Genomic DNA, 104,950 nt, shown 5'->3' with positions numbered 1-104,950 from the left:
TCAATAATATTTTAAGATATTTGTGATGGCAAGATGCCCAGCAAATTTATATCCTTAGAATAAGTAGCTTTGAGAAAGTGTGGCTCTCAGAGCTGCTTGAGTTGGGTGTTTCTGGACTTAAAGGATTTCTAATTAATGTCTTGATGATCTGTTAGAACAGTACTGGGATTTGTTCTGCTTGAGTAAGCACATCTAAATGTACCTTCATTTCTTTCAGTTTTACATATAAACGCTTTGGCTAAATTTTTAAATTTTATAAATATTTTGGAATTGGTATCTCTAAATGATTAGTGAATAGTCCAATTTGAGTTAATTTTAGTAGAACCTGAAGTGTTTATACTTTTTTTTTCTTAATTAAAAGGTGAGGTAGAAAAACACAAGTTGATAAACTTATTTCTGGGTAACTTCAAGGTTTTCATTATGTAAGTTAAAAAAGGGCAGAGATCGTTTAAGAAATCAAAAGATGCAATATAAAACCAAAATACTTTATTCCGTAGTTCTTATTTAGCCCAAATTCTAACTGATTTTAAAATAAATAACCCAAAAGAATTCTTCCTAGAAAGTACAATATGACACCATAATGTAATAGAGCCCCATGTCTTAAATCCTGTAGAAAGCGCAGATGGACTCCAGTTCAACGATGACATTAGTTCATCACCCTCAATGCAGAGAGGTTGCTTGAAGTTTCTTTTCTCCATGTACACTCCCCGGGTGTTACCAGTCTCCTACATGTGTCTATACAATGTGAAGGACTCTGAAAGCAGCCACAGCTTGTTTTTCCCTTTCGTGTCTGCTCTGCAATATTTCCAGCAGTGAGATTTCAGGTAAAGTGGCTTCTTTTCCAGCATCGGTTGAATTTTTCTTTTCCTTTGACACCTGATCAGTTAAACTTGAAGGTTTGGGTTTTGGGATGGTCTTTGCATATTCCAAAGCCTGAAAGCATAAGGATAAAATCTTATTTGTAATAGGAAGTGAGCCCTGCGTTCCTTAATTCAATCTAGTTTTAGGAAATGTTTATTGTTAATATAAGTGAAGAATATTGCTACAATAATGTATTAAGACATGGATGGAAATAGAGATCAAATGGAAAAGGCAAATAATGTAGCATAGCACACAGTTTAAACAAAATAAATTAGCCACATAAGAATTAGCTGTGAAAAAAGAGTTGAAAAATGATACATACAGTTTTGCCTTGGATGTTTTCTCTGTAAAACAAAGTTTTATTAAAGTGTTTGACAATAGATTTCCCATGTGGTTGATCTATTTAGCTTCTGGCTTATAAGTTTAGCTTCTAAACTTATAATAAGGAGATATTAACAGATCTTTCTATCCAAAGGGGACTTGTTACATAACTTGAGACCAAAGTTATCACTGTAGTTGGTATAAAATTGAGCCTCCATTATTACAGCAACTATTCTTTTTTTTAAACTTTTTTTATTAGTTTCAGGTGCACAAAACAATGTAATAGTTAGACATTTATCATTTATATCCCTCACACAGTGATAATCCCCCACCCCCCATCCACTACCCCTCTGACATCGCATGCAGCCATTACATTTCCACTGTCTCTATACAGCAACTATTCTTGTTCCTAAGCTCTTGGAACTCTAGCAAGTATTTATTAGAGGTTAAAAGTTTGTTTGTTTTTTCTTTTCCTTAGTATACCTATATAAACCCGGATACTGAAAAAAGTCAGTCTATTTTTTTCTGAGTGATGTCAGTTCTGAAAGCCATTACAATAAAAATGAGATCACTAAAATATGATTTCTAAATCTGCTTTTATATCAGTTTTATATTTTAATAAGAGTTTCTTGATGGCTAAAATGAAAACGCATGGTATATTTAGGTCCTAGATGGGGAAAATCCCTTCAAAACAGAAAAACTCCAGACTCTCAGTGTGTGTAGGTCACTTCTGTAGGAATTTCTAGTTACAGACTTGTTGCCTTGAATCTCTTCATGAAAAAAATAATAGACTGGAGAAAAAAAGAAAAAGTTGCACCATGGAAACTCAATCAAGTGAATTGAGGTCTTCAAGGTCTGAGGGAGAAAGGCAATAAATCAATGATATAATGGTCTGTGAAAGAGAACATGAAGTACAAATTCCTACAGGCACCAAAGGGTCACTTGTCCCTCGTGCCAAGAGACCCATGTCCTTACTGGGGCTGAGGCAGAGGCTTGCACTGCAGAGCTCTGTGTCTCCACAGAACATATTTCATTCACATCATGACTTACAGTTGGATGATTATGACTGAGAAGGAGAACATTTTTTATCTTACGAAATAATTTCTCTTGGATAGAGGAAGCTATATGTTATAACCCCTTAGGAAAAATGTAGGGGAATGAACTTGAGAGAAACAATGAGGACTTTTCTTTGACATAGGCACCCACAAACAGCAAGAAAACACTAATTGCCTTTAAACTTATTTCATGGTAGAGAACGAAATTGAATGGAGAAATTATCAATCCTGATTAACTAAGAAATAGCGTTATTATTCAATTTTTATGTGTAATGAACTTCGAATACTATACTTGGAAGAAAACATGGAGAGGACTAAAGACAATAACAAAGTTCAGAAAAAGGAAAAAGCTAACCTTGTAACATCATATGTGTCTATGTCATTTTTACATCCAAATCTGTGAATGATGGGTAGCTGCAGGAATGGCAGTAGCTAAAACATCCCATGTGTTCAAGAAATGCGGGGGAATTCATTTTTATGAGGTAACAATAGTTTCCTTTTAATTCTAATGGAAAAGATAACTACCTTTGTCAGAATTTCTTACCTTCTGCCGAGGGATGGCAGATTTATTCTCAGTTTTTGCTTGTGGTTTTGACAGAATGGATAGTGCCTTCATGTTGTACTCCTTAACTTGTTTTGCATATTCTTTTTGTTGCATTAATTTCTGCATCTGTTCAGAGAAACAAAGTTACAGTGACTTGCAGGGCCTGCTAGATCGCTCTTTTCTCTATTTAAAGTGACACTTATGTTAGTGAGCTAGGCATGATCTATCAGCAGCACAGGGGGAAATGGGGTTCCTACCCGCAAGGCGACAGCAGTGAAATGGTTAACTTGGTAGTTCTCCTAGAAATAGCCTGTCTCTGAGGGGGAACAGCACTGCAATAACACACCCAGTGTTCCCTTAACAGTGGCTAAATCACATTCAGCCTCTTCTTTGTTGCATTTACCCAATTTATTTTCATTTTTGCTTCCAACTTTGAACTATACTCTTTTTTATGCCTTGAGTGCAACTGCAGTTAAAACACATTAAATGAAGATCTCCTTTCACTAGAGGAAAGAGAATAAAGTGGATGCACTTTTCATGGGTTGGGAAACTCTTACCCTAAGTGTCTTCTCTGTAGTCACTCTTCAAAATTATCAAGATAAGTCTATTGGGAAAGACCTACAACCACATCAATACACATCTCTTTTTCATGTGCATGTGTCCCACTTTTCTGCTCGGGCCTTCAAAACTAACGAAAAGGCAGATACGTAAAACAACATTGGCTAAGTAATTTTATTTTACAGTAAAAGAAATGTCTGGATCTCTATTACCAGTGCTATTTCAGAAGTGTCTCTATTCAGAGTGAGCCATTTGAATTAGGACTTGGTTCTGGGGGGGGGGGGGGGGCATCTTCTACAGTTTTGCTAAAAGACAGATGGGCAAATCCAAGCCTGAAAACACTACATTCACATCACACTCACTTTGTCTCTGATGGACTCAAGGTCAGGTCCAAGGCCTCCAAGCTTCACGTCTGTTTTCTGATAACCTTTCAGCTTGGAACTCTAAAAATACAATTGTAGGGACAGTTTCTTTTAAGGACTTGTATGTTCTCCAAAGTTGTCACAGCCACCACATAAGAAAGGGAAAAAGGAAAATGGAAGCCTGTGTGGGCTGCTGGAGGGTGGGTGCATTTCCTGACAACTCTTCAATTTTAATGGTAGCTATTGATAATAGTTTCTTTGGTAATTTGCAGCTGGTTAGCTAACATATTTTGACTTTTCCATTTCTGTAATTAAAAAATTTAAAATTCTGAACATTATAAATAAAAAATTTCAAGTGAGTAAAGTACTGTTTTGTTAACATTTTTAATATTTACACTACCATTTTGCTCCTGCTGCTATCATGTCCAGGCTTGTACAGTTCAAAGAACCAAATGATTTCCCTGAAAGAGACAATCTAAATGAATCAGGTAAGCACATTACTTCAACAAGAGACTACCTTGCCTAATGATGTCACAGTATTCAAAGGAAAGTAAACATCTAAGGGTTAAAAGTCTAGGCAAAATCTGCTGAGAAACTCATTTTATTCAATGTGATTTGGATATTTTGACAGGTACAAATAATTTTATATAACTCTTACTAGTATTTCATCTTTAAAGGGACAGAGTAACATAATAAGGCAATGAGGCCATTTGATTAATAGATTATGACACTTGAACATAGTGCTCTCTCTGATTTTAGGATAGATTAAGATATTCTTCAAACTGCTGCTTTTGACATCAAAACTGACATCCTACTTGGAGCAGATGCCCTTGTGGGGAAACCACAACCTTTTTTCTTTGAGTGTGTGAGTTCATTTAGTTTCCTTCTTTGAGAAGGGTAGGAAGGACAATGCTAAAGGTTTGGATGACACTAAGTAGCTCAGGGCACATCTAGGTTGGTGCTTAGAATGGTAGAATAGGGAAAGAATAGCCATACTGAAGAGGTGGCAGTGCTGTACTAACTGTGTGTGATACCACCCGTCTATATGCTAATGGCAAGGCACAATATTTTTCTAAATTTTGAAAGCTTCTGCCAATTATTAAGTCCCAATATATACAATATATCTAAAGTGCCCTTTTCTAAGATAGAATTTGGCAGAGATAGTCCAAAAACTTAAAAAAAAAACCACACCAAACCATTTCATCGTATTAGTTACTGCGTATAACTCCCAAACTTTAACAGTGAACTTATGTCAACATATTGTACCAGCCATTAAAAGACTGTATTCTACTCACAGTGGGCTATTGACTGACTACCCAGAGGTCATAGTGATTAGGTTCTCCATTGCCATTTCCCACCGTAGCGGCTCGGAGCCAGGTAGTCTTTTCCCCAGACTCATCCCCAGCACTGAGCTCTGCCCCATGAGGTATAAGTGAAAGTTTGCTGGGTTAGAGAGAGGATGCAGCTTACAAAGCTTTTATTCGGACTGGTGCAGCCCTTCCCCCTGTCCCTTCATCTTGTCTAGTACGTGGATGCGATGCCTTAAGTTAGAGGTGCAGGGGCAATCTTGTAGCCGGGAAAGAGAAAAAGAGCAAGAGAATCAAACAAATACTGGTTCTGATGTTTTGAGATACAAAACCACCACGCTAGCAACTACTTACTTACAGATTAATTGTAAGAAAAATGAACCCCTATTTTTGAAGTTGCTGTAAATAGTAATTCTGTGACTTATAGCTGAAGGCAATATTTCTGTGGCACCACAAAATTTCTATTGTACATCTCAGTGCTTCAAAGGCCAAAATCTTGTGTCATATAGGCAATACTTCCACGCTGCAAGGATTAAAAGTTCTGTAAATAGAATTTACCCAACTAGAATGTTAAACATTTATAGTCAAAACTCTTTCAGTGAATCTAATTCTAAGAGGTGAAAGAAGATCCTTTCCTAAAGAAGCCTTTGAACTAATATTATTAAAAATTAATAACATTAAAGTATATAGAAAAACTATTGCTCATTAAAGGCACTTGAAAACCATAAATCTCCTTTAAGAAAACAGTCATCACCCAGCAAAACTGCTACCAGCTGTTTCTGCCCTTTAGATCTATTTGTTCATACTTTTATAAAATTGTCCCTATGCTACAATTTACTTTATGTTATTTTTTTCACTAAGCCATTAGTATTACACTGTATTTCCCATCACTAAATTGTTTCCAAAATGTGATTTTTATGCATAACATTCTATTGTCTAGTTATAGTTGGATTATTTAGCTATTTTTTAAAATGTTGCACATTTAAGATGTCCTAGGCATGAGCATTGTTTGTGGGCCACTCTGATGATTTCTTTGAGAAAAATTAAGAGAAGTGAGATATGGAGAGAAAATCATGAACATATTTAAGGTTATTAATAAGTAATTACAATAACAATGTATAGGAATGCTCTTTTTGTCCAAACCTGGATTACACTGGGTATTATCACATTGTAAAACCTTTGCTAATTTTTAGGTGAATGAGCTCAGATATCTTATATTTTGCAATTGCAAATTTGTTCTTTATCTGAAATATGCCATCTGTACCATTGTTTTGTAATCACTAAGTTACTATCTATTTGCCAAACAAAACTAATAACAAAAAAGGAGAGAAGCCCACTCATATCCAAGTCATAAATCCAATTTGTCCAAAACTGATGAGAAAGAAATGATCAGTGCCCAGAAATCACATCCTTAGTATGAAGCAGCTTAACTTTAATCATTGCACTGACTAACAAAAGATACATTGTGGAGCATGAATAATTGCTCAGGGCTCCCCAGTTGCAGTTCTAACTATCACCTTGAATAAAAATCTTGGCTGTCATAGAAAAACAGAGCCAGGGTCTAGCATTACATACTGACATGAAGGAAACCGTGTGGCCCAAAGGGACTATCTCCAAATGACATTGACCTCTTTACAGGATAAGCTGCTTCTAGCAAAGAGATGTTTCTCAAGGGAGAGCGATGGCTCCTACCACTTTATTCTGGATGACTGGTAATGGAAAATCCTGGATTTACTTAATTTTGGCTCAAGTAATCTTGACTGGTTCACAGCACTACAAGTTTGTTTGATCTCTTTCCATCAAAAATCTTTTAACAGCTTTACTGAGATATTTCACATACCACAAAATTCACCCATTTGAAGTTGTACAATTCAATGGTTATTTGGTATATTCATTCAGTTGTGCAAACATCACCACAATCCAATTTTAGAGCATTTTCATCACCCTAAAAAGAAGCCCCATCCCATACCCATTAGCAGTCACTCCTCTTTCCCCTTCCACTTCCAGCCCTAGGCAACCACTAATCTACTTTCTGTCTCTTCAAAAGGCTTTTAAAGTAAATTAATCTCTAGAATTTACTTTGATTTACCTCTCCTTGGCTGTTACAAGACTAAAAGGTCACAATAATACAATGTCAAAAAAAAAATCAACAATGATAGTCCTGTTAGGTCTCCAAACATAGTAGGAAAATATAAGCATGTTCTCAACAAATCCCTGATGATTTGCAGCTAGTCTTTGTATAAGATGCATACAAATTGACATCAGTCAACCTTGCATCTAGCTGATGATTGCTGAGACCTGACCTGCTCCTCTGAACTGGCATTTGCCATTGATCTCTTTAGCAAAGGATGGCATAGGACTTTCCTGATGCAAGGCTTCTGCCAGTAATTAATAATGCCAGAAGAGTGATTTTTATTGTGAACTTGGGGTAACATATGTCCAAACTGAAAATGACATTGACTGTCCAAGAGGATGTGTTTCAACTCTGAAATGTACCCTGCTGTAGGGGACACTGCAGGGCTTTTCTCTGAAACATTCCTCTGTGTGTAAATGTGAGAAAATTACTGAAAAACAGTACAAACAAGCAAACAAACAAAAAAAACCAATGTCTCAAATACTGGGGAATAGCAAGTGAAGGAAATTGGCTAAACTTAATCCAAATAAACCTCTTCTTAGAAGCAGTCAAGCATCAATACCCAGATTGTCTGTGACAACAAACACGTGAGTTAATCACTGCAGCTCAGCTCAACAGAGTCAGCTGTCAGAGAATGCCTTAAGCAGTATTTTGTGGTAGGTTGCGATAGATATTTTTACACTGTTTGTCATCCTTTGCACTGTGTTAATCTCTTATTGCCTGACGTCTGGATTTAATGGCATGGACAATGCTTCGTATTCATAAATCAGTCACAATAGAACTGCAAGGAGAAGAGATATGGTGCCTGGGCCTATTATCTTAACAAATCCTCAAATTTTTAATGTGATTCAAATTGATTCTCTTGGAAATCACAAGATTTGCTGGCTAGTAAATGGGCATGACCTGGATAATGATTCCTTCTATCTGGTGCCCCGGCTACCTGCTGTCCTATACAAACAGCTTAGTTCTACATAATTTTAGCTTCTGGAATAGCTTAAAGGAAAAACAGGACTTCTGTGTATTTGTCAGATGTAGGCGAAAGATGTTGGATGAAGCAAATGGATGTGCATGGGTTGTAACATTCCTGAAAGAAGGCAGGAAGGGCAGGATTTTCCAAGTTGAAAAGAAAGTTTGGGAAGCAGTAACTGGAAGTTCTCTTTCTTCCTCTTGCCTACCCTTCCATGCTGTTAGATTTCTGGTGATACAAACTGTCACCAGGGTACTTTACCTTTTCTCAGTAAAACATGAACTCAAATTACTAAGAGAAGGAGTCAGGGAAAGGAAACGAGTATTTACTTGATGTCTGTACTTTGCCAGGGACTAAGCTAAGGTTTTAATATATTATTTCAATTCATTATCATACCAAATCTACAAAAAGAACAATTCTGATTATGCATATGAGGAAATAGGGGCTCAGGTGAATTAATGACTTGCCCAAATCATGGAGATATTAGGTGATAGAGTGGAGACGAGAATTTAGGAATGACTGAGTCCATGACTTCCACTAAACCCTGCTCACTAAGTATTGAATTGAAAAGCTTACAGTTTCGACAATAATCCATGGTTGGCAAGAACCCTAACTCAGAAGGTTTCTCCTGAGCTAGTGTGTTTGAGCTATATTTTAGGCCCTGGCGACATGTAAGCTCTGGAGTGAGCAGGTCATTCTCATCTTGAGAATTTGTTGGTACCAAAGCTCTGGACACATTTCACCATAGAAATAATAATATGCATTGTGTCTGCCTTCTTAGTCTAGTCTACAAAACCTGTATTATTTATGAAGTATTTGAAAACTAATGGTATCTCAGAACTTACCACGTAATGATGTTTTTGTGGGAAGAGAAGTTACTTGTGATCCCAGGAACACATTTCTTATTTACAATGAAACTGGAGATTATCCCAGGTCCACCCACTAAGAGTGGTTTCCACAGCCTGGGCCTGGATTAGGGACCCCAGCACAATGGAGGATATGAGGGAGTGAAATCAGAATGAGGAGTGAAGAAGCCCTTAGGTGCGGTGTGTGAAGGAGCTGAGGTAAGGACTCCAGGGTTGTGAGTGAGCCAAAGCCCCGACTGCACGTCCTCCACAGTGGGAGCCACAGGAGCAGGCTGGCTGTTTCACGCCCATCAGCCTCCGAGGTCATATCTCAGCCCAAGCCAGTCCTCCTTGACTCCCTTTAATAGTCCAGCTTCCCCTTCTTCTCTTCAAGACCATCCTTTTCTTTTTCTCTGAGGGTCCCGTGTGAGCATCTGGTGATTTCATAATCTCCTAACTTTCCGGAATGCTTTGCATCTGCCCTGCATGCAAATCTAATTTTGGTTAACATTCTTTAGTTGTGTGTCCACCCCTCCCCACAGAATAAAGCCCTCCTTCTTCAAATGATGAACGAAATCTAAGCCCCTATCTACTTCTCCACATCCCTCAACACTCTGTGCCTCCGAGTTTCAGTGAAGGCAACACTGAAATGCTGTCAGTGTCCAGCATGCATCACGTGTCTCAAGCTTCCTCATGCTGGTCTCTCTGCTTGAAATGCTCTTTCAGTCTTTTTCCTTTTGTTACTTTTCACTCATCCTCTAAGACTCAGCCACAATTGTCTCCCGAAGCTCTGCTTGACCCCCAGGTTGGGATGTGTCCTCCTTTGTGTTCCCCAGGCATCTCTCTCCCTATTAAAAATTGTTCAAAAACAATATTATACTGAAGCCATTTATATGTGTTGTCTTCCCCAGTTTCATGTAACTGTAAACTTCTGCTGGGGCAGGTCATGGCTCATTCTCTTTACATCCTAGCACCTACCACAATTCCTAACTGGAATTCAACAAATATATGTTAAATTGAAGTGAGGATGATTCCTTAAATCTGCCTTATAGTGGATGCCTCTCTGGACCAAGGCCCTCATTCCCCCAGTTGCTGGAGTATTGTCTGTTATGGCTCACAGCTGAGTCCCTCCCTAAGAACTGCCGTTAGTCAAATGGAGCTGCTATGCCCAAAGTTACAACCGTTCCCCAGGGGCAGCCAATAGCCAGTGCCTGGTCCATGTGGGGCAGAGAAGCCTGGATCCCTTGCCTTTGAGGGCCAACCCAACTTCAGAACACTCATGGGTTTGGCTGAGGTACCTGTTTTTCTTGCATCACAGTGCATCTTCTCCCTTGGCCTAGCCCTGCCCTGCTCACTGTTCAGTAACAGGAAGCACTCCTCAATAACCCTCATGCATGCAAAGCTTCATTTTACTGTCTGTTTCCAGGGCACCCAACTCAAAACAGGCCTATTGTTTCCAACCAGGTCTTTCCCTTTTGCCCTGTAAAACAGAATGCATTTTATAGCTATTTCCTTACCATGTGACACTGGAAGCAAGTGATCTTTCCTGAGGGGATTTTATTGCCTTTAACAGTGGAGAAATAAACACAAAGGGCATAAAAAAGCTCCTTCAATGTCCCTTCATTTCTTCCTGGAAACATCTACTTTGCTACTCCCACCCCCCAATTTCCCTTATTTAACAATATAGGCCCAGTTGGAAAGGTTTTAGTGCACGAAGGTGCTGGTAATGGTGAATCTTTCTGCTAAAGAACTCAGCAAAGATTAGCAAATATTTCAGAAAAAAAGTGCAGTCATTGGCCATCCTAAGTATTTTACTGCAGGAGCTGAGGTGATATTAGGGCCAAGAAGAGCTCTCATGGGGTAGGGGGTGGGGGACAGCGGTGAAAGGGTGGGGAAATGCAGTGGCAACAGTGGCTTTCACTCACTCAATCCTATTTTCTCTTCTTCTCGGATATGAGAATGTACCCGGAGACTCAGCTTAGACTAGGGGGTAAGGTAGGTGTGGGGAGCTTTTCTTAGGGTGTGATAGCTAAGCTAGTGCCAAAGGAGGATGATTATCTCTCTGCAAATGTAGACCCTCCCCTGAGATGAGGCAAACAGGAGGTGTAAATGGACATCCCTGACAGCAACAACTTCCAGGAAGAAGAGGAGGAAAATTTCAGGAAGTAGCACGGGCTTGGTTCTTTACCAAGTTCCTCTGAACTTGGGCCACCTGGTTGTAGCAGCAGCTGAGTAGTGACCATCGCTACTTCAGGGCTATAACACTGGGAAAGAAAATCAAGGTCCATCCGTATTATCAAAATTAAAAGGTTACTTGGTAAAAGGCTTTTATTACCTTCATGCTGCTTCTTTTCCTATGCTTTTTTCCTTTTTCCAGTTGAAGCAGATAGCCTTCAGAATTGTTACGACTAATTTTCATTTGGTTTCTTTCACTTCTCTCTGAACTGAGTTGGGATTCACTTTTTACCCTTGACAATATGGGTGGAAATGTGACACTGGATAAGGCCCCTTCATTGGGCTGCATCTCAGTCAGTTGCATTAAAGCTTGCTGATGCTGCTCGATGATCTGAGCAAGCCGTGAAGCTGGAGATGCTCTAGCAGGTTCCGCGTCGGAGGAAGAATGGAATTTCCTGAATGGAACAGAAAGCACAAATCTGTTAAAACAAACAAACAAACAAACAAACAAACAAACAAACACCCCCCCAAACCTGTGTACATAAGACTTCTAGAACAAAACTCTTTCTGAACCATTAACTTGATGTACATATATTTACTACTCCCTAAATCAAATCAATGACCATTACCTTTATCTTTTCATATATTAATTTTCTCATCTTAAAATGCTCCTATTTTATGGTGAAAAACTGAAGCCCTTTGCTCTACGTTCAGGAACATGACAGGGCTGTCCCCTATCACCTCTGCTTTTCAACATAGCGTTGGAAGTCCTCACCAGAGCAATCAGGCAAGAGAAAGAAATAAAAGGCATCCAAATTGGGAATGAAGAATTTAAATTGTCACTCTTTGCAGATGACATGATGCTGTATATAGAAAACCCTAAAGACTCCATCAAAAAGCTATTAGAAACAATCAACGAATACAGTAAAGTTGCTGGCTACAACATCAACGCACAAAAGTCCATTGCATTCCTATATACTAACAATGAAATCTCAGAAAAAGAAATCCAAAAAACAATTCCTTTTGCAATTGCAGCAAAAAGAATAAAATATCTAGGAATAAACTTAACCAATGATGTGAAAGACCTATATGCTGAAAACTGTAAGACATTTTTGAAAGAAATTGAAGAAGACACAAAGAAATGGAAAGACATTCTGTGCTCATGGATTGGAAGAATCAACATAGTTACAATGACCATATTACCCAAAGCAATATACAGATTTAATGCAATCCCCATCAAAATCCCAATGGCATTTTCCAAAGAAATAGAGCAAAAAACCATCAGATTTGTTTGGAACCACAAAAGACCCCGAATAGCCAAAGCAATCTTAAGAAAAAAGAACAATACTGGAGGTATCACTCTCCCTGACTTTAGCTTGTACTACAGGGCTACAATAATCAAAACAGCATGGTATTGGCAGAAAAACAGACACATAGACCAATGGAATAGAATTGAGAACCCAGAAATAAAACCGTATAAATATGGACAGATAATTTTTGACAAAGAAGCTAAAAACATACAATGGAGGAAAGACAGCCTCTTCAATAAATGGTGCTGGCAGAATTGGATAGCCATGTGCAAAAGAATGAAACTGGACTGCTATCTGTCACCATGTACCAAAATTAATTCAAAATGGATCAAAGACTTAAGCATAAGACCTGACACAATAAACTGCATAGAAGAAAACATAGGTATTAAACTTATGGACCTTGGTTCAAAGAGCATTTTATGAATTTGACTCCAAAGGCAATGGAAGTAAAAGCTAAAATAAACGAATGGGACTATATGAAACTTGAAAGCTTCTGCACAGCAAAAGAAACCATCGACAAAATAAAGAGGCAACCAACTGAATGGGAGAAGATTTTTGCAAACAGTGCCTCCGATAAGGGGCTAGTATCCAGAACATACAAGGAACTCATGCAACTCACCAACAAAAAAACAAACAACCCAGTTGTAAAATGGGCAGAGGACCTGCAGAGACATTTCTCCAAAGAGGACATACAAATGGCAAATAGACATATGAAAAAATGCTCAACATCACTAATCATCAGAGAAATGCAAATCAAAACCACAATGAGTTATCACCTCACCCCAGTCAGAATGGCTATCATCAACAAGACACATAGAAACAAGCGTTGGAGAGGCTGTGGAGAAAAAGGAACCCTCATACACTGTTGGTGGGAATGCAGACTGGTGCAGCCGTTATGGAAGGCAGTGTGGAGGTTCCTCAAAAAATTACGAATAGAATTACCATATGACCCAGCAATCCCTCTCCTGGGTATCTATCCAAAAAATCTGAAAACATTTATCCATAAAGACACGTGTGCTCCAATGTTCATTGCAGCTTTGTTTACAGTGGCCAAGACATGGAAACAACCAAAATGTCCTTTGATAGATGAATGGATACAGAAGTTGTGGTATATATACACAATGGAATACTATTTGGCGGTAAGAAAAGATGATATAGGAACATTTGTGACAACATGGATGAATCTTGAGAGTATGATGCTAAGCAAAATAAGTCAGACAGAAAAAGCAGAGAACCGTATGATTTCACTGATATGTGGTAAATAAACCAAAAACAACAAAAGGACAAGACAAACAAATGAGAAACAGAAACTCATAGACACAGACAATAGTTTAGTGGTTACCACAGGGTAAGGGGGTGGGGGTGGGAGATGAAGGTAAGAGGGATCAAATATATGGTGATGGAAGGAGAACTGACTCTGGGTGGTGAACACACAATGGGATTTATAGATGATGTAATACAGAATTGTACACCTGAAATCTATGTAATTTCACTAACAATTGTCTCCCCAATAAATTAACAACAACAAAAAAGAATATTCTATCAGTACAGCAGAAGATATAAAAAGAAGACACACAGAAGAAAAGGTAGATTAGAAATGACAAATTAAGATGGTAGAAATAAATCCAGATATATGAATATCACTATAAATGTAAGTAGCTTAAAGTTGAAAACCTGCCCATAAATGACAACAAAATAAAGCCAAACAAAAAATACACATGACCTAAACAGTTTTACCAGAAAATTCTATAAAACCTTCAGGTAACAGATAATTCCAATTGTAGATTAAGTATCCCAGAGGATGTAAAATGGGGGAATATTCCCCAACTCATTTTATAAGGCTGATATAATATTTTTTATTAAATTTATTTGGATGACACTGGTTAGTAAATTATACAGGTTTCAAGTGAAAACTGGTATAATATTGATAACACATCCAGACAGGGTCAGTGGCAGATAGGAAAATTTTAAGCCAATCTCACTTCTTGCATGTGAATCTTACATCCTAAAGAGAGTGTTAACAAACCAAATCAAGCAACTTGCTGAAAATACAATATGACAAGTTGGGTTAATTCTAGGAATGAAAGGATAGTGTAACATTAGAAAATGTTAATATATTTAACCACATTAAAGGATTAAAGGAGAACATTTTTCAATTGATGCAGAAAAAATATTTGATAAAATTAAATACTCATTTATGATGAAAGTTTTTTGCAAAAGGAACAGCAACAGGAGAAATTTCCTATCTCCCCTCCCTATCTACCAAAAGTTAAATATTACTATTATTATTAAGTTTATTGGGGTGACAATTGTTAGTAAAATTACATAGATTTCAGGTGTACAATTCTGTATTACATCATCTATAAATCCCATTGTGTGTTCACCACCCAGAGTCAGTTCTCCTTCCATCACCATATATTTGATCCCCCTTACCTTCATCTCCCACCCCCCACCCCCCACCCCCCTTACCCTCTGGTAACCACTAAACTATTGTCTGTGTCTATGAGTTTCTGTTTCTCATTTGTTTGTCTTGTTCTTTTGTTGTTTTTGGTTTATATACCACATATCAGTGAAATCACATGGTTCTCTGCTTTTTCTGTCTGACTTATTTTGCTCAGCATTACACTCTCAAGATCCATCCATGTTGTCACAAATGTTCCTATATCATCTTTTCTTACCGCCGAATAGTATTCCATTGTGTATATATCCCACAACTTCTTTATCCATTCATCTATCGAAGGACATTTTGGTTGTTTCCATGTCTTGGTCACCATAAATCCCAATGGCATATTTTAAAGAAATAGAACAAAAAATCATCAGATTTGTTTGGAACCACAAAAGACCCCAAATAGCCAAAGCAATCTTAAGAAAAAAGAACAATAATGGAGGTATCACACTTCCTGACTTTGGCTTGTACTACAGGGCTACAATAATCAAAACAGCATGGTATTGACAGAAAAACAGACACATAGACCAATGGAATAGAATTGAGAACCCAGAAATAAAGCCACATAAATATGGACAGATAATTTTTGACAAAGAAGCTAAAAACATACAAAGGAGCAAAGACAGCCTCTTCAATAAATGGTGCTGGGAGAATTGGATAGCCACATGCAAAAGAATGAAACTGGACTGCTATTTGTCACCATGTACCAAAGTTAATTCAAAATGGATCAAAGACTTAAGCATAAGACCTGACACAATAAACTGCATAGAAGAAACATAGGTACTAAACTTATGGACCTTGGGTTCAAAGAGCATTTTATGAATTTGACTCCAAAGGCAATGGAAGTAAAAGCTAAAATAAATGAATGGGTCTAAATATTATTTTTAATGGTAAAAATGTTAGCAGCACTAAAGTGAGGGGAAAAATACAAGGATGTCTGCTATCTGTTACTATCTCTTCTAAGAAGCTAACTCTGAATCTTACTGTAAGTTTCATACCTCCACGAGTAGCACTTAAATGTCTTCTGATCAATTCATATGTGTAGAATTGTCTCCCTACTTTGAAGTAAGTTCCGTGAAGGTAACCATGCATCATAACATTTTTGTGTTTTCTATAGCATTTTAGCACAATATTCAGCATATACCAGGTGTGTAATAAACACATTTGATTGAATGGCATCAAGAAATGTCCCCTGAAGTGATTTAAAAATAACTTTCCTTTTCTTCTGATTATAGAAATAATACTTCTACATTGTAAGGAATTGAACAATTCAGAAAGTATAAAGAAGAAATTGAAAATAACCCCAATCTCTCTTGCCAGAGATAGCCTCTATTGACATTTTGGTGCATTTTTCTTCCATGCGCATTTTAATATAGCAGAGCTTATACTCTGTAGATGTAATTTTGTACCTTACTACTTTCTTTTTATAGAAGCATCTCCTTATAGCCATAATTTTAAATGGTTACATGATAGTAAATATCACAACTTACTTAGACATTTCCTTATTGTTAGATTATTGTTGTCATTTCTGTAAGTGATATTTCTGTGCATACGTATTTTTCTGTATTTTAGATTATTTTCTCAGGCTAGGACATAATTTGTTTCCTGCAAACATTATTGTAACCCTCAAAACATAATGATCTTTTTTGACTGGGTCTTTCTGTCCTTCTCCCCTCCCTCCAACTTCTGGTTTAACTACAGAAGAAAAAGTAGAGGAGACAAGGAAAAAGAAAATAAATATGTAAAAAGTGTGCTGTTTTAGGTGGCAATCAGAACCAAGGATGTTGTCAGGTGAAGTTTTCCTCTCACCTGACCATCCCCATGACCCCTCGCCCACTTCCCATTCTCTCTCCTGTCTTTCTCCAGCAGTCTGTCACTTTTCCTCCAGTAACCATTTGAGGAAAAGAAATGCTTACCATAATATTTCCAAGTTCTTATATTTTGTCTCTGTATAAGTTTGTCTGGGTTTCTTCTTATTTTCAGTTGCTCCATTAACATTTATGTTAGAAACAAACTGAAAGCCTGTCTGGCTCAGGGGCACTTGTCTCTCAGTAAGTTCATTAAGGCAGTTCAAGTCCATATGGGATAGAGTGTTGATATGCGGCTGCTGGTATGAAAATCTTCTCTCTTCTTGGTCTTGGCATCCTCTTTCTCTATTAAAATTCATCTCTGTGTGATATCCAATAGAGTTTTTATATAATACCTTGTCAAAAGGCCGCCGTGGTGGAGCAAATTTATTGGAGGTTACTTTGGGATCCTGGCTCCTAAGTGCACTTGCGTGTTGTAAATCATTGTTAGGGGCATTCATAATTACAATTGTTTCATGCTTTATTGAAGTATCAATAGGCTTATTTTGGTTTTGTTGCTGTCTGGGAGTGTTATTCTGGTTTCCTTGACTGACAACTATCTCCTCAGTTACCAGAGACTTCAGGCCATGACTGTGCTTCTGCTGTTTTTGAATCTTGTGCTTGGCTACGCTTCTGGAAGATTGCTGCTGGCCATTAGTGGTTTCAGAAGATTGATCTCTTGGTACATTATTTGATTTTGCACTTTCATATTGAGACCAGTGTTCCTGGTAATTCCAAAAAGATATTTTTGGTTAGTATGAAATTAAAAGATTGGCACTCTTCAGAAATTTTGAATTAGTGTTTTTTAAACTGGGATTTGGGATGTCTAGGTATTTGACCACGGAATTAAAAGGATATAAAGAAAAGGGTCAGATGGTACTTTCCTAATTTCAGGCAATGAGAGAGTGATTAGCTATGTGATTCCTCCTGGCAATTTCAGGTTATGAATTTTCTAAAAAGAAATAGAAAGTTCAGAATTGGCTTTATATTAAGGACAAGTCTTTGACTTAAATGTTGTAAAATGAGGTGTTACCAAGTGGTGGTGGAAGAAGCTTTACCTCTAAAGAGCTGTGTACAAAGAAAGTGCAAATGTACATCAAAATGTACGTGCAAATTTATTTTAATTAAGATGACTATTTTTAAAAATCTTAACCAGAGAACATCAATGGTTTGCTTTACCAACGAAGTACATGTTTAATGTGAAATGCAATTCAGATTATCAGATCTTCTCACTCATATAGCTCAGAAGCTAGAAATGACCTCTTCACCAGATGAAACAAATTAGATTTTATCAGGGGATTATAAGAGTCTGTACTGTGATAACACATCTGTGAAACCATGAGAGTTGTTTTGCTTCTGTTCTTTAATATAGGCTGTACTGAGGCAATCAAACATCTGGGGGAAATATTTCAATTTCACAACAGTCTTTATGCTTTTCAAAGTCAGTCATGTAACAACAAAATATACTCCTGATATAATAGATACACTATGTAACTATATTGTGCTAAGCCATTTAGAAATACTTTCCAAGGAATAAAGCACCCATTCCTTTGTGAAAAACTAGAGAAATTAAGAGGCCTTTGGAAAGAATGATTACATCCTTGCTGAAAACAGTAAGAGGCCTGTATGCATCAGTGTGTTATACAACTGCAACATGTTTCTTCCTTCCTGAACACACGTATAACATACCTCTATGGCCTATATCTACGCAATGTTAATTGAAAAACACAAGTTACCCAGATCATTTGAGAAAAAAACCTTCAAGTGAATAAATCATGCTTTTGCTTAAACTTTGTTTGTTTTAGCTTGCTATGAAGAATGACCAACGTATTACAATGAATTAAACTTTCATTGCACTTTTCTGATACAATGGTTAAGACTCATCCTTTTCCTGTGTAATATTAAATGGTATTCTATTTTGAATGAAATCTCATTATAATGATAAGGTTGAGATGATTTAAAACAGTAATGTACAATATTACTTCTTATTTCAGATTTTAAAGGAAGAATGGCTTATAATTTGACATTTAGAGTATGTTCTACTTAGAATTTGAGTTTTCTGGAGGATTGGCGAGATCCTGATTAGCTCCTCTAAACGTTAAATTTTACCTGTGATGCCCTAGAAAACTTCATTTTCTGTATTTCAATTAAGAAAGGTTCTTCCTTCTATGTAGTATATTGAGCTTCATGGGAAATGTGGGCAAGATGGTTCTGTAATTAGATACCCAAGAGCATCCTTCCATGTAGTGGACCAGAAGAAAACTGTGGTTTTATAAGACCGCGTTTCCCCGAAAATAAGACCTAGCTGGACAATCAGCTCTAATGCGTCTTTTGGAGCAAAAATTAATATAAGACCCGGTCTTATTTTACTATAATATAACACCGGCTCTATATAATATAATATAATATAATATAATATAATATAATATAATATAATATAATATAATATAATATAATATAATATAATATAATATAATATAATATAATATAATATATATAATAAATATAGTATAATACCTGGTCTTATATCTCATATTAATTTTTGCTCCAAAAGACACATTAGAGCTGATTGTCTGGCTAGGTCTTATTTTTGGGGAAACGGTCTTACCGGTGTGTTCATGAAATAGCGGCTTTTTTCATGGCGGATATCACTGCTCATGAAGGGCAAAGAAGACTCCATTAGCTATTAATGATGATAATGTCATTCTTTCCAATATTTCTGCAGCTTTTTAATTGCTAGAAAAATAAGTGACCAGAAACTTTTTCTGCTGCCATCCAACTGTGTTTGTCCCAGGTCTCTCCCCTCACTGCAACCAAGAAAGAAAAAAAACCTATCAGCAATTTTTTTTCCTAGGGTACCAGACTCGAAATCTGGGATTATCAGTTGGTTTTAATCATGTTATACCTTTGCTGCTGACAATTCAGATTATAATACTCTTCAGACGGTGCTTTGGCAACAAGGCCAAGGACTCATTATTTTACGAAACTTCAATTGTCTCAAGTGTTAAATCCACTGTTCACGTAAATGTAAGTGCCAGAGATGGCATTTCAGTCCCCAGAAAGAAAGACATTTATGGGCTTGATGTGATTTCTCTCACTTTCCCAGCAGCTGACTTGAGATCTGCAGTTTACTGAAGATTTATTACCCTACAATTGACGCATCAGGTGTCACTCTTTAGGTGGCAAGACCTGAGTTCCCTGAAGTTAATATATAAAGCTATTCTCAGGCGATTTAATCTCCATCAGCAGTGAAATCCTCTACCTCATCCTGTTCACATTGGGGTTCTTTTGTTTCCAACACGCACAATCAGCCATACTACATGCACTCAGAGTAACTGCTTAATGGCGGTAGGCTTTGCTGGCACACACAGAGCAGGGTCCTTTGGCCGGAGTGTTAGCATTGGAGAATCCTGATGCCTAATGCTGGGAGGATAATTTCTTAGTAAGACTCATACTTAGTTATTAATGTTTGTTCCTACTGTGCCATCCGAGGGAGGTTCGCCCTCAACCCTGTGATTGGCAGCACCCAGCGATTTCACTTTCATGTTTTCCTTTTTACCTGGCATAAGCAGAGCAGAGAATGTATGCTCTGATCTCAACCAAGAAGTTCATCTGCTTTAAAACAAAAGCCATTCTTGCTCTTAAGGCGAGCACACACAGCTTTCTATTTCTCTGGCAGTTACCCCGATCAACCCTGCAGCCCTGGGGTTGTGTCTGACCTCCAAGATGGGCTCTGACATAGAGAAGTTTCTGTTGTGTTTATTAACAATAAAACATGAGTACTTTGACCTTGGGTTATGAATTTCATCTGATAATAGTAAGAAAATTTAGAGCACACTGTCGTGTGGGGCAGCCTGCGGGGTCTCAGCTCCCGCTCCCCACATAAGAACGCAGGATATGGTGAGGCCAAAAAGGAACACCCACGGAGCCATAGATAGGGGAGTCATACCACTATAGTCTCCCTGGCAGCTGGGTTGGAGATACAGGAAGCAAGAGCCACATGATCTGCAACCTGCAGTCCACTTTCTGCCAACCAACCAACCCCCACTTGCTAACTGCAATCCGCGCTTGCTAGCTCAGCCACCATCTTCTTGCTAGCCCCCATTTTTCTGCTAGCGTAGCCACGGCAGTTATATTAGTGGCCAATGGCTCACTGGTCACAGCTGACGGCCAACTAGCCACAGCTGATGGTCATCCAATCACAGTTGATGGCCATTTACTACCTGAGCCAGCACCTTTCCATGTGAGGCCGAGAGCCTGGAAACTGCACTCCTGGCTCTGGCCCCCCGCACACATATCAACTAACTAATTTTTAGCAGCAGTGAGGAAGGACTCTATGTTCAGTTGAAAAGAGAAGCATGGCTTTTGATAGTGTTGGAGGCAAACTTTGGAAAGGTGGGAAGATTACTTAGGATGCAATTACAAGGACTTTGAGATTAGTCAAAGACCATACACACCGTTCACATTATCCTTCCTTTTCCTTGCCTAGAAAGTCAAGAGTAATTTAAAAGTGGCAAGAAAGAAAACATCCTACTTCATCCTTTTGGAAGTTTACTGAATTGGGGAACTTTCTGTTTTATCGACCTCATACTCCTTGCCTTGGAAGGATCTTCTGCTAGTGAGAGTGTGCTCCCTCGCACCGGCCAGCGAGGGTCAGGCCCTTAGCTAAGTAGTGTGTCCAGTTCCGGTACACAACGAAAGTGGGGTTTGGAAAACCTGTGAAGATTCACAGGGGAGCACAAAATGATTCAGGACAACAGGACCTGGAGAAGTAATGTGAAGAGGGATTACTTGGCTTGAAGTAAAGTTCTTAAGCATGTGTAGGATGCTTACATAGAAAATGGTGATGATACCCAGCCATTCTCAGTATTTTGAAGATGACAATACATAGGATTAAATTGTCTCAGGGACCTTGCTTCTGGCATACCTTCTTTCTTTCCTAGCACTACCTCTAGTTTCTCATTCTTTCCAGCAGGTAAATGTGCTTAAGTCTCTTCTACTACGAAAATGAGAGATTTTCCTCACTTGATCTCATTCTCTGGTTAAACCTCCTCCTCTCTTAACCCACAGCCAAGCGTCTTGAAAGTGTAGGCGGTACTGACCTTCATTTCCCCATCTCTCCTTCAGACCTCTACACCCTGCAACAGAGCATTTATTCTAACCACCCTACTGAAACAGCTCTGCTCAGGCCACCCGCAACCTCTTACTTGCTAAATCCTATGGGCACCTTCACCTTTTTCATTAACTTTTTCTTTTTCAAACTTACAAAATCATTTAAACTCACACAAAAATTTACAAGGATAGCACAGAGAGCTCCCAAATATTCTCACTGAGATGCATCAGTTTTGATCATTTTGCACATTTCATCATTCCCTCTCTGTCTCTCCATATGTAGACAGACACAAATTTACATATGTATCATTTATATTATTATTGTTTGTTATTATTAGTTTTTTCTGAATAATGTGAAATTTGCGTATATGAGTTGCATATATCATTCACTTTTCATGGCACCTTTTTACTTGTCTTCTCTGCAGAGTTTGACCTTGTTCACCTGACTTTTCTCTTTTGAAATCTTCACGTCTCCAGCTACTTGACACTATTTTATCCTGGTCAGCTTTCTAAATCTCTGGCAATCCCTTTGTAGTCTCTTACCTTCTGCTCTCTACCTCTGTCTCTACTCACACTTAAAATTCTGCCATTTTCTATAGGGCCCTGTTCTTGACCTTTCTCTCTTCTCCCACTACCTACAATTGCTGGGGCATCTCAGCAATTCCAACAGCTTCAATCCACCAGTGAATTATGATGATGCAAATGTATGTTGCTAACTCAGATATCTCTCCTGATTCCAGATCAGATGTCCTACTCCCTACTGGCAACTCCAAACTCAACATCAGGCCCATCCCTGTCCTCATGCCTTCCTCACTTTCAGCCCAGCACCAAAGCCCTCCTTTTCTTCCTGAGGGGCTATTGGTACCACTAATCAGACACTTAGAAACTTAGATTTTGCTTTCACGTCTGGCCCTCAGCCTAGACTCAAGTAAACTCGAAACCCTTTTTTAGGTTTGGAATTTCTTTTGTCAACATCTACTTGGTGCTGTGAGCAGGATTCCAAAGAAAACCACCCAGGACCCAGACCCCATGCTAGGTGCCAGGTACCAGGGGGGCCGTTATGTCCCACTGGTTTCCCACTTCGCATTGGGTGAACTTGAGTGAGTTCACTTTTGGAATCCTGGATCTTCCTGCGTTTGGTTTCAGGTCCTGACTTTGAGTTGTTCTTGGAAAATCCTCAAGGTGGCACTAAAAGATAATGGTTGTTTGAGTTGAAATTAACCCAGGGAAAGAAGGAAGGGGTGTCTGTTTTTGTGTTTCAGTCTTTCAATTGGGATTACTCTCTGAGAGTCTGAACAAAATATCTTAGTTAAATGAGAGACTGAACTTGTTCAGCTTCAAAGAAAAGGGATACCTACTCCTGCCAGCCCGAATTTTGGGTATTCTTAGGTGACTAAGAATTATTGTCACCTATAATGTGACAATAATTATGTCTGGGAAATCTCAAGGCATGAAGTGTTACCACAGGGAATTCCAATACATTATAATTAAATAATTGACTTGTCTGGGGATACGCACATAAGGACCAGTCATCCAGTGCTCCGAGTCCTCATGGATGTATTAGACAGCCACAGAGAGAAACTGAGGCATGTAAGAGGGTTCGAGCTACTTAGGAGGTAAAGGACCTGCAGAAGTCAACCTACAAGAAAGACACTGCAACCCACAATATAATATCTCTAGAAGCTTATTCAGACTCTATAGATTTCAAAACGAAACTAAGTTCAAAATGGGAAATTGTGCTTCTAAGGCCAACCAGACCTAAGACGCACAGACACCTATTAGTACTCCTGGAGGATTCATATACATTTCACACAGAACTTTCCCTTGTAAGTATTTACAGAAATGGGAAGATTTAACTAAAAATGACCTTAGCTTAAGATGGCCAAAATGGGGAACTTTTGATACATCCAAATGATCTTTCTGCACGCACAGTTGGAAAAAGCCAGTTATAAATTACACTAAATAAATGGGAAGCTTACTTTGATTGGAAATCAGAAGCCTCAAGGGGAGGCACAGATAACCTCTCTTCCTTCTAGGAAGTTAACCAGAAAATGTTAGTCTGTCTCTGAATTAAAAAGGGCTCCCCAACTACTCACTGCCAATGACCCACTCCTCCCCCTTCTCCAACTGCTCTAGACCCTTTATTCTCTGAGCTCCCCCATGTGGACTTCCTTTCCCTTCCCCCTCCCATCCTGTTTCCACTCTTCTTTTCTGCTGCCTTCACCTCCACTCACTGAAAAAGAAACTAAAAGTAGCTGAACACTAGAAAGACCAGAAATTCTGTTGGCTCCCTTTAGGGAAAGGCCAATCTCAGGAAGGGGAGAACCAGCAATAATTTATATTCCTTCGTTTAGAAGATAATTAAGGTATCTAACTAAAGATTTTCCTGATCCCCTTCAAAACTCCATCAGATTTGCTAAGGAATTTGAGTTAACTATTAGAACACATGATCCTGGTTTTTTAGACCTGTTCCGACTGATACACCTATTGGTTTCTGAGAGTAAGGCAACAGAATAATTAAATAAGGCTTTTAGGAAAATCATATAGAAGCTTTTTAAGACAAAGAGAAACAGATTGGGATGAGTGCAGGGAATTAGCCCATCAGTTTTATCAAGCCATTTGTGAGATTTCCCCCCCACAAAATAGACTGGGCTAAAATTCATCAATGTAAATGAAGACCTGATGAAACCATACTTGATTTCTCTGAAAGCTTTAAGAAAACTTCCAAACAACATTTGGGATGGACTCCAGACAATTTTAATTGTCACTGAAATTATCTATTGCTCAAATTGCCATTTTTGGAGGGATTAGATGAAGAGCTTGTAATTCTGATTAAACAGCATAAATTAAACTGTCCTACTGTGCATACTAATAAGCTAGCAATTCTTGCTAATCAATTACCTAAAACTATCCAAACGAAAGAAAAGGATAAAGCTACTAAAATCATGAATTTACAGCTCCAACAATTGAGCAATCAAGTCAGACCTCCCCGGAGGCCTTTTCAACAAGGGGAAAGGTGAATCTGTTTTTACTGTAACAAGCCATCTTAAGAAAGATTGCAGAAAACTGAAATGGCATTTAGAAAAAGAAAAGAAACAGAAGCAAGCATGAGGCCACTCTAAGGATTATGTGAGGGTATTTCCCCTTCTCCTCATCAATACTTTAGGAGAAACTGAAATTATAAGAAAGGGGAAAACTACCAAGGCCCTTATAGACATCAGGACTACTTTATCTGTTCTCAACCATACCCAATTAAATTGCCCTCTCCCCCAGAGTAAAACTTCTATACAAATGGAAGGGATATCTAACCAATCAATGTCTGTTTTTCATTCAGAACCTGCTCTCTTCTAGCTAGAGAATGTTACTGGGCAACATATTTTTACTAGTCAAATCTGCCCCAATTTACCTGATAGGACAAGGCATTCTTGAAACTCATCACATCCATATATCCTTTTCTCAAAAGGGCAAAAAGTATTTAGAAGTAAATGAATCAGGCATTGAATTAATTGAGAAAATAATGATTTTAAAGGAATCTCAACAAGAGAAAATTAATTTTGTTTCATTTCTGATTTTGTTTATTAGTGTTTTCTCTCTTTTTATCTCAGTGAGCCTAGCCACGCATTTGTCAATTTTGTTAATCTTTTCAAAGAACCAGCTCTTTCTCACATTAATTTTTCTATTGTCTTTTTGTTCTCTATTTCATTTAGTTCTGCTCTGATTTTTATTATTTCGTTTCTTCTGCTGAACTTGGGTTTTACTTGTTCTTCTTTTTCTAGTTCTTTAAGGTGTAACATGAAGTTATTTATTTGGGATTTTTCTTGTTTCTTGAGATAGGCCTGTAATGATATAAATTTCCGTCTTAAAACTGCTTTCGCTGCATCCCAAAAATTTTGGTAGGATGTAGTTTCATTGTTATTTGTTTCTATGTATCTTTTCATCTCTCCTCTAATTTCTTCTTTGACCCGGTCGTTCTTTAAAAGTATGTTGTTTAATCTCATGTATTTGTGGTTTTTCCTGCTTTCTTTTTGCAGTTGATATCCAATTTCAAAGTTTTATGATCAGAGAATATGCTTGGTATGATTTCAATCTTCTTAAATTTCCTGAGGTTAGTTTTATGTCCCCTTTATGGTCTATCCTTGAGAATGTTCCATGTACACTAGAAAAAAATGCATAGTCTGATGTTTTAGGATGAAGTGCTCTATGAATGTCAATTATGTCCAATTTATCTAATGTGTCATTTAGCGCTGCTATTTCATTATTTATTTTCTGTTTGGATGATCTATCCATAGCTGTCAATGATGTATTTAAGTCCCCTAGTAGAATTGTGTTTTGGTCAATTTCTCCCTTTAGTTCTGTTAGTAGTTGCTTGGTGTACTTCGGTGCTCCCTGATTGGGGGCATAAATATTGATGACTGTTATGTCTTCTTGTTGTATAGTCCCCTTTACCATTTTGAAATGTCCATCTTTGTCTCTTGTTATCTTTTTCACCCTGAAGTCTGTTTCATCTGATATCAGTATGGCTACACCTGATATTTTCTGGATACCATTTGCTCGGAGTGTCAATTTCCACCCTTTCACTTTGAGTCTATGCTTGTCCTTGTAGCTGAGATGTGTCTCCTGGAGACAGCATATGGTTGGGTTTAGTTTTTTGATTCAATCTGCTACTCTGTGCCTTTTTATTGGTGAGCTCAGTCCATTTACATTTAGGGTGATTATTGATATGTGAAGATTTCCTGTCATTATATCTTTAGTTTTCTGGTAAGGCTGTGTCTCCATTGTTTCTTTGCCTTTTTTGTTGTTGTTTATTATTTCTGTGTGGTGGTATTCTATGATGTTTCCCTCTGTTTTGTCTTTTATTACAGTGTATATTTCAGTTCTGCATGTTTTTTGAGTGGTTACCCTTAAGTTTATCTAAAAGAAAGTTTCATATTTATAATATTCCATTTTCTTCAGCATGCCTACTTTCTCCATTCCCATATTCCGGTTCAGACCTTTACTCTCCCCCTTTTTGAGTTTTGGTTGCAACAAATTGTCCCTGTTGATGGTGGTCGAATAGCCTCCTTTAGTATTTCTTGTAGTGCAGGTCGTGTATTAGAAAATTTCCTCAGCTTCTGTATGTCTGGAAAGGTCTTTATTCCTCCTTCATATCTAAAGGATATCTTTGCTGTGTATATTATTCTTGGCTCATAATTTCTCTCTATCAATAGTTTGAATATTTGGTTCTATTCCTTGCTGGCTTGTAGAGTTTCTGCTGAGAAATCTGCTGATAATCTAATGGGCTTTCTTTTGTAGGTTACCGTCTTCTTTTCCCTGACTGCCTTGAGGATTCTTTCTTTGTCATTGATTTTTGACAGCTTCAATACAATGTGCCTTGGAGAAGGCCTGTTGGGTTGAGGTAATTAGAAGTTCTATTTGCTTCTTGGATTCGAGGATCCAGTTCCTTCCACAATTTTGGGAAGTTCTCATTGACTATTTGTTTGAATATACTCTGTGTTCCCTTCTCTCTTTCTTCTCCTTCTGGTACGCCCATTATTCTTATATTGCTCTTTCTGATGGAGTCAGAAAGTTCTTGTAGAGTTCTTTCATTTCTTTTAAGTCTCAAGTCTCTTTCTTATTCCATCTGTGTAATTTCCAGGTTTCTGTCTTTGATGTCACTGATTCTTTCCTCCATCTGGTCAACTCTACTACCTAAGCTGGCTATTTTTCCGGAAGTGCTATTTCATTCTTAATTTCTTCTATTGAGTTCCTAATCTCCAGAAATTCTATTTGGTTCTTTTTTAAAATTTCAATCTCTTTGGTAAAATGCTCATGTTGTTCTTTGTGTTTCTGAGTTGATTAAACTGCCTTTCTGTGTTTTCTTGCATCTTGTTGAGTTTTTTCAGAACTGCAATCTTGAATTCTCTGTCATTTAAGTCACATATTTCCATATCTTTAAGTTCATTTTCTGGAGACTTTTCACTTTCTTTCTGAGCTGTCTTGTTGCCTTGGTTATTCATGGCAATTAATGAATTATTATTTCTCTTCCTAGACATCTATAGGAGTGGGTTCTGCAACAGGTTGATAGGAAGAGGTCTTTCTTTTGTTTTTCAGTACGTGTTGGTAGAATGTTTTATTTTCTCTCTGACTGCAGCCTTTTTTTCTCTCTCACACTGTAGAGTTATGTTTTCTCTGCACTATTCCAGCTTCTCACACAATGGGGAGAATCCCCCACACAATGGGCTTCTCCTCTCTTAACAGTTCGCCTGGGTCATAGGGCATCGCATCCTTGCAGGGATGCTAAGAGCTTTTGAAGTTCCAAAGCTCTTCCTGCACCAGATTCAGAGACTGTGTGTTTCAGCGGTTCTGTTTACTCCTGCATAGATCTGCCCAGATAGGTAGGGACAGGGGCAGGGTGAATTGTGAGAGGTGGCCCCAAGCAATGGTGGTGACCACCACCACAGCGGGTCCTGCTTCCAAAGCTCCCTCCCCTTTGCCAAAACTAATTGGGCTGTGAATCTGTGTCTGCGGACCACAGTTCTCAGAACTGCAAATATTCTGTTCTTTTGGTCTGACACTGCTACTGTTCCGCTTCTAGCACTGGGCAGGTGGGGCCGGGGCGAGCTCTGGGAGGGTAGGGATTGGCCGCCTAGTCTCAGTGCCTTAGGCTTCCATTCTCTGCTCGGCAGTGAGGGCTGCAACCGCTGTTTTCAGCCTTCTTCCCTCAATCTTTGCTCCGAGGTCTCTGCTGTGAGTGTTGGGTTCAGCTGTGTTATATGCTGTCCCCTCAGCCATTTGGGCCATAAACAGAGCCCTAGCAGTCCGAGTTCTTCCCTTTCCCACAGCTGCGGTAGTTCCAGGATGCAGCGAGCTTGGAGCACTGAGTTAGGTCTGCGTCCTGAGCCCGTGCGGCTCCGTCTCTACACTTCTCCCTTCCCTCCTCCCTGTTCGCGCAATTTGCCCACCTTTAGGAGAATTCAGTAGAGAGACTCTTCATCTTGCCTGATTGCTGTGCAGGGAGTCCTTTGTGGAGTTATAGTTTTTCAATTTGTTGTAAATTCCAGTGGAGATTTACAGAGGCTCACCTCATGCCGCCATTTTGATCTAATCCTCCTGAGAAAATTAATTTTGAGACTGAACATTTCTATGGCGCTCTGGGCTCTTTCCAGTGTAGATATTTGCAAGATTAAGTTAGGTACTCCTATTAAAATAACTATTGACAATAGTTTGCCTCTACCTAATATTCATCAGTATGCTTTGACTCAATACACTGTCTGGAATTAAGTCCATTTTACAAGATTAGTTAAATAGAGAGCTTATAATTCCATGCACATATCCCGGTAATACTCCTTCCAGTAAATAAACCCTATAATGGGGAAGAATGGAGATTTGTACAAGATCTCAGTGCCACAACAAAATTGTTATTCCTAGACATCCCGTGGTCCCAAATCCACATGTATGCCATTGCTGTGGATTGCCAATATTTTTTAGTAATACATTTATGTAGTGCCTTTTTCAGCATTCCTATAGGAGAGGACAGTCAATATCTTTTTGCCTTCACCTGGGGAAGTTGCCAATTCACTTGGACTGTAATGCCCCAGAGATGTACAGAGTCCCACCTATTTCTTTCAAATATGAAAGGCTGATTTAAATGTTAAATTTCACAGAGATTCCACTCTGATCCAATATGTGGATGATTTACTTTTATGCTCCAGGACATTATTAGACTTCCAAAAGGACACAATTTATCTATACCAAAGCTAGCCATAAAGGTACATAACGTCTCAAAAGACAAGCTTCAATTCTGTTTACCCTAAGTAAAATATCTGGGCTATCTTATATCTAAAGATGGACTACGAATTCCTGAAAGACTCAGAGGAATTCTAGCCTTTCCTATTCCAAAAACTAAGAAAAACTAACAGCTTAAGGGATTTCTAAAGCTGACTGGATACTGTTGTAACTGGGTCCCAAATTTTTCATTAATAATTCAACCTCTATATGTATTATTAAAAGCAGATCAGCCTGATCCAATCCAATGGGTCCCCCCACCCCCACCCCCTACCACCATCCCTTAAGGGAAACAAGCTATGAGAGCTCTAAAGAGAGAATTATCTAAAGGTCCCACTTTGGGACACTCTAATTATAAACTTCCTTTCTTCCTTTATATACATGCAAATAAAGGAAATGATTTAGGAGTTTTAACTCATAAACATGGAGATAATCATACACTTATAGTGTATGATAGCCAGCAATCAGACTCAGTAGCAAAAGGGCTCCCTTCTTGATAAGGGCCATCTCTGCTATAGCCATGTTACACAAACAAATGTAGGACATAATTATAGACTCTCCTTTAGCCATTTATGTTCTTCGTTCTGTTGAATCTTTGCTAAACTCTCATCATACTTAGTACTTCTCTGTCAGATGACTGGTTTCTTATTGACCATTTTCTGATCTTATATAACTTTAGCTCAGAGTAACAGTCTTAACCCAACAACTTTAATACCTTCTTTATAGAAGGAAGAGACCCATAATTGCAGCTTATTTGCTGACCACCTTCTTGCTCTTAAATGATTTACAAGGAACTCCTATTGATAATGCTGACTTAATTTGATTTATAGTTGGATCTTATCTAAAAGATGAACAGGGACACCAACAAGCTGGATATGCAATAACTTCCCTGATGGACATAATTGAAAGTTCTTATTTACCTGAAATAAGATCTGCCTCAGAAAGCTGAATTAATTGCTCTAGCTCAGGCTTGTCAATTGGCCAAAGATCAAATTGCCAATATATATATATATTTTCTGCCTGGCCTTTTGAAAAAATTAAATTTATTGGGGTGACATTGGTTAATAACATTATGTAAGTTTCAACTGTACAATTCTATAATACATCATTTGTATACTGTATTGTGTGCTCACTACCATAAGCCTAGTCTCCCTCTGTCACCATATATTTGACCCCCTTTACCCTTTTCATCCTCCCCCCACTCCCTTTCCTCTCTGGTAACCTTCATACTGTTGTCTGTGTATACGAGTTTGTTTGTTGGTTGCTTTCTGTTTTATATTTCACATATGAGTGAAATCATATGATTCTTATCCTTCTACATCTGACTTATTTCTCTTAAAATAGCCAATTTTTATACTGATAGTCACTACGCCTTTTGTGTAGCTCATGACTTTGGAATGTTATGGAAACAACAAGGCTTCTTAACTTCCTCAGGGCAGCCTATAAAGAATGGAAAACAGGTTGTAGAATTCTTAGACGCTATACAGCAACCAAGACAATTGGCAATTACAAAAATTCCAGGATATTCTAAACCTGCCACCATGAAAGCAAAAGGGAATCACTTAATTGATGCTGCAGCTAAACAGACAGCACTAAACAATCAAACTGTCCAGACTTGGGAATGTTCCCTGCTCCCTAGTAAATCAATGAAAGACTCTCTTTGCTGTTCCAAAGGACAGCTGCAGAAGAAGCAAAGAAGGCATGGCACCAACAAGGGGGAACCTTCAACCCTGATAAACAAATACGGTTTGGATCCAATAAAAAGCCAATCTTATCTATAGGGGTTCAACTGCTTATGCTCTAACACGCACATGAACTAACACATTGGGGTCCTGAGAAAATTATTTCATGGAGTAAACAAAATTGCTGGAAACCTTCTCCCACTGTAGCTTACAGAGATATAACAAATGTTCTATTTGTCCAAAATATAACCCTGGAAAACCACTCCATGTGTCCCGGAGTCATTTCCCACTCCCTTTAGGCCCATTTGAGGTATAGCAATTGGATTTTATCTAAATGCCACCATTTCAAGGACACGAATATGTATTAGTTATGATTTGTATGTTTTCTCACTGGGTTCAGGCATTCCGTTGCAGGAAAGCAACAGCCTTAATGGTAAGCAAGTGATTCTTGGAAAAAGAAAATTTCCAGTGGGGAAATTCTCATTGAATTACATCATGACCGAGGGACTCATTTCACTGGGCAGATAATGCAATCCGTTGATAACATTTGGCCTATTCTGCAGCATTTTCATTGTGCTTATCACCCCCAAGCCTCCGAATTTGTGAAACATACCAAAAGTACAATCAAAACTCAACTAGCTAAACTCTCAGAAGCCTTTAGTCTCCCTTAGCCAAAACCTGTCCCTATCATGCTCTTCAATCTAAGATTTACCCCTTTTTAGTAAATGTAGCCTTTCTCCTTATGAAATAGTTACTGGACACCCTATGCATTTGGATGAAGGGGGATATGAACCAGCCTTACTAAAAGGAGACACTCATACATTATTGTCAAGGTCTCATTAACTAACTTAAAGAAAATGATAAATTAATAATTGTTTCTTTTCACAGTGTGCTCTCAGGAGCTGAAGACTTCAAAGACCATGATTTATAATGAGATTTTGTCGATGGGAACAAATATAAAATAAAATATTTCCTCCAATCTCACGGGAAGGGAACCTGTCAGGTATTACTAACTAATCAATGTGCAGCTAAACTGAAAGGAGTTAATTCATAGATTCACATTTCTCATTTTAAAAAGGCACCTGACAAAAAACGACAACAAAAAAAAGGCACCTGACCCTGAATGGACATCTACATACCCCTGTCTCTGACACTCACCTATGCCTGTATCAGATATCAAAACTCCTCAAAGATGAGAAGCCACTGACAACTGAAGTAAAGAACTGTTCCCAAGAAACTGGACCAGGCCTGTATCACACCAGCCTTTACAAAGACTCTCTACTTAAATTTCTTGCCTTTATCCCTTGCTGATCTTTGATTATAAGACTAGGCTATATTACAGGGAAGACTGTCAACATGATAACAAACCCAATTGTTCCCCTTTCCCTTGCTCTGCCATTACTCCTTCTAATGCCTGGAAAGATTATATTTAGTAAAACTCTCCCAAAGTGCTGCTAAAGGAGGAAATCTAACTAATTGTTGGGTATGTCATCAAATTCCTAAATCAATAAGAGACCAATACCACTCATTGCTCCTGTTACCAACTTTGATACCATTCCCAATATCACTGTCTTCTCAGATCAGCTCACATCAACTTCACCTTTAGGTAGATGTTATTCAGGAACCAGGGACATCTATGCCCTGCTTGTCCCTATCCTCTGTCATATCCACCAAATTTGAATTTAACCTTGCCCCCTCCTCGATCTCTTCCTTACTTGATCTCTAAATGTCTACATGACAAAATTGGAAACAAAAATGTAACCAAATTGTGTAAATGTGTTCCTTCCATTGAGTACCACCCTGATGAATTCTGGAAAACATGTAAACAGTTTCACCCTTGATTGAAAGGTATTCTCTCAGTCATACTTATGAATGAATCCATAAATAAAGCTACTCTTGGGGGGAGGGAGGGTGGTTTGTGCCCCACCAAAATTCATTTTTATTTGTGGCATAAGAGAAGATCCCCCAACTAAAAGATGGGTACATCGATGTTTAGACCGTTGGGAAATGGAAGGACTTTGTTTATTGGGGGCAATTCATCATTCCTTTATCTATTAATAAGAATTCCCCCACCCTCTTTGCATAGGACAAATTACTTTAACAAAGAGCTATTTCAACAGAACCAAGAACAGATCAAAGGCTGGCTGGTTAGGATGACAGTGTTGGATAAATTATACTCAGCATACTAATCCTGAGAGCAAGAATATATAGCAATAGGGATATGATTAGAAATTTATCTGCCACCATTGGACTAACAGCTGAAGAGATGGCTAAGACTATGGCTGCCACATGTAAAGGCTCAATTCTCTTGCTTGGGTGGTCCTTGACAATCGCATAGCCCTTGACTATTTGCTGGCCAAAAAAGGTGGAGTTTGTGTCATCACTTATAGTACCTATTCTACATATATAAACACCTCAGGATAAGTAGAGACTTGATTAGAAAAGGTTACATAACAAGCTAACTGGCTACAAGGAATAATAAAAGATGATCCACTACATGATTTGTGTAGCTGGCTACCTGAAGGGGTAGGAACGTTGATTGGATTTCTGCTACAGATTGCTATCATGATATTGGTAGGTTTGTTCATCCTTTTTGTAGTATTCAAACTTACAGTCTATTATCTTTCTCACTGATTGAAATCAGCTGCTCATACTAAAATTATGGTGGCACAAAGAATAGAAATGATCCATTGAACACTACATCCATTTAATTCAGAATAATTTGAACTCTTTTTCTGCTATATATAAGTTGCTTGCATATCCATTTGGATCAAGAAGATATAGACTAACTAAGCTTATAAGTCTGGTTGCTTTTTGCCAATTACACTTGATTTACTAATGTCTGTACCTTAACTCAACAAGGTTGAGTCTGTTATCCATGGTAATATAAATGGAATCTGAAATGGCTATAAAACAACGGCCAACTATAATGGGTGCAGAAGCCAAGGCCAAACACCTTTGGGACTCTTGTGGTCTGCCTGAGCTTTGGAAATTTTTAGCTGCAAAATGCAACTTACAACACTGTATTTTAACAGTTCAGTTACCCTGGCTAAATCCTAAACTAAATTTTTCAATAATTCAGTTGGTTGGTATAGAAACTATTCATAACACTCTAGTACTTCCAGTGGAAAATAGATGGGCCATATTTTTAAAAAATGACAGTACATGGGAACCCATCTCATTGTCAGATTATGAAAATCAAAGAGGTAAATGGTTATGCCCTCAAACGATATGAAATTTTGAATCCACCCAAACCTGGCCTATTGTAACTACTCCAACAAACATAGGAAAGGGACATTATTGTTGGAAAAAATTAGAGAATTCCTTTGTTACTCTAAGTATAATAACTTCTATTATAATAACTCTAAATTTATATTAAATGCTACAGGAATACGGTACAATACTGAGGTTATTGGTAAAGTGATTTTACCTGAGGCTAATAAAACTTAAAACAATATTAGTGCTGAAAATCAAATGTACTGGGAGATTGTACTCAGTCCTCCCCATGAAGTTCTTCCTATGGAAACTGATTGGCCGGAAGAAAAATTAGATATATTAGATCATAAAACAGCTAAAAGTCTTTGTTCATTGGGCCAACCTATCATAAGGTACAGATGGCAGTAGACGAAGGAGGAAAACACATTATTAGTAGAGTGAAATATCTGATGACACATGTAAAGTGTTCTTTGACTCGCTAGGATATTTACTCCCCTCAACTTTATCCTTACCTAATAGCAATCGTATTATTGGACCACTGTTATTATTCCTCTTCTTGTGATGTAAATGTTATATTAGATGCAGAAGGATAAAGATTAAGGTAAACAATAAAACTCAGATTGTGATAGCTCACAGGTTAGAAATGATCCAGAATGTTCTTCATAATGAAGGCCTATTTACCTGCATTTTCTCCTTTGGGGAAAATTAGGCCTTAATTAACATGCCATGGTTACTGTCTTGCCCCATCCCCAATGGTCCATCATTTCAATAAGACAAAGCTGACACTGAGATTTCCTAGGAATGAGCCTTCCTAGCACCAGGCGAGCATATTATCGAACCAAATGGTTGGTCATCAGTGCCATCCTTTGGATTGATTTATGACTGAAAGGGGGATTGTAAATGAAAAGGGGGCTACCTGGCAGGCCTGACAAGCACAACAATTGAAGGGAACCACATAGGATGTTCTGATCATAAAAATTCCAAACTGAGCTGGTTATAAGGGGAAGTCACATCCTAGGCCTATATGATAGATTAATCTTTACATTGAGCAAGCCCTGTCCATTGTTTATGCGCATCTAGGATAACATGCTTAAAATGCCAGAATAATCTCTTCCCCAGACCTCCAGAGATAAACACCCCAGTACCAGGGAGAGACAAACCCAATATTCCTCATTGTTATCTTTTACCCGCATACCTCTGTAAACTATGTATGTAATTATCCTGTACCCAGCAATGTAAAAAAAAATATGTACCTCTCCATTTTGTTTTTTATACAATCCTAGAAATTTTACCACTTTTCTTTCTTCTGCCTCCTTAATCAGCCAATGGATTTCATGTCACCTTCCTTATGTCTTCTCCTCTGATTCTAATGTATAAAATGAATTGCAAAACTACTATTCCTTGGAGCATTTTCCCAGTTCTCTGTGATTTTGCTTTCAGATCTGGCCCTCAGCTAAGGCTCAAATAAACTCTTTAAACCTTTCTTTATGGTTGGAATTTCTTTCATAGACAAAACCATTCTCTTTCTCTCTCTTCCATTTTATCTTGTATTTAAGCAACTGTTAAATTTGTTAATTTCCCTTCCTGACCATCTCTAGGCAGGGGTTGAGTGGGATCAGGTACTGTCCTGAACTGCAACAAGTTTAGTCCAGCCAATGGAATGAGATATAGCCACCCTACTGAAAAGTGAACAATGACAAACACTGAGCAAGTGCTGCACTTTTCCAGTTCTCCCATCACCTCTTGCAGAAACCACAGCAAAAGTCACCTTCCTGGTTCTGCTGTCTCTTCAGTCTTCTTCCCTTCCAATCTATTCTTCAGACAATGGCCAGAATGCATTTCCTAACATGCAAACCTGATTGTGTCATTAACCTGCTTAAAATTTTCAATAGCTTCATGTTATCCACAGCATAAATTCTAAAATCTTTTGATTGACATAAAAAAAAGTCTTCCTAGGCCCTAGCTAACCAGCCCAGCCCCATTTCACACCACTCCCCTGCCTCATATTTTCTTCTTTAGTTGCTGAACTATGTGTAATCCACAGGACATATTACGCTCTCTTGCACTTTCATATCGTTGCCATCTTTTGTCTCTTGGCAAATTTTGATTCATCCTTCTAGGGTCAACTATTTTACGGAGGCTTTTCCTGTCCTTTTAGGGCAGAATTAGGTCCTCTTTTAGTTACACTGCATTTTGCACTTACTTTTATATTATTGTATTATAATGATTTTATAACTGTCTTCCAACTAAAGTTTTGAGCTCCTTCAGGGTAGGGACCATTTTTTAAAACAATAAATTTTATTGGGGGACAGTGTGTTTCTCAGGGCTCATCAACTCCAAGTCATTGTCCTTCAATTTAGTTGTGGAGGGTGCAGCTCAGCTCCAAGTCCGGTTGCCGTTTTCAATCTTTAGTTGCAGGGGGCGCAGCCCACCATCCCATGCGGGAATTGAACTGGCAACCTTGTTGAGAGCTTGTGCTCTAACCAACTGAGCCATGCGGCCGCCCCCCTGGCAGCTCAGTGGCAGCTCATTGTCTTCAATCTAGTTGTGGAGGGCGCAGCTCACTGGCCTGTGTGGGAATCGAACTGGCAAACCTGTTGTTCAGAGCTCACGCTCTAACCAACTGAGCCATCCAACCGCCTCATAGGGACCATTTTTTTAAAAAAGAGCTTTCGTCAAGTTTTATTTATTTTTTTGAAGATTATTTTTTACCATGTCTTTTGGGCTAGACACCTAAAACCCAGTGCCTAAATATATAAGTACTCCATAAATATTTATTCTGTGAATTATTTTGATTTCATGCAAGAATATTTCTCAGTGAGAACTATTCATTGTTAGATTAGGTTTAATGAGGAATATGCAGAGTCTTTTAAAGTCATCTTTCAAAAAAAATTGTCTAAGGAGGCCCATTTTCACTTGGAGCTTCACTAAATGACATTTAAATGTTTCTTTAAACAACCAGTAAATATTTATTGAGCCTTAGCTTTGTGCAAAGGATTGTGCTAGGAGATGTAGAGAAAAATACAATACTAATGTTCAAGGAGCTTATAGTTTGGTTGATACAAAAGAAACACAGGCAGCAGCAGCTAATGGGACCAAATATGAGAAGCTCTGAGGGTGTGGTCCAGACCACCGGCACAATAAGAGCTGAGAGAGGTGGCAGAGTACAAGGGTAGGAGTGTCTGGGAAATCTTCATGTGGTGGGGGGGACAGAAAGGAGCCATCAGATTTGGGTAGTTAAAGAGGAGAAAGAAAGAAAGGCAACCTGGAGTGTTTGCACACCGAGGGCCTAGGTAGGAGGCAGCAGGCAGTTACAAATCTTTTCTAAATAAAGGAAAACATCCCTTGGGCCACTCTGTGTTGCTGTCAGTTTAGGTTTAGCAATGTTTACATGTTTGGCTCCTCAGTGCTTTCATTCAGGAGTGGGTTATATACAAATGAGTCCTAATACACACAGAATAAACAGTGTTCTTTTGGCTTTATTCTGATTTTCTTCAACGAAGTTTTTACTGCCTCAATCTAGGACCACGCTGTGAATCAAGCACTGGATTATTTTATCATTAATTGAGAAGCTTACAATTTTCCTTAGTGATACTTATGAAAGCTATAGGCTGCAAGAATCTTGCATGCTTCACATGTGTTTTCTATGATAATTTAAGCAAGGTCATAGAATCACAGCATTTTGCAACTGGGATGGACCTTGTAGTTGATTTTGGCCAAAACTTCATTCAATAAAGAAGAAATTTAAGGCTTGGAGGAAGTAGAGATTTGTCCGAGTGAATGGCAGGTGAAGGCTCATGTCTTCTGAGCCAGTCTATCTCCCATAATGCATGGCAAGCCTTAAGGTGTTTCCTTTGTCCTCCCCATGCCACTGACCAAGCTCCCTAGGCGCTCTACCAAGTTTGGGAGTAGATCCTGTCCTTTATATCCCACTGCCATGAGACACTTCTGAGCCCATCCTCTCAACTTCCGGGTGGGTCCTCCCTGGCATCAGCTTTCAGGCAGCTCTGGGTGAACAACTGTCTTTGCTTCTTTTCATGCAACTCGAAGAGTGACCTGGAGGCCACTGGGGAGGAAAGGTGATTTGGGTAGTCCCTCTTTTCTAAATTCTCTGAAACTGGAATGAACTTTATTATTTTCATTATTACTTTTATCATTGCACATAGTTTTAACTGATGATGTCAACAGGCTCTATAGGCTGCGTGATTTCAAAGGGCCCATTCCTTCTTAAGCAGGGATAAACCCCATCCACGAGTGACTGCTCCACATAACTCCATACACTGGTTCAAGGAGAAATCAGCTGCCAGTGCTTTTCCTGATTCTTAAAGAAAAACAGTCAGTGAGGACAGTTTCACACAAATCTTCCATGAAATCATATGTGATTTCAAAGCAGTAAACCCATGGCCTAAAACACATGTCAGCATGTCAGGTTACTGGTTAGTAGTGAGGCTCAGGAATCACATTTAAGGGGTCATGTTCCCCTTCACCTTCGGACTCTATATAACTGTCAATTCCAAAAGGAAACAGGCTTGAGAGCAGCACAGAATAGGGCAATATTTTAGAACTGTTACTTTCTTCCCCTGCATTTCCCCCATGCCTTTCTTCTCTAAAGGGCTATAACTCTGAATGTTTAGAAAGTGATGTGATGATTTTCCTCTAGGAAATAGAACCTTTGGAAAAATGAGTAGGGTTGGTTGGCTGAGCAAGCAATGGCCCATCTGAGCAGAAGCCAGTCTCACACATAGGAGAGTGCGTTAAGTATTCTCACGGACAAGAATAACACCTTAAATGATAAGAAGTCAGTCACGAACATTACTTATATTCAGCAGCAACACTACAAACACATTTAAAATTCAATCCAGCAGGTAACCTTTAGCTGTTGGGCTCTTTGGTGCCATTTGTCTTCAGGATCGATAGCAGCATTTTCAGTCTCTTTGGCATTCTCCGTAGACGTCTTGTCAGTTACTCTGACTGAGTAGAAGATCTAAAAGGGTAAAACATATATAGCATGTTAACTGGATTCAGTTTAGTCTTAGAGCCATGGGGCTCAAATCTGCATACTCTAGAAAGAGGTCTTGTAGGGTGGGGTTTTATTTTCAGTTCGTTTCAAGGATTCATCTTAGTACTCAGGGACCTGCATTGTTCCCAAGAAAAATGGGAATACACAATGTTTTCTTTTGCAGGCATGATTTGAGAACTGGTGCTTTGAGGTCAAACTACTCATAACTTTAAATGCTTGATACATACTCAGGGTACCTGATTTTACCCCAGTTATCTGAACCAGATGCTGCAACAAATGTTTGAGTATGCCAAATGAAACAATACTACACTCCAAGATGATGACAACAACAATAGAAATAACAATAGTATTTAATATACGCTGAATGCTCATAGTATGCTATTAGCTGTCCTAAGCACTTAGCATATGATATATCAGTTACTCCTCATAATAACCTTATGTACTATTATTACCCACTTTTGGAAATGAGAAAACTGAGGGACAGAGAGTGTGGGGACAGAGCCAGGAGTGCAGTTTCCAGGCTCTCAGCCTCACATAGAAAGGTGCTGGCTCAGGTAGTAAATGGCCATCAACTGTGATTGGATGGCCATCAGCTGTGGCTAGTTGGCTGTCAGCTGTAACCAGTGAGCCATTGGCCACTAACATAACTGCCGTGGCTACACTAGCAGAAAAATGGGGGCTAGCAAGAAGATGGTGGCTGAGCTAGCAAGCGCAGATTGCAGCTAGCAAGTGGGGTTGGTTGGTTGGCAGAAAAGAGGATGGCAGGTTGCAGATCGTGTGGCTCCTCCTTCCGGTGTCTTCAATCCAGCCACCAGCGAGACTATAGTGGTATAACTCCCCTATCTATGGCTCCGTGGGTGTTCCTTTTTGACCTCACCATGTCCTGCATTCTTATGTGGGGAGCGGGAGCTGAGACCCTGCGGGACACATTGCGCAGCGAGCAGGATACGGTGCTGGCCAAAGCTCTCCAAAAGGCGGTGGAGCAGTTTGAATACTCAGTCTCAGGAAGACCAGGAGGAGCAGCTGCTGGACAGCTGGACCCCCGTAGAGGGGTGGGAAGACGTGGACGGTTCCCCAACCAGCGTAGGGCAGAAAAAGTGAAGGTCGTTGCGGCCCTGTGGGCTGAGAAGTGCTTGCTGAGGCCCTCACCCCTGGGTTGGGGAGGACTTGGAGCCCTCGCCCTGCAGAGAGGGCACACATTGTGAGGCTAACGCACATCCCTGGAGAATGACTGTGGACTATGGGGAATTGCTTTCAATCCCTAATTTAATGGACCGCTTGACTGTTTGCTTGGGAACATACCACCAAGCAGTGGAACTGATGGATGTCTGCTTTTGTGTCTCGACCGGCCGCCATCGAGAATATGTGAGAACCCTGGCTGAGGCCAGAGAGAGTGGCAGTGCCCTGAGAGGCTCTTGCTATGTCCAGGGTGTCTGGCTGTGCCCAGACAGGGTGGCAGTGCTCTGAGAACCCTGGCTGAGCCCAGGAAGTCTGGCTGTGCCCAGAGAGAGTGGCAGTGCCCTGAGAGGCCCTGGCTGTGCCCGGGGAGACTGGTGGTACCCTAAGAAGCCCAGGAAGTCTGGTTGTACCCAGAAGGACTGGTGGTGCCCAGAGAAACTCTGGCTGTGCCCAGAGAGCCTGGCTGTATCCAGGATATTGCATTCACCTCCAGGCTCCTCGCACAGGGCCCCTTGTAGAAGGCGTTTGTTGTGTAGATAGTGAGGCGAGACCCTGTAGGGGTGGAGTGTGGGGACAGAGCCAGGAATGCAGTTTCCAGGCTCTCGGTCTCATGTGGAAAGGTGTTGGCTCAGGTAGTAAATGGCTGTCAACTGTGATTGGATGGCCATCAGCTGTAACCAGTGAGCCATTGGCCACTAATATAACTGCCGTGGCTACGCTAGCAGCAAATGGGGGCTAGCAAGAAGATGGTGACTGAGCTAGCAAGCACAGATTGCAGCTGGCAAGTGAGGTTGGTTGGCAGAGACAAGTGGATGGCGGGTTGTGGATCATGTGGTTCCTGCGTCCTGTGTCTCCAACCCAGCCGCCAGAGAGACTATAGTGGTGTGACTCCCCTATCTATGGCTCTGTGGATGTTCCATTTCGTCCTCTCCATGTCCTGCATTCTTATGTGGGGAACAGGAGCTGAGACCTTGCATGACACCCTGCATGACAGAAAGGTTAAGCAACTTGCCCAGAATCAACAGCTAGTAAGAAGAGGAGCCAGGCAGTCTAACTCCAGAGCCTACACATTTAATAGTTTTGCTAAACTAACTCATTAGAAATATCATCTTTGACTTACAGAATTTGTAGTTTGGCCCTCAGTTAATTTAAATAATGTAGGTCCATGGTTTTTAATTTTAGGAAGATGTTACAATAACCTAGGAAGCTTTTAAAAAATCAATGCCATAGTCTCATCCAAGACTAATTAAATCAGAAACTCTGGGGATGGCCCCAAATATCAATATACTTTAACCACCCACCCAAGGTGGGTCTATTCTGCAGCCAGGTTTGGGAACCACTGATAAGGGCAGCTACATAAGATTTAGATCCCCAAATTTTTCGTGGGATTTAGGTTCCTAAATTATGAAGGCCCTTCATTGCCTCCATTAGCTACCTATTTTAAATAAAGAAATTAGATTGTCTGTGCTATGTGGAATTCAAGTCACCAGGCAGCATTTCAGAAAGCAAAATTAAAGTTATACAATCTTAATATTAGAAAAGATTCTGGAGGAAATCCAGTACAACCTCTGGTGCTTCTGTACCATCTCTGGTAAAATGTTCATCCACTTGATGTCTAAATACCTGCCACCTGGCGGGAGTTACATGCTTGTCAGTATTAGTATAGTTTTAAAGATCTTCTATGAATTGAGGGGGAGAAAAGAATAGAGGGCTTGCAAATAATTCCTTTCTGTAGGAGACATGGTCCCATGGAGTGAAATGTTAGACTTCTTAATGTTTCATGGATGATGAATGTGGGGACAGAGTCCCAAACAGCAATTTCCAGGCTCTCAGCCTCACGTGAAAAGGTGCTGGCTCAGGTAGTAAATGACCATTGACTGTGACTGGCTGGTCGTTGGCTATGACTGGTTGGTCGTTGGCTGTAGCCAGTTGGCCAACTGACTGCTGATGTAACTGCCGTGACTGCGTTGGTTGGTTGGTTGGTTGGCAGGCAGAAAAGTGACTGGCAGACTGCAGATCATGTGGATCCTACTTCATGTGTCTCACCCAGCTGCCCGCGAGAATATAGTGGTCTGACTCCTCTATCTATGGCTCCATGGGTGTTCCTTTGTGGCCTCACCATATCCTGCGTTCTTATGTGGGGAGCGGGACAAGAGACCCTGCATGACACCCTGCATGACAATGAACATATAATTCCATTACTGAGCAACCTAAATGCTATAAAGCTCTTCCTTATAAGAGCAGAAATATGTCTTCCTGTAATTTCTATCCCTCTTCCCTCTAAAATAACATAGAATAAGTCGATTTCTCTTTCAGAAAACAGCCTGAAATGGTGAGAAGCTGATTATAATGTCTTTTCTAAGCCTTCTCTTCTTTGGAGGACCTATTTCTTTGCCTTTCCTCCTGGGACTGGTTATTCAGGTTGGGCTCCTTTGGTCACTCTGCTTTGTCACCTGTAAATACTAGTCTCCCTCTTTCGAAACTGATGTGATTAATTTTTAAATTTAGATTCAGAATTTTATACTTGTTTTATTACATCTTCCCTGATGGGCTATACAGTGTGAGAAGCAGGAAGGTGTAACACTGGAAGGGACATGCCATGTTTGTGTTCAAACTCTCCCTCTGCTGCTTCTATAGACTTTATACTTATGCAGACTAGTATTCAATATGGAAAGAGGCAAAAATATTTATTAAATACTACGTAATAAATAAGCATTTGACAATAAAGACAACCTCATTCCTTACCACTCAGTGTGGCTTCTCTGGCAAAAGACATTTTGTTTCCTTTATTTTGGGTGTAAACTTATCTCTACCTGAATGCCTATTTATCACAAATACTGTATAGGCAGATAGATAGATAGTTAGGTAGATAAGGCAAATAGATGGTGTAGAAATTTAGATACTTAAAGGTTGATCTGAAAATGGGAAAAAAATGAAAATAAAAGCTTTCCATGCTTGAATTTTCACTGAATATAAGGAGCAAAATGCACTATTTGATGATGGAAGTTTTCTAATTACAAATGGAAGTAGTCAACATGTTTTGAATGATTACTTACTCTGCAAATGGAAAACTTTACAACACCAAGAAACAGCTGAACTTGTGCTGAAATGGAAAGTTTAAAACTATAAATGCTGCTGCGTAAGGTCAGGAAATATTTCTAATGTTTCCATCTCTTGGTCCCTTGCACAGTACTGGTTTAAGAAACATTAGATGACTGTAAAAAGCATTAGGCTTTACAACTTTTGTCATCGTTATTACAAAGATTTCAATCTCGTATTTGCCATGATGTTAAGAAGAAACACAGTTCACTTTAAAGAAAAGTCAACTCTGTCCTGGGGGAGAAATGAGGGCTAAGAGAGTAAAAAAATCTAAATAGGCTGCCTAAGCAGGCAAGGAAATAATCATTTTTCAAACCTCAAACAGGTGATGTTTTGGATGAACTGTTATCTGGAGGCTGGGAGAAAGAGAAGTTGGGCTTATTCCTAGACCTGCTACTGGGTGGTTTTATTCCCTGGCTGTTGTAAAGGGGACTGGGTTTAGTTAATTCAGTTTTTCACTGGTGATATTGTTTGATTGGCAATGATGGGATCTCTTATATAGCTTTGGTAAAAAGTTTACAAATTAAAAACATATTGTCTTATGCTTCCTTCCCCAGAGAATGTAGAATGTACAATATTTCCATGCACAGGCTGTTTCGGTGGAACTCAGTGTCTGAATCACCCCAGCGAGAGTCTCTGGGCTAGTAAAGCATACTTCTACATTATCTCTTTGAAAGTGGAATGGGACACAACCTCTGCCAGTTATTTATTTATTTATTTTTTTGTGAACCATTCTATTAATACCAATCAAATCGAGAAAATGATCAAATGAAATTGCATTTTGAGCATCATAAGCTGTGTAATGTCTATTCTGTTAAATTGGGGCCTATAATTGCTTCTCTACAGAAAAGATACAACAAAGACAGCAATCATGGCATGTCATTATCCCAGACTAGAAAACCGGCCTTTGCTGGGAGGACATCAAAGGCTTGTGGTTCTCGAATTGCATTTGGCTGCTATTGTTGAAGCACAGGCAATCTTGATTAGGTGTTTACACTGAAGTAAGGCGCAGAGCAGAGAGCCTGAGTGCCTGGGTCTAGAGCCATTAAAAAATTGTACATTATGTTCCTTGCTTTGAAGTGAGGGTTTTGTAGGTAGGAAAGCAACTCAGATTGAATACAGCTGAGTTATACTGGCCTGCGACTGCTCTCTCACAGAAACTCACCAGGTTCTTAGAGAATCAGCACCACAAAGATAGTTGATGCCTTACCAAGAACTGCATATGAATTAGTTTTATCTGCATAGACACACATTGAAATGTGTTTAAGTAGCATATTGCTATTAAGGTCTGACATCACTGGAGGTTTTAGTCCTTTTTCCTTTATATTGTTTTTTATTACTTATGTTTAGATGTTGTGAGAAGCCTCACATTAATTTATTAGGTTCCTATTTATTCTCATTCCTTGAGGGTGCTAACAACTGGCACGTATCCAAATTAAAATAGGCCAAAGAGTCTGATTTTTTAAAAAGGTAGTATTTGCTTACCATTATTCCAACAGATCTTTTTTTTTTAATAATAGTTTTTTGTTTTTGTTTTCATAAATTTATTCTTTTTTAAAATTTTTTATTGGGGAATATTGGGGATCAGTGTGTTTCTCCAGGGTCCATCAGCTCCATGTTGTTGTCCTTCAATCTAGTTGTGGAGGGTGCAGCTCAGCTCCAATCCAGTTGCCGTTTTCAATCTTTAGTTGCAGAGGGTGCAGCCCACCATCCTATGTGGGAATTGAACTGGCAACCTTGTTATTGAGAGCTCACTCTCTAACCAACTGAGCCATCCAGCCGCCCCCCAACAGATCTGTTATTTAAGCCCTCTTTGGGGGCATAATCATTGCATTCAGTGTGCATTTTTTTGTTAAGTTGGCTAATGAGGGATCTGCAGTATTCATTTTCTGTCCTATTTCTAACACATTTTGCTCTGTGTCAGCTTATGCCCTGTAACATCTGCACTGCTGCTGCCTGTGTTTGTATGTAGTATTTGAATTAGCTGGGGATTTGTATTAATTATTCTGTTATTTAGAAACAAAACACCTGCAATATTTTGGCTTTGATGCTGGCCACTGTCGTGCGGGAGACCTTGCTCACTGCGCCATTTGTCATGCGAGGCATCAGGCAGGGTCTCTGGTCCCGCTCCCCATATAAGAACGCAGGACATGGTGAGGCCAAAAAGGAACACCCACGGAGTCATAGGTAGGGGAGTCATACCACTATAGTCTCACTGGAGGCTGGATCCACATGACCTACAACCCGTTGTCCGCTTCTCTGCCTGCCACCTAACCGACTTGACTGACCAACCAGCGCAGCCGCGGCAGTTATATCAGTGGCTAATTGGCTAACTGGTTACAGCTGACGGCCATCTACTACTCGAGACAGCATCTTTCCATGTGAGGCCGAGAGCCTGGGAACTGCTCTCTGGGACTCTGTCCCCACAGCCACTTTCTCCATTCCTATAGAACATTTCGTGATGTGCTCAATAAGCATTAGAAGACACTAAAACCTGTGGATATATTATTTTTTACATTCATCTTCCATATAAGGTACTCAAGCCTTTACAACCCCAAAACTAGTTACGTCAGTCACCTACTTAAAGACACTTCACTGCTTTTCCATTGCCCCTGATCTTTAAAGACTTATAAGGCACTGCATCCTCTGCTCTTCAGCCCTCCTCTCTTCCTCTTGTACTTTTCCCTTTCTGCTGGTGGACCACATGCACCATTATCTCTGCGTCGGTGCATAGACCATTCTTTGCCTGGAAACTCCTTTCACCTAACTTATTCTGACCAATCCCATTCACTGTTCCAGGCTTGGCTGAAATATAACTTCCTCCATGAAGCATTCCCTGATACCCTAGAGGTTAAAATAGATGCACCTGAGTACGTTGCCTCCATACTCTGTACTTTCCCTTTTGTAACAAGTATCACCTGGTAATTATGTTTGTTTCCCTTCCAGACTGTAAGTCCCATGAAGACAGGAAAAGGAGGGACTCTGTGCAGGGCTGCCGTGCTGTACAGCTCCAGGCATGCTGCTCACACAAGCTATGTGGTAGCTGTCAGTATACCTGGCACATACGTGTTCAATAAATATTATTGAGTGAAAAGATCAATGTGCATTGCTCACTGAACCCTCTACTTACATTAGAATACATAAGTGGTCTGACAAGTTGGCGAATTTGTTGCAATAATGTTGCTAACCTTTTTTGATATCAGAGGGATTATTCATTATGAGTTTGTACCAACTGGACAAACAGTTAACCAAGTTTACTATTTGGAAGTGCTGAAAAGCCTGCGTGATATAGTTAGATGACCTGAACTTTTCGCCAACAATTCATGGCTCTTGCGTCATGACAATGCACCAGCTCACAGGGCACTGTCTGTGAGGGAGTTTTTAGCCAGTAAACAAATAACTGTATTGGAACACCTTCCCTACTCACCTGATCTGACCCCCAATGACTTCTTTCTTTACCCAAAGATAAAGGAAATATTGAAAGAAAGACATCTTGATGAAATTCAGGACGCCAAGGGTAATATGACGACAGCTCTGATGTCCATTCCAGAAAAAGAGTTCCAAAATTGCTTTGAATGATGGACTAGGCGCTGGCATCGTACATAGCTTCCCAAGGGGAGTACTTCAAAGGTGACCATAGTGATATTCAGCAATGAGGTATGTAGCACTTTTTCTAGGATGAGTTCGTGCATGTAACTGTCTGACCTCATATAATCCACTTATTTATCTGGATGTATTTGTGATTTATATTAAAGCGAGGTAGCCAACTGTGAACAAAATAAGGTGGAAACTAGGACCTCAACTTCTATTCCCTTCCCTTGTTAATGTGGCCCCAGGCCCACCGGCCCATCAGCCCTTCACATTCACCATTCCCTTTTCCAGGAATACCCTTTCCTAAAATATTTGCATGGTGAGCATTCTCAGGTCCTTTGTGACCTACTGAAAATTGTAATTTTCCCCCAACCAGGCACTCTTAACCCTTTGCTCTGCTTCATTTCTCTCCTTAGCACTTATGTCACATACTAATACACTGATTTCTCTGTTTTGTCAATTGTCCATCTCGTAATAGAAGGTTAGCGCCACAAGGGCTGGGATTTTTGTCTATTTTGTTCAATGATATATTCCAATGATATAGCCAGGACAATGCCTGACACATAATAAACTCTTAATAACTATATACAAATAAATGAAGCATTAACCATTTTCAAAAAAGTGAGATTTTTAGGAATGTCTTCCGTAACCTATATGAAGGTTGACTAGCCAGCAAGCTGCATTCTCCATAACACAATTAAGACTAAGTATGACCTCTGAATGGTCACAGTATTCAAAGTGCTCCATTACTAAAATCTGGCAATGATTCCATATCATGTAGAGGAAAGACCCACCTTGTAATGCAAGGACTCAGCTCCCGCTCCCCACACCAGAACGCAGGATATGGTGAGGCCAAAAAGGAACACCAACAGAGCATGGATGGGGGGTTCATACCACTACAGTCTCGCTGGCGGCTGGGTTGGAGACACAGGAAGCAGGAGCCACATGATGCACAATCCACTGTCCGCTTCTCTGCCAACCAACAACCCCCTAGCATAGCCATGGAAGTTATATTAGTGGCTAATGGCTAACTAGTAACAGCTGATGGCCACCCAGCCACAGTGGATGGCCATCTGATTACAGCTGATGGCCATCTAATAACTGAGCCAGCGCCTTTCCATGTGAGGCCGACAGCCTGGAAACTGCTCCCCTGGCTCTGTCCCCACATTCCACCCCTCCAGGGTCTCGCCTCACAATCTACGCAACAAGCGTCTTCCACGAGGGGCCCTCTGTCAGGAATCCAGCTCACGAGAAAAAGTTTCAGTCCAGTCCAAGTAATGTCCCAGGGGGTGTCCCTTGATATCCACCTACTTCCTGGGCACAGCCAGGGTTTCTTAGGGCACTGCCAGTCTTTCTGGGCATAGCCAGACTTCCTGGTCACAGCCAGGGTTTCTCAGGATACCATGCTGGAAAAATAGTGGCTCACAGCCAAGGTGCCCACATATTCTCGATGGCGGATGGTCGAGACACAGGAAGTAAACATCCACCTGTACCCAAACAAGGGGTCTTCATGCACCACAGTCTGGCTGGCGACCCGGCGAGACACAGGAAGTAAACATCTGCCAGTTCCACTACATGGTGGTACGTTCTCAAGCAAACAGTCAAGCAGTCCATCAAATAAGGGATGGAAGGCACTTCCCCATAGTCCACAGTTATTCACCAGGGCTGTGCGTTGGCCTCACAATATGTGACCTGGCGGAGAGGGCTCCAAGTCCTCCCCAACTCGGGGGTGAGGGACCACTTTGACCTCATGCACATCCTCCACCAAGGACTCAGCAAGTGTTTCCTCTTGGGACTACAAGTCCAGCATCTGGGCCACCTCAGCAAGCACTTCCCAGCCCACATAGCCACAACAACGTTTGCTTTCTCGACCTTTGTTTTCTCTGGCTTATGCTGGTTGGAGAACCACCCATGTCTTCCCACCCCTCCATGGGCCTCCAGCTCTCCAGCAGCTGAATGGCTTTTCCTATGCTGGTCGGAGAACTGTCCACATCCTCTCCTGCTCCCGGCACCGCTCCTCCTGGTCTTCCTGAGACTCAGTGTTCATACGCACAAGCTGCTCCACTGCCTTTCGGAGAGTTTTGGCCGGCACTATATCCTGCTCGCAGCACCATGTGTCATGCAGGGTCTCTGGTCCTGCTCCCCGCACAAGAACACAGGATATGGTGAGGCCAAAAAGGAACACCAATGGAGCCATAGATAGGGGGTTTATACCATTATATTCTCGCTGGCAGCTGGGCTGGAGACACAGGGAAGCAGGAGCCACATGATGTGCCCTCCTCAAGTGTTGCCATAGCCATGGCGCATGGTTACAGTGCGACAGTACCGCCTGCCAGGAGAGCAGGAGGAGACAGGTAGTACAATATTGGAATTGGAGAAGGCACATATTGTGAGGCCAATGCACAGTCCATTTAACTCCCCAGTATGGCCTGTCAAGAAGCCAGATGGGACCTGGCGAATGACTGTGGACTATAGGGAGTTAAATAAGGTGACACCACCCTTGCACGCGGCAGTACCTTCAATACACGATTTGATGGATCGTCTGACTGTCTGCCTGGGAACAGATCACTATATAGGGACTTGGCCAATGCTTTTTTCTCCATTGACATTGCACCCGTGTCAAGAGCAGTTTGCTTTTACTTGGGATGGAAGGCAGTGGACTTTTCAAGTCCTTCCGCAAGGATACTTGCACAGCCCCACTATCTGCCACGGGCTCGTAGCCCAGGATTTGGCACAGTGGGATCGCCCATCCTCTGTGGCCTTGTTTTATTATGTTGATGATATCTTGCTAACATCTGATTCTCTTTCAGATTTAGAGCAAACAGCTCCCTCTCTTCTCCACCACTTGAAGTCACGTGGGTGGGCGGTGAATGAGGAAAAGGTCCAAGGCCCTGGCTTATCCGTCAAGTTTTTGGGTGTTGTGTGGTCGGTAAGACAAAGGTCATACCTGAGGCGATTACTGAAAAATACAAGCCTTTCCCAGGCCGACCAAGGTCTCCCAACTGCAGACGTATTTGGGTCTGCTAGGATATTGGCAGGCGCTTGTACCCCATTTAGCACACATGGCGAGGCCCTTGTATAACATGATAAAAAAGGGGGCCTCATGGGATTGGATAGAGGCTATAGAGCAAGACTTCAATGCCACAAAACGGGCAGTGCAGCAGGCACAGGCTCTGCAAGAAGTAGACCCTGGCCACCCATTTGAATTTGATGTTCACGTAACCCAAGAGGGGTACGGTTGGGGCCTCTGGCAACGCAGGAGCATCTCCGGTTGCCAGTGGGATTTTGGTCCCAATTATGGAAAGGAGCAGAGGTCTACTACTCTCTAATAGAGAAACAGCTGGCTGCTGTGTACGCAGCCCTAGTGGCCACAGAAGCCATCACAGGAACGACACAGGTGTTGGTTCGAACAACATATCCTGTCCAGGTGTGGGTCCGTACATGGACCCAGGGACCCAAAACGGAGGTGGCACAGACCACCACCCTCGCCAAGTGGGGTGCCTACTTGGAGCAACATAGCACCCTTAGTTCAAGCCCTTTGAGCACAGAGCTACAACAGGTCCTGGGGCCTGTGGAGCTTGTAGCCCAGGCTGAGCCAAGAGCTCTGCCTAGAGGGGAGGACTTGGAGCCCTCGCCCTACAAAGAAGGACAGTCCCCAGTACCTGAGGATGCCTGGTTTACCGATGGTTCTAGCCGAGGGGCTGCAGTTGTTTGGACGGCTATTGGTGTGCAGCCCAAAACAGACACCATTTGGTTTGATACTGGGACGGGCCAGAGTAGCCAGTGGGCTGAGCTACGGGCTGTGTGGATGATAATCAGCTATGAGTCCTGACCCCTAGTTATTTGCACTGACAGCTGGGCGGTGTTCCGGGGCCTAACATTGTGGCTCCCTATGTGGAAACACCAAAACTGGTTGGTAGGATACCGTCCACTGTGGGGTCAAGCCATGTGGCAGGACCTCTGGGACCTAGAGCAGAGAAAGGTGGTGACCCTAATGCATGTCACAGGTCACTCCTCCTTAGTGTCCCCAGGTAATGATGAAGCAGATGCCCTAGCGTGGGTCCGATGGTTAGAATGGGCTCCTGCCACTGATGTGGCCCATTGGCTGCATAGGAAATTGCAGCACGCTGGAAACCGAATCATATGGCAGCTGGCATGATTAAACGCTACAACAGCCTTTTGAAACAAGGCCTCCGGGTGTCAAAACACCCTCCCACGATGCGTGACTGGGCCTCACGTCTATGGGACGTCTTGAGAGTCCTGAATGAGAGACCACGGAAAGGAGGGCCCACACCAGTAGAAGCTCTGCTACATCGAACGGCCACTCCCATTCAATTACAAGTTACCACCAGTGAGACTCTGTTAAAGCCAGGCTACGGCAGAAATGGGAACATTTTGCTGCCAGCACCCACATGCTTGAAAGCAGGGGAACGGCAGCAATGGACTTGGCCCTGGCAGGTCAAAAGCCCCCACTGTCGGTGGTTGGGTCTGATAGCCCCATGGGGGGCCGGTTTGACTCATGATTTGCAAGTGACGCCAGGGGTGGTGGCTGAGTGGCCACCGCAAGTGACTGTAATGTACAGAGGTCCCGATACCGGGATGATTTTGCGAGAAAACTATGTGCTCTCATATGGCCTATTATGGGGTCCCCTGTTCTGTTACATGTTGAAACTATGCAAGGGACCCCAAGCACTGCCATAAAGGTGCCAGTGGTAGCGACCCTCCTTTCCCAGGACAAAAAGCTAGCATGTATCCTCCCAGATGGAAGGAATTTGCCATTGTTGGTTCCCAAGACTAATGTTTCTTTCCGTCCGTAGGTGCCTGTAGGCTAATATGACACAGGGGACCTTCGCGGAAGATGCTTGTCACGTAAATTGTGAGGCGAGACCCTGTAGGGGTGGAGTGTGGGGACAGAGCCCCAGAGAGCAGTTTCCAGACTCTCGGCCTCACATGGAAAGGTGCTGGCTTGGGTAGTAGACGGCCGTCAGCTGTGGCTAATTGGCCGTCAGCTGTAACCAGTTAGCCAATTAGCCACTGATATAACTGCCACGGCTGCGCTGGTTGGGGAGTCGAAAGTCGAGTCGAGTTAGCAGGCAGAGAAGCAGACAGCAGGTTCAGGTCATGTGACTCCAGCCTCCAGTGAGACTATAGTGGTATGACTCCCCTATCTATGGCTGCATGGGTGTTCCTTTTTGGCCTAACCATATGTGGGGACAGAGCCCCAGAAAGTAGTTTACAGGCTCTCGGCCTCACGTGGAAAGGTGCTGGCTCGGGTGGTGGATGGCCGTCGGCTGTGGCTGATTGGCTGTCGGCTGTGGCCGGTTAGCCGATTGGCCGCCGGTATAACTGCTGCGGCTATGGAGGAGAGCCGAGGACTGCCGAGGAACCGAGCAGAGCCGAGGAGAGCGGAAGAGAGGAGAGGAACAGAGTTGAGGAGAGTGGAGGAGAGTCATCGGTCGGTCGGTTGGCGGAAAGGCGGACGGCAGGTCACGCGTCCAGTGGGCCCAGACTCCAGTGAGACCATAGTGGTATGACGCCCCTACCTATGGCTCCGTGGGTGTTCCTTTTCGGCCTCACCATATCCTGCGTTCTTGTGTGGGGAGCAGGAGCAGAGACCCCGCAGGCCGCCCCGCCTGAAAGATGGCGCGGCGAGAAGGCCTCCGCGCACGACAAATGGCGCAGCGAGCAGGGTCTCCCGCACGACAAATGGCGCAGCGAGCAAGGTCTCCCGCACAACAACTTCTTAAAACACAGATTTAAAGGCCTCACTCCACAATTTCTGATTCACAAGGTCTGGGATAGAGCCCAAGAATTTGCATTTTTAACGAGTTTCCAGGTGATGCTGCTGCTGCTGGTTCAGGGACCATATTCTGAGAGTCCCTGCTTTAAAATGACATACAAGGACCTATATGAAAGGAACCTGCCAGTTTTTCTAGCCTAAATGCCCTCACTCCCATCCTCACAATCTAGTCATATACCGCACAACATTATTCATCTTCTTAAATAATTTACTGGATTAAGCAACACTTTCTAGCCCTCCTTTAAGATGCCCTAACTAAATGCCCACAGCTGAATGCTCATGGCTGCTTGGCTGCTCACAGTATACTTCTGTTTCCACTAGTTGAGTTGTATGTTTACCAAGAGTCTTTTACATTTGTTCCCAAACCTGTTTATTCCTATTAAATGTACAGTAGTACCTCAGTTTTCGAACATCTCCATTGACGAACCATTTTGGTTCACGAGCACCGTAAACCCAGAAATAAGGGCTTTGGTTTTTGAACACACCTTGGAAGTCAAACATGTCAAGTGGCTTCCGCTGAGTGCAAGACCCTGAGGCCTCGCTGTTGGCTGTTTTCGAATGTTTCAGATATCGAACGGTCTTCCGGGACGGATTACGTTTGAAAACCGAGGTACCACTATTGTTAAAATTATGAAATTTATTTAAAGATTAGATCATTTGGAGAAATCTCAGTGTATAGAGTTGTTATTTTCATGAAAACTAAGTTAAATAATTTAGAATGACCCAATAAAAAAAGCAAATGGCAAAATAACACGTGTGTGTGTGGCGGGGAGGGGAAACTGTAAAAGTTTAGTGGAAACATTCGTAAAAATCTGTAAAAATTGTGTTCTTAGATTGCTTCTAAAGGCTTTTTAAGTTTTCACTTTCCTTTCAAGAAATCAGTACAAATCATAGATGCACTCGAACTGCAAAAAAAAAACACACACAAAAAAAATGCAAAACAATGCAACACACCAGTCAATAGAATATGCACTAACGGAAAAGGCCTTGGCTCCTCAGTAAAAGATTGGTGAATTCATATATATATGTATATCACATATTGTAAGCAAAAATTAAATATTTAATGTATATAGTTATCATTTTTCATATCTGCTTTAAACACTTTATTTGACTAATGCCATAGAGGTTCTTACTGAGCAGGCTCTACATAGACAGTGTGCTTTCATGTCTATACCACTGCTTATGCTCCCTTTTCCTGCAATACCTTTGCTGCCCACCTCCACCTTTCACCTTCCACTTCTTTTTAAAGGATCAGTTCAATGATCGCCTCTTCTGTGAAGCCCTCTCTGACTTCCCCCGACAGACTTAGGCACTTTTTCTTCTGGGTTCCTTAGGGATCTTACATGTCCAGTTATCACTTTGTACTGACTGTTTACACATCTGCTTCCCACTTATCAGAAGCTCCTGAAGAGCAGATGCACTGACGGCTACAAAAATGACTCCAGACTCATAGTAGTCTGGGGCATTTAATACAGAGGCAAAGATTCATTCCCATCACCATGGTTCCTGATTTTATTAGAACAGTGCAATACAGCCTGGGTACAATAGTGCAGAATTATCGGGTATGCTAGGCACATTTTTGAAAGCTATCCTTATAAATGATTAACTATGTTGGAGTTCTAGTTTTGGAAAGGTATGCTTTAGTTACGTGGAAAGTATTCTTTTCATAGATCCCTTATCAGTAATCGAATTAATGAAGTATCACTCTGTAGATCATGCAAATTGGTAGTTAAGCAACTAAGTGCTGAATAGTGCATAAAAGAAAATGCCTTAAGAAATGTATTGAAGAGCTGCCATCTTGCGTCCCTGCATGTGTACATTTATTCTCAGCTGGTCTGCCCAAGACCCCCTGAGCGCCAGCCCTAGTCTCCCGCATGGCCCTGTTTCCTCTCCCACAAGATGAAAAGAAACTAGCATGAACCAGGAGAAACTCACCAAACTGCAGACACAAGTGTGCATTTGTGGGAAAGGAACTGCTCGCAGAAAGAAGAAGGTGGTTCACAGAATAGTTACAACAGATGATAAAAAAAATTTCAGTTCTCCTTTAAAAAGTTAAGGGTAAACAATATCTCTGGTATCGAAGAGATGAATATGCTCACAAACCAAGGAAAGCGATCCACTTTAACAACCCTGAAGTTCAAGCCTCTCTGGCAGCAAACACTTTCACCATCACAGGCCACACTGAGACCAAGCAGCTGACAGACATGCTACCAGGCATCTTAAACCAGCTCGGTGCAGACAGTCTGACTAGTTTAAGGAGACTGGCTGAAGCTCTGCCCAAACCATCTGTGGATGGAAAAGCACCGCTTGCTACCGAAGAGGAGGAGGATTATGTTCCAGATCTTGTGGAGAATTTTGATGAGGCCTCCAAGAATGAAGCAAACTGAATTGAGTCAACTTCTGAAGAAGATAAAACTTGAAGAAGTTACTGGGAGCTGCTATTTTATATTATAACTACTTTTTAAAATTTTGTTTATGGATCTGATAAAATCTCGATCTTTAATATTTCTAAGCCTTAGGCCCTTGGACACTGCAGCTCTTCTCAGTTTTTACTTATATACAAATCATTCTTTGCAGCTAATTAAGGTGAAGAAGCTTGGGGAAAAAGTTAGAAATAAAGTTCTTTGCCTAGTAAAAAAAAAAGAAAGAAAAGAAATGTATTGAAAATTCCATAAAGTTCAATTTGAATTATGCTGTCGTAAGTAAGTGCTCTTCTTGTGGTTGCAAAAGGGCCAAGAAAAAATAAAAGAAAAAGAAAAAGAAAGAAAAATCTAAAAATCAATAAACATATACAGATTACTCACTTTGTAGAATAATTTTTACAAGTATAATAGGAAAGGTGGGAGTCAAAAACACTGGCAAACTAGAATTCTATTAAAAAATTTCTGTTTCTAACCAAATATAATTAGAAAAAGATTATCATCATTAAAAAAGGTAAAGATTAATTTTATAGACAAAAGTTTCACTAAATTCAAAACTACAGAAAAGGAGAGCAATATATCACTTAGATATTAATCTAATGCAGTAGGAGATTAAATTCAAATCGAATGTTCAATAATAAATGACATTTATACAGGACTATATGCTTACACAAAACTTTCACATACACTACCTTGTTTGGTCATCCCCATAATCTGGGATCTGTGGTAGAAGGCAAACATTTGTAACCTCACTCTAATGGAGAAAAATAAGCCTAGCAAGATTTTGTGATTTACTAACAATAATAAAAGGCTCCAATAATAGGACTCAAATCAGATCTTTTGATGACAAATTCCAATATTTAAGTCAACAGCGCAAGCTCCAGTTAGTCTTTCTTATTTTTTTCATTGTGAAAATAATAAAATTCTGGACCAAAGAAAAAGTATTTAACAATCACATCCCTTCATCAAAAATTTACATAGGGTTTATTATATGCCAGCCTCTGGGAATTCAGAGATGAGTCAGCCCATGCCCTTATGAGCTCAGAGTCATGTAAATACATACAGATACATTAACAAAATAGTGCAATGGGGTGTAGTGGGTTCCATGGTGGATGTTGCAGGTATGAGGAAGGTAGTGGGAGGGAGGATATTTGGAGTCTTCATAAAGGCAGAGGCCTTTGAGCTGAACTTCCAAAGGAAGGTAAGGTTGTCTGAAGCAAACAAGACTGAAAGAGTGGCCCATTAGTATGAAGAGACCCAGGCAAAACACTGGGGTCTAGGAGTTGTGAGTTCCCAGACTATGTCTAGCGCAGAGTATGCAAGGGGAAAGCCACAAAGGATGAGGCAAAATCAGCAGGAAGGGACCAGGTCATGAAGGGCGTTGTGTACCACTCTGAGAATTTGAGTCTGAGAGACAGCATGGAAAGTATGAGGTACGCCTAGGTATACCCCTTTGTAGACAGTCTTTTGGGAATCACACCGTAGAGTGGGCTAGTAGGGTGTATAGGTGCTATATTTTGGCTACACTTTGTTCTTACTCTACCTGAAATCATATCCCTTTCATTTTGAGACACTGTAGCCTGGAAAAAAAAAATCTGTTTAGAAAGGTCTATTCCCAGAGTGGATTCCTTTCCTTTCCTATGGCTAAAAGAATGCCCACTGGCAACAATAGCTCCCCTTTACTGAGTGTGTGCCATGTGTCAGGAGCTTTGTATAAATTCTTCCAAGCTTTGTATAAATTCTTCCAATAGCTCTCCAAGGCAGAAACTGACCCTATATAAAAGATGAAACAGATAAGGTTTAGAGAGTCACCTGTTCAAATGTCTCGTAAGTGCTACCTCCTAGTACGTTAAAGGGCCAGGATTTAATCCATAATTGTCTTACTACCAAACCAGTGTTTTGTGTTGGCTTTATTTTTTCTCCTATAACATTATGTTGCCTCCTGTGAGAAAACGCTGCTATCAAACCTAGGGCAAACCAATTGTCTTCCCCCAGAGCCAGCGTGCATAATTTTCTCTTTCTCATCCATTCACGTCTCAACTTGAATAATATCTCCTCAGAGAGCCCTTCCAAAAGCACTAAGCATCCCAGTTACACCCACCTCAGTACTTTATTAAGTAAATTTTATTTAGTCTCCTTTGACGTGTTTATCAGTACCTGAAATTATTTTGTTACATGTTTCTTGCCTGTATCATATGACTGAAATGTAAGCTTCTTCAAGACAGGGTCTCTGCACATGTTGTTTTCTGTTACATCCCTAGCACTGGAGAGAATACCTAGCATACAGCTGGTACTCAATAAATGTTTGTTGGCTGACTGACCTGATGTCTCAGCAACAACCACAAAGGGGTGCTAATCCTCAGAATGGGGACTATATTGTCTTGAAGACTATAGGGTGATTGAATAACCTTTCTATATACATATCTGCAAAGTATCTGTGATTTCTTTCCAAGAAATTACAACGAAAGAAAAGAGTAACATGTATAAAGTACTTACTACTCTTTTCTGAGCCCATATTAAATTTCACCATCATCAGCCTTCAAAGTCACATTGGAATCAAGATAGAAATACAGATCATTTTTCAAGATACAATTTCCTTTAATGGTAGATCATAAATGGATTCAAATTCTAATGAGTTTCAGACAAAACTTCTGGCTACTGAAGAAATCATAATAAAAGTAAGCACTGAATATTCACCAGCAAAGGTATTGGCCAACTGTGATACTTAGGTGCCCTCTAGTGTGTGTTGGTTTTTACATGAGTTCCTTGCTTCACACATCATGTGACTAAGATCTTATAATATAGTCAAAGGTGATTTTTCCTGTGCATTTTAATGTACTACTAACAGATTTATGAAAAATAGTCAAAGGACTGTGGAGCAATTGAATTTAAAAATCAATGGTTCTACTCTGAGCCATTATTTACAAGGAAAAAATGCCATTTAGGTGGCCCCGAGCAATCGAGGCATGAAGTTACAAGGGTTCCTACAAAATGTTGTATACTGTAAATACACAGGCATAGTTCAAAAGTAAGAGCTATGAAACGGTATAAAGTGAACAGTTGTGCTCCCACCGGTTTCCTCTCCACCCTCTACAATTAGCCATCCATATGTACCCGTTCACAGTGCTTTATGCATGCCAAGCAAATGTGATATATATTTTTATTCTTCCCCACCTTTTTATATTGTATACAGTATTCTACACCTTCAATTTCTCTTAACAATAAATTCTGATAAGTTGTCCATAACAGTTGATGGAGAACATCCTCAATTTTTTAACAGCTAGAATTGTACACTATTGTATAATTTATTGTATAATATTGCATACTATAATTTATTTAAGTACTCCACAAATAATAGACATTTGGGTGTTTTCTAATCTTTTGTTATAGAATAATCTTTTACAGGAATTATTGCAAAACTGCACATGTAACTAGGATAAATTCCTAGGGGTGGAATGTGTTGGGTCAAACAAAAATAATAATTGCTAACACTTATATAGTGCTTACTATAAGCTAGGCTTTGATCTAAACATTCTACATACGAGTATATATTAACCCATTTATTTAATCTTCTTAATAATCCTATGAGGAAATAACTATTATTATCTCCATTTTAGAGATGAAGAAACTGCAGCACAAAGGGGTAAAACAACCTTCCCAAGGTCAGACAGCTAGCAGGTGTTAGTGCCAACCAACCTGGCTCCAAAGCCTATACTCTTACCAATTACACTTTATTTTCTTAGAGTGTATGTATTTCTATTTTAAATAGATGTTAACAAATTTTCCCCCATACTGGTTATACTAATTTATTCTATGGATTTATCAAACTTTGGGAATTTTGTTGGTTTAATTATAGGTGAAAAATGGAATCCCAATGTAGTATTAATTTGCATTTCTCTTATAATAACTGAAATTAAATATCTTTTCATACATTTAACAGCCATAATTATTAACTTTTTTGTGAATTATCTATTCTTATCTTTTGTGTATTTATATATTGGAATATTGCTCTTTTTTTCTTTTTGATTTCTAGGAGTTCTTTATATATTAGAGATATTAGTGTATTGTTTACGATATGAATTAGAAATATTTTTCCCAGTTCTTTATAGTTTGACTTTCTTGTGCTTTTTTCCTGCAGCAGTTTTTAATATTTATGTAGTCAAATTCATCAATCTTTTATAGAGTCTAGATTTTAAATAATTTCAAGATTATAGGAGAATTTTCCTGTTTTATCCTTTTTTTTTTTTTTTAAGATTTTTTGGGGAAGGGGAACAGGACTTTATTGGGGAACAGTGTGTACTTCCAGGACTTTTTTCCAAGTCAAGTTGTCCTTTCAATCTTAGTTGTGGAGGGTGCTGTTCAGCTTCAAGTTGTCCTTTCAGTCTTAGTTGTGGAGGGTGTAGCTCAGCTCCAGGTCCAGTTGCCATTGCTGGTTGCAGAGGGCGCAGCCCACCATCACTTGCAGGAGTCTAACCGGCAACCTTGTGGTTGAGAGGACACGCTCCAACCAACTGAGACTTCTAGGAGCTCAGCAGCAGCTCAGCTCAAGGTGCCGTGTTCAATCTTAGTTGCAGGGGGCGCTGCCCACTATCCCTTGCAGGACTCGAGGAATCAAACTGGCAACCTTGTGGTTGAGAGCCCACTGGCCCATGTGAAATCGAACCGGTAGCCTTCGGAGTTAGGAACACGGAGCTCCAACCGCCTGAGCCACCGGGCCGGCCCTGTTTTATCCATTTTTATGGTTTAATTTTTAAAAATTAGATATTTGATCCATTTAGAATTTCTCTTGTATGATATGAGGTATGGGCCCAACTTTATTTTTCTCCAGGTGGCTTATCCAGTTGTTTAGTTGAATGACCCTTAATTTCCTCACTGGTTTGAGATACTGCCTTTATCAAATTATAGTTTCAGATTATGTATTCTCATATGAAATTTAGTTCTATTTCCAGACTTTCTGTTCTGATCTTCCATTTTTCTGTCTGCATATGCATTAAATATTACCATACTATAGTTATTATTATGGCATTGTAATATGATATACTATATAATAGGGCTATATTTTCTCATGACTATTAATTTCCAGAACTTTCTTTATTATTCATGCCTATTATTCATATGAACTTAACAATCAGCTTTTAAGTTTTATTTTTTTAAAAAAACCTGTTGACATTTTTATTGGGATATCATAAATTTCTTAGACTTTCAAATCTTCCTAAATACAATATACTACTTAAGATCCTTAAATTAATTCAACTGGGCATGGGTGCTTGCAACAAAACATTATGTTAAAAAGCTGGGTTTTCTTGGCTGTGTGTAATGGTAACTAACATTTATGCATTCATTTAACAATAGATGTCATTTATCTTTTCCACGTTTCTAGTTATAAGACATTTGTCATCTCTTTCAAAGAAATTAGAAAGGGAAAAGAGATTTTCAAATATGAAAAACTTCCAAAAGGATGCTGCTTACTCTAAAACCTGCCACCTCTAATATTATACCTCTTACTCCCCCATCAAAGGAATACTCTTAACAGCCATTGAAACCATCACAGCTCTGTAGGTACTCACCCAACTTTCGCTTTAGGTTTCTGAGAAATGCTTTCTTTATGTTCTTTATCCTCTGGCACCTTGCTACTCAAAGTGTGGTCTGTGTACCAGCAGCCTTGGCATCACCTTGGAGCTTGTTAGAAACGCACTCTCTTAAATCTCCCCCAGACCTACTGGATCAAAGTCTGTATTTTAAGATCCTGAGGTGGTCCAGGATCTTACCATAAGCACTTTAAAGTTTGAGAAGCAAATGATCAGTGATTCTCAAAGTGTGGGCCTGATAGGAGAAGTGGCATCTTCTGGAACCATGCAGAAAACTCAAATTATTGGGCTGCACCCTACACCTGCTAAATCAGAAATCCTTGGGTTAGGTCCAGCAATCTGTTTTAACAAGCCCTCCAAATGGTTCTGATATATGTGTACATGCTAATGACGGAGAACCGCTGTTTTACATCAGTGATTCTCGATCCTGGACAAACATTAGAATTACCTGGGGAGCTTTTACAATTCCTCTTATTTAGAGGGCACCCCAAATGTATTAAACCTGAATTTCAAAGCTTCAGGCCAAGGAAATAGCATTGTTTAAAATTTTGTAGGTGATTCCAGTGTGAAGTCAAGGGTGAGAACTTCTGCTCTGTCTGGAACAATGCTTCTCAAACCTGGCTTCACTCAGAATCAACTGAGGGTCTTTTAAAAATATTACTGATGCTCAAAAAAAAAAAAAAAAAAATTACTGATGCTCAAGATTTCACCTAGAGATGTAAATTGGTCTGGATGGAGCTGAGAATCACTTTTTAAAAAATTTAGTTTCTCAGGTGATTCTAACATTCAGCCAGGATTTCAAACTACTGCTCTGGAAATACTATTTTCCCCACATAAACTTCAAGTAATACTAAAGAGAATAAAGTTTGGAGGTAATGGAAGATATACATTTCTCGTTTCCCATATATTTACTGAGGTGTGTTAGTTTAGTTATGAAGACTAAAAATAAGTCCAACGCTTATTTCCTGCCCATAAGAGTATATATAATCTGTATTGCCAGAAAAGACTTGCACACCTGTCATATATAACTAATGATTTGAAGGAACATATCATTCTAGGTTACTGACTATAATTCAATGAAACAAGTTACACACATCATCATATCACTGTTAGGCCAAACTAATTTCTATCCCTTTAAAAAGACTAGGAGTAAAGATGAAGGAAATATATGTTGGAAATGGTTAAGAAACAATTTTGAATACAGTTAGCAATCAGCCCTTAGACATCTGAACGTGGAGAAAGAAATGGATGAGGTCAGTGGCCAAAGAATAATTCATGAGCTTAAAGACTGAGCAAGCCTAAAATGCTTTAAAGTCTCCTCCTTGGCATAATGAAAATTATGCTATGGAATCACTGACAATCAACTCCCCCCAATATTGTTTAGTAAATTAAGTTATAACTACTAAAAAAAATTAGCAATTAAGATATCAGTAATTAAAGAGCTTATAATAAATCTTTTCCCTTTTATTATTAAAAATATAACTATTTATTCTGGCCTATTTGCCTCTCCTTCAATATCAGCTTCTTTTGAGAACACATTTTAAAATAATGAAAGGTATCCTAGTCTGAGAGAAATAACTAGCTATAACATTTTTCACATATTTATATTTTTAAGTGAGCAATCAAAATTCAAAATTTCACGTTTTATGAAACAAAAATGTACATTAAACATCTAAAATTGGGTCAAACTCTTGAAAATTCTGCTTGAATTCAGCTCAGAATTTGTTTTGACAATTCAGCCAAATATACTACATCCATTTCTTTGTTTTCTTAAGTTACAAAGTCAAAGATGTGACATAATCCTTTACAACTATAGAAGGAGTTTCTTTTGTTTTTCCTTTTTTAAATTTGAAGATCTAATTGGCTTTATTAAGCGATTCATTAGGCAGCACCCTGTCTAGCAACTAGAAGGGGGCTCCCTATAAAAGGAGTTTCTGAATCAAAAAAAATAATCACAAATATTCATCCCACCTCGCTTGTTCCATCAGAAATTGCAGATTAGAACAAGTTAGAACACTTTAAATAATACCAATTTAGATTTGGAATAGCTTTAAGGGCATCTCCATTTAATGTAATAACCTTTCATTCATATTTGAAAATGACCACACATTAGTAGATAATGAATTTTAAGCTGTTTCCCCAATAAGCGTGTTGGATGCACTGATCCAGCCACATTCTTTTCTTGTGTCTATGGACATATTTAATAGGAGGTAGGCTGGTAGGATCTTTATGTGTGTCCATGAAGTAGAACTAAGTTTACTCGTTCCAATAGGTTTTGAATCCATTGGATGAGAAAGGGAGGACATTTATTATTATTCCAATTTTATAGATGGAGAGACAGGTTTAATCATATTACCTCATTTGCATACGGTATTAAAGGATGGTGTAGTTATTATTAATGGGGGTTGGAAAGGCAAGATAATCACTTGGATATTTTTTTAAATACCCCATATTGTAACTTTACTAACCATTGTCACCCCAATAAATTTTAATTAAAAAGTAAAAATTAAAAATAAATAAAAATACCCCATGTTGTATCCTGATCCTGTCCCACTAACACCCAAAAAGCATACAGAATCTGATTGAGAATCACTTGTGTATGTGAGTTGCCATTATTGAGTGTGTCATGTCATATCCAATGTGTTGAGGGCATTTAATGGGGATGAAAACCAGTGCTGTAGTGGAACCAAAGGCAACCGACACAGGTAATCAAACCTTCAGTCCTATATTTTATCTGTTGTAGTATGTGGTTTTAAAAAAAATTCTGTGGTTCTTTGAATGGAAACATTTTGGAGACAATAATTTAATTACAGCAATAAATTACTGATGACTTATTTTGCTCTTGAGAATTTGTGGACTAATTCCCCTCATTCTTCAAAGAGGGGCATCTGATTTACTCAGCCAGGTTGTTATAATGACATCACTATCCCAAAGGAAGTGCTATTCAGCGATTTCAAACAAAGGCAAATTCCAGTTTAGTGCTTCAGAAGAGATTTTTAAGTAGCTGTTACGTACCTGTTCTGAGTGAGTTTCCCCCCTTTTTTTATTGTGAAGTTGAAGATAAGAGTCCATTTTAGGAGTGGGCAATCCCAAAGTCAGCTTGTTTTTTTCCACAAAATATTGTTTGGACTTCCTTCGCCGAGGGCCACGTGAGCCTGGCAAGAAAACCTCATTATGTGAACTTGAACTCTTCAAGTACTGAAAGAGATTGCTCGACTTCTCCATATCACTGTCCCTCAGGTCTGAAGACTGCTCGCTGTGATGGGCACCATGCTCAGAGTTTGGGCTTAAGAATTCACTACCAAGTAAGGAGGCTTCGCTCTGTGGGCTCTTTTTCTGTTCGCCTTTCCCCCCTGAGAGTTCCATTGAAGTCTCCTTGGAAGGGTAGAGAGGATCTACAGTCAGATTTTCTATAGATCCGTCTGCAGACTCTGGCAATGCTTCCACAGTCAACAACAGCCCTTTCTCTTTCTTATTCTTCCAGTTTGGGTCATATCGGAGACTTGAATACTTGTCTTCTTTTGGGTTTTGGCTGCCCAAAGCAGAAAGGAAATGTTAAGTACTTAATCAAGATAAATTCATTATATTTAGTTGATCATTTTATTCTAAATCAATCTCAATCTTTCCCTTATAATTTTATTTTTATTATTGATATGTTAAAGACATATCCCAGGCTCAAATTAGGCCTGCATACTACACACAAGAATAAAAAAGTTATTAATTATTTAAGTTTACTGAAATATGGAATAAAAACAGGGATAAATAATTTCAAAATGCCAGAAAACAACTGAAAAATAATGTCTATAATGTTAAACCAGTGAATGACTGTGGTTCAAGGAATGCTATTACTTATGCATACCGTAAGTATTTCAGCTGGAGAAGATAAAATTGATTTCACACTTTAGTTGGTCATATATATATTTGGCTATTTATCTAGGAAGGTAAATGTGATCGTCACCTGGATATTTGCCTCAATCTGCTCCATTTGGAGTGTGGGTAAAGCAAGATTTATCCTGACTGAATACCTACATAGGTTCATCCTCCTTTTCAATGATTTTACTTTTCAGTTAATTTTGTGTTTGTAGATTTCATCAAATGTACTATGGAAAGATCCCCAAGGTTTAGAATCAAAAGGAGGCTCACTGAAAAGCTCTTAGTTCGTACTCTCTTGGTTGTCAGGTCTATGCACAGAAAACTCAGTAGACAGGTCAGCATGCACTTTAAGCTGTAGGACAGTCCTATTTGAATAAAAGGTTAAGTATATGGTCCTGACTGAGGGAAGTGAAGTCATCCATAACCAATGCATATGACCCCAAAGAAAGTCTTCCCTTTTCCCCATGGCAATCTCAATTTGTAAAGCGCTTCCTAGTCTTAACCAAAAAAGAAAAAAAAAAAAATGCTGGTAATATGGCATATTTAATGGCCCTTTTGATCTTCAAAAGCTAAATGGGAGAGATTTTCCTTCCTTGAGTTCAGTAGATGCAATCCTGTAATCAAAAAGGAAATGTAAATCACCTAGGCTTTTTATGCTATTTGATATTCCCGTTTACAGAGGACATAATTTTGTGCTGGGTAAACAAACTAATGGTGCCCTTAATGCTAATTTACTCTTCTTAATGTGGACCTAGATTTCTTTGATTTGATGTAAAGCAAAACCTAGAGCAAAAAGCCAAAACTCCTATGTCTTGATAAATTGTCATTTTGAATTTTTTTAGTTCACATATTAAAATGGAAAACTTTTTGGAATAGGCTGCTCTTTCTTTTCCACCAAGGGAAGAGAAATGATAATTTCCTCTAGCAAAATGCCTAACTGGAAAGGGTTCACATCTATCAGGAAACTGGACATCAAACCATGTGACTCACCACTCCCTACACACCATGGTGTCACCTGCCTCTGGAGCTTTGTTGAGGCTTCTTCTGTGTGATGTCCCATCCCGTGAACTCACAGTATTTTTTGGTCCTGCTTTTCACCTGGTTCTAAGGGTCACTGGGTATGTCTTAGGAGCACTGAGTGATCCATCAGGGTATATCTGGACTTGGGACTAAACAGATCTGGGTTCAAGTTCTGGGTCTGTCACTACCTATTTGTGCATCAGCTGGCTGATCATGTCATCTCTGAGCTAGTTTCTCATGTGTAAGTAGGGATAAATTATATTTATTCTGTTTATTTCTCAGGATTGTATCTTATTCCTCTGTCCTCTGTTTCCTGCAAATTGGCAGCTAGATCCAGGGGCTTGATCATAACTGTGTTTCATCTCTTTGGCAAGTCTGTAGGTAGTGTTCTATTCTTCCATAAGGATTAAAATGGGACATTACATATGAATTAATGCTCTGTATTTGTGCTTATTTCACTTTCACTGTGGGGATCTTGTCTCTTCACCTATTAAGGTTTTGGGCACCTCAGGGACTGAGGGTTACCTTTTCTTCCCTCACCTCTGTCCTAGAACTCTGCTCTCTGCGGTGGACAGAAAAGTCAGTAAGTGTTTCTTAAATAAATGACTCTAAAAATACTCTAGTTAACACAAATACAGCATTAGATATTACTAGTAAATAGTAGTAGTAAATTAGAATCTAAATATGCAGAAAAGCTTCTTACATTAGATCAAATTAGTGAATGATTTTAGGGTTTATCTTATACTGAGTTAAACATAAGATTCAACTGTGGTTGTTTAGGTAGGGAATAAAAGATTAAGGAGTGCCTTAATTATATCTTTGAATAAACCAAAATATAAAACATGTTTTAATGAAGGTGCTGCTTTATTGTATCCATGATACATTGGAAGGAAAAAGTGAATTTAACTCTACTCATTCATTCATTTGCTGGACTCAACAGAACTTCGCTTTCCTCATCTATTTGCTCATTCATTGATTCTACAGACATTTACTGAGCACTTAATAAGTTAGAGGGATATGGTGGCGAACTCACAGCCTAGTGAGTGATATGGAAAAGGAAACAAGCAACGTATCATTGGAGTGGTGAGGGCGCTGATGAGGGGCCATCAGGAAGTAGGAGGGACATCCAATACCATCTTGAAAAGTCAGGGAAAACTTTCTGAAGTAAGTGATGGCATATATGAGGCCTAAGACTAAGAAGGGCATGAACTGTATGCTAGGCTGAGGGAACAACATATAAAAAGAAATGGAGGGGAGAGAGAACATGGTGCTTTCCAAGAAGAAATTCTGTACTGATAAAATGTTGGGTGGGAGGAGGGAAGGTTGAGGAGTAGAGCTCAGAGTTAAGCAGAGGTGAGATATTAAAGGGCTTTGTAAACTCTGTGAAGAAGTTTGACTTAACTAAGTTAACTTTAGACTCTGAATTTAATTTAGCAAAAATAATTAGGGAGCAAAGACGTTAGTAAGACAAATACTTTTGGATAGCCAAAGTGATGTGGTTTTGGAAGGAATTATCTACAGAGGTTATAAAGTCTTTTTCAGAAAGTTTTAGAACAGGTAGTCCTTTGCACTTTTTAAAGCAGGGGTTGGCAACCTTTCAAAGTGACACGTCCTATGGGGATCACTGTTCTGCTAGTTAGTCATGGAGTAGGATGTGGAGTGCTGACTTTGGGAAGATTGCACATATTATTGCGTGCTGATCCAGGCAATGCTTATAGTGAATCTCCAGTGTTTTCCCTTAGAATAACCATATGAGGGAGGTACTATTATGACCCCCATTTAATAGATGAAGAAACTGAGGCTTAGAGAGCTTACATAACTTTTACAAGGTCACAGAGCTCACAAATAGTCGGCCCAGGATAGTCTGTACCAGGTGGGGCCCTGGTAGTCTGCCCCAGGACCTGGCTCTTGTCCATTAAGCTGCCCTGTATCCTGCAGCTGTTCCCATAGGTGGTAGTGAAGCATGCACTGTCGTAGGGCCTGCCTTATGTAAGTTAGCGAATCGATCAGTCAGTCAGCTGGCCAGTCAACGAATGTGTAGTGAGGAGCTCCCCAGGTACTAGGCACTGAAGATAGAATGGTGAGCAGAACAGAAGCAGGCTGATCGATCTTACCTGCTAGTGAGGAAGACAAGCTTTTCGTACCAACTGTAATAATCAAGTAATAAATTAGATACATAAAGGAATACATAATATTATGGGTATTTAAAATAGGAGAACATAACCTTGTTTATCACTGAAAGTATGTTAACATCTTATTTCCAGATTCAGTTGCTAAATGATGTCTCAAAGTCGATTCCAAATCTGTTGTTCTATGATCCTATGATAAATTCACAAAAGAATCAATAACCGAGGAATGTCCACTATTTAAAAAAATAGGTAGTCTTCAATGATCAAAGGAAATGAATTCCTGACTTCCATCTCTGCAGTAATACTAAAAAAAGAACTGGCACTCAGACTGGTCATCATATTTAATCAGTACCAGCAGATAATGGCATAACGTCTACAGTCATAGTTATAGACCTTCCTCACTCATATGAAATCTCCATGGTGCTTTGCTTCTCTGAAAAATAACATGGAGGATTTTGGCTCTGAGAAATGGTGTAGTAGCATGTCTAAGGATAAGTAAGGCTCCTGGAATCAGAATGCCTGCACTCAATTCCTGGTGCTACCAGTTACTGTGTTAAGCAGGGGCAAGTTATTTAACTTTTCTGTGCCTCAGCTTCCTCATCAATAAAATGGGGATAACAATAGTATTTACCTTATAGTGTGTATACATATACACACACCAATGCTTGGAACTGTGTCCTTGACACAGAATAAGGATCAAATAAGGGCAAACTATGGAAGCATTGGTCAGTGAGCTGTCACTGGTCTCGGCTTGCTGTATGTCACCTTTAGTTGCCATGACATAACATTGTGTATTGTGCTTCCTGCTGATGGATCTCAAAGGCTCCTTCTCTCCCCAGGGATTAAATTATTTCTAGGGCACGAAGTTTTCTTGTGATGCACTAAGTGGCAACTTAGTGGCCTGAAAAAATTAACACTCATCTTTAAAAATCCAATTTTTCACCATGACTTAGGCATCATGGAGAATCTGTTTGAACTGTGATTTAGGAAATGGGATTAAGAAATGTCAGCGTTTCCACATGGTGAAATATTTTAAGAATTGCTGAAAGATGATGTGAAAGATAAAACTGGGAGAATTAAATTACTTTAGACCTCCAGAAAGAGCTGTAATTGTTAGCCTCAACAAATTTCCATTCTTAAATGCCCATATGTAGAAGCAATTGCACACTACAGGAAAGAATGATGTTTTAAGTGGAACCTAGAAAGTACAGAGGGTTTTGAAACAAATCAGACAAAATGAATTGCTTTGGCTGAGAAAAATGTTTTCGAACCAATTGTTTAAAGAGAAACTTTAATAATGTATATATACAAGATAAAATTGGAAAACATGTCTCTTAAAAGAGCACTAATTACAGTGCACCATTTATACCTGCAATGACTATCTTAAAATATCCCCTCTCTTCCCTTTCTAAATGGAAATCATATGTTGAAACAAATAGGAGGGTACGTTTTGCAAAATCATGAGCATGGAAAGATGTAATACTTCACAGAAATGAATCTAATGGCTGAAATAGAACATAATACTAAAGAACCTCATTGTACTAAGCTTGTATGCTAAGAAACTCAATTGTGTGTTGTGGTCCAGGTCAACACACTGGAACAAAATGAGTGTGAAGTGCTCCTTCATCAGTAATCATCCGCACACAAAACATGCACCTCTTTTCCTCCCCGTTTGATAGAAAGGTTATGAGACAATGAGTACGCAACTCTTTTGTTACTGTTCAGACAACAGATGTCAGGTTGCCTCTTCAGATGCCTGGGTTAGAAATGGATGCAGAAAGAAAGAGGAGGGTGGTCTCAGATGCATATGCCATGATATTTGCTGGCTTTAATGGACTATATTTGAGTACTGACTGTGACAACTTCAAACAAAATAAAAATCTCCATTTAATGAAGAGCCTCATATTCAGTATAATATTCAATCAAAATATTACTAAAATTAGAGCATGTTTCTAGTACAATTAACATCCTTTGCACTCATAATAAAATATTCAATAACTGGCCAGTTTGCCTGTTGAGGAGGTGAATAAAAGCATTGCCATTAATCATTTAGCAGTTATTTACTTGCCACTTTATTTTAAGTAGCCGGTTAAATTGAAAATGCACATGTTATTATTGATTTAGGTTTGATTTAATCCTTTTAAACAGAATAATTATTGCCAATTTATATGCCATCAAATCTTTTATGCATATGAACAGCAAATTCAGTTTCTGTTTAAGTGTAAAGTTTTTAATGCTTCTTTAGAACTATAAAACTGACAATTGTTTCCAAGGATTTCTGAATTCTATGCTCATATTAATCTTTATATCAACGGCTTTTAAGTAAATAAAATGAAATAAACCCAAAGGATTAAAAATCACTTTTGCAAGTATGAAATAAAATGGTTCCACAAATATACTGGAATGGTTTAGGGTGGTTATTTACAACCCAGAAAATTTCATTTAATGCAGGCATTTATTCTGCAAACAAAATTAAACATTTTAATAGAAAACAGGTGGTTTAATGAACTGAACGCTAAAGACTATCCACAGACACACACTAAAGTGAAAAGGCTAGATTGTTATCTAGCGAATTCTATTTATAGTGATTATATAATTTGGATAATTCCAATTAAAGTCCCTTCTTTTCTTTAACAACAGATTTATGGCTGTGAAATAACCAGATATTTGCCCCAATTTATTAGACTCGTTAGTACCAGTCTTGATTCAAGGACAATCTGTGAGTTAAATGAAAATGTCTAAAGAGGGTAGTGACTGCAATGTAAGATTCTAGTGCCTCACTTCTTTTAAGATAATCTTATGTGAAACAAAGGCTGCATCTTCACAAGGGAAATGCTGTATGACACAGTATTTAGAAATATAATTCCTCTTATTCAGTGAGAGTTTACAATGCTCATGCCAGACTAAAGAGGCTTGGTTGTTCTTTTCATTTTCCAGAAACAAGGGCTAAGAGTCAGGGACCCAGATTTATAAAATTTTCAGGTGTTTACACTTTCTTACATAGAATTTCTTATATTTTATTTTATTTTTTATTTTTTAAAAGGTATTTCATCGGGGCCGGCCCGGTGGCTCAGGCAGTTAGAGCTCCATGCTCCTAACTCTGAAGGCTGCCGGTTCGATTCCCACATGAGCCAGTGGGCTCTCAACCACAAGGTTGCCGGTTCAACTCCTCAAGTCCTACAAGGGATGGTGGGCAGCGCCCCCTGCAACTAAAATTGAACACAGCACCTTGAGCTGAGCTGTTGCTGAGCTCCCGGATGGCTCAGTTGGTTGGAGCATGTCCTCTCAACCACAAGGTTGCCTGTTGGACTCCTGCAAGGGATGGTGGGCTGTGCCCCCTGCAACTGGACCTGGAGCTGAGTTGCGCCCTCCACAACTAAGACTGAAAGGACAACAACTTGAAGCTGAACAGCACCCTCCACAACTAAGATTGAAAGGGCAACAACTTGACTTGGAAAAAAGGCCTGGAAGTATACACTGTTCTCCAATAAAGTCCTGTTCCCCTTCCCCAATAAAATCTTTACAAAAAAAAAGGTATTTCATTACCTTTATTACATGAAAAACACTATGTAATTTTACTAACAATTGTCACCCCAATAAATTTAATAAAATAAAATTTAAAAAAAAAAAACAAAAAACAAAACAAAACAAAAAAAAACAGACAGCTTTTCCTGTATAGTACAAAAGAGGCTTTTGCTTCTAGCCTTTGACTTTTGTTATAATATTTGAATGGTTTTAATGTTTGTACTTATTCTGTTTACATGTTGATATTTAATCTTTTTTTCCTTTCTGAATTTCTCATATTTTAAATGCCAGATAATAATAGCATTGGAATTACAAGGTAGCTGTGATGTCATGGGAAAAGCAATGGACAGGTCTTGACATCTGGGTCCTAGTCCAGATTTTGCCACTGACCAAGCTACATGAACTTGAGTGAGTCTCTTAACTCCTCTAGGCTTCAGGTTCCTCTTCTGTATAATAAGGGGAATGGGCTGAACTCAAAGAGCCCTAACAGCTCTAAGAATCCACTATTTTATTAACTGAATTGGGCCTATCGTGTGAAACTTGGCAAGGTATATTAAACGTTGGCAAAAGCATTTAGTTTAAATTCAATACATTAAAAATTTATGGTAATCAAAGCTTCCTATATTTTCAAACTTGTTGCAGAGTGGAAAACAGTAAAGGGTATGCATTAAACTATCCCTTGGTTACAATCTTCTTAATCCTCTTAATGAACTCACAGGATTGCAGGTGATATAAATTTGAATTACACTTTGAGGCTTCGAACTCACTACTTATTTACTTATTGTACCATAATAATGCATCGCCGTTTTGAAATAAGCTAGAGAGGAACTGCTGCTGGTGGTTCTCTGAGGGCAGTAAACCCCAGGCGTCACTGTGGCTTTAGCATTTCTGGCGGGGACTCTGTCTGTAATAGACACAATTCATGCCCTTGCACACTCTAGTCTTCCTTCTCTGACTGCTCATCTGTTATGATGGCACCATGCCTGCTCTGAGAAGCTAGGGTTTCACTACAGCGGAATTTGTGAGCAAATGAATGAACATAAAACAGAAATGACAAATAACTACGGCAAAAAGTCATTTCCCTAACATAACTATTCCCATGTGACCAGAAATAAATAACTGAAATGCCAGTAGATATCCCCAACATACTGTGTGAAACCCCTAGAACAAGGTACTATGTAGTGTAATGTATTTGAAGAGATTGGCCAACCAATCTATCTAATAAAGACAATAGGAAGCAACATGGATGAATGTTGACTGCTAGAAACTCTCAGAATGTTTTTAATAATACGAGAATATTAGACCTAGCCTCAAGTGTTGTCTTTATGCTCCCAACCAGTGGTGGTGGGGGGGGGGGGAGAGAAACTCCACACCTATGAGAGAAAGTAGTCTATTCTCAGCTTAAATATTTCCAATGACTTCTACAAAACAGTCTGAGAATTTGAGGAATAATGAAAATGCTGAGTTTTGGTTCTTACCCTCTATTGATTTTGGTTATCCAGTACTGCTATTTATGTCCTAGAAATCATCATTCAATACTTCACCTGATTCTTGTATTATTAATCTGAAACAATGTATATGAAAGCATTTAAGAGGAAAAATTATATACCACCCAAAACAATAAAAATGCAGATTATTACTACTGAGTCCCTTCCTTACTTTCAGACAATTTTAAATATTGAATTTAACTAATAATTCCTCATCATGCCTTTCTCCCACCCAGTAATTTCTGGCACAAGGTGGTTTATTACACAGAATATGGGATCTTCTGTAAAGGCTCTGGTTGCCAGGTGATGAGAGGAAGACATCTGCAGACCTCAACGAACGAAAACGTTTCTGTTTCCCAGGAGAAGTGTGAGGAATATAGACTATGACCCTGCTGTCCGAAGTAAAATATAATTAATGTTTATTTCTTCTTAGGGCAGAGTAGCCTTTAAATATTTGTATTATTTTAATAAAATTTATAATTTTACATGCATCTGTACCCAGGCCTCAGTTTAGTCCATATTAAAATGATTATATCTTTAATATTTGTTAGATAGTAAAATTGAATCTTTTATCAATCAGCCTTGATCACCTATCTAGCAGCTTATAATTACAGGCTCAGGCTCTGCCGCTTAGTAACTACTTATGCCTACACGACTCTCAGAGCCTTGGTTCCTTATCTGCAAAATGGGGATAATAATACCCATCTAAAAGGCTCTTGTAACGTAAATGAGATAGTATGTATAAAGCAAATAATTCTACAAATGGTAGCTAATTATATTTGAGTACACATATTCTTATAAACAAGATCTTATTAAACACATTTACTAAGTACTGTACTTCTGCTCTCTGCTTTTTTTTTTTTTTTTTTTTTTTAACATATAAGGTTTCAGAAGGCCCCAGGACTGAAGAGGTTATTTCTAATGCTCTAGGAATTACATTGATCTCTTTCTTCGTGAGCGCCAAGGGTCATAAGGCTAGTTCTGGAGTGGGGTTTAAGGATTATCATGTGAAGATCCTCTCTCCACTCTTGATTTATTCACTACAGTCAATGCTGCTGCAATTTCCATTAAGTAAAAGGTTTTTTTAATCCATATGCATTGAACTATGGCTTGAGTTTGGTGAAATACAAGGAGTAATTGCTTTGAGGAGGTTCTAGTAACATCAAAACATTAAGAATGGGGCTCAAGTGATTTATCAGGAGGCTTTTAAAATTGTTTAGAAAAGCAAGAAGAAAGAGATTTTCTTTGGTTTTAAGGTAAGACTAATTTTTTGAACTACAATTCCCAGAATGCCATATACCTTGCAGAAATGAAAGACTACTTTAATTTTATATTGAGAGTCTGAGATCAATTTGTTTACTTACGGCTTATAAATTCAGATCCAAGAAACAATACATCTAGACAAGCTTTCCATACTAATGTGAGGCAGAGAAACAGACCGATAACTAAACACTCACCTGAATAATATTTTTGGGGCTGTATTTGGCTGAATGCTTCAGTTCTGTTTTCATTTGTAGTGGAGAACTGGTCCTCCTAATGTTCAATGTATGAAGCACTATACAGCCAAACAGTTACTAGGGGTATAACCCATTCTAACCCTGGAGATTATCGTCTACCATTAAACATTTCCAAGGCAAATCAACCTAAGGAAAATAGCATTCTTTAAGGAACTCTGAATCAGAAGACTAAGCCCTAACCATAATTTTGATTTCGTAAGTATTATTCTCTTTTAAAAATATATTTTTTATACAATCTCAACAAGGATTCACTGTGTAGAAACCATGTCCAAGTCCCAGCAGACAGCTGCTCTGATGACCTTATTTCTAAAAAATTCATTACAGGCTATAGAATTAAAGTAGTCTCATGAATGATTTTATATAGAGAAGGAGCAAGATCTTAACAGTAGAAACCTCAGATTTGAGATTTAGCTCTGCCACTTAGTACCTGTGTAATTTAGTGCCACTTTTAAACCTCTCCAAGCCAGTTTCCTTAGCTATGGAACAGGGATACTAATCATGCGTGTTTTTCCAAAATTCATCATGTTGCTGTGAGGTAAAAAATACATACATATATGCATATATATATGAAAATAATTTATAAAATAAAAGCACTTTATGAAACCTCTTTCAAAATATATATATATATATATATATATATATATATATATATTTTTTTTTTTTTTTTTTTTTTTTTTCAATTTGTAAGTATTAGTCTTTATTTTGAAATATATTGAGTGGTATTTACATTGTCTTGAGTAAACAGCAAGGTTAAACTCAGGTCCCTGAGCATCAACTCAAAAAGGAAAAACTCAACACTGGGGAAATGAGGTCACTTAATGGATCCTTGCCTTGGTTTCTTCATCTTAAGAGTACAGACAAGAATACCTACCCATCACAAAAGACCTTTCCTTTCTGATGCCCCCATTTCTGTAAATAAAACTGCTACTGCTTATTACTCAGGAGACTGTGACTCTCTTAGATTAGAACTACAATAAAAAATATGGTTTAAAGCAGAGTCAGACTGCCTGAGTTTTCTGCTTACTAGATACAATAAATGGGTATAATATAACCTTTTTTAAACCTCATCTGCAACCTTTAAAATGGGATCATTATAGTGTCCACCTACCAGGGCTGTCATAAGGATTAAATAATACATGTAAAGTGTTTAGCACAGTGATGTGTTCATGATAAGCACTCTATTTTAAATGCTAGCTATTGTTATTAGAACTTTAAAATAATCTTTAGCTTCTCTTGTTTCTTCAGTCATCATAGCTAATGTCACCAAGCCCTGTCAATTCTTTCATTATTGATATAAATTACCTATGATGCAAATGAATAAAAGACTGCTAAAAAGGATATACACCGACATAAGAATATATATTGGTTCTGAGGAGGAAGACAGGGGAATGGATTTGAGATGGGGAACAAGTAAACTTTATCTGTAATATCGTATGTCTTTTAAAAAATATATCTGAAACAAATATGGCAGTAAGGGTTATAAGCATTTTTCTCTGTACTGTTCTGAAGGTTAGAATTTTGTCAAAATTAAAAAAACCAATATCAATAGCAAAATAACAAACATCCTGCCAGAGGGTAAGGGGGGTGGGGGGGGGAGGTGAGGGTAAGGGGGATAGAATATATGGTGATGGAAGAACTGACTCTGGGTGATGAACACACAATGGGATTTATAGATGATGTAATACAGAATTGTACACCTGAAATCTATGTAATTTTACTAACAATTGTCACCCCAATAAATTTAATTTAAAAAAAAAAATAACAAACATCCCCTCACAGTACTATGACGTTAGACAAGTTACTTCATCTCTGTTAGCCTCATTTTCCTTATCTGTAAAATGGGAATATGTAACTGCATCTTCTTGCAAGGTTACAATGAAGAATGAAGTGAAATTATAGACAGGCCTTTAAAAGGAGATGTTCTTGTTTAGTTGTTGTTATTGGAATTTTACTACCTGGTAGTCCCTTTGTCCCTGTGTGTTTATCTTCTAATTCAAAATGTACCAGCTTGCAGAATAAAGTTCCTTAAACACTGATTCATTTTACTGCCCTCCCCATGAACCTGCATTCTCTCTTCCTTGGCGCACCCAACCCAGCCTTGTCAGTGTGTCTGGCTGACCGAAGTCTTCCTGAGCCCCTCCTTTGCCCCCACCACTATGTCTGCACCTTGGTGACAACACTTATCACTTGACAGTACTTCGAGATCCTCTACAAAGCATACGAGCTTGATTCAACTCGATATTCCCAATGAAAGAAAGAAGGATGGAAAGAAGAAATGAGGGAAAAGATTCAGGACTGGGCTCAAATTCTGGCTTCCACACAAGCCCATGCTATGACTGTATTACTGGGACGAGTCATTTGAGTTCTATCCTCAATGTTCTGTGTGTGGTGTGGGCTGGTTGCACTCCACGACAGCGCCTATTCAGCCCACTTTCCCTATACTCAGAACAGATCGTCTGCTATTAAGCAGGGATCTTTAATACGACACACACGTTACTCTAATTCTGTTCTTTTTTCCAAATCTTACCTTGTCTCCAAAACCCTGCCTGTCCAAGTTCTAGGCCTTCCAATAAACTTTCATCAATATATTTCACTCCTAATTAAAAAAAAAGAAACATATATATATATATATATATATATATATATATATAATGCATATATAACTTGTAAAGAACCAGTCACTGTTCTTAGTACTTTACGTATTTTATATACATATATTAATCTATTTTAGCATCACAAAAACTCTATAAGGTGATCATTATTATCATCCTATTGTTACTGATGAGGAACCTGAAGCACAGATTAAGCAGATCTGGCCAAGGTCATACATCTACTAAGTGGCAGCAATTGAACCCGATGGTGTTTCAGACTCCATGCACTTCACCACCACACTAAAACTCTTTTCTAATCAATAGCTTTTAACTTCTATACTCTAACATATCATTTATATTTTCAGTAAAACTGAGTAATATTTCACTAATTTATTTTCTCTTACAGTTTTTGGTGGCTCATAGCATAAAGTTAATACCACATCAATACTAATTATTAGAAATTGACTCTTTATATGATTCTATAAGTCCTGGGAAGTAGACCTCTGTTAGCTCAGGTAGGATTGTACCCCCAGAATGTATTTTATTGACATTCATAGCAATGCTGGGAGATAGGCAGGCTGGTTCATTCGACAGGTGAGAAAAAGTGATATGCAAAACAGTTAAGTGACTTACTGCAAATTATATACTAAACAGCAGCACCTGGACAGAATCAAGACTACCTGACTCCCAGTCATGGCACTCTTCTATACCAGCCTTTCTGAGATTTCTCCAAGGTGAGGTCATAGCAGTGGAGACATTTGAATTATGGACAGGAAATAAGGAGCATAAGAAAAGCAAATGCCTTTATTAATACTTCTCTTTGTCTTTTGCATATTTTTTTAAATACTGTAAAAAAGAATGTGGCAAAAAACCTATCTCCAAAGTGTCCCTAGCTGCGTGGAGACCTGTCTCACACACATTACAAGGTGCTCATTTTGGGGGCCTGTCTTTGCTCTCACTTGGAATAGTATCAGTGATTATTTAGCAACACATTTCAGACACCACTGTTATCTTAGGCAAGCCAATTCCTTACCTGTTATTTGCGCCATTGTCCTGGGCATGGAGGTTGTCCTTGCTGTCCATCTCAGCTGCATTTCTGCTTGCTTCCTCTTCTGTCTCACTCAAGCTATCCTCCTCCAAGCTGTCAGGCTCCATATTGTTGTCCTGGGTTAGGTCTTCAAGCTCAGATAGGGCCTTAATCTCTTGAGTGAGGCTTTCTGAATCAGATTCCAAGGAGTCTTTTGAAATAAGATATAAGTCTTCTTTCTTAAAAGGTGGTTCTGTGGACTGAAACTTTAAGTTGATATGATGGACAGGAGATTGAATAGAGAGCTTCGGAATTAATTTACTATGACTCATCTTGAAAAAAATACAAAATTTAACAGGGATACTCTTGTTGATAGGAGTAGTTGGCTGAATATTTAAAGTTGTGGTTCACAAAAGCATTACCTAAAAAAATTATATTTATGTTACTCTGTGACTACTGAACTCTTTCTAATTGCAATGTTAAAAATTTAAATGAGTACAAGAACCTTGTTAAATTATCTGCAGGCTTTTGTGTATATCTTTTGTGTGCGTGAGGATGGTCTATTGGAAAAACTATTGTTGTTTTTCTCTCTACAGGAATACATCTGACGTAGAACTCCTAACGAGCCTGAGTAATTGAGGGCAGCTTCACTGAGGAAATCAAATGGCTGTACAGAAGCACGTTCCTTTTCCAGCTTCCAAGGGCCTGTGATAGATAGTCCTGGAAGCCAAGTGGTAATTATGGACAGGACTTCAATGGCCTTATTTCAAATACCCAGGGCATTGATACAAATACATCACTGTTAGGTAGTATTCATGGATAGAGAAAAACAAGTTAATGGTCTACCTTGTGGAAAACAAAGGAGGGAGGGAGGGGAAGAGTGTGGTTTCCATAATCAGAACTGTAAAGAGAGAAGCTGTTTTGTTCCTAGACCTACATTTGGCTTCGTCATTTGGAAGACTTTTTAATACTCAGGTTGCTACTAGATAGCAATGCGTAGTTTAGGGGGCCATTACGTGGAGATGAACCTCAGAGCAGTATGAAAAAAACAATGATGAAAACTATTCCACCAAAGATTTGGTGGCCTTGTGAATTCCGCCACTGAGCAATTCATAGCAGAGGCTAGATGTCCACCTACCTGAAAGGGCCTCTGTCCTGGGGAGCGTAGGGTGGATGGGAGATTGGCCTGAGTGACAGCTGGGTCTCTTCTAACTCGCTTAAGCGTGTCATTCCAAGTGACTCCTCCCTTTCTCAAAGGACGGTTATAAAGACCAATAAGATGGTTTATGGAAAGGATGCTTTGAGTTCGTATCAGATTGAAAGGAGATGATGTTTTTGGATTGTGCTTCCTTTCATCTCCACCTAGCATTTGTCTTTCCGCTGTCTTCTACCTCACTGCCTTTATGGCTTTTTTTTTTTCCAGATAACAGAAACCTTCACCACCAGAGATTACCGTAAAATTTGTTTAAAAGGCTTGCTCTTGTTCTTTTGGCAGATCCTAACTTCAGTAAAATAATATGGTCTTATTCCTAGCATTGCTTATAATGTTGATCTTGTTGCTAAGGTTCCCAAGGAACAGCATCAACTCCTTGGAGGAAAGCACTTTAACAAACAAAGTAGACAAAAGGTAACATTCATATTTAAATACATATGAACTGGTTTTCTTCTTAATTCAAAGTTGTCTCAGTTGGTGGACTAACATTATTGTCTAACTGTACAGACTGGTTTGCTATATTAAGTCTCTTATCTTAAAAATACATCTATTTCATTCTACTGTATTATTTTAATATTGACAAGCTGATTAATTGTTGCTTTTTAGGATATCTTTAGAAAGCAGCAAATCCATCAAGTACTAGCCCATTGTAACTGAAGGTTTTTAAACACCAGTTTTACTCTAAGAGTTCAAGTCATTGTACTGGGGAACTGAAAGAAAAGGCTTAAAATAATCATATTTCAATGGGGAATTGCTCCTTCATGCAATTATTCAGTCTCTTCAATTTATCTTCTTTTCTTAAATGAGGTAGACTAGCGCCCCTTGGAGTTAACTTAAATTTTAAAAGTCCATAGAAGAAGATAATACTTCTGTTGTTAACATATTAATGGAGTTTGGGAGAGTATAAAGAAAGAAAGCCACAAAAGCCGGGTCTTCCGTGGAGGTCCGGTCTTATAAAAGCATGGGATCAAAGAAGGAAAAGCTGGTAGCTTAACTAAATGAAAAAGTGGGCATTTCAAATGTAATGAAAGTGGCTCCCTAGTGGCACAACAGTTTTCCACTGAAATTTCTGACCAAGAGAGGCAAACAAATCTCATAAGTAAACAAGACCCACACGGATACCTAGGCACTAAGAAATGGCCAGTTCCCTAAAAAACTAACCCCGGGTCTAGTCCACTAGCACTGGGAGAATCGAATTTCCTTTGGGGGATGAAAAGGAATCCTGCTTGTGCTCACCAAGATGAATGGTATTGAAAGCTTGGCCCTGTTTTGGAACAGGCCAGAAGCTGCCCTTATGGGTGTTCAGTTTGTTTCCTCCCTTTGCCTTTTCTCTGGGGGACGAGACTGGGCAGCAAGGGGCGTTTTAAGGCCCAGGAAGTGACGGGGCCCGACGGTCTGGTGCCCTGGGCTGTCTTAACCTAGGACAGGGCTGCTCTGGGAGTCTGGGCGCCAAAGCTTTTCCAGCGCCTGACCTCCCGACCCAGGCCCCTGGGCCCAGTCCCTGCCTCGGCCACAGTCCACCCTTCCGGCCCTGGTCTCAAATGCTGTCAGGGGCGGGCTGCTTTGAGTCCTCCCTGATTCGGATCCGGTTCCCTCGGGAGGTGTCCTGCTACCCCCAGCCCCAGTCCCAGCCCTTCTCGTCTCCCTCCCCGGCGTGCCGCCCACCCTGTTCCGGGGGCAACTGCCAGTCACCTGCCCGTCGCTCCTCCGCTGCCGCGACCCCGGCGGCCCCGCATCCACCTGCGTGCGCCGCAGCCGCCGCCGGGCCCTGCCCGTCACCTCCCCCGGCCCCCGGCTGCCGGCGTCGCCCAGAGCTACCCCGGAGACCGCGGCCCCGCGCGACTCGGGCCTGGCATCGCCGCGGGCGGGGTCACACCGGGAGGGCGGGGCCGGTGCGGTCGCCACTACCACGTCCGGTGACACCTCCAGCTCGGGCGGAGAGGCGGGTGGGACCGGTTGCGATGATGGCCTCAGGGCCAGACCCTGGCGACGGCTGGAGCTCCGGGTGAGGCTGCTGCCGGGCAACTCGGACTTTCCAAAGTTGGAAAAGCAAGGAAAGGCAGTCCACCGGGTGAGAGAGGGTATTTGCAACAAATGCTGCTAAGAATACTTGAAGGACTCCTGCAAATCAAGGAAAAGAATCCAGTTAGAGTGGGCACATGACTTGAACAGCGATTTTACAAAAGAATTCCAAACAGCCAATAAATATTTGTTGTTGATTTTAAAGCTACTTAATTCATAATAATCAGAAGAGGGCAAATTAAAGCCGTAGTGGGTATGACTCCATACTCACCAGATGAGCATAAGAAGTATTGGAGGGTGCCTGGGCTTGGGAAGGATGCAGGGCAAAGAACCCTCATCCTGCAGATGGGAGTGTGAAGTGGTGCAACCGCTTTGCAAAATGGTATGACATTAGCTAGACGTGTGTACCCTATGACTCAGCAATTATACTTTTACGTATTTACTCTAAAAACATTTGTGCTTGTGTGAACCCAAACTGGAAAAAACAATAGAATGGTTCATTAAATTGTGGTATTCCATACAGGCATACTATACAATAATGAAAATGAATGAAATACAGCTACATGAAATGATACAGAGGCATTTAAAAAATATAATATTGAGTAAAAAAAAAAGCAAAACAAACACCCAAAAATACATATTGTATGATTTTGTATATAAAAATTTAAACAGGCAAAATTAAATTATATTATGTTTATGGATGCATTCTTAGTGGAGGAAACCACGAAAAAAAGCAAAGTAATGATTCTCATAAAGTGAGGATCATTGTTAGCTCTGGCAGGCAGGGTCAGGGTTTTGGGGAAGAGTGCTTTTGAGATTCTATTTCCTGATTTTTTTTTTAACTTTTGTTTATTTTAAGTGTGTTTTTCCAGGACCCATCAGTTCCAAGTCAAGTAGTTGTTTCAATTTAGCTGTGGAGGGCGCAGCTCACAGTGGCCCATGTGGGGATCCAACCAGCAACCTTGTTGTTAAGAGCACCACGGTCTAACCCACTGACTAACTGGCCATCCCCTACTTCCTGACTTTTAATGCTGTTTATTTTATAACAATTAATTAAGCTATACATTTATGTATGTGTAAAGCAGTTTGCTATAAAAAAAAAGGCCTCAAAGAAAAGTAAAGAAAGGAAGTGTTGGGGATTATACTCACATTAAAATAGCATTAAAACCTCTAGTAGATTTGAATAACTGCCTTCAACAAGGCAAGAATGCTTCAATACCAAAAAGCTAATAAACAAAAGGGAACACAGAAAATTAGAAAATATCTTTGCTACTCAATTTACCATTTTCATTCTGCTTTTTATTGAAATAACTTTTCTTTTTGTTGTTTTGTGTGTGTGTGTGTGTGTACAGTGACTATATTTGATATAAAAGAAATTAATTTTAAAACCATTTTTTAATAAAATAAAACAGGTGTAGAAAACTACTCAGAAGAAATATATAGTATAATGAATTATGATAAACTGAATGCTCTTACAATTTTCACCCAGGCCAAGAACTAGAAGTTAGCTAGCCACGATGCAAGGCCTTCATGTGCTCTGTCCCTATGGCAGCTGAATTTTACCCTCCAAAAGGAACCTTCTCGATTTTTATTGGCATCACTTGCTGTGCTTATCATTTTATTGCCCAAAGTATATCTCCACAAATAGAGTTTAGTCTTGCCCATTTAAAAAAATTTTGATAATTTTTTTGTGGTTGTATGTAGGGGGTCTTTTAGTTTACAGGTTTTTTCCCCATCGCTTTCTTTTCTGTTGAGTAACTCGAACTGTTTGCCCTATAAATTTTTTCACCAACTCCATTTTGTTGATCACGTTCTCATGATGCAGTTCATCTTATTCCTCTGTCCTCTGTTCCCTGCAAATTGGCAGCTGGATCCAGGGGCTTGATCATAATTGTGTTTCACCTCTTTGGTAAGTCTGTAGGTAGTGTTCTATTCTTCCATTAGGAGGCACCTCTTTTTGATTTTGCAGCCATTAGTGCTTTAGCTTAATCCGTTAATTCTTGGGGATTATAAAGTGTTGACTCTCTGATTCTGTTGTTTCTTTTTCATTTGTTCTTGGAACATGGCTATAAAGAGCCAAATATCCTCCTCATCAGGTACTGTTTTGTTGTACTGTTCAAATAGGGTAGTCAGAATACATGTTTGATTGATTCTTTCCTTTTATACGAGGTTTCTGAATGAGTTTGAGTCACTAGCATCCATTTCTGACCATTTCCTTTTTTCAACTTTGTTTTTATTGTGGTAAAATATACAGAAAATAGAATTTATCATCTTATCCATTTTTAAGTGTACAGTTAAGAGGTATTTAGTACATTCATATTGTTGTGCAATTATCACCACCATCCATCTTCAGATCTCCTTTCATCTTGCAAAAATGAAACTTATATTCATCAAATAATAACTCCCCAGTCCCTACTTTTTGGCTCCCCAATCCCTGGAAACCACCATTCTACTTTCTATCTCCATGAATCTGCCTATTCTAGATACCTCATATAAGTGGAATCATGCAGTGTTTATCCTTTTATGTCTGGCTTATTTCATATAGCATAAGGTGTTTAAGGTTCATCTGTGTATCAGAATTTTATTTCTTTTTTTTTAATTTATTGGGGGGACAATTGTTAGTAAAATTACATAGATTTCAGGTGTACAATTCTGTATTACATCATCTATAAATCCCATTGTGTGTTCACCACCCAGAGTCAGTTCTCCTTCCATCACCATATATTGGATCCGCCTTACCCTCATCTTCCACCCCCCACCCCCTTTACCCTCTGGTAACCACTAAACTATTGTCTGTGTCTATGAGTTTTTGTTTCTCATTTGTATGTCTTGTTCCTTTGTTGTTTTTAGTTTATATACCACATATCAGTGAAATCATATGGTTCTTTGCTTTTTCTGTTTGACTTATTTCGCTTAGCATTATACTCTCAAGATCCATCCGTGTTGTCACAAATGTTCCTATATCATCTTTTCTTACCGCCGAATAGTATTCCATTGTGTATATATACCACAACTTCTTTATCCATTCATCTATCGAAGGACATTTTGGTTGTATCCATGTCTTGGCCACCGTAAACAAAGCTGCAATGAACATTGGAGCACACGTGTCTTTATGGATAAATGTTTTCAGATTTCTTGGGTAGATACCCAGGAGAGGGATTGCTGGGTCATATGGTAATTCTATTCGTAATTTTTTGAGGAACCTCCACACTGCCTTCCATAACGGCTGCACCAGTCTGCATTCCCACCAACAGTGTATGAGGGTTCCTTTTTCCTCACAGCCTCTCCAACACTTGTTACTATTTGTCTTGTTGATGATAGCCATTCTGACTGGGGTGAGGTGATATCTCATTGTGGTTTTGATTTGCATTTCTCTGATGATTAGTGATGTTGAGCATTTTTTCATATGTCTATTTGCCATTTGTATGTCCTCTTTGGAGAAATGTCTCTTCAGGTCCTCTGCCCATTTTCCAATTGGGTTGTTTGTTTTTTTGTTGTTGAGTTGCATGAGTTCCTTGTATATTTTGGATATTAGCCCCTTATCGGAGGCACTGTTTGCAAAAATCTTCTCCCATTCAGTTGGTTGCCTCTTTATTTTGTCGATGGTTTCTTTTGCTGTGTAAAAGCTTTTAAGTTTCATATAGTCCCATTCGTTTATTTTAGCTTTACTTCCATTGCCTTTGGAGTCAAATTCATAAAATGCTCTTTGAACCCAAGGTCCATAAGTTTAGTACCTATGTTTTCTTCTATGCAGTTTATTGTGTCAGGTCTTATGCTTAAGTCTTTGATCCATTTTGAATTAATTTTGGTACACGGTGACAGATAGCCGTCCAGTTTCTTTTGCACATGGCTATCCAATTCTCCCAGCACCATTTATTGAAGAGGCTGTCTGTCCAACATTGTATGTTTTTAGCTTCTTTGTCAAAAATTATCTGTCCATATTTATGTGGTTTTATTTCTGGGTTCTCAATTCGATTCCATTGGTCTACATGTCTGTTTTTCTGCCAATACCATGCTGTTTTGATTATTGTAGCCCTGTAGTACAAGCCAAAGTCAGGGAGTGTGATACCTCCAGTATTGTACTTTTTTCTTAAGATTGCTTTGGCTATTCGGGTTTTTTTGTGGTTCCAAATAAATCTGATGATTTTTTGTTCTATTTCTTTAAAAAATGCCATTGGGATTTTGATGGGGATTGCATTAAATCTGTATATTGTTTTGGGTAATATGGCCATTTTAACTATGTTGATTCTTCCAATCCATGAGCACGGAACGGAATGTCTTTCCATTTCTCTGTGTCTTCTTCAATTTCTTTCAAAAATGTCTTATAGTTTTCAGCATATAGGTCTTTCACATCCTTGGTGAAGTTTATTCCTAGATATTTTATTCTTTTTGCTGCAATTGCAAAAGGAATTGTTTTTTGTATTTCTTTTTCTGAGATTTCATTGTTAGTATATAGGAAGGCAATGGACTTTTGTACGTTGATTTTGTAGCCAGCAACTTTACTGTATTCGTTGATTGTTTCTAATAGCTTTCTGGTGGAGTCTTTAGGGTTTTCTATATATAGCATCATGTCATCTTCAAAGAGTGATAATTTAACTTCTTCATTCCCAATTTGGATGCCTTTTATTTCTTTCTCTTGCCTGATTGCGCTGGGAAGGACTTCAACACTATGTTGAAAAGCAGAGGTGATAGGGGACAGCCCTGTCGTGTTCCTGAACGTAGATCAAACGGCTTCAGTTTTTCACCATTAATTATGAGATTAGCTGAGGGTTTGTCATATATGGCCTTTATTATGTTCAGGTATTTTCCCTCTACACCTATTTTATTAAGTGTTTTAATCATAAATGTATATTGTATCTTGTCAAATTCTTTTTCTGCATCAATCGATATAATCATATGATACTTCTACTTTATTTTGTTTATGTGATGTATCACATTGATGGATTTGCGGATGTTGAACCATCCTTGTGCCCTTGGGATGAACCCCACTTGGTCGTGATGAATAATCTTTTTAATGCATTGTTGTATTCGATTTGCTAGAATTTTATTTAGGATTTTTGCATCGGTATTCATTAGAGATATTGGTCTGTAGTTTTCTTTTTTGTGCTGTCCTTACCAGGTTTTGGTATCAGGGTAATGTTGGCCTCAAAAAATGAGTTAGGGAGTACTGTCACTTCTTCAATTTTTTGGAAGAGTTTGAGCAGGATTGGTATTAGATCCTCTTTGAAGGTTTGGTAGAATTCACTAGTGAAGCCATCTGGTCCAGGACTTTTGCTTTTGGGAAGGTTTTGGATGACTGATTCAATTTCATTACTGGTGATCAGTCTGTTTAGATTTTCCAGTTCTTCATGGTTCAGCCTTGGAAGGCTATATGTTTCTAAGAACTTGTCCATTTCTTCTAGGTTATTGTATTTGGAGGCATATAGTCCTTCATAGTATTCTTGGATGATCCTTTGTATTTCTGTGGTGTCCGTGATAACTTCCCCTTTTTCGTTTCTGATTTTGTTAATTAATATCTTCTCTCTTTTTATATTAGTGAGTCTAAGGGTTTGTCAATTTTATTAATCTTTTCATAGAACCAGCTCTTTGTCCCATTAATGTCTTCTATTGTCTTTTTGTTCTCTATTTCATTTAGTTCTCCTCTGATTTTTGTTATTTCCTTTCTTCTGCTGACCTTGGGTTTCACTTGTTCTTCTTTTTCTAGTTCTTTAAGGTGTAACATGAGTTTATTTATTTGGGATTTTTCTTGTTTCTAGAGATAGGCCTGTAATGATATAAATTTCCCTCTTAAAACTGCTTTCGCTGCATCCCAAAAATTTTGGTAGGATGTATTTTCATTGCCACTTGTTTCTATGTATCTTTTGATCTCTCCTCTAATTTCTTCTTTGACCCAGTCGTTCTTTAAAAGTATGTTGTTTAATCTCCATGTATTTGTGTTTTTTCTTGCTTTCTTTTCTTTTCTTTTTTTTTCCAGCAAATATTTTTGACTGCTTGTTTTATTTTTTATTTTTTATTTATTTTTATTAGATTTATTGGGGTGACAATTGTTAGTAAAATTACATAGATTTCAGGTGTACAATTCTGTATTACATCATCTATAAATCCCATTGTGTGTTCATCACCCAGAGTCAGTTCTCCTTCCATCACCATATATTTGATCCCCCTTACCTTCACCCCTCACCCCCTGCCCCCCACCCCCCTTACCCTCAGCTTCAGTTTTAAAATTTTTTTTTTTTGTGGTAAAATATACGTAACATAAAGTTTAACATCAGTAGCATTAAGTACATTCACATTATTGCACAAACATCACTGCCATCCTGCTCCAGAACCATTTTCCTCATGCAAAACAGAAACTCTATATCTAAACAATAACTCCCCATTTCCCCAAGCCTCCAGCTCCTGGCAACCACCATTCTGCTTTCTCTCTCTGTGAGCTTGACTACTCTAGGTAATACATAAAGATGGAGTCATATTATTGGGCTTATTTCCCTGTTTCTTGCTTTCTTTTTGCAGTTGATATCCAATTTCAAAGCCTTGTGATCAGAGAATATGCTTGGTATGATTTCAATCTTCTTAAATTTGCTGAGGATGATTTTATGTCCCAATATATGGTCTATCCTTGAGAATGTTCCCTATACAGTAGAAAAGAATGTATAGTCTGATGTTTTAGGATGAAGTGCTCTACATATGTCAATTATGTCCATTTCATCTAATATGTCGTTTAGGGCTGCTATTTCATTATTTATTTTTTGTTTGGATGATCTATCCATAGCTGTCAATGATGTATTTAAGTCCCCTAGTAGAATTGTGTTTTGGTCAATTTCTCCCTTTAGTTCTGTTAGTAGTTGCTTGGTGTATCTCGGTGCTCCCTGATTGGGGACATAAATATTGATGACTGTTATGTCTTCTTGTTGTATAGTCCCCTTTATCATTATGAAATGTCCATCTTTGTCTCTTGTTATCTTTTTCACCCTGAAGTCTGTTTCATCTGATATCAGTATGGCTACACCTGATTCTCTTTGGGTACCATTTGCTTGGAGTGTCAATTTCCACCCTTTCACTTTGAGTCTATGTTTGTCCTTGTAGCTGAGATGTGTCTCTTGGAAGCAGCATATGGTTAGGTTTAGTTTTTTGATCCAATCTGCTATTCTGTGCCTTTTTATTGGTGAGTTCAGCCCATTTACATTTAGGGTGATTATTGATATGTGAGGATTTCCTGTCATTCTATCTTTAGTTTTCTTGTAAGGCTGTGTCACCATTGTTTCTTTGCCTTTTTGTTGTTGTCTATTATTTCTGTGTGGTGGTATTCTATGATGTTTCCCTCTGTTTCCTCTTTTATTACAGTATATATTTCAGTTCTGGATTTTTTTTTGAGTGGTTATCCTTAAGTTTATGTAAAAGAAAGTTTGATATTTAGAGTATTCCATTTTCTTCAGCACGCTTACTTTCTCCATTCCCATATTCCAGTTCAGGCCTTTACTCTCCCCCTTTTTGAGTTTTGGTTGCCACAAATTGTCCCTGTTTATGGTGGTCAAATAGCCTCCTTTAGTATTTCTTGTAGTGCAGGTCGTGTAGTAGAAAATTCTCTCAGCTTCTGTATGTCTGGAAAGGTCTTTATTCCTCCTTCATATCTAAAGGATATCTTTTCTGGATACATTATTTTTGGCTCAGAATTTCTCTCTTTCAATAGTTTGAATATTTGGTTCCACTCCCTCCTGGCTTGTAGAGTTTCTGCTGAAAATTCTGATAATAATCTACTGGGCTTTCCTTTGTAGGTTACCGTCTTCTTTTCCCTGGCTGCCTTGAGGATTCTTTCTTTGTTGTTGACTTTAGACAGCTTCAATACAATGTGCCTTGGAAAAGGCCTGTTGGGATTGAGGTAATTAGGTGTTCTATTTACTTCTTGGATTCGAGGATCCAGTTCTGTCCACAAGTCGGGAAGTTCTCATCGACAATTTGTTTGAATATATTCTCTGTTCCCTTCTCTCTTTCTTCTCCTCCTGGTATGCCCATTATTCTTATATTGCTCTTTCTGATGGAGTCAGAAAGTTCTTGTAGAGTTCTTTCATTTCTTTTAAGTCTCAAGTCTCTTTCTTCTTCCATCTGTGTAATTTCCAGGTTTCTTTCTTCGATGTCACTGATTCTTTCCTCCATCTGGTGAACTCTACTACCTAAGCTGGTTATTTCATTCTGAATTTCTTCTATTGAGTTCTTAATCTCCAGAAATTCTATTTGGTTCTTTTTTAAAATTTCAATCTCTTTCGTAAATTGCTCATGCTGTTCTTTAATTGAGTATCTGAGTTCATTAAACTGCCTTTCTGTTTTCTTGCATCTCGTTGAGTTTTTTCAGAACTGCAATCTTGAATTCTCTGTCATTTAAGTCACATATTTCCATATCTTTACGTTCCTTTTCTGGAGACTTGTCACTTTCTTTCTGAGCTGTCTTGTTGCCTGGGTTATTCATGGCAATTAATGAATTATTATTTCTCTTCCTAGACATCTAAAGGAGTGGCTTCTGCAACAGGTTGATAGGAAGAGGTCTTTCTTTTGTTTTCCAGTACTTGTTGGTAGAATGTTTTATTTTTATCTCCAACTGCAGCCTTTTTTTTTCTTCACACGGTAGTGGTATGTTTTCTCTGCACTATTCCAGCTTCTCACAAAATTGGGTGATTCCCTGGGAGATGGGCTTCTCCTCTGTAAATAGTTCTCCTGGGTCACAGGGCACAGTGTCTGTGTGGGTATGTGGAGAGCTTTTGAAGCTCCAAAGCTCTTCCTGAACCAGATTCAGAGCCCGTGTGTTTCAGCAGTTCTGTTTACTCCTGCAGGGATCCGCCCAGATAGGTGGGGCCATTGGCAGGGTGAGTTGTGAGAGGTGGCCCCGAGCAATGGTGGTGACCACCACCACAGCCGGTCCTGCTTCCACAGCTCCCTCCCCTTTGCCGGAACCAGTTGGGCTGCGAATCCGTGTCTGCGGTCCACAGTTCTCAGAACAGCAAATATTCTGTTCTTTTGATCTGACACTGCTACTGTTCCGCTTCTAGCACTGGAGAGGTGGGAGTGGGGCGAGCTCTTGGAGGGTAGGGAGGGGGCGGATAGTCTCAGTGCCTAAGGCTTCAGTTCTCTGCTCAGCAGTGAGGGCTTAAACCATCGTTTTCAGCCTTCTTTCCTCAGTCTTTTCTCCGATGTCTCTGCCGTGAGCGTTGGGTTCAGCCGTGTTATATGCTGTCCCCTCAGCCCTGTGGGCCATAAGCAGAGCCCTAGCAGTCCGAGCTCTTCCCTCTCCTGCAGCTGTGGTAATTCTGGGATGCAGCGAGCTCGGAGCACTGAGCTAGGTCTGTGTCCTGCGCCTGCGGGGCTCCCTCTCCGCCCTTCTCCCTTCCCTCCTCTCTCCGCTTGTGCCATTTGCCCACCTTCAGGTGAATTCAGTAGTGGGCCTTTTTATCTTGCCTGTCTGCTGTGCAGGCAGTCCTTTGTGGAGTTATTGTTCTTTGATTAGTTGTAAATTCCAGGGGAGCTTTACAGAGGCTCACCTCACACCGCCATTTTGATGACGTCTCCAATTTCATTTCTTTTTATGGCTGAATAATAGTCCATTGGATGTATATAACTCATTTTGTTTATCCATTCGTCTGTTGATGGCCTTTTGGATACTTTTTGCCTTGTTCGTTGTAAATAATGCTGCTATGAAACATTGGTATACAAGTATCTGATTGAATGCCTCCTTTCAATTCTTTTCAATATATACATAGGAATTTAATTCATGGATCATATGGTAATTCTATGTTTAACATTCAAGGAACTGTGAAACTCTTTTCCATAGCAGCTGCACCGGTAATGCATCAGGATTCTACTTTCTCCACATTCTTGTCAACACTTTTTTTCTTCTTCTTCTTTTTTTTAAAATTAGTTTCCAATAACAAAACAATGTAATAGTTAGACATTTATCATTTATATCCCTCACACTGTGTCAACCGCCTTCCCCCCATCCACTATCCCTCTGACATCGAACACAGCCATTATGTTTCCACTCTCTCTATTCCTAATGCTGTATTCCACTTCTTGTAACAATATATATACATATAGACTTATAGTTGACATTCATTATTGTTCAGCTTTAGCTTCAGGTGTACAGTGCAGTGATCAGGCATCTACATCTTCCCTGAGGTGGTCCCCTGGATGAGACAAGTGTCCATTGGATACCCTACAAAATCTTTACAACATTATTGATTACATTCCCCAAAGTAATTTTCGTCTTCCCTTGGCAATCTTGCAGTTACTGACTGGGCTTTCTAAACCCCTCAGCTTCCCCCTTATCCCCACCCCCCCACCCATCTAGCAACCCTCAGTTTTTCCTCTATGTCTCTGAAACTGTTACTGATTAGTTCGTTCATTTATTCTTTTCTTTAGATTCCACATATAAGTGAGATCATACAGTATTTGTCTTTCTCTGTCTGACTTACTTCACTTAACATAATGTTCTCTAGGTCCATCCATGTTGTTGCAAATGGTAAGATTTCTTTCTTCTTTATGGCTGCGTAATACTCCATTGTATAAATGTACCACAGTTTCTTAATCCAGTCGTCTACCGATCGGCATTTCGGTTGTTTCTATGTCTTGGCTATTGTGCATAGTGCTGCAATAAACATAGAGGTGCATAATTTTTTTTGAATTAGAGTTTTGGATTTCTCCGGATAGATACCTAGGAGTGGAATTGCTGGATCATAAGGTAGCTCCATTTTCAGATTTTTGAGATACCTCCATACTGTTTTCCATAGTGGCTTCACCAATCTGCATTCCCACCAACAGTGCACAAGGGTTCCCTTTTCTTCACATCCTCATCAGCACCTGTTGTTTGTTGATTTATTGATGATAGCCATTTTGACTGGTGTGAGGTTGTTTCTCATGGTGGCTTTTATTTGCATTTCTCTGATGGTTAGTGAGGTTGAGCATTTTTTCATGTGTCTGCTTGCCATCTGTATGTCCTTTTTAGAAAAATGTCTCTTCATGTCCTCTGCCCATTTTTTAATTAGGTTGTTTGTTTTTCTTGGAGTTGAGTTGAGTGAGTTTTTTAATAAATTTGTGATACTAACCCCTTATTGGATATATCATTGGCAAATATCGTTTTCCATTCAGTAGGATCCCTTTTCGTTTTATTGATGGTTTCCTTTGCTGTGAAAAATCTTTTTAGTTTGATGTGATCCCACAAGTTTATTTTTTCTCTTACTTCCCTTGCCTGAGGGGATATATCAGTAAAAATCTTACTCCGGGTAATATCTGTAAAGTTTCTTTCTACATTTTCTTCTAGGAATTTTATGGTTTCAGGACTTACATTTAAGTCTTTAAGCCATTTTGAATTTATTTTTGTATGTGGTATAAGGAGGTGGTTCAGCTTCATTTTTTTGCAAATGTCTGTCCAGGTTTCCCAGCACTGTTTATTGAATAGACTGTCTTTACCCCACTGTAAATTCTTGCTTCCATTGTCATTGATTAAATGACCATATAGGCATGGATTTATTTCTGGGCTCTCTATTCTGTTCCATTGATCTATGTGTCTGTTTTTATGCCAGTACCATGCTGTTTTGATTACTGTAGACTTGTAGTATAATTTGATATCTGGTATCGTTATACCTCCCACTTTGTTCTTATTTCTCAAGATTGCTGAGGCTATCCGGGGTCTTTTATGGTCCCATATAAATTTTAGGATTATATGTTCTATTTCTGTGAAAAACGTCATTGGTAGCTTGATAGGAATTGCTTGAGTATGTTTATTGCCTTAGGCAGTATGGACATTTTAACTATATTAATTCTTCCTATCCATGAACATGGTATGTGTTTCCATCTATTTGTATCTTCTTTCATTTCTTTCTTCAGTGTCTTATACTTTTCTGAGTACAGTTCTTTTACTTCTTTGGTTAAATTTATTCCCAGGTATTTTATAGTCTTTGGAGCAATTGTAAATGGGATTGTTTTCTTAATTTCTCCTTCTGATGTTTTATTATTGGTATGTACAAATACAACTGATTTCTGAATATTAATTTTGTATCCTGCTACTTTACTAAATTCATCTATCAGCTCTAATAGTTTCTTGGTGGAGTCTTTAGGGTTCTCTATGTATAGTATCATGTCATATGCATATAATAACAATTTTACTTCCTCCTTACCAATTTGGATGCCTTTTATTTCTTTTTCTTGTCTGATTGCTGTGGCTAGAACTTCCAGCACTATGTTGAATAGAAGTGGAGAAAGTGGACAACCTTGCCTTGTTCCTGATCTTAGGGGGAATGGTTTTAGCGTTCCCCCATTGAATATGATGTTAGCTGTGGGTTTATCATATATGGCCTTTATTATGTTGAGATATGATCCCTCTATTCCCACTTTCTTAAGGGTTTTTATCATAAAGGGCTGCTGGATTTTGTCAGATGCTTTTTCTGCATCTTTGATATGATCATGTGATTTTTATTTTTCATTTTGTTAATGTGGTGTATCACGTTAATTGATTTGCGGATGTTGAACCACCCTTGCATACAGGGATGAATTCCACTTGATCATGGAGTATGATCTTTTTAATGTATTGCTGAGTTCTGTTTGCTAATATTTTGTTGAGGCTTTTTGCATCTATGTTCACTAGAGATATCAGCCTATAGTTTTCTTTTTTTGTAGTGTCTTTGTCTGATTTTGGGATCAGGGTGATAGTGGCCTCGTAAAAATTGTTTGGGAGCCTTCCATCCTTCTGGATTTTTTGGAAGAGCTTGAGGAGAGTAGGTGATAATTCATTTTTGAATGTTTTGTAAAATTCACCTGTAAAGCCATCTGGTCCAGGGCTTTTGTTTGTTGGGAGATTGTTGATTACTGATTCAATTTCCCTGCTGGTAGTCAGTCTATTGAGGTTTTGTGTTGCTTCTTGAGTTAGCCTTGGAAGGTTGTACGCCTCTAGAAAATTGTCCGTTTCTTCCAGATTGTCAAATTTGTTGGCATATAGTTGCTCATAGTAATTTCTCAATTTTTTTTGTATTTCTGCTGTGTCTGTTGTCACTTCTCCTCTTTCGTTTCTGATTTTATTAATTTGGGTCCTCTCTCTTTTTTTTTTTTTTTTTTTTAATGAGTCTGGCTAAAGGTTTATCAATTTTATTTATCTTCTCTAAGAACCAACTCTTGGATTCATTGATCTTTTGTATTGTTTTTCTGGTTTCTATTTCATTTATTTCCACTCTGATCTTTATTGTCTCCTTCCTTGTACTCCCTTTGGGCTTATTTGGTATTCTTTTTCCAGATCCCTTAAGTGTGAAGATCAACTGTTGATTAGTAATTTTTCTCGTTTCTTTAGGTAGGCCTGCAATGCTATGAATTTCCCTCTTAGGACTGCTTTCCCGGCATCCCATAGATTTTGGGTCATCGTTTCTTCATTTTCATTTGTCTCGAGATATCTTTTGATTTCTTCCTTGATCTCATTGTTGACCCATTCTTTATTTAGTAACATGTTATTCAGTGTCCATGAATTGGTGTGTCTTCCAGTTTTTTTTCTGTAGTTCATTTCTAATTTCATAGCATTGTGGTCACAGAAGACAATTGGTATGATTTCAATTTTCTTAAATTTATGAAGACTTGTTTTGTGGCCTAACATGTTGTCTATCTTGGAAAATGTTCCATGTGCGCTTCAGAGGAACGCGTATTCTGCAGCTTTGGGATGAAATGCTCTGAAAATATGGATTAAATCCAAGTGGTCCAATGTGTCATTTAAGGCCATTGTTTCCATATTGACTTTCTGTCTGGAAAACCTGCCCCTTGTTGTCAGAGGTGTGTTGAAGTCCCCTGGTATGATAGTGTTACTGTTGATCTCTGTCTTTATGTCAGCCAATATCTGTTTTATATATTTAGGTGCTCCTATGTTGGGTGCGTAGATATTTACTAGTGTTATAGCCTCTTGTCGGATCGATCTCTTTATTATTATATAGTGCCTATCTTTGTCTTTTAATATATTCTTCATTTTAAAGTCTATTTTGTCAGATACAAGTATTGCAACTCCACTTTTTTCTCATTTCCATTTGCATGAAATATCTTACTCCAACCCTTCACTTTCAGCCTGTGTGTGTCTTTTGATCTGAGATGAGTATCTTGTATACAGCATATAGAAGGGTCTTGCTTTCTTATCCACTGAGCCACCCTATGTCTTTTGATTGGAGAATTTAATCCATTTACATTTAAAGTGATTGTTGATAGGTACATAGTTATTGGCATTTTTTAAATTTCTAGTTAGATTGTTTTCATCTTTCTTCTGTTTACAGAAGTCTTTTTAATATTTCCTACAATGCTGGCTTGGTGGTAATAAATTCCTTTAGCTTATTCTTTTCTGGGAAGCTCTTTATCTCTCCTTCTATTTCAAATGATAACCTTGCTGGATAAAGCAATCTAGGCCTTTGTTTTCCATCACTTTGATTATCTCCTGCCACTCCCTCCTGGCCTTCAATGTTTCTGTAGAAAAGTCATTTGATAGTCTTATAGGAGTTCCCTTGTATGTAACTCTCTGTCTTTCTCTTGCTGCTTTTAGGATTCTCTCTTTGTCTTTAACCTTTGCCATTTTCACTATAATGTGTCTCGGTGTGGACCTATTTGGGTTTATACTGGTTGGAACTCTCTGCACTTCCTGGGCTTGTATGTCGGTTTCCTTCATCAGGTTAGGGAAATTTTCAGACATTACTTCAAATATGTTCTCGATTCCTTGCTTCCTCTCTTCACCTTCTGGTGTTCCTATGATGCGCATGTTGTTGCGCTTGATGTTATCCCAGAGGTCTCTTAAACCATCTTCATTGTTTTTTATTCTTTTTTCTTTTTGTTGTTCCCTTTGGGTGATTTCTGCTAACTTGTCTTCTAAGTCGCTGATTCGATCTTCTGCTTCATCTAACCTGCTGGTAATTCCTTCAAGTGTGTTCTTTTTTTCAGTTATTGTATTCTTTAGTTCTAACTGGTTGTTCATTATGATTTCTCTATCCTTCTTTATGTTGTCACTAAGCTCCTTAAACATTATTATCATCAGTGTTCTGAACTCTGTCTCTGATAGGTTGGTTACCTCTATTTCATTTGGTTCCAATTCAGGAGGTGTCTTCTGTTCTTTTACTTGGGACATGTTTCTTTGTTTCCCCATTCTGGCTGACTCTCTGTGTTTGCTTTGATGTATTACGTAGATCCCCTATGGTTCTTAGTTTTTGGTGGGTTATGTTATGTAGTATGTGTCCTTTATATTTGACTTGCATCACTTCCTTCTTCTCTTCTGTGTGTGCTCCAAAGGTGACTCTTGTGTTGTGTATATTGTCCTGTTAAAGTTGATCTTTAATTGCTTTAACTTGTGAGTAGGTGAGATTGACTCCCAGGCTGTCTAGTTGTGAGACTTCGCTCTGCCCACATCAGGATATTCTGCTGTGTGAGGGTTGACCACTTAAATGAGGTTTGGCCTCTATGGGCTCTTGTACCTGTAGGGAATTCCCTCTGGGTGTGTCACTTGTAGGTCAAACCTGGTAGTACTCTGGTTTGGTCTGGAGTTGGCCTCTGGGTGTGTTGAATCTTGTGCTTCTTAAGCTGGGCCCTGGTGTAGTGCAATTTCAGAACAAAGCAAATCACCAAGCACAACAACAGCAACAAAGAAAAAACCAAATACATTCACATGTGAAAACAACCGATAACCCACCCTTGACACAGGCAAAGATATCAAAGATATAAAAGCAAAACGAAACAAAAAAAGCACCACCAGTCTTGGCTTAAGCCCACCAAACAAACAGGCCTCTGCATATTGTGCAGGCAGAGATGGTCACCTGGTGCCCAGAGTGACCTTGGGACTGCAGATTTAGATGTGGGGCTAAGCGTCTGGATGATTGTTTCTACAAAGTCAGTGCAGTTTCTGCTCTTGCCTGCACATATGCTCACTGGGAGTAGCAGCACCAGCCTTGTGCCCAGGTCTCCTGAGTCTTAGGGCACTTCTTCCGTGTGTGTGTGTGTGTGTGTGTGTGTGTGTGTGTGTGTGTGGTGGGTGGGAGTTTTCTGAGTTTCTAAAAGCCCAGAGCTGTGTCTAATTGCCCTGCCCTAGGCAGGTCAGAAAGGGTGGGGGCTAGAGATGGAGAGGTCTTCTCTCTCCCACCCCAGCAGGGTCACACTCTTCCCGCAGGCCAGAAAAGGTGGTGGCTGGGGGTGGAGGAGTCTCTTCTCTCCCGGCCCAGCAATATCACACTCTTTCCAGCCTCTTGCCTGGGTCAGAGCTGCACTCCGGTCTTCCCAGATCCTGAGCATTAAGGCTCCTCTGTAATCTGACATTGCTCCTCATTTCAGGGGCAGCTTAAGTCTCTGGAAGGGTGCAGTTAGGATTGGGAGAGTGTGGGGGAGAGTGGGGGGAGGGGCCCAAGTATGGAGTTTATGTCCTTTGTCCAACCTAGGGCCCAGCTGGATGTCTCAGCTGAGGTTATTGCCTCAAATGCTGGATATGCTGCTCTCTCGGCAGGAGAGATCAGCTGTGGGATGCAGGGAAAGAACCCACTTCCTGGCTTTTGTGGTCTCTGTTCCATCCTCAAAACCCCTGCGTTTCTGCAGCCACGGATGCGGGCCGGGCCGGTCTCCACTCCGCTCCCTTCCCTCTTCCCCTGCTCTCCCAATTTGCCCACCTTCAAGTAATCCTCCTATGAGTCTCTTAGCTATTCTGTGTGATGAGCAGAGAGTCCTTTGACGGGTTATAGATGTTCCACTTGTGGTAAGATCCAGAGGAGAACTCAAGAAGTCCACCTCGCTGCCGCCATTCCTGTGACATCACTCTTGGCAACACTTTTTGTTCTCTGTTTTTTTAATAATGGTTATCTTAACGGGTGGGAAGTGGTATTTTGATTTGCATTTCCCTAATGACAAATGATGTTGTACATCTTTTCACGTACTGTATATTTTCTTTGGAGATATATCTATTTAAGATCTTTACCCATTTTTTAAATTGAACAGTTTGGTTTTTGTTGTTGTTGTTGAGTTGTAGTTCTTTATGTCCTTAGATATTAATCACTTATCAGGTATATTCTTTCCAAATATTTTCTTCCATCCCGTGGGTTGCCTTTTCATTCTGTTGATAGTGGCCATTTATACACAGAAGTTTTTAATTTTGATGAAGTCCAATTTATTTATTTTTTTGTTACATGTGCTTTTGGTGTCATATCCAAGTAATCATTACCAAATCCAATGTCATAAAGTTTTTGTCCTATGGTTTCTTCAAAGAGTTCTATAGTTATAGTATTAGCTCTTAAATTTAGGTCTTTGATCCATTTTGAACTAATTTTTGACAACGGTGTAGAGTAAGAGTCCAAATTCATTCTTTTGCATGCAGATAACCAGTTTCCCTAGCACCATTTTTGAAAGACTGTCCTTTCTCCATTGAATGGTTTTGGAATCCTTATTGAAAAATCAATTGATTGTATATGTGAGCGTTTATTTCTAGGCTCTGTATTCTGTTCCATCGGTTTACATGTTTGTACTTATGTCAGTACCACACAGTCTTTAAAAAATATTTATTTACTTTTTTTCAGTTACAGTTGACATTTTATATTATTTTATATTAGTTTCAGGTGTACAGCATAATGGTTAGACATTTATATTATTTATGCAGTGATCCCCCTGATTAGTCTAGTACCCACCTACCACTATACATAGATGTTTCTACATTACTGACTATATTTTCTATACTGTATTTTACATCCCCATGATTATTTTGTAACTACCGATTTGTATTTCTTTTAATCACTTCACCTTTTTCACCCAGCTCCCCAACTCTCCTCTCTGCTGGTCACCATGATTTTTTTCTCTTTATCTATGAGTCTGTTTCTGTTTTGTTTGTTTGCTTATTTTGTTCTTTAGATTCCACATATAAGTGAGATCATATGGTTTTTGTCTTTCTCAGTCTGACTTATTTCACTTAGCATGATCCTCTCTAGGTCCATCCATATGGTTGTAAATGGTAAGATTTTATTCTTTTTGATGGCCAAATAATAGTCCACAGTATATATGTACCACATCTTCTTTATCCAATCATCTATTGATGGGTACTTGAGCTGCTTCCATTTCTAACTATTGTAAATAGTGCAGCAATGAACATAGGATAGTATATAACTTTTCAAATTAGTGGATTTTTTTGGATAAATACCCAGAAGTGGAATTTTTGGGTCATGACTATTTTTAATTTTTTGAGGAACCTCCAAACCATTTTCCAGAGTGGCAACCCCACCAACTGTGTATGAGAGTTGCCTTTTCTCCACATCCTCACCAACATTTGTTGTTTGTTGATTTATTGATGATACGCATAGACATTCTGACAGGTGTGAGGAGATATCTAATTGTGGTTTTAATTTGCATTTCTCTGACAATTAGTGACATTAAGCATGCTTTCATACATCTATTGCCCATCTGTATGCTCTCTTTGGAGAAATATCTATTCAGGTCCTCGGCCCATTTTTTAATCGGATTGTTTGGGTTTTATAGTGTTGAGTTGTATGAGTTTATATATATATATATATAAAGCTTGCATATTAACCCCTTATCAGATATATCATTCGTGAATATCTTCTCCCATTCAGTAGACTATCTTTTCATTTTGTTGGTGGTTTCCTTTGCTATGCAAAAACTTTTTAGCTTGATGTAGTACCATTTATTTATATTTTCTTTTGTTTCCCTTGCCTGAAGAGAAAGATCAGAAAAAATATCACTAAGAGCAATGTCAGAAAGTTTACTGACTATGTTTTCTTCTGGGAGTTTTATGGTTTCGGGTCTTACATTTAAGTCTTTAATTCATTTTGAATTTATTCTTGTATATGGAGTAAGAAGGTGGTCCAGTTTCGTTTTTTTTTTTTTTTTCTTCATGTTATCTCTCCAGTTTTCCCAACACTCTCGTTTTCCCAACACTCTTTATTGTCTTTCCTCCACTGTATATTTTTGCCTCATTTGTCATAGATTAAATGACCACAGGGGCGTGGGCTTATTTCTGGGCTCTCTATGCTGTTCCATTGATCTATGTGCCTATTTTTTGGGCAGAGCCTAACCAGGAGAAGGCTAAAGAGAAATGAACTTTGAAGAGGTTGTCTTGGCCTACAAGAGTGTTTGAATGTTTGAAGCTGAAAGACAATGATTTAATAAACAACACAATAATGCTCTTTTCTTCAGAATTCCTAAGGATTGTAGAGTGCATGCAATAAAAATAAAGCCACAAAGTGTATTGTTTTAATCTGCTGTTATGGTAATAATAATAATGATAATTTACAAATGAATAATATTCCCAGGATCTGCAAAGTGCTTTTACATATATTATCTATTCAGAATTAAGTTGTCAATCTAAACTTGAACTAACCAAAACAGAAAAAAGAATAAGAAAAACAAGTACAAAATGATCAAAATAGATAGGCTAATAGTACTGAACTGATTTTAATCCTTCCCCATTGCCACTCCATCCATTACCTCAACTCCCTCGTCTTCTTTCCCTCTCCGAACGTGTAATTGATGCTCTGCTTGCAAAATCGTTTCCCTAACCCTTCCCTTCCTGTCTGACCAGCTTCTACTCACTGAGTCTACAAGATCTGCCTCAGTTCCATCTCCTTCAGGAAGAATTTGCAGACAGTCACCCAATCCTGTCCTCATGCTTCTTGGGCTAGGGTAGTCCTCAAACTGGGGCTGTTCTGACCACCAGAGTACACTTGGCAATGTCTGAAGATATTTTCTGTTGTTATGACTTAGGGGAGTGCTATTGACATCTATCAGGTAGAGGCCAGTAATGCTGCTAAGCATCCTACAATACACCAGGTAGCTTCCCCCAAAACAAAAGTTATTCAGTTCAATACATTAGTAGTGCTGAGGTTTACAAACCCTGTGGTAAACAAATAACCCCTGGTCTGTGACCCCGAGGTGCTCAAGTACATGCTGCTGTCTTTACCCACACACATGTACGGCGTTGATTTCTAATTACCTGTCAATGGTTCTGTCACCTCCTTACTGTACTATAAGCTCTCAGAGAGCAGGGACCAGCATTGAGCATGGTACCTAACAGATGCTCGATAAATGTTGAAGGAAAGCCACTACACCCTTACACTTTAGCACTTGAATGGAAGGTAGGTAAGTGTAGCCCATCAGGCCTTTTAATAGAGATATGCTCTGGTTTGGCATATAACTGGGATGATTAGATTATTTATTATTAAAACGAAGGATACAATCAAGAATTTTAGAAAGGTGCTATTGATAAATACATTAAGACAACCAGTATAAACTGAAATTGTCCTGGGTAGCCAGAAAGTGTGGTCACTCTATGTATAACTCTACCAAGTTTAAATGCCTGGTTCCTTCACATACATGTTAAAGTAGAAGCAGCAAATTAGGAATGAGTAAGGAAGGCCACTCTGAGGACAGAGAGAAGGGACAATACCAGCATGTAAAGGAACAGAAATACCACAAAAATGGATTAAAAAAAAAGCAAAAAAAACACAAGGCAACAAGCAGCCTTATGTGTGAGAAAACCTTGTGTGAGAATCAGTATTACAGCAAGCCCAATAATTCATTTTCATGATGATTATTTTTTTTAAAATTCTATAGAATAGATCAGTTTGATAAATACTGACTAGAAAGGTAAAAATCATGCAATATATTTTACAAAGATTTTTATCCAAAATATTAAAATGTTTAAAAATTTAAAGGATAAACTCTCAATCATCAAAAACAAAGTATTTAGGATGATGTCTTGAAAATTTTTAGAGGACTGAAGTTGTAATAAATATATGTTTGTACAGTTAATGTGATTAAATAGACAGAAGTACATCCTTAACACTGTTCTAGAAGAAGGAGTCAAGTGCTGGGGGAGCCGGGAGGAGGAGAGTGGAATTCTGCCTGGCTGAGATCAGAGGCTTTAGGAATGAGATGATTCTACAGGATGGCTCTTATGAATACAAATTAACAAATTCTCAATGACTGCATTTTTCTTTATTGTTTAGCACAGTGATGTGTTCATGATAAGCACTCTATTTTAAATGCCAGCTATTGTTATTAGGACTTTAAAATAATCTTTGGCTTCTCTTGTTTCATCAATCATCATATCTAATCTGTCACCAAGCCCTGTCAATTCTTTCATTATTACTATAAATTACCTATGATGCAAATGAATAAAACACTGCTAAAAAGGATATACACCGACATAAGAATATATATTGGTTATCTCTGAGGAGGAAGACAGGGGAATGGATTTGAGATGGGGAACAGGTAAACTTTATCTGTAATATCGTATGTCTTTTAAAAAATATATCTGAAACAAATATGGCAGTAAGGGTTATAAGCATTTTTCTCTGTACTGTTCTGAAGGTTAGAATTTTGTCAAAATTAAAAAAACCAATATCAATAGCAAAATAACAAACATCCCTTCACAGCACTATGACGTTAGGCAAGTTACACAGCAATAGAGAGAAAAGTATAATGAACACACACATAGCCCTCAACTGGCTTCAACAAATATCAATCTGTGAGCAATCTTGTTTCTATACATACTGTGCTCTACTCTCACTGAATTATTTAACAGCAAATCCCAGCTGTCATATGGCTTCATCTGTAAGTGTGTATCTCCACGAGATAATTTAAATATCTGTAATAGCATTACCGCATCTAAAACAAAATCAACAATGACTCCTTAATATTATTTAATACTGGGTCAATGTTCAGACTTCCCAGATTATTTCCTAGATGTCTTTTTATAATTGGTTGGTTTGAATCAGGATCCAAACAAGTCTATAAAATGATTTTTTTAAAAAACAGCTTTAGCGAGATACAAACCACATACCACACAATTCACCCTTTTACAGTGTACAGTTCAGTAGTTTTTAGTATATTCGTAGAGTTGTGCAGCCATCACAACTAATTCCAGAACATCTCCCCCAAAGAAACCCGTACCCATTATCAGTCACTCTTCATTCACTCCCTTCAGGACTCAGCAACCACTAATCTACTTTCTGTCTCTATGGATTTACTTATTTTGGACATTTCATATAAGTGGAATCATACAATGTGTGTGTGTGTGTGTGTGTGTGTGTGTGTGTGTGTGTGTGTGTGTGTGTGATTTCTTTCACTTAGCTTAATGTTTTCAAGGTTCATCCGCGTTGCAGCACGTATCAATACTTCGTTTCTTTTCATTGCCCAATAATATTCCACTGTATGAATATACCACATTTTATTTATCTAGTCATCAGTTGATAGACTTGATCAAAAGGTAGGAAAGTTGTTTCTACCTTTCCACTTTATGAATAATGCTGCTATACATATTCATGTGCAAATTTTTGTGTGGACATGTATTTCCAATTCTCTTGGGTATTGTTAGAATACATGGTAACTCTATGTTTAACATTTTGAGAAATTGCCAGGTTGTTTTCCAAAATAATTGAAACACTTTATATTCCCACCAATAATTTATGACTGTTCTCATTTCTCTATATCCTTTCCAAAGTTGTTATTTCCTATCTTTTTATTATTATTATTATTGCCATCCTTATGGGTATGAAGTTCTATTTCACTGTAGTTTTGACTTGCATTTCCCTAGTGACTAACGATGTTGAGCATCTTTTCATGTGCTTATGTCTATTCCCCCCCCTTTTCTTTTCTTTTTTTTTTTTTTTTTAATTAAATTTATTGCGGTGACAATTGTTAGTAAAATTACATAGATTTCAGGTGTACAATTCTGTATTACATCATCTATAAATCCCATTGTATGTTCATCACCCAGAGTCAGTTCTTCCATCACCATATATTCGATCCCCTTTACCCTCACCTCCCCCCCCACCCCCCTTACCCTCTGGCGACCACTAAACTATTGTCCGTGTCTATGAGTTTCTGTTTCTCATTTGTTTGTCTTGTTCTTTTGTTGTTTTTGGTTTATATACCACATATCAGTGAAATCACATGGTTCTCTGCTTTTTCTGTCTGACTTGTTTCGCTCAGCATTACTCTCTCAAGATCCATCCATGTTGTCACAAATGTTCCTATATCATCTTTTCTCACTGCCGAATAGTATTCCATTGTGTATATGTACCACAACTTCTTTATCCATTCATCTATCGAAGGACATTTTGGTTGTTTCCATGTCTTGGCCACCGTAAACAAAGCTGCAATGAACATTGGAGCACACGTGTCTTTATCTCTAAATGTTTTCAGATTTTTTGGGTAGATACCCAGGAGAGGGATTGCTGGGTCATATGGCAATTCTATTCGTAATTCTTTGAGGAACCTCCACACTGCCTTCCATAACGGCTGCACCAGTCTGCATTCCCACCAACAGTGTATGAGGGTTCCTTTTTCTCCACAGCCTCTCCAACA

General features: G+C 39.1%; 1 protein-coding gene and 1 pseudogene across 3 annotated transcripts; one reads left to right on the top strand and one right to left on the bottom strand.

Annotated features, from left to right (window-relative positions):
* Positions 1 to 471: 471 nt before the first annotated feature.
* On the bottom strand, positions 472 to 81,442 carry JHY (junctional cadherin complex regulator). Of its 3 annotated transcripts, XM_019718588.3 has the most exons (10): positions 81,278 to 81,442; positions 78,379 to 78,794; positions 64,219 to 64,735; positions 39,377 to 39,490; positions 16,802 to 17,457; positions 11,290 to 11,584; positions 3,702 to 3,782; positions 2,782 to 2,907; positions 1,184 to 1,205; positions 736 to 933 (listed from the first exon to the last, which is right to left on the bottom strand). In XM_019718588.3, the coding sequence occupies exons 2-10, from the start codon at positions 78,702 to 78,704 to the stop codon at positions 881 to 883; spliced, it is 2,190 nt and encodes a 729-aa protein (XP_019574147.3). In that variant the 5' UTR covers positions 78,705 to 78,794; positions 81,278 to 81,442; the 3' UTR covers positions 736 to 880. The 3 variants fall into 3 exon arrangements, with proteins under 3 accessions (XP_019574144.3, XP_019574146.3, XP_019574147.3); XM_019718585.3 differs by lacking the exon at positions 1,184 to 1,205 and having other exon boundaries at positions 472 to 933; XM_019718587.3 differs by lacking the exons at positions 1,184 to 1,205; positions 3,702 to 3,782 and having other exon boundaries at positions 472 to 933.
* Positions 54,837 to 55,989, top strand: LOC109438609 (transcription factor BTF3 pseudogene; annotated as a pseudogene).
* Positions 81,443 to 104,950: the final 23,508 nt, after the last annotated feature.

The sequence above is a fragment of the Rhinolophus sinicus genome, chromosome 9 (genome assembly GCF_057876585.1).
Source record: "Rhinolophus sinicus isolate RSI-liver-muscle chromosome 9, RSI-T2T, whole genome shotgun sequence".
Lineage (NCBI taxonomy): Eukaryota > Metazoa > Chordata > Mammalia > Chiroptera > Rhinolophidae > Rhinolophus > Rhinolophus sinicus.
This window is presented reverse-complemented; position numbering and strand designations above follow the sequence as displayed.

Coding starts and splice junctions, on each gene's coding strand:
- JHY (XM_019718585.3), bottom strand. CDS start 78,704: ATGAGTCATAGTAAATTAATTCCGAAGCTCTCTATTCAATCTCCTGTC. Junction 64,736..78,378: donor GACAATGGCGCAAATAACAG/GTAAGGAATTGG, acceptor TGCTTTGGGCAG/CCAAAACCCAAAAGAAGACA. Junction 3,783..11,289: donor GGAAAAGAAGCAGCATGAAG/GTAATAAAAGCC, acceptor TTGTATTTTTAG/AGTTCCAAGCTGAAAGGTTA.